We start from the raw sequence: 144,179 nt of genomic DNA, 5'->3' as shown, positions 1-144,179 counted from the left end.
ATATCAAGACAAATAAAAGGAAAAACCATGTGAATAGGAAGGATGCCTTTCAGAAAGAATATGCAGAAGCATAGTAACCTTAACTAAAGTGCACTGGCCTATCCACTGGCTGGGTAGCTTAACAGGGAGCCAAAAGTCTCCATAAAGCCAGTAAATATCAAATCTAATGCAGCAACAATGGGGCATACCTATGAGCCAAGACAGAACAATAACCTGGGGGTAAATTACCTACAAAACTACTCTGTGTCAGATTAGAAACATGACATATGTAATTGCCCTTATAGATGATAACGGCAATATCAAGCTTTTGCTGTCCTGGCAACAAAGGGTATTTAGAACACTGCAGTACACAAAGGGGATAGGTAAAATTAGAGGAGATACTGGTAAATAACCCAAAAAGGCATGGTTGGATACCAGGAGGGAGGTCCAGAGGTACGGTTCCTAGATGGGGTCTAGCTTGAGCACATATGTAACAATTACTCTTATTATGTTGATCAGCAGTGAATTTCATCCATTCTAACCAAAGGTTAGGTTCTGAAAACCCTACCTCAACAGCCACAGTATCTTCAAAAGTGGGATTGGCAATAGCCATCATGTCAGTAAATTTATTGAATGTAGGGGCCAGTGGGTTAGTATTTTTTGGGGCCCCCACAAAATGGCGGGAGAGGATGAGTGGAGGTAGATAGATCCCATAAGAAAACTGATGATAGCTAGACCCACCCTTAAACCACATGTCCATAATGTACATACCTTCATCAGTAGGTCTAGGGTTGTCAATAGTAAGAGAAAGCTTAATAATTTGTGCAGGAACACTTTTCCTATAACAGTGTCCAACCTTATGAAGGGTCATACAAGTAAGCAGTGATTTACCATTTTGGTCCACTGTTTTTCAGGGTATTTTCTAGTTTATAAGCCCAGTCAGTATTAATATTCCACCCTACCACTCCCCAGAATGCACACTTATCCCCCCAACGTAAGTCAGTAACATATACATATATGTCCTTAGTTTTAGGAATCTCTGAGGACCAATGGCACAGCCTTGGGATATCAATTGATGAACAGTCCACAATGTCAAAATACTCAAAGGAGAAGGTGGCAACTTGCACACTGCTGGAATTATACCAAAGGGTAGCATACTATCGGTCTTTTCTGGATTCCAATTGAAGGACAGCCTTTGCGAGGGAGTAGTCCAGCTTGACGTTGTGTTCGCAAAGAGGTGTCGGGGGTGCTGTTTACAGTAGGAGTGTCATTTACAGATGGGTATGGGCAGAAAGTGTCGTGAACCCAGAACACATCATCCCTGTAGACCCAGTTAGAAATGATCCATACAGGGAGAAAAACTAGCAGCAGCAGTGCCAGTAAGAGAATGATAAAGTTGGTAGAATGCTGCAATGAGATCATCATGTTGTTCTACTGGAGGAGGTGAAATCTGCGCAGGGAAGACTTGCTTCTGGGGTTTTAGGTTAACCCTCTTCAAGCGACTTGCGTGGATCCAAACAGGAAACTCCTCAGTGAGTGCAGCGGGCCTGGGCACAGCGATCACAGTAGTGGGAAGGCCAAAGGGGAAATCTGTCTGCTTCCGATCCTTGGAAAGCTGCTGGATAATCACCAGGCTGGAAAAAATGGGTAGGAATCTGTGGAGAGAAAGGAGAAGTGCAAGACACGTTTCTTTGAACAAGCCCTAATATTTCAATTAGCTTTTGGACGTATTCCTCCTGTATCAAGGGAAAATCCACCCATGGGGCGGGGAAAGGTCATCCCGTGAGAATCTCAAAGGGAGAGCAGCCAGATATCTGTGCATACAGAAAGAGATACTTGAAAAGAAATGCTTGAAAAGCATTCCAAATATCATTCAGCAGCTGTACTCCAATGTGATCCAAATAAGAGATAGAAAACAAGAGAAACCATGTTGCCTGTACTGAATGTGGCAACATGCACAATACCAATTCATTCACTTAGCATAGCCATGGCAAAAGAGAGACAATACTCACTTGCTTAAGGTTCTTAATTGAACAATCCAAAAGGATATGTTTTTATCGTGCTGCATATAACTATTATGCACTTCAGAGAGACCATACTGATGTACTGAATGTATTCAGAAATGTATATTGAATGGATCATATGTAGGGAACACCACGAAATAAACGCTGTATAAAGTAAAACTTTTTCTTATAACCCCTAACTAAACTATATTCAGAATATAAAAGCTAAAAGTAAAAGAACATTGCGCAGTTAGGCTAGTAAGAAGTGGAAAAAGAGCTCTAGAAATGGCCAATATTATGTATCCTGGGGTACCCACTAAACTAAAACAAGTAGACATGACACAGACAAAACATAAAGTTTTTAAGCGTGGAGCTATTACTCCATCTGTCAAGTGTGCAGGGCTGAATTTAACTCTGCAAATAAACACATTGATATAAAAAAACCAAAACAACAAATAATGTATATCATAACCATCTCATATTTGGAAAAAGGCATAAAGCTAATGTCTCTTTGGAGCGTCTCTATCTCTGCAGTGATAAAGAGGACCCGTGGAAAACATTAGAAATATCTGTGCCAAAACGGATCTGGGATGGCTATGTATAAATCCGGAAAAAACATTTTAAATTAGCAACATCCTAATTTCAGCTAAAACAATAGAAAGGAATTGTATTTTCCAATTTATTTTCAATTCACAACCGTGCCAGCTGTAATTATCAAGCTATATATCTCTGTATCAAGGAGCAAAAGGTCAAGAATGAAAATATCACTAGCAAGAAGTTAAAATGTCGAGCGAGCACTACGATAACCAATACCATGATATTGGGCAATGAATAAGGGAGAGCTAGCAGCTGGTATCCAGGGTTTCCCCTCTTTGCACCAAAGTCCGTCTAAAAGGGCGGCTTTGGGCACCTGCCAAACGCCAGGCATCAAATTCAGAGGAAGCTGTGAAAAAAGAGAGGAAGAGAATCCTGTTCACCCGTGAGACCCGAAAGCCCATTTAAAAGAAGGGCTTGAACATCGTGAAGAGTGTGAAGGGTAATGGGGTGACCTAGGATCAGAGAAGTAACCATCTCTACCACAATAGCACAAGCAGCCAGGGCTTTCTTGAACAGGAGTGACTATAAAAAAAAGGCAACAGAGCGTAATTTACCGCCATGTTCTCCCTTCATGGTGTTACAATAGTCCCAAACAAAGAGATAAAACATGTGGGCATAAGCAGGAAAACCCAAACTTGAGCTAAAAACCAAAGCACATCTTAAATGTCCAACATTTCATAAGTCCATCTGATAAGAGCAGTCATTTCAGAAACCAGGGTCTGTCTCAAAATCTGGTCATAGAAGGAACAAGCAGAGATCCATTGGCGGCAGTGACCAATCATAGCAAGAAAAGTAAGCATGTCTTTCTTGGTAGCTGGGCGGGGCCGACCCAGAATAGCAGCAGTGCAGAAAGTGCAGATTTTCCTCTGACCATGAGACAGGACAAAACCCAGGTATTTCACTTCAGATGTACACCAGTGCAGTTTATTTCGTGACACCTTGTGACCACACACAGACAATCATTATAAAAGATGCAAACTATCAGCCTGACAGGTCTCTAGAATTATGGAACACAAAAAGTTGTACAAAATAAGAATAGGACCATGAGGGGCAGTGCATGACTTGTAGAATAGCCCGAAGGACATTCCACACTAGGTATACTGTTGCTTAAAGGTGAAGGCAAAAAGGGAGCTGAAAAGCTTCACCAAAGGGACTAAAATAAAACATTCTTTAGGAAAATGACAGAAAAAAAAATCATTGGCTGCCGGTGGAATGGTGGAAGAAACATAAGGGCAATGAGAATTACCAAAACATTAACAGCCCTAAATCTAGGACGAAACAGGGAATGCCATCAGCTTTGGCAACAAGAGCGATGGGCATATTATAAGAAGAGATGGTGGTTTTGATAATGCCGGAGAAAAGTCAAGAGACAAGCAGTGGAATCTCACCTTACTGCTTTATAAAACCAAGAATGAGTAATTTCAAAGAAGCACTATAGGGGGTCAGTGGAAGCCCAAACAGAGAAGTCTGGGGGAAGGGACAAAAACATTCATGCACAGACCCTGATAATGAAAGCAAAGAACAGATTAGCTTTGCTCTGCACAAGAAAGAAAACCTTTAAAACGGAATTTTTTCTTTTTCTTTTTTTCTTTTTTTTAACTACAAGGGAAAGATCTTAGACTGATTCAAACAGCGCATTCAATTCATTCCACATAACAGCATGTCCTACCTCAGTAGTAAACATTGGTGACACAGAAAGATGGGAGCTGAAGGAAAAATGTCATACACACACACAGCCGTACAAGTCTCATTTGTCTAGGAGTAAGTGCCTTTATGACTCATTACAAAACCCATATAACAATGCAAAAATATTCGCTTATCTTACCTTATAAGCGAGGTACAGTAATAAGAGACAATAAAATCTTATACTCTATAAAAGTTTTTAACCTTACAAATGACAGAGTGGGCAGGGGGGTTCTATAAATAATTTCATTCTTTCCGAAAGAATGGCAGCTGCTTATATATATGAGGGGCGCTTACCGAAAGTACCCCGAGATTTTTCCCAAAAAAACTCCATAATAGAACCCAAAGCTTGAACTTAAAATAAAGGGTTGGGTACAGGTCACCACTATCCAGTGAGTATTAAAGAACAGAAAAAATTCAGAAATACTCACAAAATACCGGTGATATCATCTGCCCATCGCGGACAAGCCCCCAACTGAAAAGGATTCAGGTCCCAATTCCTGCCCCATACTTTCTCTGTCTCTGTCATTTGTAAGTCAGGTACCTGGGGACACATCTTAAAGACCAGAAACCATCTTTCAAATATGTCCGTCTTTTATTATGAGTTTCACATATTTATACGAATCAGGTTTGCCAGCATGTGATGGCATGTGACGTAAGGTCACATGAAACTTTAAACACATCAGCATTTTTCCTATCTAGAGATTGAAGTCCAAAAGGTAAGAAAAAGCCTTGACCAGCAGAGCTTCTTAACTAAATCTGTCTGTAAATACGGCTTAACAAAACAATTGAATTCACTTCACTACAACTCTGTTTAAACATTCATGTCAAAGAAAGAAAGACAAACATAGATGTCCTTATACCATCTTCAAAGAAGGGAAAGATAAACAGGGCCTACCTTTGCATCTTTAAACAACATATGCCTAAGGACACTTACTAAAGTTCTGATACGTGTCCGTTCAGGTTTGACGGAGATGTTCCGACGTGTGGAGCAACAAATCTTGGGTGTTACATCATGACAACATACTGGCCCATTCCTTGTTCATTGTGCATCAGTTTTTGACTTCCACAAACATGACTGTCATTCCCCACCCCCCCCCCCCCACTTATTCTCCTGACTTAGCCCCCTGTGAATTCTTTTATGTTCCCAAAAATGAAAATGAAGCTCAAGGGAAAAAGATTTGAGATGGTAGATGAGATTAAGAGAAAAACGCAGTATACATTGAAGGAAATGACAGAAAATGACTTCCAGGGGTGCTTCCAAACATTGCAATTGTGCTGGGTCCGATGCATCAATGCAGCAGGGGACTACATCAAGGGAGATACAGTCAGTTCTCATATTATGTAAGAATACAATTTATAATAAATAAATTCCGGGAACTTTTGGCTCGCACCTTGTTACTACCTCATCATCTTCAAATCTACAGTTATACTGGTGGTCCAGTATATACAGATACACCTTTATTTTAGAAGGCTTATTCAAAAGTTACAAATGGAAAGTTCAGAACTTATAACTGTAAATAACATCCACATATAAATGGCCAATTTTAGAAAGAATATCTACTGTATAATACTATATGTAAAAATTGCAAGGGAGAGGGTTGGCAGTGTGGTTTGGACCTGGTCTGGACAGGTCATAAATCTACATGTGTATCCAGTATCCACCATTTCAGAAAGGGGATACATGTGTACCTACTATTTCCATGAGGAGATTTATAGCTGTTTCCTGGCATGTATAGGTTAAAAATGCTCAGCCCTGCATAAGAGGGTTTAAGGGCATTCTCCTCCTTAACCCCTGGTTATTTATTTCCCTTGAGATTGACTATCGCCCTTTTCTATAACCCATCATGAATTTTTATTATAGGCCTGTGTCCCTTTTTTCCTCCTTTTTATATTATAGGACTGTATCCTATTTTACATACATATTCTTCTATATATTCTTTGTATTCATGTTTTTATAATGGTTACGGCCATATCATTTGTATTATGATCATGTCTACATGCTCTGTTGGTGTTTTAATGTATTTTATATTTATGATCATACAGGCATGCTATTGCATATATTTTTGTTATAAGCCAGTGCCATATTCCAATTGACATACATACATATTTTACACCTCTTTTTCCATTCAGAATTTCACATTGCTCATGGTTATATCACCCGTATCATGACTTTGTTTTTATGTATTGTTGGTTTTTAAGCAGTTTTTACGATACAGGTATGTTCTTGTTTTTAATCACTAATAAGGGTTACATTATGTACATTTATTAATATGTATTTGTTAAACCATTTTTGCATTTTATATCTTTTTGAGTCCTATTTAGCATTGTGTCGCTCTGCCTCCCAACATATGCTCATTACACTAGGGCTCTGCATGTATCCCATTGGCTAGCGGATTGTGGCATATTTGTTTTTTCCTATTAGGAATCCCTATGCCTGTTGATTCACATAGACTTTTTAGACACGCCCAACAGGCTTCCTGTTCGGCTTACGATTCAGACAGGCTCTTCTTCTCTTTTTTGTCCCGCCGCATATTGGTGCACGCCAGCTGATCAACATCCAATCACTTTTGTCCACGTCTCAGCTTGGCCCCTTTTAGATTCGCAGTTTTCCCGCGGCGTTTTTTTTCGTTGCTAATGCCACGCACTTTGATTTTGAGGCTTTGGTTCAGGAAGGCATTTGGTAAGTTTGCATTTTCCTATTTTGTAACCATTTTATTTACATCTCAGCTATACTGCATTGTCCTAGTATGTTTTTTGCCGACATTTTCTTTTAATACTCTAAGCGGGGACTGGTTCTTAGAAACAGTATTTAAGTAAGATGTTAAGATGCCATTGTAGAAACTCTACATTTTTTATATTGAAATGTGGCCTGGTTCTTAGTATAGCGTTTAGTTAAATGTTTGCTCCATGGCCTGTTTTTATACATAAGGGTTGGGTCATTATTTGCTACATGGTTTCCTCTGTTGGCTTAATATATAATCTTTGGATACTTCGATCATGCACTCTGTGTCCTAACATGCACTTCGTTTTTTTAATATGTATTCATCCGTCTGTTACTATTGCCTTCTCTCCGTTCATGTATTCCCTTGACATTATTATTATTATTTTTTATGATTGTTTAAGATCATTACTTTTGGACAGATTTCTTTTAAAGATTGACTTTTTGGGCATATAGATTTATAGACCTTTTTATAACAAGGAATACATGCTAGGAATAAAATCATATTATTACTTATGGGCCATAGATTCGATTTGTTCTTTTTAAACAATTTTTAGATCGATATCAATATTTTATACTTGTGGAATAAAAGTGTGCTCATTTTTTATGTCTTGTCACATGGTACCAATATGCTCTCATGGTTTTTTTATATCAGTTTGATAACTTTTATTGCAGTCTGTCTTATACCTTATTTACCATGGTAGGTCATCCTTCTATTTATATCATCACTTCACTCACACAGTTGTTTTTGTTGATTTATATTGGTTCACTTCAATCACATTGGCGAAGCTTTATTTATAAGGCTCATACACCTTACGTTTATCTCTTAGGTGACCTTAATGGATTAGTTTAATCATCTCTTTTAACCTTCTTCAAATTCTGATCTGTGTGCACTTGTACAGTTTTTGAGATTTGGTAAAATGAATGATGATATAGTCGAATATTGTTGTTTCACTCATTTCCTTATAAGCACTGTCACTTATTCACTATGTCACTTTCTTATTTTGTTTTGCTTCATTTTATTCCGTGTTATGGCACTAATAATACTTAATACATTAACTTGTAACACCATGGCACCACTGCACCATTAACATGTCATGTTATCACTGCTCATTATGCAAAATGTTCAGCATTACATGCATAATTTCAGGATTGATATATTTATATCTATTAGGACCCCTGAGGAAGGCGTGTTATCCGAAACACGGACCGTGTCGGGTCCCTACGTTGGTAATAAGGTTGTATATTCACTGCATTTCTTTTTTGGTATAATAAACATTGCCTGCATCCTGTACACAGTCTGCAGTTTGTGTTTTGTTTTTTGTTTATTTCCCTCTCCAAATTGAAAATAAATAAGGATTGTTGCCTCTGTATTTAATTAGCAGTATTCACATGTATAAGTTTGCATAATGGCTGCCAAATGTGTATGTATCAATACTTACATATGTACATTGAGAAGTACAAACTTAACTCACACGTGTAAGTTGCCACATTTCTTTCATTGACATTTTATTTGTAAAATGGCTTCTCTCATGATATATGACAGCAAATGGCACGTACATTCCTGCAGACAGGGCCAGATTAAAGGGTAGGCCAAGTAGGGGGCTTGATGTGCTGTCTGCTCCGATAACATCAGTGTACCTGCCTCCGGGCCCAGCTCCAGATGTCCAAGTCCTGCCTTCTTCATTATTCAGTGCATCTGAACTCAAGAGTGTGATCCTTGGCAAGTCACTTAATCTTCCACTGCCCCATGTACATTAGATAGACTGTGAGCCCACCTGGACAGATAAAGAAAATGCTTGATTGTTTGATTTGTAACCCATTCTGAACTCCTTTGGGAGGATGGACTAGAAAATTGAATAAATAAATAAAAGGCCATGGTCTATAGTTCCTACATGCTGCCGCAGCTGACCTGAAAACCTTTCCTCTGATGCTGGGGTTTTGCATCGGAGGAAAGGCTTTCAGGTCAGCCATGGACAGCAGAACCACTGCCCACTTGAAGACTGCAAGTTTGGCTGCATTGAATAATGAAGAAGGAAGGAGGAGGTGCTGCTTGGACATCTGGAGCCAGGCCCAGAGGTACACTCGTGAGAGGGGGAACATGGGGGGGGGATAGCAGGTCTAGAGAGGGTATACAGCCAGGGAGGGGTGGGGCCAGGGGGCTCAGTGTAGAGAGTTGCGCGGGGACAGAAATCCCACCCGTCCCCGCAAGAATCTTCTCCGTCCCCACCAGGATCCTCTCCGTCCCCACCCGTCCCCGTCAGGATCCTGTCAGTCCCCACCCATTCCCGCAAGGAATTACCTCCATCCCCGCCCCCATAAAAAAGCAGCAATTACTTCTGACAGGATCATAAATTCCACAGTTTCTTTTGTGTTTGCGCTACTGTTTTCCTTGTGGAATCTCTTTGGTGGAATCCTTTTTTTGTTTTCTGTTCATATGCATTAATTAACTTATAAACCCCCTTTTTTACAAAGGCTGATGTGTCCATTATATTATATGGACAAGCCCTGCTTCCAAAGCCTTCCATCCCCGTGGGAGTCCCGTTGGCTAGAGGGGAGTCCCCGTGGGAGTCCCGTAGGCCATAGGGGGGTTCCCATGGGAGTCCTGTAGGTTAGGGGGGATTCCTGCGGGACCCGCGGGATTCCCGCAATCCCCATTCCCGTGCAGACCTCTAGCTCAGTGTATTTGGGTGCGTAGGGCTCAACAAAGAATTAATCCTTCCCTGTCTTCAGGTATTTTAGAAAATACTCTACATAGGCAGATCCTTTTCTAAAACATTTCCAGAATTGAGCACATCCCAACCTGGATGTCTCGGTTCCAATCTCTACATGTATATGTAAAATGGGCTTACAGTATACACTGTGACAGGGTGTAAGGGAAACGAGTGGCTTGTCCTCACATTGCATCAGCCAAGCAGAACTGAAGTAGCCAAATATGATTGCAAACTCAAAATAAAATATGTCTTGCAAAAATAAGTGTGAACTTTCTTATTTGTTCCACAAACTTCAAAATACAAGAGTCCATGTGTGCATCTTCATTTTTACCCCAAACATAGTGCAACATCATTCCCCAGTCTTGTCTCGCCTGTTGCTTCCTCAGAATAGCAGTTCAAATTAAGCTCCAAACATTTTTTCCTTCTGGGTTTTCAAACAGCCAAAAACACAGGCCCGCCCAAGTTCTGGATCCTTTATCACTGGCTTATGTCAGTCTTTGTTTAACAGGCTGTAAATTCAGTATGGGCTTCCTACTCAGCCCCTCAGGGTTCCAGCTTGGTTTTAGCTTGGCCTGGCTTATAAGTGGCTTCACTATTACAAGACATTCTTCATGGTCTCTCATAGCAGTGTGTATTAAGCTAATTTATTCTAACCTTATTTACTGTTAGAAACAGTCATTCACTAAGTTCTTACTGTCTCTAACTCAGTGAGGTAGGGGCATTCCTCCCTTGGATGGTATCTCCTCCCGAACCCTGTTAATAGGGTTTAAATAAAGCACTATGTTGGTTTTAAACATTAGAACTCTTATTACTGCAATTAATAGCACTGGCAAGGAAGGATTTAAGTAAAATGGCCTCTCTCATGGTACATGACAGCAAATGGCACATGTATTCCTGCAGACAAGGCCAGATTAAAGGGTAGGCCAAGAAGGGGGCCTGATATGCTCTCTGCTCCGATAACATCAGTGTACCTGCCTCCAGTGCCTTCCCTCACTGGAAATTCCCCTAGCTTAACAAAAATACTGTGACAGTGTGTTAGCCTTATTTCCACTTTGGCTCAACACTAATAAACACCATATTCATACTGAAACCACTCATGCATAATATGACCATACATCCAGTTTTGAACAGGACCGTTCCATTTTTAGATCCCCTGTCCCGTTGTCCCCACACACAGCTTTGAAACGCCGAAATGTCCCGTTTTCAGAGAGCGTCCCGAAGCTGTGCGTGTGGACAACAGGACAGGCGATCACGGAGCCTGAGCTCTCTCCCTCCTTCCCCGCTGCAGCAACAGGGCCAGGCAAGGCGAGAACAGCTACTGCACAACAGCCAGTCCAGAAGCCTTCTCCCCGACGTCAATTCTGACAGAGAGGAAGTTCCGGGCCAGCCAGGCAGCGATTGGCTGGCCCGGAGCTTCCTCTCTGACGTCAGAATTGTCGTCGGGGGAAGGCTTCTGGGCCGGCTATTGTGCAGTCGCTGCACTCGCCTTGACTGGCCCTGTTGCTGTGTCGGCGGCGTGGAAGCAGGGAGAACTTGTCCGTGGCAGCGATAGTGTGGGGGAGGCAGGAAGAGAGAAAAAAAGACAGAAAGAAAGAAGGGGGCAGAGAGAAAGAAAGAAAGAAGGAGGGCAGGGAGAGAGAAAGAAAGACAGAAAGAAAGGATGCACAGTTAGAAGAAAGAACAACCAGAGACTCACCAAACAAAGGTAAGAAAAATTATTTTATTTTCAATTTAGTGACCAAAATGTGTCGGTTTTGAGAATTTATCTCTACTGTCTACATTTTACACTATTTTTGTCTATTTTTCTATAGTTGTTACTGAGGTGATATTGTATATTTTAAAGTCATCTGTCTTGACCTTTGAAAACCCCCAGAATATAAATGATAATTAACATTTTCTCTGCATACAGTGTGCTTTGTGTTTTTTTAATTTTATTTTATGGTTACCATTATGAATTAATAAGATATTGTGTATACATGAAAAATGAATAGAAGAAATTTGGGGTGGGATGGGGGCGGGATTGTGGGCGGGACTGAAAAATCAGTAGATGTCCCGTTTTGATGAAAAAATAAATAGTCACGTTACTCATACATTAAGGGCTCCTTTTATCAAGCCGCGCTAGCGGGGTTAGCGCATGTGACTTTTAATCACGCACTAACTCCTGCGCTGGCCAAAAAACTACCGCCTGCATAAGGCAGGCATTAGCGGCTAGCGCGGTTGGCGGTTTAACGTGCACTATTATGTGCGTTAAACCGCTAGCGCAGCTTGATAAAAGGAGCCATAAGTCTGAACCTCAGGCTCTCATTGCATTTCTCTGCTATCATCTCAGCTGCTATAAATGCATTCTTCAAAACCCATGCTTCCGACTATCCTTAGCTCATTCCCACATTCCCTAGAAAATGTAAGCATTTCTACCTGCTCATGTGGTATTACAGTAGACTTTCAGTTAATTGGCACCCATATGGGGATTGATAGATGCCAGATAAATGTAGTTTCTGGTTGCTTGAGAGTTACTATGCCATACCATAAACTGTTCCAGACAAACTACTGGACATGTGGTAGGCAAAGCTTGGGTGTAGTCAGGTGTGGTATGCTCAGTTTGCACTTAAATTTCCACCAGAAATTGCTTTTCTTTTTTATTTAAAGTATTACATAGTACTTAGATATTTTTTCTGGTTGCTTGAGATTTCTAGTTAACAGAGAATCTACTGTAGTTCTATAGCCTGGAGAGACTTATCTGCTAGACTGGGTTCTAATGGTTCCTTAGCCTGGTTCCTTTTGTCAGCCTTTCTCCCTTTAGTGGCTGAAAGAATTGGGCCTCTGTAATTGCCCTGCTGCTTCAAAGAAATGGAATGTTCTGGTTTCAGCTGCCTACTGTGGTTGAAGCTCTCTCTTGGAGTCAGTCTCGCTCTCTCTCTCCCCGTTCTCAGATTCTTCACCTGCTTAACTAACTCCACCGGTGAAACTGAGGCTTTGATTGGCTGCAGCTTAGGCAGCCTGCTTGTGTGTCCTAGAGTTTTCTCCTGTGCTTTCTTGATTCCTGTCTGTTTCACCCCACTCCCTCTCTTGTCTTTACTTGGTGTAGGAGATGTGGAATGTGGGACTGGATTCTTATTCCCAAGATCTTTGTTATGCAAGGGGAAACAAGCCTTTGGACTAGGAATATCTTTAATTCCCAGTACCTTTTGCTGTCCTTGATTAACACAACTCTTGGGTTTATTCTCAGGCACCGTAAATGTAGGCCTGGAAAATCCTGGCCTACATTTCCAGTGCCTATCTTTTGTGTCAGCACAGTTCTGAAACCAGAACCAACGTGTGATTAACATGCAATCGGTGGCCGCTTTTAAGGTAGCCACCCATATCGGTGCCGGTTTGAGAATCTGGGTCTGCATGCCTCAAATTCACTGAGAGCCACACAATCCCAAAGCAAAACACAACAGTTGTTCCAGAAGCAGTGCTAGCAGAAAGCTTTGAAAAAAGGATGGCCAAAGAGTGTATATTGAGGGAAGAGTGTCAGGAAGCCAAACCTAGTTCAATGGGGGCGGCCACTGGCCCCTGGGCCTTGCAATGAAGACTGTTCCAGAGACTTATTTATTTTATTTAAAATATTTATAATCCGCTTAATAAACTAAGTGACTCACAATATCACATTCATATTGTTTGACAAAACCACATTCAGCAGACTTTACAAAACACCACTTAAAATTCTAGCCCTGCTACAAAGAAATCAGATTTCTGCATTAACTTTTCTTCTAGATCAGGTTCTACCATCCCACATCTAGCATAGGTTATTAATATCAATTAAATGCCTGGACAAAGAAGTGTTTTAAGCAATATCAATAAATATACAACAAATTGGAGAAAATATTTAACCATTTAATTAAAAACTCTGGAATTCATTGTCAGAGAATGTGGTAAAAGCAGTTAGCTTAGCAGGGTTTAAAAATGGTTTAGATAATTTCCTAAAAGATAAGTTCATACACCATTGTTAAGATGGACTTGGGAATCCACTGCTTATTTCTAGGATAAACAGCATAAAATCTGTTTTACTTTTTGGGATTATGCCAGGTACTTATGACATGAATTGCCCCTGTTAGAAACAGAGTATTGGGCTGGACAGACCTTTGGACTGCTCCAGTATGGGAATGCTTATGTTCTTATGTTATACAGAACCAATCAGGAGGCAACTGAAGGGCCTGCATCCTGCTGCCGCAATTAGACATACTAGGCCAACATTCATAGCCATTTATGCATCTTTATCAGCCTAGACAGTTTTATAAACCTTGATTCTCATAAAAGATGTGCCTAATGAATTAGCACCTACATGAATCAATGCCAGCATTTTGCCTATAAGTAAACATTTCATACACGTGCATGCTCTTTTCAGCACTTACGAGGCTGTCAAAAAGAATGCAGTGAGGATTTTAATTAGTTGGGCTATGGTGGATAAAGTAGACGGCTTGAATTAGGATTGCTGTAATTTACTGAGAGTTAGAATATCCCTTCTCTGTGGAAGACGAGTGTATGTTTTAAGCTGCTGTCAGATAACTATGAACTGTGAGAGATAAAGGCCTTATGGAGCAGAGAGAATAGTGGGTGGTCCTTGGGAACATAAATAGTCTTCTTAAACACCCACAGAGGGACAGAGCTCTGCTCTAAGCTTGCACAAATAAGTGAGATCTCAGACTTCACTCCATTGATATCCATTATTATTTTAAAAGCAGAGTTTATTATTTATATAAAGGCATAGTTATTCATCTGCTTTATATGTAAAGTTATGGACTACAGTAAACCCAAATTCTTTGTTATTATTTTCATTGTTAAGCTTTGAATTTGTGGTCCCATTCTCATAGCCTAGGTGCAGAAGAGGCATCCCTCTGCATATCCTAGTTGAACTCTGCATGAATTTTTTGTTGCCCTCAGCGGACCTGCGTAGGATTGTACATGTTTGAAACTGTACCCACTTATTAGGATGATAATATACCTCTAGTGCTATCGGGAGCGCACTGTTAATCCCAATGTATACCAGACCTAGGCACCAGTAAATATTAGGTTACATATTCATAGTTTGTTGTCTTAAGAGTATCACTTTAAACCAGTTTATACTGTGTATAAATGTTCATACCTGTTGTCATTTATCAGCTCCCGAGATTAGGAACAAGTTATTCATAAGTAATCGAGTTGCTTTTCCTGAAGAGCTATTTAAGACTTAAATCTGCAGTTCATCACAGTTCTCATATAGCATTTGAATCAAAATAATAAATAGTCAAAGTCAAAGTTTTAAATGCTTTAGGTTATGCTTTTCAGTACATATCAGCCCAAGAGGTGCTCCAAACCAAGAGTCCCCCCCAAAGTCTGTCTTTCTTGTGATACTGAAGGCTTGTCCCTATGTGCTCGGCTATTGACCAGCTTCAAATCTTATAAAGTCCACTCACATGCAGAGTTTAAAACTCCTCAGAAAATTTCACAAATCATGCTAAGTATGACTTTTCTCTTGTAGAAGTCAGGCTAAACCGCCAACCAGAACTTGAGTTGTGCCTAGTCCTTGAAATATCTAGAACCACCATAGAGCCATTAAAGTCTGTAGGCTTAAATTCAAACAAATAAGAAATCTTTTATCTATGGTGTCTGTATGATTCTCCAATGGGGAAAGAATGCCATGATCAGGCTGAGACCATGACGTGAGGAAGCCTCCAGAGCAAGTATTTTGTTTTTCCTTATTGATTATTTCTAAGTATCTTGGATCTTATTTCCAATAAATTGTGGACTGTATTAAGATGATGGGGGGGGAGGGGGTTCTGATATCTTGTTTTCTTTTTGTTATGTTACTGAAATTTAATTATCATGGATATATTGAAGTGATTGTAAATTTGAAATGTTAATTTAAAAAATATATATGTAATGTAATGTAATTTATTTCTTATATACCGCTACATCCGTTAGGTTCTAAGCGGTTTACAGAAAATATACATTAAGATTAGAAATAAGAAAGGTACTTGAAAAATTCCTTTACTGTCCCGAAGGCTCACAATCTAACTAAAGTACCTGGAGGGTAATAGAGAAGTGAAAAGTAGAGTTAGAGGAAAAATAAAAATAAAATAAACATTTTAACAAGACAGCATTGATCTAAATACTTTGGAAGGTAGAAGAGAGGAGAGAAAGGAATAGAAGCAGAAGGGGGAGCCGTTGAACAGTAGAATTCTGGAGAAATTTAAATGATAGAAATAGAACAAAACAAAGACAAAAGGCAAAACAATAGATAAGATTAAAGATAAATCATAAGCTGGAAAGAAAAATAAAATAAAACTTTGTCTTCAATCCACGGTATATTTTACCTTTGGTTAAGAGAGACTACAAACTGGAAGTTTGTAAATTTTTCCTACTTAGTTTAATAAACACAGGGTTATATGCTCCCCAAAGGCCACTTTAAGGTTTCCTCAAGCACTGTAGGATAACTCATATAAATTATGCAACAAAAATTATGTTATGTTCAGAAATGTACCTAGCTTATTGCTCAGCATTACCAGGGAAACTTGTTTCTAATTTGTTCCAAATATAAACGGATGTTTTTTCCTTTCTTGGCTCCTGCTCCTTCACCTCCATCTCTTGTGAAACTGGCATCCCTCCTTCCCTTCTATCAAAGCCTGAGGCATCACATTCTGGCGGACAGCAGAGAGCAGCAGCAGTCATGGCAAAACATCAATCCCAACAGCTAAACCAACTCAAAGAACCATCAGTGCACACTTTTACCTGAGGAAGAATGGATAATCTCATATATGAGGGTAAATAAAAAAGTAAAGGCAAAATATATTTAACGGCTTTAATAGAAGTAACTGTGAGCAATTGAACATATCACTTTCCACATAGTTCCCATGCAAGATGACACATTTCTTGTATCATTCAACTAGGTTCTGCATTCCTGCAGAGAAGTTTTTCAGCTGCTCCCAAGGCCAGATGAGCACTGCTTCCTTTACTTCATCATGCTTTGTCTTTTGCTTTCCATGTCGCAGTGATGCACCCATGTCTCGTCAGCAATGATAATCCTTTCCAGAATACTTGGATCTTCTTCATACCGTCTCAGAAACTGGGTTGCAACCTTCACATGCTGTTGCTTGTGCAGATCAGTAAGCTGTTTGATAACCCATCATACGCAGACTTTCCTGTATCCCAAGTCATCATGCATTATGGCAAATGCAGAACCATAGTTTATATCCAAATTTGCAGCCAATTGAGACACTGTTATCTGTTGGTCTTCTCTAATCAAGGCATCTGCCCTGTCAATGTACTCTTGTGTGCATGATGTTGATGGGCAACCAGAATGACCTTCATCGGTTACACCTGTTCTTCCCACTTTAAACCTTTTTACCCACTCAAACATTTTGTTGATTCATGGTGTTATGTCCATACTGAGTCAATATCTGATGGTGAATTTCCACAGGTTTCACTCTCTCTGCCCAAAGAAAGCACATTACTACACATTGTTCTTTAAGGCTTTGCTAATAGCTTGAGAACAAAATCAGTTTATGTGAAAGACACACTGTTATCCTCTCCGCCTCTGTATTTCATGTTGCTAGCAGCTGCCTATCAGGCTCATAAAGCAGAGTCCTTTAAGATACTGTGGTTCTGCCACCTTGTCTTTATCAGCTGGATTACACAGTTCAATGCAGGCTCTTTTGCTGTGCCTCCTGTGTTCCAGGCATGGAGGATGTACCCTATCTTGGGTTCTGAAATGGCTTCTAACACCCTTCCTGTAAGGTAAACCGCCACTACTTTACACTGCAAAGCAGCCCTGTACTCTGCTAATTATCTTTCTCTTTCCTCCAATTGTGGATTGAGCTTAAACATTCACTATCACTAGTGATTCAGCTCTCCACTGAGCCTTTAAACATTATTATTTGGCTCAATGGAAAGGGACAAACCTCCCAGAATTCTTGTCCCACCTGTATGTAAAATCCCTCAGTGAGCTATGAATCAGATGTGAGCTTTGAATTATCATCATTGTGCTTTGCTCAGGAAGATACTAAGGCCTATATTCTGAATAGTACGTCTAACGTTAGGCGTGCTTTAGATGTCCAATTTAAGTAGTTAATGAGCTATTTAATTGTCTTAACAAGCGTTAATTGGAACATAGACGTCGGTTAGACATCCATAGCTTGCAGGCGCAACCTAGACACAGACGTAGCACTTAAGACGTGTCCAACCTTGTAGACGTGGGCGTAACCTGGGCATGGTTAATGGTAGGTGCAACTTAGACACTAGTTAGGCAGCCTAGTATTTTCTTTATATCAACCCAGTTTCAACTTTCATCCCGCCGATTCCTTTAGACGCAAGTTAGGCGTGCTTGCTGCTTCCGTAATGATATTTCCTATAGTGACTTTGAATATGGGTTGTTTCTTCTTTTTTCTCCCTCCTAATAGATTTAATAAGCCACTATATCGATAGAGCACATAAATATAAACATATTGCATGGGAAACATTTCTGCCCAAGCAGTAATATAGTTTGCTCATTACACCACCTCTGGTTTTCCTGCTTAAAAAGAACCCCTTTTTTTCTCAACAAACAGTCCTGCAATCAGCTCTTTCTTGAAAGCAGAGAAAGAAGATGAGACATATATCATTATTGCACACATTACTTCATTTCTCAGCGCTTAAAAAGAGAAAAACCAGATACAGACCTTAACATGCATTTCCTTCATTGCAAAATGGAGCTCTTCACCTTCACAAAGCTGACCTCATTGTGAGATCATCAAGCTGCACCTTCAAAGTAGTATGCCACAATTAAAAGATGTGCTGGGTGTTGAACTCACAACCTCTGTATGACAGCACAGGATTTTAACCCATAGAACTACATCAGCTTCATCTCACTGCCCTTTCATATCATAGTTGACTGACCTGCCTATGTATCATCTGATTAGCTTTCATATCACAATCACCACAAAGAAAGCATTTGTGCCTCACCAGGTTAATTTGCCTCATTCATCTTCTCAAGTACCCCGGTTCAATTCCCACCTTTACTCATTTTAACAACTTTCTAACAGCTTCCTATTAGCTGTCATAAGAGGGTCTAGATGGTGGACTTTGCCATTTTTATGTGCACATTTCCCTTTCCAGGCAAACATATTTTCTCCTTCCCATGGCTAGGACATCCTAAGCTATCATGGGAGGAAATTTTTCTTCTGATAGGAAGATGCCATTTGTGGCTCATCAGGGTTTTTTTTTTTTTAAATATTCTTTATTCATTTTCAAAATTACATTAAGTGTAAAATATATTCATTCACAGTAACAATAAATATATCACTTATAAACAATCATTGGTACATTATATACATTTTTATCCCTTCCCCTTTCCCATCCCTCCCATCCATATCTTCCATTATTATATAATATATGTAACCAGCACCACCGCCACTGAACCTTTGAAAATCCTCCACCCCCACCAGCTGCGGTTAAGGCCTGGCTTCTTCGGGCAGCAGCAGCGTTTAAAATTTGCTGCTGTTGCCGGCTTCAGCTCTTCCTCTCTGGCAGGTCCTGCCTACTTCCTGTTTTCATGAACATAGGACCTGCCAGAGAGAAAGGGCTGAAGCCGGAGCTTGCAGATATGTGAAGAAAATGCTGAAGTGAAAAAGATATATTAAAAAAAATAGTTTGTCTAAGGGTATGAGTTCAGAGAGAGAGAGAGAGAACTAGGAGGAATTACTAATCCAAGCAAGTACCTTGCACTATCGGTGTTGAAGTAACCGGCAGCGTGTGATGTCACCTTGAGGTAATTGCAGGTCTGAGGCAAGCCAGAGCACAATGAAACAAGATTTATTACTCTTCTAAGGGAACAGAGGGGGAGAGAATGGCTTGGAGGGAAGAAGAGATGGCAGGGCATGGAAGGAAAGAGGAAAGTATGCCAGACCAAGGGGAAAGGAAGGAGGAGATGCCATATGAAACAGAGAGAGAGGGCAGACACTGGATGGAAAGAGAAGAGAGGGCAGTGAATGGAAGGGGCAAGACAGAGGGTGAACAATAGATAGAAGGGGTAGAGAGAGGGAGACAGACAATGAATGGAAGTGTGGGGGAGAGGAGGGACAGCTGCTGAATGGAAGTCTGAGGGATAGGGGGAGCAGACTTAGAAGGAAGTGGGGAGGAGAAAGAAAAAAGGGCACATGTAAGAGGTATGGGGAAGGGGGTGTGTGTGCACGTCAGGAGGCCAGGAAGAAATGGGGGACAGAGAAGAGGGCCAGGGAGGGACACCACCACCCTTAGCACCATGCACCCTCACTATGCCACTGGCTATGTCTGAAGAAATGTTTCAGGCTCTCTACCATGGCTACTCATGTTGTACTAAAAACCACATCTGCTGGATTTTTACAATGCTTTGGGGGAGAGAGGGTGAAATATCAGCAATAAAGAGGGGTAGAAATTTCACTCATTCCCACCCATCCTCAAAGGAATCTAACCCAAACCCTCCTGTACCTGCTAAGATCCATTCCATCCTCACAATTAATCTACTCCATCCCCACCCATACCTGCAGAAGTTGACACTATTATTTACTTGCTCACAGCCCTCTGTTCCCTCCCAATTCCAACAGCTTCCAGTGGTTTCTGGATGGCATTTAGTGTTCAACCAATGAGTGTTCCAAGCCTCAGTCTGGTATTTCTGCTCCTCTCTGGGCATTCTAAGCCTTATTCTGGTACTCCAACTGCTTCTATCCATACATTTCAAACCTCATTCTGGTGTTCCATATGCCTCTCACAGTGCATTCCAAGACTCATTCCCAAGTAAATCTCACAGCAATGTCTTTCATTCCCATAGGGATCCCATGGCAACTTCTTCCATACCCGAATGGAATCCCAAAGGTACCACGGGATTCCTGCAGTCCCTATTCCTGCGCAGTTCTCTAATCATCAATACAAAATCTTTGTCTAGGGTCTATGAACTAGTTTTCCTGAAAATTTGAAGGAGAGACTAGGAGAGCTGAGCTCCAATGTTTAGTTTTAACCCACAAAAACATTTCCCACTTTGCCACTAGACTAATCCAACACCGCAAGAAGATGGGACATTTTAGAAGCAAAATTATGTATTTAGAAATCTCTCTCAATGGAATTTGTTTTGTTATAAATCTTGTAGATTATACTGGAAAAATAATTCTTCAGCTGTGATTTACTGCCTAATTCATCAAGGCCTTTTCCTAGAGACACAAAGTAGGAGAAAAAAAAAATTCTCAGTGAGTCAATGATTATCCTCATGCAGGGCTGGTTTTGCTGTAGAGATGTGAGAATGGGCTGACCTCACAGCACCCTGCCACTGCTTCAAAAATCTCACATCTCCTTGAAGGAATAGCCCTGTGTGACCCAAACATATTCATTATATCAGCTGGAACATTTCAGACAATCATATACTACATGGAAAGCATATATTCATGCTGAAAAAATGTCCAAACATTTTTTTTTTCAAATGAGAATGAGAAGGCTTGTGCAAAGATTCCTCAGATACTACTTGCATGCCAAGAATGATATATATCACATGGCATATTTTAAAACAGCCAAAGTAAATATACTTTCAGCACTATGTGAAGCTTTAAGAAATGTTATTTGAAGCCAATATATCATTTATGTTAGATTCTCTCTCCACTGCACATCCATATACAATTTATCACATTTTTCACAAGCAAAACACTTGTTACAGGAAAAATAAGCATCAAGGCAAAATGGACCAAGCAAAAGAAATATTATGGAAAGAAAGCTTCATTAGACAACTCAGAGGAGTATCATTAACCCCTCCCCCCCTTTTTTTTTTTTTTCAAAACCATGCAAGTGGTTTTTAGCATTGGCCAGTGCACTGAATGCTCTTTGCTGCTCCAACAGTCATAGAGTTCCTATAAGCGTCAGAGCAGCACTAAGCATTCAGCGCAACGGCCGGTGCTAAAAACCTATCGGGTTTTTTTTGTAAAAGGGGAGGAGGTGTTAAATAAAATACAAAAAAGAAAACAAATCCGTATTTAAATTAATGTGTGTTCTGACCTTTCGTCTCCCATATACCCAAAACCAGTTCATAAGTCGAGTTCATTTGATGATAGATCTAATTGAAAAAGATAAGAGTTCAGTGTGTTATGAATATTTTCTAGGTTGTAATGAGCTTGCATATGGAAAGCAATACTCAGAGCACCACACAGACAAAAAAAAACAAAACCCCTGGAAAACAGATCAGCTTACAAGTTTGAATTACCCTTTTTGGGTGCAATTATTTGTCATACTAGGAGACAATTGAAGCTGGTAGTTTTACTTCCAGGTTGCAAATAGTACCCAAATATCAGGTTTTCTAAGAATTAGAGGCAAAATGTGCGTTTGTGTGTGTGTGTGGGGGGGGGGGGGGGCGGGTTGCCTCCCTGAAGCCTCTCTCTATTCCAGAGGTTCTCAACCCAGTCCCTGGGCACACCCAGCTAATCAGGTTTTCAGGTCATCCACAACGACTAACGACCTCTTTTACAAAGCCGCACTAGCGGCTGCTCTGCGCTAACGGTCCCGAAGCCCATAGAAAATTAAAGGGCTTCGGGGCTGTTTCCACGCGGCTTTGTAAAAGAGGCTGTAAGTGTGAGGTAAATTTAAATCTCTCTGCGGCCTTTGATTAAGTTGACCATTCCCTTCTACTTTCCCATCTCTGTTCCCCTGGCTTCCCACAGGTTCTATTCTACCTTGATTCTCTTTTTTTTTTTCCCCCCCAGAATGAAAATATAAGGTCTCTACCACATCTTCTATTTAAAAAGTGGTGCTACTCAAGGATCAATCCTCTCTTCTCTTCCTTTCAACTTATTTCACAGCCCATTAACAACCCTTATTCAAACGTCCAGTCTTTCCTTCCATTTTTAATGAATCCTTAACTCCCCATCACCCAAAATCTCTACAGAATTATCTAACATTAGTTTTGCAGTGGCACCTATCTCATAAGCTGGTTTTTAATACAGAAAAAAAACCAATTGCATATTGGTTTACTGGTGGCCTTCCCACTCCCATGTCGATCTCAATATATTTATTTATTTATATACCACTTATAGCCTAAGTGGTTTACATTTTCCCCTATCTGTCCTGGTGGGATCACAATCTATCTAATATGCCTGGGGCAATGGGGGATTAAGTGACTCGCAATAACATATACAGGAATAAGAGAGAACCAATTATATTCACAACCAATACCCCTCTCGTGTAAATTCAAATCTGCAAATCAGCTTTGAAATGTGAACAATCTTCTTTCCACTGTTGTCTCAAAATTAATTAACTTGATTTAATGGAGGAAAAGAGCCTCAAATCCCCGTATGCTGCAAGTACAAGACTGAGCAGACATACTAGAAAGGGTAATTATCTCATTGGCTCAAAAGCCTCCTGTCCCAATCATTTTGTATGTGTTTCAACAACAGTACACAAAAGTCACTTTATACTGTAGGTAATAATTTACTCCTTATATTTGCTGCGAGTCGCAGCCTGCGTCCCTGCACGGAGTGCTGCTGGGTGAGGAGGGGGCCAGTCTGACTCCAACAAAGTAAAAGGATTGACTATGGGGGTGGGGGATGGTGCAGCGGGCTGGCAGACAGGTAGGCATGGAGGGATCCCCAGCAGCGGCTTCAGCAGGGGGCAGGCAGGCAGAGAGGGATCACTTGTGGCAGCCAGGCCGCGTACCCCCAACAAGCGGCCCATGTATCCTTGTGTTGAGAAACACTGCTATAAACAGCGTCCTACCACTGTCTAACCAGCCAATCGGAATGCACATTTTTTAAAAAAACAACAAAAAAATGAAGCAGTTTGCCTACACTGTAGGCATCTGTCGTGGGTGCAGAGAGATGCGTCGGGACATTTAAGCTCGCCTAAGGCTGGTCATGGGCATGGATTAACCCAGAATTGGCCTTGGGTGAGCTTAAGTGTATCTAGGCATCTCTCTAGGGCCGTGATAGACGCCTGAAATATAGGCCAGCTGATAGTGGCAAGGAAATCTCCCTGCCACATCAGCTCAGTGGCTGCGGTAGGGACCCCCCCCCCTGAAGAAGTCCCCTGGCAGGAGGGATGTCCATTCTCTTCTGCTGCCAACCCCCACCCCCTCCCTGTGGCCACTCTCTCCTGCCTCTGAACCCCCATCCCCCATTGAAGACCACAGGCAGCAGGGATGCCTACTCCCTCCTGCCACCACCCTAACTCCCAATACTCCACGACGAACCCTCCCAACACCTCCTTGGCTGCAGGCCCCCCACCCTTAACTCTACCCCTATCCCCAATCCCCCTGTATCTTTTATGTGAAAGTCCGACCAGAGGAATGCTCACACCCTCTAGTTGGCAAGCCCATCACTCCAAAATGGTGGGCTTTCCCATTACCAGTGCATTCTGGGATATACCAGGGAGGGGCCTAAGGCTCTAATGCCTAAGGCCCCTCCCACAGGGGGACTTTGGGGGAGGAGGTTCCCTGCCATTGCTGCTCAGCTGATCACGGCAGGGGGACTCCCTTGCTGCCATCAGCTGATGGCAAGTGATCCCTAGATGATTCTCTAACTAGCACCTGTGACATGGGTGCCGGTTAGAGAATCGGGGAGGTTAGGCAGGGTTAGGTGTCTGTCCCTTAGGGCAGACATGATTCTGTATTGGATGTCGGTGTGTGATTCTCAGCAGCTGCTTAGGCCCCTTATTGTGCACATCTTGAAACCAAACTGGTCTGGTGTATCCAGAAGAATTAGTTAAGAATCCCTGGCACAGGACATAAAAGCAGAAACAAAAGAGAAACAAAACTTCAGAGATTGTTACACAGAAATTCTCATTTTATATTAAAAAAAAAAAAAAGTGTGGGCAAAATATAAAAATGTACATATGTTTGATGTCTGTACAATTGAAATAGATTCTATTGTGAATCCATTATAAAGTCTTTAGTAGACTGATACAAATTCTACAGTTACATAAATTTATTGATACAAATTAATGCTCTTACCCCCCTCCCCTTTTACAAAACCATGATAGCGTTTAGCGCAGGCCAGCATGCTGAATGTTCTGCACTGCTCCCGACGCTCAAAGGAACTCTATGAGTGTCGGGAACAGCGCAGAGCATTCAATGCGCCGACCTGTGCTAAAAACTGCTGTTGCAGTTTTATAAAAAGGGGGGAGGGGGTAATTTGTACATCAAAATACAAATTCAAGATGCATACTGTTTTGGTTGGTTAATCAACTGTATCTATACCTGTCTATGAACTATATGGTAAACCATTTCCTAATAAAGAAAATAGTAACAATGCAAAATAACACACCAATAAACAGTTAACATATTTCATAATTAAATACTGCTTAGCAATTATACCATCATGTCACCCTTCCAAATATAGATCATTAGTTCTGATAATAAATGTTCAGGCCTCTCTTCTACAAAATCCTGAGGTATGTATACATTTTTTTTTTTTTTTTGCATGGAAATATCTGAGAAATAAAGTAACATCTCTCCCAAATCAGAATATTTCAGGATAAGTAAATAATGTGGCATGCTGAATCTACATATATTTAGCCCATTGTGCAACTCAAAAATACTTATGTGCACTGACTATAATCACTATATAAGAAGTTAAAAAAACAAACCCAAAAAACAAAATTTGTGACCCGTAATATTCTTTGCCATTAAGAAAATTACAGAAATATATTTATAAGTGTGTATTCATCAAAGGACTATTTTCAGTAGAGGTCACTGAGAGGATCATCCTATAAAGTAAAGATTAAAGTGAAGGTGACAAGAGTACACAGCATAAAAATATAAAATCATCGACACAACTAGATGCAACAGAGTACGTTCCAAATATGTAGAATACAGCATTTCATTTAACATTCTATTGCCAGGGAAGACTAATATAACAGTATATAATACAAGTTTCACCTAGAAATTAAAAAAAATAATAATTGTATCTAACAATGAGCTCAGCAACCTATGACAAGTTAAGAAAACAGAACATGTAACCATGCCCAACAAATCAATCCACTAAAAAAAAAATTCACAATGCCCAATCTCCTCCTCACACACACAAAAAGAAATCTAACACCCCCCCTCCACCTGAAAAAAAAAATTACCATAACAGACCATCATAATACACCCAGCTATAACATGCTGGCTAAAAGCTTGATTCAATAGCCATGACTTACCCCTCTCCAACCCCTTTTACAAAACTGTAGCACGGTTTTTAGCACCAGCCACGGCAGTAACAGCTTCATAGAATTTGTATGCGTATCAGAGCTGTTACCGCTGCATCTGACACTAAAAACCACGCTAAGATTTTATAAAAGGGGGAGTTAATTTATTTCCTGAAAGGCATGTAAAAACTCTTTTTCTGTCCAATTCCAAGCAAGTGTGTGTTGTAAAAAGAGCAGATGCATAAAATCATTCAGCTGACAATGGTTTTTGTAAATAAAACTAATACATTTTTTAAAATTTCACATGAGCATGTGCTGCTGTGAACTCAACAAAAATTATGTGATATTGTAAGTTTGTCTTAGAACCTACAATTAACATTTTGTACAATTTGCTGCCTTCTAAATAGGGAAATGTGCTATTTTTGAGGCATACACTAGGTGTATGATTTGCTAAGTATTATCTCCTGGATGGGCAAAGGCAGACAAACCTCACTAAACCCAGCCTGAAATGTCAAATATAGTAGTAGCGTGAAGGGTAATTTTAGAGCAGGGTGCAAATAAGTATAAGCTTATGCAAGTGCTATTAGGATGTCTAATTGCTATTGTGTAAGGGTGTGCTTAAGTGGCATAACCCCAAATTCTGTATTTAGCACTACATGTTGTGCACGCTAACTGGTGCACACAACCAATTTACATGCACAACTTAATTGTTTACCAAGATCGAGCAACACCAATTGTCAATACCTCATAATTGATGCTAATTGCCACTAATTAGAAGTTATGCACATAACTTGGTAGGTGCATTCTATAGCGTGTTGCAAGTCGGTTCTAGTGTGTGAATCTTAAAAGGAAGCATGGCCAGGGGAAGAGCATAGGGATCTAAATGGGTTATAAACTTAAAAATACAAACAAATCTTTATATGTATTATATTCCTTTCACCCTCCCCCCCCTTTTTTTTAACTGCCCTAAAGCCCATAGGGATTTGAAGGGCATAGGGGGCTTTTGCCATGTGGCTTTATAAAAGAGGTGGATAAATATTTTAAACTAGTCTTTAAGCCCGTTACATTAACGGGTGCTAGAACATATGTGTGTGTGTCTGTCTTTATTTCTTTCTCTCTCTCTCCTTAGCCGCTTTTTTTCTTTCTGCCTTTCTTTTTCCTTGGCTGTCCATCACCACCCCTTGCCTGCTCCCCCTGTCCATTTTCCCTTCCTTTTACCTCCCCTGTGTCCACCACCACCCCTTCACTGCTCTCCTTATGCAGCAGCAGCCCTTCTCCCTTTGTTTTACCTCCCCCCTGTCCAGCAGCACCTCTTTCCTTCTCCCCCTGTCCAACATTAGTCCTCCGTTCCTTTTCTTCAACCCCCTGTCCATCAGAATCTCTTTCGTTCTCCCCCTGTGCAACAGGTGCTAGAGTAGACGACTGTTTTTTTTTTCCTTTCTCTCTCTGTGCTTGGATGCTGTCTGTCTGTCATTCTTTCTGTCTGTGTCTCTGTCTTGCGCCATGCCTGCCTATCTCTCTGTGGCCCCCTTCTCTTCCCCGGCATGATTGGTGTGTGCCCCCAGAACACCCTTCCCCCCAAAGCAGCCCCGTTTCCCAATGCCCCTGCCCCCTTTTGTGCCATGCCCGCCTGCTCCGTGGCCCCTTTCTGTTTCCCCCCTATGATTGCTGTCTGGCCCAGGAAACCCCTCACCCCAAAGTAGCCCCCTTTCCCTCTCCCCTTGTTGAGCCATGCCTGCCTGTTCTGTGATCCCCTGCCCATGACTGCTATGTGCCCCCAGTACACCCCTACCCCCAAAGCAACCCCTTTCCCTCTTCCCCTGCTTGCCTGCCTGCTCCCTGTGCATCAGCATCAGCATTTCCCTCCCCCTCACCTGTTCCTTCGTAGCAGCATGGAGATAAAACGGCTCCCTTAGTTCTTTGCTGGATTTTTTTTTAAGTTTAAAGAAGCCTACGCGGCTCCTCTCACGATCCGGCCTGCGTCGGAAGCCTTCTCTGACACAGGCCGGGATCGTGAGAGGAGCCACGGTGGCAGTTTTAAACAAAAAAAAAAATGCAGCGAACTAAGGGAGCCGTTTTCAAAGCCGCCGCCGCGGCTCCTCTCATGAGCTGCACTTATATTATGTCGGAAGATGAGAGAGGAGCCGCGGCGACGGCGGCAGATTTCAAATTAAAATAATTTATGCGGCCAGCTGGCTCCCTCGAAACCCTCCCCCCCTTTCCCTTCCCGCGGTCCGTCTGGCTGCGTTGTTCTCTCCCTCATTCTCAAACCGTCCGTGCCAGCTGAAGTGGGAGTGGGGGGGACTCAGCACCGGCTGGGCGACTCGAGCCGCCGGCCCCCAGGAGCTCGAGGCCGACGGCGGACATGGCTTGCGTTGCCGAGTTTGGTGACGTACAACCAGCGCATGCGCACTAAAAAAAACCCGACAGATCAGGGAACACGTTTTTTTTAGTGCGCATGCGCGGCCTAGCATTTTATTATATTAGATGTATCAGTTGGTCATTTATGTAGGTATTAAAAAAAACAAAAAAAAACAGTATCGTACCTCTTTATGATATGACATTCCATTATGCCAACGGTGTAATTCTCCAAATTCAACAGAGAAGTGTGTGTGTGGGGGGGAGGGGGAGGGGTTTTTTTTTTTTTTAATAAGTGTTTGGATCCCACAGATTTGCTGATGTCTTTTTTTTCCAGTTCATAGATAATTCAAAGCTGCATCACATGCCAATGAGTTTATAAATGTGATGCCAATGATTTGACTTTTTCAAAACCATCATTGAAATACTAAGATTCAGCACTTAGACTATGCCTAATCTGTCCAAGTAAAAGCCTGTTCAAGGATGATTTAATTTTTCAAATTGGCTAAGAGCCAGCTCAGACTGAGGAGCTTATAGCTTGTAAAGATCACATAATGCGATTAATGGGAAGTTCTTCTCACGGGAGGTATGCTGTCTGCCTGGTGCCAAAATCCAAGATCTTACAGAGAGCTTGCCGAGACTGATCAAGCCTGATGACTATTATCCAATGCTGCTCATCTATGTTGGCACTAATGATACTACCAGGTACCCCTGTGAACATATCAAAAGTGACTTTGTGTCTGTCAAGGGTAGCGGCCAGGGCAGAGATCACATCCTGGAGATGAATGCGTGGCTATGTGGATGGTGTCGTCAACGGCGTTTTGGCTTCCTGGACCATGGAATGATTTTCCAAGGGTTGCTGAGCAAGGATGGTGTGTATCAAAGACGGGAAGAAGTGTCTTTGGCAGCAGGCTGGCTAATCTACTGAAGAGGGCTTTAAACTAGAAGTGATGGGGCAGAGTGATCAACGCCCCCAGGCTAAGTATAAGCCCTCAGGTAAGTAAATCACTCTACACAGATGGGAAACGGGGGCAATGTCTGGAAAGCAGTATATACTAATGCTCAAAATATGGGAAACACAATTCTGGATCTAGAAGCTGAGATGGAAGAAGATGAATTGGATACAGTGGCAATCACGGAGATGTGGTTCATGGAGAACCATGAATGGGATGTAGTTATACTGGGCTATAATCTATTCAGGAAAGACAAGGTAGGAAGAAAAGGGGGATTAGTGTTATATATTAAAGATCATATCAAAGCCACACAATTGCAGGATCTGCAGGGTAAGAAAGAGGCAATGGTAAATATATTTACATTGATGTGATATACAGGCCTCCTTCACAGACAGAAGACTTGGTCAGAGATTTAATAGTAGACATTCAGAATATATCTAAAAAAAAAAAAAAGGAGGGAAGTTTTACTAATAGGCAATTTTAACATGCTGAATGTTGAATGGGGTATCCCTATTGCAAGATCTTCTAGAAGTAGGGAGATCCTGGATTCTCTACAAGAATTGTTCCTACAGTTGCATGGAAACCCATGCAGGATGGGGTCATACTGAGTGCTTACAAACGGGGAAAGTGTTTCTGATGTTACAGTGGGTGATCATCTGGCATCCAATGATCATTGCATGGTACAGTTTAATATTAAGATGGGTATAGAGAGGGCTCATTCAAAATTAAAGGTTCTAGACTTTACAAAAACTAACTGTTTGGATGGGGGATTACGTCAAGGAATTGTCTGGATGAGAATTTATGGAAGAAGTAGAAATGCAGTGGGCAAAACTGAAAGGAGTTATTTTAAGGGCAACAAACTTTTCTGCGAGACTAGTAATTAAAAGTAAGAGGAAAAGAAGGCCGCTTTGGTTCTCAAAAATAGTAGCTGAGAAAGTAAGAAATAAAAGTTACTTTCATAAACTACAAAAGATCACAAAAAGAAAGGCAGAAATATCTGGAAAAGTTAAGAGAAGCTGGTCAGACTGGATGGGCCATTTTGGCCATTATCTGCCATCATGTATCTAGGTGTACTCAGGAAAGTAAAGATGCAAATGGAAGAAAAAATAGCTGACATGATAAAACAGGTAGACAAGTCATTTTTTTTCGATATCAGTGATGGGAAGAAGTGCAAAAGTAGCATTGTGAGACTCAAAGGTGAAGAGGAGAATCTGATAAAGAAAAGGCTGAATTGCTTAACAAATATTTCTGTTCTGTGTTCACAGCTGAAGCACCAGAAGCAAGACCGCAGAAAACAAATGTGAATAGGGATGGAGGAGTGGTAGACCCTGATTTTCAGAGAATTGTGTTCGTGAGAAGCTAGCTAAATTAAAGGTAGACAAAGCATTGGGGCTAGTTGGTGTATATCGTAGGGTGCTGAATGAACTTAGGGAAATTCTGGTGGCTCCACTAACTGACCTTTTTAATGCTTTTCTAGAGTCAGGAGTGGTACCTGAGGACTGGAGAAGGGCAAATGTGGTCCCTCTCTACAAAAATGGAAGGAAGAAGTAGGGAATTACAGTCTTGATGGCTGTGGAAAGCACAGAGAATGGTGAAGTTTCTGTAATCCGATGGATTACAGGACCAGAGGCAACATGGATTCACTAGAGGTAGATCTTCTCAATTTCTTTGACTGAGTGACCAGAGAATTGGATAGAGGGAGTGCACTAGATGTGGTGTATTTCAATTTTAGCAAAACCTTTGACAGTGTTCCACACAGATGTCTAATAAATAAACTGAATGCTGTCTGGGACTGGTTGAGTGGAAGGCGACAGAGGGTAGTGGTCAATGGAGATTGCTCTGAGGAAAGGTATGTTACCAGTGGTGTGCCTCAAGGTTCTGTTCTTTTTACATTTTTAAAAACAATATTGCTGAAGGGCTGTCGGGTAAGATTTGCCTCTTTGCGGATGATACCAAAATCTGCAACAGAGTAGGATGGTGTGAATAACATGAAGAACTAGTGAAGCTTGAAGAATGGTCTGAAATTTGGGAGCTAAAATTTAATGCTAAGAAATGCAAGGTCATGTATTTAGGCTGCAAAATCCCAAGGGAAGAGTACAGTTTAGGGGATGAAGAACTTATGTGTATGACAGAAGAGAGAGACTCGGGTGTGATTGTATGAGATGATCCTTAAAGTGGCCAAACAGGTTGAAATGGTGACAGCGAAAGCTAGAAAGATGCTAGAGTGCAAAGGGAGAGGTATGATCAATAGGAAAAAGGAGGTATTGATGACCCTGAATAACACTACAGTGAGGCCTCATTTAGAATATTGTGTGGAATTCTGGAGATCACACCTTCAAAAAGATAGCAAAAAGGAAGGAGTCAGTCCAGAGGAAGGCTACTAAAATGGTGTGTGGTCTTCGTTATAAGACATATATGGCAGTCACAGATCTCAATATGTATACTTTGGAGGAAAAGTGAGATAGGGGAGATATGATAGACTTTTAAATACCTACATGGCATAAATGTGAATGAATCGAGTATCTTTCATTTGAAAGGAAGCTCTGGAATGAGAGAGCATAGGATGAAGTTAAGATGTGATAGGCTCATAAGGAGTAATCTACAGAAGGGGTGGTAGATGCATGGAACAGTCTCCCGGAAGAGGTGATGGAGATAGAGACTGTGTCTGAATTCAAGAAAGCTTGAGATAGGCATGTGGGATCTCTTAGAGAGAGGAAGAGATAATGGTTACTGCAGATGGCCAGACTGGATGGGCCATTTTCCCTTTATCTGCCGTCATGTTTCTATTTTGTACTGTTGGATATAGTAGAGGCCAGCTCTAAGGAATGGCTAGGTGCGTGTAAATTTTTTCTTTTTGTGTGTAGAAGTGCTAAAATACAATTTTCCAGATTTGTATGTATTTTTGTGAGTGACCATGTAAAATCTGTGAGCAAAGCTCCTAGAATGCATAAGTGATTGCTCACATACTCAGTTTAGCAATAACATACAGTAGGTGGCCAGGGCTGTGTAAATCCCTGCATGTAATTTGTTCTTTAGTATGTTTTGTAACTTCTCACAGTTTTCTGGAGTATGTATAATGTCTACAAATAATATCTGAAATGATAGAAAAATGTGTGCGGTCTTTAGTATTACAACTTCATAGATTTGGATCACGATGGGGCAGTACTGAGAGTATGGGATTTGATCCATCACCATCTTGCAGCTCTAAAAAAATTGATATCAAGATTATATCCTCATTTCCAATATCTGCTTTTGGAAAGGGCAATTAAGGCAGTAAGAGACGAGAAACAGATATCAACCAAGGATCCTTGAACATCTTCTTAGATGGGTGTGGCACGACTTGGGAAAAGGAAATTGTCAGGTAAGACCTAGTTTTACCTTTTCATCCTGCTAGACAGCCCCAGGCCAACAGGGTGTAACTTTCAGTGCAAGAGAAGAACAAAGGCCCCGATACCAAAGACACTCTTCCCTTTGGAACAAACAACAATCTTGTAGTGTTTCACAAAGGAAAGTAGCAATGATCATGTCATCACTCTGTAAATGTTTTCCAGCATGATCACCCAGGCCTGCACCCTGTTGGTCACCTGAAATCTGGTTGAATGAGCCTGCAAACCCTCTAGAATTGGCATTCTGTTGTGTATCTATTCAGCTTCAATCATCACCTTAATCCAGAGTACCAAGAAAGTCTTTGAGTCTGTTTCCTCTTTATGCAGCTCATTAAACAGGATAATGAGAAAATATCAGACTTCTGGATATGATTAATCACCTCCAAACAGCACAGATGATCAAACAGTGAGTTGGCTGATCAATTTGCTGACAACACAAAGTTGTTAAATCAGAAGAGGTTTGTGAAAAGTTGCAAGAGGACCTTATAGGGCTGGGAGACTGGACATCCAAGTGACAGATGACATTTAGGGGTCCTTTTATCAAGCTGCGGTAGGGGTTTAATGCGTGTTAAACCACCTGCCACGCTAGCCGCTAACGCTTGCATTGAGCAGGCGAAAGTTTTTTAGCCAGCCACGGGGGTTAGCGCGTGATGAAATGTCCGACGCGCTAACCCCGCTATCGCAGCTTGATAAAAGGAGCCTTTAATGTCAACAAGTGCAAAGTGATGCATGTAGGGAAGAGAACCCAAACTATACTGTAGCTACATAATGCAAGGTTTCACATTAGGAGTCATTGTCCAGGAAAAGGGGCTAGGTATCATCATTGAAAATATATTGAAAGCCTCTGCTCAATATACAGCAATGGTTAAGAAAGCAAACATAATTTTATGAATTATTAAGAAACGATTGGAGAACAAAGCTAATATCACCATATCTTTGTATCACCCCCCCATGATGTAGCTGCACCTTGAATATTGTGTGCAATTCCGGTTACCCCATCTCAAATAAGATACAGAATTAGAGAAGGTACAGAGAAAGGTGACAAAAATGATAAAGGGAATAGGAAAGGCTAAGACTCTTGTTTGGAGATGAGATGGTTGAGGGGTGATATGATAGAGCTCTATAAAGTACTGAGTAGAGTGAAAGAGGTAGAAATGAATTGATTATTTACTCTTTCCAAAAATAAAAGGACTATGGGATCATGCAATGAAGCTAATAAATAGTAAATTTAAAATAAATCAGAAAAAAATATTTCTTCACTTAATGTGTAATTAGTCTGGAGTTTGTTGCCACAGAATGTAGTAAAAGCAGTTGTTTTAACAGGGCTTAAAAAAAGATTTGGACAAGTTCCTATAAAAGTCTATAAACCATTATTAAGATGGTCTTGGTAAAATCCATTGTTTATTCCTGAATAAGCAACATGAAATCTGTTTTACTCTTTTTGGGATCTTGCCAAGTGCTTGTGACCTGGATTGGCCACTGTTGGAAACAGGAAAATAGTCTTCATGGACTTTCACTCTGTCCTCACATGGCAATGCTTATATACTTATGTACCAAGAGCTTAAACTCATGAATCAGGCTCATTGGTTTTTATTCCACTGCTACTACTACTATTAATTATTTCTATAGCGCTACCAGACGCATTCAGCCCTGTACAGTCATAAAGAGTAAGAAAACAGTTCCTGCTCGAAAGAGCTTACAATCTAAACAGGCAAGAAAGACAAACAAGATGTCATGGATACAGTTAAGGGGAACAGTTAATCAGCTGGCTGGGTTGGAGGGCAGAGGCATAGGGTTATGGATTGAAAGCTATATCAAAAAGGTGGGTTTTCAGTCTGCTTTTAAACAAGGGAAGGGGCTTGACGGACAAACTCAGGTAATTTATTCCAGGCATAAGGGGCAGTTAGATGAAAGGAACGAAGTCTGGAATTGGCAGTGGAGGAGAAGGGTAACATTAAGAGTGACTTATCTGAGGAATAGAGTTCTCTGGGAGGTGTATAAGGAGAGAGAAGCAAGGAGAGATATTGAGGGGCAGCAGAATGAACACACTTGTAGGTCAGCAATAAGATCTTGAACTGTATACAATGGCAGATAGGGAGTCAGTGAAGTGACTTAAGGAGAGGGGTGACATGAGCGTAGCAAGGTTGGTAGAAGATGAGTCATGCAGCAGAGTTTTGTACAGATTGCAAGGGGGAGAGGCAACACTGAGGGATACCAGTTAGGAGTAGATTGCAGTAATCTAAGCATGAGGTTACAAGAGCTTGGACAAGGGTCTGGGTAGTGTGCTCAGAGAGGAAGGGGCAAATTTTGGTGATATTGAAGAAATAGAAGCAACAGGTCTTAGCAGCTTGTTGGAAACATGTAGAAAATGAGAGGTCAGAATCAAAGACGACTCCAAGGTTGCAAGCAGGGGAGACTGGTACAATGACAGTATTATTTACAGAGATGGAGAAAGGAGGAGGAGGAGCAGATTAGGAAAGAGGAGCAGCTCAGTCTTGAACATACTTAGTTTCAGATGATGGCAGGACATCCAGTCAGCAATGTCAGCCAAACAAGCAGAGACTTTTTCTTGGACTTTAGGTGAAATTTCAGGTGTAGAGAGGTATGGCTGGGAGTCATCAGGAGGATAAAGGTGATACTGAAAGCCTTGGGAGGAGATCAGGGCACCAAGGGAAGAGGTTTAGAGAGAGAAGAGGTCCTAAGACAGAACCCCAGGGTACACTAACCACTAACGGGGGTAGCAGCAGAAGAGGATCCACCAACACATACACTAAAGGTACATTGGAAAAGTAGGAGGCAAACCAGGAGAGGACAGAATCACGGAATCCAAATGAAGACAGCATATCAAGGAGTAAGCTGTATCAAAGGCAGCAGACAGGTCAAGGAGGATAAGGATAGAGTAATGGCCCTTAGATCTAGCCATGAACAAGTCACTACATATCTTAGTGAGGGCACCTAAGTTTTTACTAATTCTCCATATTCATTGGCATAATTGTATCCACAATTATTACTTGGACAGTAAAAGTGATCAGTGACAAAGTTTTGTTTAGATTCCCAAAATTCAAATTGTTTATAAAGTGATATCATTAAGATTCCTCTAATTGTTACACTTTGGATCTCATTGCACTTTTATCAGTCATTGATGTCTCATAGGAAGGTCTGATTTTACTAAGATTATACTGCCATATTGTCCACATGGTCTTTCAAATTGCCAGCTTCATACTGGGCACTTGTGGTGGATTGGAAGAGAAACACAAAAGGTTAACTAATAAATACAACACTCTACACTTGTTTTCAGTGAAGATTTGGGCAAGTAGATGTCATCTGAAAGATGAGAATTCCTGGAGCCTGACAGCTCTAGCAGTCAGCAAAGTATTAGAGACTGGCATTTTTACTATCTTTGCCACTGTATTTTCTTTTAATGGCATAAGACTTAAAATAATTATTTTTCTTTTCATTTTGATTGTTTCATGTTGACTAATGTTTGCCAGGGAACAATCCCAGGTCCTTTTGTCCCATGCATCCGCATATGTCTCCATATGACAAAGGAAAAGTAATAATAGCAGATGTGCTGTCCAGTTTCTTGATTGCTCCTAACTTACTGCTTACTTCACAGTGAGCATAAGACTAGCAACATATTTCACAGCATTGAACAACAGGTTTCATTGATCAACGTCTCTTCCCACAGACACAGAACAGGAATAAGTCTTAATAAATTGCCCTCAATAATTTGGTTTCAAGGATCACATAACTACCCAATTCATAAACAAACCACATGAAATCTGACTTGGCACATGCTTAAATTGATCTCACGTTCTTTAAGATTTTACCTATCCTTTCTTCTACATACATCTTATTCAGAAATATTATATTTCATTCCATTCAAGAGTTGCAAACCATTTTAGAGCATGGATACGCTCTCCTTCACAAGAAGGTCTGTTACATTCAAAAGGTCCATTTTGCTAGGTTTGTTTAATTTCTGTTTTTTCTGTTTAATTTCTTTTTAAATTTCTATTATTTCTGTCATGGCATTGAAATTTATATACTTATATTGTTAGATTTAAATACTGTTATATTTTAACTTCTTCCTTTATACTTCCTTGAAATGCAACCAAATTACTTCATTTTTTTCATCTGTTTCTTTGTTAGTACTTTTCCAAAGCTTTCCCTGCGGTGTCTTCTTCGTTCCTTCCCCCTTTTCTATGTATCTTGTTATACAAGTGATGTTTTTCTTAGGTACTTTAGTTAGATTGTGAGCCCGTTTGGAACAGAGAGGGTAGTTCAATGTATCTAATTTCAAAATGATTTAGTATTGTAAACAACTTACCGTATTTTCGCGGATATAACGCGCGCGTTATACGTGATTTTACGTACCGCGCATACCCCTCGCGCGTTATATGCCTGAGCGCGGTATACAAAAGTTTTTAAACATAGTTCCCACCCCGCCCGACGCCCGATTCACCCCCCCAGCAGGACCGCTCGCACCCCCACCCCGAACGACCGCTCGCACGCGCTCCCACCCACACCCGCATCCACGATCGGAGCAAGAGGGAGCCCAAGCCCTCTTGCCCGGCCGACTCCCCGACGTCCGATACATCCCCCCCCCCCCGGCAGGACCACTCGCACCCTCACCCCGAAGGACCGCCGACTCCCCAACAATATCGGGCCAGGAGGGAGCCCAAACCCTCCTGGCCACGGCGACCCCCTAACCCCACCCCGCACTACATTACGGGCAGGAGGGATCCCAGGCCCTCCTGCCCTCGACGCAAACCCCCCTCCCTCCAACGACCGCCCCCCCCCCAAGAACCTCCGACCGCCCCCCCAGCCGACCCGCGACCCCCCTGGCCGACCCCCACGACCCCCCCACCCCCCTACCCCGTACCTTTGGAAGTTGGCCGGACAGACGGGAGCCAAACCCGCCTGTCCGGCAGGCAGCCAACGAAGGAATGAGGCCGGATTGGCCCATCCGTCCTAAAGCTCCGCCTACTGGTGGGGCCTAAGGCGCGTGGGCCAATCAGAATAGGCCCTGGAGCCTTAGGTCCCACCTGGGGGCGCGGCCTGAGGCACATGGGCCAAACCCGACCATGTGTCTCAGGCCGCGCCCCCAGGTGGGACCTAAGGCTCCAGGGCCTATTCTGATTGGCCCACGCGCCTTAGGCCCCACCAGTAGGCGGAGCTTTAGGACGGATGGGCCAATCCGGCCTCATTCCTTCGTTGGCTGCCTGCCGGACAGGCGGGTTTGGCTCCCGTCTGTCCGGCCAACTTCCAAAGGTACGGGGAAGGGGGGTGGGGGGGTCGGCCAGGGGGGTCGCGGGTCGGCTGGGGGGGAGGGGGGTTTGCGTCGAGGGCAGGAGGGCCTGGGATCCCTCCTGCCCGTAATGTAGTGCGGGGTGGGGTTAGGGGGTCGCCGTGGCCAGGAGGGTTTGGGCTCCCTTCTGGCCCAACTACACAAAGGTACGGGGAAGGCGGGTGGGGGTGTCGTGGGGGTCGGCCAGGGGGGTCGCGGGTCGGCTGGGGGACGGGCGGAGGTTCTTGGGGGGGGGGCGGTCGTTGGGGGGAGGGGGTTTGCGTCGAGGGCAGGAGGGCCTGGGATCCCTCCTGCCCGTAATGTAGTGCGGGGTGGGGTTAGGGGGTCGCCGTGGCCAGGAGGGTTTGGGCTCCCTCCTGGCCCGATATTGTTGGGGAGTCGGTGGTCCTTCGGGGTGAGGGTGCGAGTGGTCCTGCCGGGGGGGGGATGTATCGGACGTCGGGGGGGGCATCAGGCTTTCAGGATGGGGACAGACCTTCAAGGGGGGACAGGACTTCAAGGGAGGACAGTGCACGGAAGTCAGGGGGGGTGAACGGAGAGTCGGGACAGCGCACGGAAAGTCAGGGCGGGCGAAAGGAGAGTCGGGCAGCATGCGCGTTATATGCCTGAGCGCGGTATAGAAAAGTTTTTGTACATATCATCGTGATTTCTGCGCGCTATACCCCTGTGCGCGTTTTACAATGGTGCGCGTTATATCCGCGAAAATACGGTAATACTCATGCACAAGCGATATGTCAAATGCAATAAATCCGATCCACTTTACAGATGGGGCAGAACCTTTACTCTGAACAGCTGCATCTAACTGCTGAGAGAGAGACTGAGTAAAAATTATAATAATTGATGGAACAATGCTCACAATCCTTTGTGACACATAAGAATCCCTTTAACCAATCACAGAGCTGTGCCTCCTTCATGTGCTTCCACCAATGCACATTATGTGTCAACAAGTCAGCCATCTTTCACGATAGGAGGAGCCAGACTGTGGAATTCACTACCAGGACAAGTACATTTATGTGAGAATATGGAACAATTTAGGCGACTGCTCAAGACTCATTTGTACACGAAGGAGTTTTGTTGCTGAACTAAGTCATTGATGGCCATAAAAAATGTAGAGCGTTAAGAACTGCTAATAATTTCTTAAGGTGGGAGGAATGAGCTATTGTTCCATTGATGAGCTCTATACAAGAAGATATGTTTTATCTGTTAATGTGAATAGTTGTTATTTTCTATTCTGTGAATAAATTGTGTATGTATAACTGTAACCTTGGTAAGAAATTTTAAAATAAATAAATAAATGTTTTTAGACAACAAAAGCAACGCATGGGTAATTTGCAATTACAGATTTTGTTGTAGAGGATGTTGTGTTTTCTACCTTGGAGGTCTTCTATTTTGTTAAATGCTATCTTCAGCCACATTCATGTAGTTCAAATTTAGAGCAACAACAACAAAAAAAGACAAAAACTCCACCAAAAAAAAGTCATAACATGACAAACTGCAAAAATGTGGAGTGAATAGTTATTAATAAAAATCACAGCATCTTATTCATCATTAAGGGAAATGTTTCTGCGGCGATTCTGAGTAGGAATCCTTAAGAGGAAGGAATATCACATGAAAAATAAAAAAATAAAGAGATTAACATGGAGTTCTGCAGATAGTGGTTGTATGTCAAATGTTGGAACATGGCTGTATACAATCGTATACATGTATCTCCTGAGGAAGCCAAGGGCGAAACGGGCCCCGTTGGGAACATGATTGAGCTGAAGCCTCATTGTTATTTGAAGTTAAGTTCCATATTTACAATATTTATGAAGTTTATAATTTTAGTATGAAAAAGAAGTTGTCATATGGTTGGAGGTGGTGATAGACCAGTGATTATAAGGGTACCCGTCAAGTAGATCAGCTTTGGCTGTTCTGTAATGAGCTGGGTTAAAAATATCTGAGGTTTCACTACTATTTAACCTATTAATGTGTACAAGAACAACAACAAGAAAGTTCAGTCATACCTCCTTTTTTCATAATGATGAATAAGATGCTGTGATTTTTATTAATAATAACTATTCACATCAGAGTTTTGCAGTTTGTCATTCAATTTTAGAGGCCAGTGGGTTACATGAAAAAAATATATGCATTTCATTCCTCTTATGTTGTGAATGCTCATACTTTCCCTTAAATAAAATGCACGAAAGAAATCTTTCACTACATAGTACATTAAAACAAAATATTTCAATCCTTCTTTCTAAAGACTTAACAAAAACATCTGTTCTTTTACATTTGAAAATACAAACAGTTACTCACATGTTCCTGGAACACTAGCTATCTGTTTATACAGAAACAAGCTTAAAAAAAGGAAAGTAACATTAAGAACTCCAAGAGGTGAAAAATTCAGGTTCAGAAAAGTGAGGGAAAAATCATGGTCAATAGAGCCATTTGGTATGCTTTAGGGGGAAGAAGGAAAAAAATGATACACAGGAAATAAAGCAAGAACAACAACAAAAATACCCAGCAGTTTTGGCTCATTTAGAACAAATTAAAAAAAAAAAAAATAGAAGCCCTGAAAGACACTAATCCAACTAAATTATTTAGAAAGGTAGTTACTGAGACGATTAGGGTTATGTTTTTTGAGCCTAACACATGTTAAACTGCAATAATGTGCATTATATTATTGTAAATAAAGCATATAGGTTTAGGTTACCACTGGAAACATGGGATGGAAGACATGAACATCTCGTTATTATGTAAATCAAATACTGTAGCTTGCAATGAGCACCACAAGCTGAATTATTCACGGAAAAATAATGCGACCACAAAGCCAGCATTACTTTTCCAACCTGGGAACAGTAAGCTCTTAACCTATGGCCTTGTGCTCTCGGACACCATCTTAAGGGGAATGCACCTAAACTGTGGTTACTCACCCAGAAAGGTCTCATCAAACCCCGCAAAGGAACTCCCTTCAAAGACCCTCACCCTTATAGAGGCTCCCTCAAGGCTACTAATCCCTGGTGGTCTAGGAGGGGTTCTAGGGCAAGAGCATATAAGGAGAGGCAACTTGATCCTTAGCAATAGTACCACAAAGACTACTGCTAGGAGTTGTTGATGCCATGCTGAACCTTCAGGGATTGGAAGAGGTAGGTCCAGGGGAGCTTATGGAGTTTGGAGGCTCTATAGGGAAGAATATCATGGTAAAAGGGAAAGGGATGCCATAAAGTAAGGTTTTCGGATGGAGGAGAACGACAGTTCAACTCTGGCCCCTTTTAAGGTTGAACAACATAGCTTGTCAAGTTAACCAAAAGTTACATTATATATGTTCCACAAAGTCACTAATCTGCGATATTGAGATACCTCAGCTTAGTGACTCCGGTGATAAACCAAAGTGTAATAAAGGTCAACTTTTATTGCAACCATAGTAACTATCTCTGATGAGTTTGTAGAGGAATGCAATATATCAGTGGCTCCCAACATAATCCACAGTTACACCCCAGATACCCTGGTTAAGACATCCAGAATAAATATGCATAACATAACCAAGGCCGCACATTCAATTACAGTATATTCTATGTATATTCATTGTAAATATTCTGAAAAAAAAAAAAATCCAGACTGGCTGGGGGTACCTAAACACCAGATTGAAAATAACAGTAATACATCACTAAATACATTACTACATACAACCATAAATATATTTCTGAAAGCAAAAAATAAGAATGTCTTTACTGAACAGAGTATATCAAGTTCCAACATATAGTTCTATATGTCTTCTATTCATTTTCCAACTTGGGAAATGCAGTGGCTCGCAATATCTCCATACAGTTCACAAGAATCAAAGCCCCAGTTAACTCCCTCCACTGTCTGGTCATAGGGTTTTTCATTTTGTCCAAAGCCGATTGTAGGTCCTGTAAGACATCTCTGTAACTTCCTCCATAGTGAGCGGCCCAAGTGTAGAGAAAATCATATGCGGGTTTCCACATCATCTGTCATAAAACATTAGCAAACACATAGAAAGTAATTAGTTTGATAAAGAAATTTTTTATAATGTTTTATAATGTGGTTTTATAATGTTTATTACTTATAAAGGACTGTGCAATGTATTCAGGTTTTCTGGGTTTATAGGAGGGCTTCAACGTTTAAAACGTCACAGGATAAAAACTAAATTGCACACGCTACATGCCACTAAAATTGAATTGTTAAATCAGTAACAGTGAAATATAAAGAGGGATCTAGCAAAGCTTGGGAAATGGTCATGCATTTGTACTACAAAAACTCAAGGGAGCAGTAGAACACAGGGGATAATAAACTTTTCCATCCCAGAGCTTAAAAATTATTTGAGTTGAAAAATATTTCCTATTTGTTCTGAAAATATTTCCTTATAATTTTGAGTGTCTCCTGGTTTTTGTACTTTATGAAAGCATGAAAATTCAATTCACTCTTACCCGTTCTACATCCCTGAGGATTTTGTAAACCTCAATCTTATCCTCCCTCAGACATCTCTTTTGGTTGCTCTTCTTTGAACATTTTCTAATTCCTCTATATCTTTTTAGAGATACAGCAACCAGAACTGAGTGCAATACTCAAGATGAGGTTGAACCACAGATCAACATAGAATCATTATAATATTCCTGTTCTTATTTACCATCCTTTTCCTAAAACTTCCTAGCATCCTGTTTGCTTTGTTGGCTGAAACTGCACACTGAGAAGATTTCAGCATATCATCTACAATAACATCCTGATCTTTTTCATTGGTAGCAACTCCTAAGGTGGACTCCAGTATAAGGTAGCTATAATTGAATTATTCTTTGCATTTATCCACATTAAATTTCATCTGCCATGCCCAATCTTCTAATTTCCTAAGGACTTCCTGCAATTTTTCATAGTCCTCATGTGTTTAGACAAAGTTGAATAGTTTTGTGTCATTTGCAAATTTAATTACCTCACTTGTTCCAATTTACAGATCATTCATAAATATGTTAAATAGCACCCATCCCAGTACAGATCCCTGCAGCACTTAATTTTATCAAGAGTCTCTCATGAGGAATTGTCAAAAGCTTTCTGAAAATCTAGATAAACTGCATCAACCAGTTCACCTCTTTCCACATGTTTATTCACACCTTCAACAAAATGAAGCAAATTGGTGAGTTAAGACTTCCTTTGGCTAAACCCTTGCTAAGTCTGATTCATTAAACCAAGTTTGTCTATGTGTTCTATAATTTTTTAATTTCCACTATTTTGCCTGGCACTGACGTCAGGTTTACCAGTCTAATTTCCCAGATTATTCCTGGAACCATATTGGCCAATCTTCAGGTACTACAGACAATTTTAGCAACAGGTTACAGATTGCTAACAGCAGATCAGTAATTTCATGTTCGAGTTATTTCAGTTCCCTGGGATGTATTCTATTCTGGAGCAGGCGTTTTATCAATCTTTAACTTGTTGATTTTGCTCAGTATGTCTTCAAGTTTTACCACGATTTCTTTCAGTTCCTCCACATTGTCACCCTTGAAAACTATGTCTGGTTAAGGTAGAACTCTTATATTTTCTTCCATAAAAACCAAAACAAATAATTCATCTCTCTACTATGGCCTTAATCTTTCCGAGTGTCCCTTTTGCTCCTTGATGATTCAACAATCCCATGGACTTCCTCACAGGTTTTCTTCTTATGACGTATCTGAAAAAGTTGTTTATACGAGTTTTTGCCTGTCTGACAAGTTTCTCTTCATATTGTGTTTTAATCTTCTTTATCAAATGCTTTGTATCTAACTAGCCAGTGCTTATGTTCTTTCTTCATTTGGATCCTTTCTCCATTCTTTAAAGGATGTTCTTTTGGCTCTAATAGTCTCTTTCATCTGACCTTTCAACCATGCCAACTGTCATTTGCTTTTCATTCCACCTTCGTCAATGCAAGGAATATATCTGATCTAGGGGCTTCCATTTTGGTATTTTTAATAATGTCCATGTCTGATTTAAAGCCCTAACCTTTGCCACCAATCCTTTTAGCTTCTTTTTAACCATGTTCCTCATTTTATCGTAACTGCCCTTTCAAAAATTAAATGCTGCCACAGTAGAGTTCTTTAGTGATTTCACTCCAGATATCAGCTCAAATTTGATCATCTTATGATCACTGTTTCCTAGAGTACCCAACACAATTATCTCTTATACTATGCCTTCCACTAAGGATTAAATCTAAAATAGCTTCCTCCTTTTTTAGTTCCTAGATCAGTAGGTCCAATAAGCAGACATTTATTATGTCTAGGAATTTTACCTCCCTAGAACTCCCTGATATAACAATTATCCAGTCAATATTGGAGTACTTGAAATCAAAACAACCGTAAAGGACAAACAATATCACTATACACTAAATATTTTGGCCTCTTCTGTTGAGGTGGAGGAAAACAAACACAAACTGTGGTAGAGAGAAAAAAAACCCTCACATTCAAACAAAGTGCTTATCAAACCAGCACAAGCTGAAAGCGAATAAGCCTTTAAATCATCATCAGTCATTAAAAAAACTCCACCTGTTTCTGTAATCCCAAAATTCTTCCTCCAACAAAAGGGAAGGCTAACTGAAAATTATGTCTTACAGCAAACCAGTGCTTGTGGAAAAAGTCACACTGTATTTTAAAAACAGCAGTTATGCTGAAGCCAGCAGGATAAAAGTCCCAATATAGCTGAGCAATAACTAAGTTCAAACAGTACTTAGCTCAAATAGTTCATGGCCAAATCCTCAGGAGCTGGAACAAACTTCTGCTGTCTATTTTGCTACAGCAATTTCATAACTGAAGAAAATAGGCATGTCATCCACGATACTTATCCCAACAGGAGTACCCCGTTTCACAATATGTGTCGTCAGGGGTCCAATCATCTTCGAACTGAACACAACTTCCTCGTGGAAAATATCTGTTAACCAGTATATATCAATCAGTTCCGCAAAAGGTCAACTCACTTACTCGTGTTATTCAGTGAAGGGAAAGACCTCAGAAAACCACATCGTAAGACATAGATTTCTCTAGTAGAAGTAGGGTGGTGGTAGGTATCATTCATAGGTCAAAAACCTTCACAATTTTTAATATCACTCAAACTTTTAATATTTCTATATATGAGTTCATATTTCTTTTGTAACTTTTCTTCTTTTTCACCAGTGCTTAAGAAATAAGTTAAATTTCCATGTTCTGAATTTCTATCATGAACATCCTAAAATGCTGAATATTTCCAGCTTCAGTGCAAATAGCAAATCTTGTGCAAATATAAATAACAGCCACTTGTGTAAACTTTAGACTTTGTAGCTTAAATCTTTTTCAACTTTCAACTTCAAGGTACATAGCAAATCTTATGCCAAAATATATATCACAATAAATCGCCACTTATCTTAGGTTTTTGAACTCTGTAGCTTGATTTTATATAAGCTTGGCATGCCAGATCTGAAGTTGGTGTGATGTCTGCCCTACATAATAAAGGGCACAAGGAGAAATGAGTAGGTATATAACATTGCCCGATATACGCAAGATGTATCAGACTGAAGAAAAAAAGTTTTATTCGTATTATCATGGAAGCTTGCTCTTTCATCATCATGGAGCATCTGGTCACCAGAGGTATGGCCATTGTATTGTATAGCTTGCTATTTTATTGTCAATGTATATTATTTTTAATGTATATTATTGTTCATTTATTTTGTTATGTTTCATTTAACTACAGTTGTCCCCTGAGGAAGGCAACTTTAGTTGCCGAAACCTGGATCCTGGTTAGGACTTTCCTAGGACTCCACTCTTTGGGACTTCAAATGGTCTTTTTGAAGACCTAGGACTATGGGCTCCTTTTACTAAGATGCGCTAGCATTTTTAACACATGCAGGATTTTAGCGCGTTCTAAACCCGCGCTATGCTTCTAGAACTAACGCTAGCTCAATCCTGGCATTAAAGTCTAGCGCGCGTGGGGCAATTTAGCATGTGCTATTCCGTGCGTTAAGACCCTAACGCACCTATGTAAAAGGAGCCCTATGTTTCAATTTATGTTGCCTTGAATAAATGTAGCTGGGGGTTGTGTAAAAGGAGCCCTATGTTTCAATTTATGTTGCCTTGAATAAATGTAGCTGGGGGTTGTTTAGACGTCTCTCTTGCCTCTTTTTTTTGTTCTTGCTTCATTATCGAGCTATATAATGGCCACACCTCCGGCGACCAGAAGTCCCATGATGATTGAAGGAGCAAGCTTCCATGATGGTAATTCAAATAAAACTTTTTTTCTTCAGTCTGATGTATATTGGACAATGTTATATAACTACTCATTTCTCCTTGTGGCTTTTATTATGTAGGGCAGACATCACAGCAACTTCGGATCCATCTCATGGAACACCGCCATTGTGTTTCAGCAAGAAAATTAATGGAACCGCTTGTCAAGCATTGTGTTCAATTTAATCACACTTTTGCTTCATTTCAATGCTGTGTATCAGAACAAGTACAGATGGCAGCTAGGCGGGGCGACGTCAGATGTAAACTGTGGCAAAAAGAGCATTGGATTTACACACTTCACTCTTAATTACGCTGTGGAGTGGAAGGAATTCCTCTAAGAGCATGATGATATCATCCTTGAATAGGGAATATATTTAGTGCTGAAGTTGTGTTCAGTGCCAAGTTGATTGGAATGTGTTATGGATTGCTCGAACCCCTGACGACGCGTAATGCAAAATGGGGTACTCCCATTGGGATAAGTATCGTGGATGACATGCCTGTTTTCTTCAATTGTGGAGGTGCTGTAGCGGAATAGACAGAAGCTTTGTTCCAGCTCCTGAGAATTTGACCATGAACTATTTGAGCTAAGCACTGTTTGAACTTTGTTATTGTTCAGCTATTTTGGGACTTTTATCCTGCTGGTCTTGTTGGCTTCAGTATAGCTGCTGTTTAAAATACAGTGTGACTTTTCCCACAAGCACTGGTTTGCTGCTGCTTGCACTCCACGTATTGCTATGACACATCATTTTCAGTTACAAGTGCCTTCCCTGTTGTTGGAGGAGGAATTTTGGGATTACAGAAACAGGTGGAGTTTTTTTTATGACCAATGATGATTCAAAATGCTTATTCGCTTTCAGTTTGTGCTGGTTTGATAAGCACTTTGTTTGAATGTGAGGTCTTTTTCCTCCACCGCAGTTTGTGTTTATGTTTTCCTCCACTTCAACAGGACAAAGTATTTAGTGTATAGTAATTACACTAAATCATCCATTATTATACTGTTGCCCAATCTGCCAGCTTTCCTAATCTCTGTAAACATTTCTTCATCTATCTGCTCATTCTGTCCTGGACGATGGTAATACAGCCCTACTTGTTGTGACAGAGAAGCCCCTGTCACATCCACAAACCCTGCTGCTAACCCTGGATCATATAGCCAGTGCTTATTCCTAGAGAAAGGAATAGGGCTTTACAGCCTAGCAGGCAGATTGTTGGACCTTTAAAAGGGCAACGGATAGGGACTAGTACAGCAGCAGAGCCATGCTCCACTCTAGAATCCTATTAATCCTTCCCTAAGGCTTCTGGTAAAGGTTTCTGTACCCCACGAGAAGTAGGGGAGGGTAATAAGAGTTAAGAAAAGGGGAGAAGTCCGTAGAGCTGGGCTGCACCAGGAAGTGCAGCTGCCCTGGGAGAATAATCTCTTACAGTTGAGAGTTGGGGGAGGGATCAGTCTTCTCATGCACAGAGGCAGAAAAACAGCCCTAGCTGGGTGGAACAGGCTGGAAAACCCTGAGCACCAATTCCTCTCCCTCTCCCTCGCAGGAATGTTCTACAGGAGGAACCCAGGGTTCCTGGAGAAATGCTTCCCTGGAGTGGGGTAGTTCACAGAGAAATGACATTGAAGCTGGCAGTAGAAGAGGGATTGACCCACAGGTAGAAGATGGGAGGTTGGAATGTGCTGAAGAGTATCCCTTGGAGACAGGAGAGTCAGTTTATGAATCGAGTAAGATAAAATGTAGAATGGAATGTGATTATGAACCTGAACAAGATATGCCAGATGAAGGGATGTATGAATTAATAATGAATAATGAATGTTAAATAAGAGAAAGGTTTTTATTAGGCCTTTACTCTGCTGCTTAACATGATTTTCTAAAATTTTATCATGAGAAGTGACATTAAAGAGTTATTAGCCAAGGCCAAAATCATGGTACAGTAGAGTCTCAGTTAACCAGATCTCAGTTAATCATGACTCTCATACAACCGGCAAAAAAAAATGCCCCCTAGTCCTAGTATTTTTGGAAAGAGTGAAAAAGCGATTCACGTCTACAAAGGGTAGATGTGAATCACTTGTTCACTCTTTCCAAAAATACTAGGACTACATATGTACACTTCTCCCTCCGAATACGCGGTTTCAGTATCCGCGGATTCGGTTATTCGCGATTTGTTTTACAAAAAAACTATTTTCATTTTTAGCTATTTTTAAGCTGTCCAAGCCTCCCCGGAACCTTACCTGGTGGTCTAACGGTGAAGCAGGACAGGAGCGATCTTCCTATGCTCCTGCCCCGTGCAGAGCCGTCATCAGAATGGCTGCCATGAGTTCCCATTGTAGTCTCAAGACTACAAGGGAACTCACGGCAGCCATTCTGATGACGGCTCTGCACGGGGCAGAAGTATAGGAAGATCGCTCCTACCCCGCTTCACCGCTAGATCACCAGGTAAGGTTCTGGGGATGCAGGGGTGGGTCAGAGCCAGCCAAGAAGGTATTCACGATTTTTCACACTTCGCGATCCAGCTCTGCACCTAACCCCTGCAAATACCGAGGGAGAAGTGTACTCTCCCTGTGTAAGATCTGTTCCAGCCTGTGAGATGGCGCTGTCTTGCAGGTATAGTGCACATAGCAGGGCATGGCAGAGGCCTTTCTAGGATATAAGGTGTGTGTATAGTTTATATATATATATATATATATATATATATATAAACACCCACTGTACATACATACACACAAGGTGCTACCCATGCACAAACTGGATATAGTATGCCCTTCTGCCGCTAGAGGTGTCTAGCAGTATGCTTTGTCAATCAGTGCTCCAACAGGCGTGCAACTGAGTGGTTGCATTTTTTTGTTCTGTGTCATTTTGTAAGGTTGTGTTTTAATGACTTGGCCGATTTAGATATGACGGATTTTACTGAGCAAAAAATATGCATCAAATTTTGTTTCAAACCTTAAAAAAACTGCTGCAGCAACCCACTGTATGCTCCAGGAAGCCTTTGGAGATAATGCCATGTGCCAAAGCAAAACCTTTCTTTGGTACAAACGCTTCAAGGACGGACAAACATCTGTCTACGATGATGACCGCTCCAGACAACTGTCAACAAGCTCAAAACTGGAAACCATAGCAAAAGTTCATGAGACTATCCTTGCAGATTGTAGGCAAACTATCCACAATGTTTGTGAGATAGGACAGTAATAAGGGACTGTTCAACTAATTTTGTCGGACAAATTAAACCTGAGGCGCATTTCTGAGAAATTTGTGCCAAGACTGCAAACCGGTGAACAGAAGGCCAATCGCCTTTCTGTCTGTTTGGAACTTCTAAAAACATTGCAGTGATTACACAACCTCTCTATTTGCCTGACCTTGCCCCCTGTGATTTTTTCCTATTCCCCAAAATGAAATTACGACTTAAAGGGCGCCATTTTAACACAATTAAAGAGATCCAGGCAGAATCGCAGGAGGTCCTCAAGGGACTCATGGGAAAAATGCTGGGATCGCTGTATACATTCTCAAAGGGACTACTTCGAAGGAGACGGTGGAAACTAGGAGTTTCGGTAAGCAATTTTTTTTTCCAATTGAATTCCCTAAACTTTTGAGTAGCACCTCGTATATATATATATATATATATATATAAGCAAACATAACTATCTTTTAAGTTTTTAGTCAACAAAAGACCAGGAAATTATATATAGAGAGAAGAAGAAAATAATAAATATATATAATTGTGTAACTTGCTAGTTAAGCAGGACTTAGGAAAAGATTAAGTGCATAAAACATCTGTAGAGGTAAAGACTTAAGATTATAGGAGTTCTCTCTCATCTTTGTTTAAATTAGAACAAACCTTCAGTTTCCCGCACTCTTTCTTTGTTTATGAGATTGGCAGAAGGAGCCTGTAGACCAGGGGTCCCCAAAGTCCCTCATTGAGGGCCAAATCCAGTCGGGTTTTCAGGATTTCCCCAATGAATATGCATGAGATCTATGTGCTTTCAATGCATATTCATTGGTGAAATCCTGAAACCCGACTGGATTCGGCGCTCAAGTAGGGACTTTGGGGACTCCTGCTCTAGACTTCTGGTCTAGTTGTACACAGATATGATCTTGCATTCCATTACTGATAGAGAAGGAAGCCTGCATGTTAAAATCTCTTCTATGTGCTTTAATAATTATTGAATATGTGAAATGTGAATATATGTATGTATGTATGTATGCCTTGGATCCAAGGGAAAAAAAGATGAAAAATGAACTGATTGCATGAATGTATGAGTGATAAACAGGAAAATGTTTTAAAAACTTATAGATATTTAATAAGGCCTAGACTTTGGAAAATCCAGGTGGGGGTCTTGTGTAGTTTGACCTATTTTGACCTGGATCATTGTCATGAAAATTCTTAGTCCTTGAGGCTTGATTGCAGACACTGGACATTCCAAGAGGCCCAAAATGGGAGACAAGGCAACTATTTGATCCTGCCTGGTTCAGGTAAAATGACTTAAAACTAAAATTAAAATATAAGGTTTCCTAATTTAAGAATATTTTTTGTTCATAAACTGGTCTTTTCTCTTAGTATAGGAAAAACTTGTATAGCCTGTCTATATCTTAAAGAAAAAGTATTGAGGAAGAAATTAGTTAATTTTGTGTTTGTGACAAACTGTCAGTTTTTCCATGAGGCAGAGAAGAACTGCGAATTTATTTAGTTTGCATTCAGGGATTTTTCTTCTTTCTTTAATAGTATTTCTGCTTAGAATATGTTTTATACTTCTTTAGTAAACAATGGGCAGAATGGTAAAGGCAAAATAGTTTGTATATCTTTGTCTAAGGGTAAAATTGTTGTCTATCTATAATAATGCATATTTCCTGGCCTTTAGTAAATTGTCAGCTTTATTACACTAAGCTAAGGAGTTCTTTAAGAATATACAGTATATATATATCATATGATTTTATGTAATCTTAAATACACATTTAAAATGTTTTAGAAATTGTTGTAACAGAAATATATATTTAACTATTATACTTTTTAACTATTATATATTTAACTATTATATATTTAACCTTTTTCCTGTTCACAAGCTAAAGAATTTCTTTGTCTGAAATAGTCTTACCTTCTAAGAGAATGTAGTAACTGAACATTGGAAGGTGAAATGACGTGTCACCAGCCATTGGAATAGTATGTAAGCAAGCCCCAGCTTATGGTCAGGGGGAGAAAAATCATCTCTCCAGTCTCCACAAGGACCACTTAGTCCTTGGGAAATACTCCCCCCTCACACATAGAATGTTTATAGAGTTATGGTTTTTGGAAATGCATGTAATGCATATAATTGGCATTTTAATTCTAATTTAAACTCAAGTTTAATTTGATATAAATTGAATTAATATTATTTTTATGAAAATACATCTCTGTGCGATTTATTGGCATAACTATGTTGAGCCAAAGGGTAGCAATCGTGCTCACCTGGTGGATTTGAAATGATTTATTCATTTCTTAAAACAAACCTTTAATCACAAGTATGTATTTAACATGTGGAGTTTTCTGGGAAATGTGTCTGAAATGTCCAATGTTTATGTTATAGATAAGGGGTGTCCAACTTCAGGCCTCAAGGGCCATAATCTAGTCAGATTTGTAGGATTTTCACAATTAATATGCATGAGATCTATTTGCATGCACTTCCTCCACTGAATCCACATAGATCTCATGCATATTCATTGGGGAAATCCTGAAAATTTGACTGGGTGAAGGCCAAGGTTGGACACCATGCTATTGCTTCTTAATCCTCTCCTAATGAAATATCCAGCCAGTCAGGTTTTCTGGACTACCACAATGAATATTCACAAAACAAAATTTACATACATTAGCTGCACATTCTATGGAAATATCTGTCATGCATATTTATTCCGATAATCTTGAAAAACAAAATGGCAAAGTGTACTTCAAGGAGAGGAATGAAGTTCAGTGTACTAAAAATATTTGTAGCTATACACTCCTGAAGATAGACATATCATTTCAAAACTAGGCAAGCAGATATTCAGGATCCTACCTGCAAATTAACTTCTCCACTTTTTCCCTGATGAGGAACTTCATATGCCTCAATTTGTTGTTTCGTAAGTCTGGCCAACTTCTCTGCCAGCTCTCTCCAGCGAATACCGAGCTGGACAGCAGTAGTTAGGATTACAGTGTCTTGCGTGAGACAAGCCACTAATCCTTGGCAATCCATCTTCAGCAGTGCCTAGAAAACCACAAAAACTATTCAGGCTTGGTTGTCTATATATAAAAACACTTTACATTATCAGGCATATCATTTCCATAAGATAATTAAAAAGTAAGTCTTCCACAAATGATCCAATTAAATCTGTTTATTTGGCTTCATAACTTAAACAACATAATTGGAAATACGCATGCTGTCAGCCTTCACAAACCAAAAATAAAATTGAACAAAATTTGTAGAGACGTGCAGGAAAATAATTTTTGATTCAGTTTGGCTTTTCCCCATTTTATATGTTTATTTAGGTTTGTTTTACATTTTTGTTATAATAAAAAAAGAAATCTCTAATGTGAACTTATTAACGTATGCTAGTTGACCTAACATACATTAATTCATTAAGGCACACCAACAAATTCCAACTACAGGTATGAAACACTGGTTTCTGAGTTCAGAGTCACCATGGAAGGAAAAGATCTTGGAATCATTGCAGACAATATATTGACATGTTCATCCAAGTGGGCTATAGCTGCTAAAAAAAAGCAAACAAAGATTAGGGATTATTAGAAAAGGGATAGATAACTTAACTGAATATCATTATGCCTCTATATAGGTCCCTGGTGCATCAGTGACCAAATTTAAAGTCAAAAGTCAGAAAAGTGATCCATATGCAAGTTTATATATGGGTACAGTATTTTATTTCCTCCCCTTCCTCCCCACATCAGGTCCAAAACCTCCCCTCCCCCATCCCTGATGTGAAGTGTCTCATCTGTTGTGCCCCCAGCAAGTTCCATGGCCAGCATGTTCTTCCCCTTCAATGGGGGCTCTTTGGATAGATGGTACACTCTTTCTGGAGCTCTCATGATGCATTTCCTATTAGCATGAGGATAGGATGCGACAGTGCATTTGGAAAGGGGCCTGAACCAGTGCACAATACCTCAGAAAAGGTATGGGGGGGGGGGCAGCGGCCACATGGGGAAAGGAAGGGGAAGAATATGCTGGCTGCAGGACCTGGGGAGAGATCAGATGAGATGCTGAATCTTTAGGGCGAGCAATATGGAAAGAAAAGGGAGAAACTGGCCATGGGTCCAGGTGTCCCCTATACATGAGTCATCACATTTTCTCAATATTTAAGGAAAAAAATAGGGATGCAACTTCTAGTTGAATATTGAGTGAAACTCAAAATTTTACTTCTTGCTTTCAAGGCATTCTGAGCAGATGTTCTGTCTTAACTGTCTTCTTTGACTATCCCTTTTTCTACTGAGCATGTCTTTAGATTACTTAGGGGTCTTTTTTGTACTAAAATTCTAAGAAACCCATTTTATTCCTATGGCTTTCTTGACATTTAGTGGCAATTCTATAAGAGGAGTCTAAACATAGGTGCCTAAAGTTAGGCATCTAACTTAAATACTAAATTGGCTTCAATTATGATCTTTAACAAGCTCATAATTGAAGAAAATAAAAATGAATTGAGTGATAGGTGCCTATCTTAAGCACCTAATTCCATAGTATGCGTGTTTAGGAGCAGAGAAGAACTTAAGTGCTTCTAAGCACGATTCTCTAAAAGGGTTTAGGTGCCTATAATGTAGGTCTTTAAACCCTGGCCTACATTACAGGTGCCTAAGTGTTAAGTTAGGCGTGATTCTGTAACAGGCACCCAAGTGTAATTGACAAGAGATAGGTGCTCATCTTTTTAGACACCATTTATAAAATTTCTCCCTTAATGAATAAGCTTTAGTAAAAGGACCCCTTAATGAAACTAATATGGTCCTGCCTGAACCACAAGCTGCCCAATTAGAATCCACCTAGCAGAGTGTCTTCATTTTACTGCTCCAACTATCTAGAATTCCTTAAGTTATCAATATGCAGTGAATTACCTTTAAATCATTTTAAATCAACAATTAAGCTTTTTTTTTTTTTTTTCAACAAGCCTATGGTAATACCTAACTGGGTGGGATTTGGCTGTTCTGGGCACCAATCCTATATAACTCTGAATATTAATTTTTAGTATGTTTACACTCTTGGATGTTTATATTATAGGTTGACTGGCTTCTTTCCTACTTTTATGCTGTAGTTCTCTTCCTTAATTATACAGTCTGTAAAATGCCTTATCCTGAAAGTCAATTAAGATAATATAGTAAATTTAAAATAAATAAATGGTGCATTATTAAAACAAACAAAAAACAACAACTTTCTACACTTCTACATAGACCCACATAGGTCAGGAAAAATCCAAATTGTTTGACCATAAAACAAAACAAAATTGACTATAATTTTTGAAAGGGAGACTATGAGAAAAATTGTTTAGAAGAAGTTAAAAGAACCAGCTGCAAGGATAAGGACTTTAAATCAGGCATACCATCATGGAAACCTAGACCAGATGCATTCCATGTATTAACGGTGGAAAGAAGAGCGAACGACAGCCAGCATGGTTAAAAAGTGAAGTGAAGAGGCTATTAGAGCCTAAAGAAAATCCTTTAAATCAGGGGTGCCTATACATTTTGGGCTTGAGAGCTACTTTTAAAATGACCAAATCAAAATAATCTACCAACAATACATTTTTTAAAAAACATAAAGCACACTGTACGCAGAGAAAATGTTAATTAGCATTTATATTCCAGAGTTTTTTCAAAGAGGTCAAGGCAGACGACTTTATGCAATGTCACCTCAGTAACAACTATACAAAAATAGACAAGTAGACCCCGTCCCTTTTTACTAAACCTTGATAACGGTGTTTAGCACAGGGAGCTGTGCTGAATGCCCCAAACTGCTGTCAACGATCATAGGCTCCCTGCGCTAAAAACCGCTAATGCGGTTTAGTAAAAGGGGGCTATAGTGCAAAATATAGACAGCAGATATAAATTCTCAAAACAGACACATTTTGATCACTAAATTGAAAATAAAATCATTTTTCCTACCTTTGTTGTCTGGTGATTTCATGAGTCTCTGGTTGCACTTTCTTGTTCCCTTCTTTCAGCCTCCTGTATGCTTCCTCTCTTCCAGCCCTCAATTCCCTCCACCAACTTTTTCTTCCCCTCTCTCTGCCCCCTCCCCTTTCTTTCTGTCTCCCTGCCTGCCCCTTCTTTCTTTCTTTGTCTTTCTTTCTCCCTGCCCTCCCCCAAGCCACCGCCATCGGGGAACAGGTCCCCAAGCCACCGCCGGCTAGTTCTGAAATCTCCCTGCTTCCTGACCCGTAAACGGGGCGCAGAATTCCCCCCCCCCCCACCACGCCAATTCTGACATTGTCTCATTAATTTGCTTCATTTCTTTGAAGGTGTGAACAAACATGTGGAAAAGAAGAGCTGGTTGATGTAGTGTATCTAGATATTCAGAAAGCTTTTGACAAAGTTTCTCATGAGACACTCCTGAGAAAATTAAAAAGTCACGGGATAGGAGGCAATGTTCAGTTGTGTGTTAGGAATTGGTAATTGGACAGAAAACAGATAGCAGGGTTAAATGGCCATTTTTTCTCAATGGAAGTGGGCGAATAGTGGAGTGCCATAGGGATCTGTACTGGGACCAGTGCTATTTATAAAAGATCTGGAACTCAGAATGACAAATGAGGTGATTCAATTCGATACAAAATGATTCAAAGTTGTTAATATACATGCAAACTGTAAATAAATTTCAGGATGACCTTAGGAAATTGGAAGACATGGTGTGCTTTGTGGACATCTCTTGTTTCTTTGTGGTAGCCTGGTCTTTTTTTCTCTGCTCTTGGGACTGCAGTGTCTACAGCGGGTCCCTTCAGTGGCTTTGTGGATTGTATTGTTTCAAAAGTCTCCTTCAGTAATACTCCACACTAGAGAATGACACAGGGAAAAAATCTGTCCCCATCACCGCCCCGTCCCCGGACCACCATCCTCTGCACCGCCCCGTCACCGCCGTTCCCTTCACCGCTCCGTCACCGTCACCACCATCCCTTTCACCGCCCCATCACCGCCACTGCCATCCCATTCACCGCCCCGTCACCGTCCCCGCAGCTTCCATATAAGCCTTAGTACTCTAATATTTAGCTTATTCCGTTCTTATAAATCAAAGTTCCTGCTGCTGAACTAGAGAAAGAGATGTTCAGCTGGCAGGGCTTTGTTTATAAATTTTTATCAACACAACTAATATACCACCATAATGTTTCTGACAGAGGACAAGTATGCAATAAATGCATTTTGCTGTTTCAATGCCAGTGCTCAGCAGAACAACAGACAGCAATATGGACATTCACCTTATGTAGTACTTTTTTAATATATAAAAATAGGCAAAATTAGTTGCTATTTTATCATTATATTTTCTTGCCATTGGTGCCACACATGATTTTAAAATGATAAACCAGTTCTGCTAAAGAGGGGAGAATACCCACAACGAAACAGTATTTATGTATTACAGATCTATGAAAGGACTAGCAGCCCCCACCCTCCCTCCACCTCACCTTATATTCAGAGTTTGCCGACTTTCTTTTTCCCGAGCTGCACGCGTTCAAAAAGCCGTGCACGCGCGGCTGCACGAGTCAATCAAACTTCTCCTCTCCTGCAACTTCCTGTTTCCGGTTGCGTCAGAGGAAAAGATTGAATGACTCGCGCAGCCGCGCGTGCACGGCTTTTTGAACACGTGTGGCTTGGGAAAAAGGAAGCCGGCAAACTCGGAATATAAGGTGAGGCGGAGGGAGTGAGCTGGCTAAACGCTACGGGCGGGCGGTGGCTGCGGGGAACGCGCGATCCTTGATGCCTCACTGCGGAGACAAGACCATTCAACGCTCCAAGGCCCGAATTCTCTATAGGCTGAGGAATCCACCCTGTGATGTTTCACAGTAGAGTACAGGAGTGGCTTGCCATTGCCTTTTCCCGTGCAGTTTGCGGCTCCGCTATGTTACTGCTGCCCAACATAGGGCCCCTACAGCACCTGGTATTCCCAGGGTCCAGAGAAGAGCTACTAAGATGGTTAAGGGGCTGGATGAGCTGCCGTACAGTGAAAGATTAGAGAAACTGGGCCTCTTCTCCCTCGAACAGAGGAGATTGAGAGGGGACATGATCAAAACATTCAAGGTACTGAAGGGGATAGACTTAGTAGATAAGGACAGGTTGTTTACCTTCTCCAAGGTAGGGAGAACGAGAGGGCACTCTCTAAAGTTGAAAGGGGATAGATTCTGTACAAACGTAAGGAAGTTCTTCTTCACTCAGAGTGGTAGAAAGCTGGAACGCTCTTCCAGAGGCTGTTATAGGGGAAAACACCCTCCAAGGATTCAAGACAAAGTTAGACAAGTTTCTGCTGAACAATGACATGCGCTGGTAGGGCTAGTCTCAGTTAGGGTGCTGGTCTTAGACCAGAGGGCCGCCGTGTGAGCGGACCGCTGGGCATGATGGACCACTGGTCTGACTCAGCAGTGGCAATTCTTATGTTCTTATGATCTCCCATCCAGGTACTAGTAATGACTGACCTTGCTTAGCTTCAGATAGTAAAAGCGGTCTCTCCAGGGCAGCCAGGCTATAAGCCAAGGATGATTACTGAATGTCTAATTGGGAGAGGTCCTACCTTAGATGGAACACAAGAAAATGCAACAATCCCAGGTCATTTATTAGGTCTCACCACAAATCCAGCAGTTGCTACAGATAGTTTACAGCTATTAAATGCCAAGCTACTGCTTCTTGCCCTTCTATTCCTTCTGCTATCTGCCTGGCTGAAAGTTTTACTCCATCACTAATAACTGCAGGTGCAAAAAAGAGAACATGGTATACCAAATCCCCTCAATAATAGGACTGCTGCCTACATCAGCAGCCAAGAACTTCATCAGAGGATCAGTCCTCTTCAACACTGTCTAGGAGAAACTGCTTAGGATGTCACATTAAAAATTCACACATTAAAGTCCCTACTGGGTCACTAACCTGTTAGTTGTCCCAGCAAGGATTCATCTCCCGCAACATCAACTGTACACCAAAAGACCAGTCCAGAGTCGGGTAACCCAGGATAGGCAACAGTGGTTCCAAGAGGTAAGACTTCACTTTTGTCTCCCTCGTTATCATTTTACAATGGCAATCAAGTAAAACAGAAAAGGAAAAAAATCTCAGGTAGCACCACAGGATGCCATCCTGTGACCTCCCCTTTTTTATACATGTTCTTTTTTAGAACAATATTGTTAGAATAGCAGAAAGATCATAAACACAAAACACCATTTTTTTGTATTTCAACTGTTTCTTCTTCCAATTCTTAATCCTCATTTCTAAACAGAGCAGCACCAGCAAGCTATAATGAAAAAAAACTGCTTCTATTAAATAAATGTTCCTCCATTATACAGTATAATTTTTCAGATTATTACTTTTCAGCATGGTGCATGAATTAGTGTTATGTTAATCAAATCACATCTTAAAATGAACCAGCAAGACCACAAACTGCAGAAAAAAATGCAAGGCTCACATAAATTACTTAGCTTTGCAGTTTTTAAAAAGTATAGAAAATAAAAGGTGAAATTTAACTATACCTGTAGTTAAAAACACATTCATATATACAGTATACACAACCTCAATGAGATGTACTTATTTTTCTTGCCAACATTTCATCTATGATCCAAATTTTATGTACAGCTCATCTACCCACTAATAGTTAAGGAGTTGCTTTGCATGATTTTCCATTTCCATTTCATTTTGCTCATGTAAAATTTATACATAGTAAAATTTTAAAAAATCTAATGCACTAAGATAAAAAAATCAAAAACTGGCTTTTCATACTAAAATGAAAATGAGTGCAATGCTTTCTCAAATAGCATGTACTGTTTCCATTAGGCTTAGTATCCTAAAAACCAGTAAGAAAAACATGCAGAGGCAGGCTGTGGGCAAGCTTTTAAATGCAGATTTGTATAATGGGTTCTTATACCACACGTGGTTATAATTATATAACATGGCAACAAAGTAAAATTTATACAGATATGTTATATATAAAAGACAGCACAAAAAATATATAACCCTTTGGACAATGTTGAAGCCAATAAAATCCAATCACAAATAAGAACATAACATAAGAACATAAGCAGTGCCTCCGCCGGGTCAGACCATAGGTCCATCCTGCCCGGCAGTCCGCTCCCGCGGCAGCCCAAACAGGTCACGACCTGTCTGAATTACCAGAAGGGGCTCCCTTGCCACCTTGGTTTCTCATTGAAGTCCTATCTTCCCATCGTAGTCCTAACCCTCTGGTCTTGCACATGCACGACCTGTTGGGTTTCTATACTTATTACCTGGTTAGCTTTCTATACTTGTGTTACATCCCAGCTCCTCCCTCAGTATCCCACGATCCCTTTATCCCTCAGGAATCCGTCCAATCCCTGTTTGAATCCCTGTACCGTACTCTGCACACTAAATCCAACCTATAATTGGCTAACACTCTTAATCCCTTGGGGAGAATGTTTGAACTAGGAAAATGCAATAATTACTGAAGTTCTTTAAATAATGGACATCAGCATGAACCCTTGCTATACAAACGAGGGAATATTTCATGGAGACACCAGGAAGTATTTCTTCACGGAAAGAGTGGTTGATCATTGGAACAGGCTTCCGGTGCAGGTGATCGAAGCCAGCAGCATTCCAGACTTTAAGAATAAATGGGATACTTATGTGGGATCCCTGCGAGGGCGAGTTAAGGGTTTGGGCCACTAGGGCACAGACTTAAGGGGATGGGACAGTAGAGTGGGCAGACTTGATGGGCTATAGCCCTTTTCTGCTGTCATCTTTCTATGTTTCTATGAGCTCGGGTAAAAACTCATAGGTGATCAGCATCAGACATAAGTCTAAATGAGAACTACCCCATACATCATTTAGTCCTTTTTTATATTATCAATTTAATCACGATCCCATTTAAATCATAGTGAATGTTTGACTATGATTTAAATGGGATCGTGATTAGATTGATAATATCAAAAAGGACTAAATGATGTATGGGGTAATTCTCATTTAGACTTATGTCTGATGTTGGTCACATATGAGTTTCTACCCGAGCCCATATTCCCTTGTTTGTATACCAAGGGCTCATACTGATGTCCATTATTTAAAGTACTTCAGTAATTATTGCGTTTTCTTAGTTCAAATATTCTCCCCAAGGGATTAAGAGTGTTAGCCAATTATAGGTTGGATATATAAAAGACAACATAGGCACCCATATGTCTTTATAATATATGTTCCAAAGATATAAATGTGTGTATGGTGGGGGGACGGGGACAGGGGGTGGAAGAGGAAGTGTTGTGGATCACCTTTAGTCCATAACTCCAATTCAAATAGAAAACCTGATCAATCATATTGTAAAGGTGGGAATGAAGTGAACGGTGACAATGGGTGGCATTAATCTACCAGATATGAACTGGAATATTCCTTCTGCAACAGAATGAGCATGGATGTCTTACAAAATAATGGTGCCAGAACCCATCAAGAAAAAGTTGACACTGGATCTAATATTCACGAATGGAGAAAGTGTGTCTATAATGTCCAGGTAGGTTTCATATAAAAGCTAAGACAAAGTGCTTTCACACCAAAGTCCTTGATTGAAAACAAGCTGGCCAGTAAAATGGAGAAGTATTAAAAGACTGTGCTGGAAAAATAGGAGAAAAAAGGAGATTTGGGGGAAGTCTTGTTGTAAATTGAGCTCCTTATTTTGTAATTCTCAGTATATAATATTTAGATTTTTAAGTTGTATCTTTTTGATGGCTGCAATACTTTATAAGCTCAATGAAGAGATCTCTAAAAATAAAGTACACACAGAGAAATTGGCATGGAAAGAGTATATGCACTGTCCATCTTCAACGACTTCAACAGCAGCTCCACATACATACACCCATCTTGGAATCTGTGGGCTGCATTCTTCCCTGATGCAGTGACTTGTCAAACAGGAAACCCCTGTGGGATGTATACACTTCTCCCTCCGTATCCACGGTAGTTAGGGGCAGAGCTGGCCCACGAATATTAAAAAACCATAAATAATATCCAGGCCGGTTCTGCCCCTAACCACTGCTTCCCCCAGCTATTTTAAGCCCTGTGAGCCCCCCCCCCCCCCCCCTTAAGCCTTATCTGGTGGTCTAGTGGGTTTTCGGACAGGAGCGATCTTCCCACACTCCTGTCCCGTGCAGATCGCTCACAGGAAATGGTTGCCTTAAGCTCCTGTTGTCTCTCGAGACTACAACGGGAGCTCAAGGCAGCCATTTCCTGTGAGCAATCTGCACGGGGCAGGAGCGTGGGAAGATCGCTCCTGCCCGAAAACCCACTAGACCACCAGGCTTAAAATAGCCCGAAATAATGAAAATGATTTTTTGGGCAGAAAATCTCAAATAATCGAAACCGTGGATAGGGAAACCGCGAATATGAAGGGGGAAGTGTACTGAGCTGCTATTGAAGCCCACTAAAGATGGACAGCGAATAGACGAAGAGTAGACTGTTTTGTTACAAGCTCCTGCATTAGATGAATAATTATCTTTCGGCACAACTATTTGCTCTCTGTATTAGTACAGTGTCTTGCAAACTTTACTAAACTGCAGCACACTAAACGTGATGGCTGCAGCTCGAGGGCATCCGGAAGTGCGCAGACGTCGACGTGATCACATCACATGCATGTGTGAGTTCATCACATCGACATCCACGCATGCGCAAATGCCCTCCAGATGGGGCCCTGAGCTACCGGGGGTGTGGGGGGGGGGGGAGGAGGGGAGTGCTAGAAGGGAAGAGGCACGCAGAGAAGAGGCTCTGACGCTAGCTGACTGCAAGTTTGGAGGGTTTTTTTTGGGGGGGGGAGACATGATGGTTTACTGACATTTAGTGAGTTTTCCTACTTATGCCCACTGAGGTCTCTTTTTTCTCCAAAGTTTGGTCATTCTTTTGAATATTTAAATATGTGAGAGTGCTCTCTTGTTCACTAGACATAAGAACATAAGAATTATCGCTGCTGGGTCAGACCAGTGGTCCACTGTGCCCAGCAGTCTGCTCCCGCGGCAGCCCTTAGGTAAAAGACCAGAGCCCTAACTGAGTCTAGCCCTACCTGTGTACATTCTGGTTCAGCAGGAACTTGTCTAACTTTGTCTTAAATCCCTGGAGGGTGTTTTCCCCTATAACAGCCTCCGGAAGAGTGTTCCAGTTTTCTACCACTCTCTGGGTGAATAAGAACTTACTTACGTTTGTACAGAATCTATCCCCTTTTAACTTTAGAGAGTGCCCTCTCGTTCTCCCTGCCCTGGAGAGGGTGAACAACCTGTCTTTATCTACTAAGTCTATTCCCTTCATTATCTTGAACGTTTCAATCATGTCCCCTCTCAGTCTCCTCTTTTCAAGGCAATATAAGCTGAGAAAAAAATTAAGTTGATGAAGAAAAGCGAGTTAGAGGATCCTTGCTAAAGAGTAACCAAGATCAGATTATCTGAAAAGCCTTGAGATCATAGTCTTAAAAGACAAAGTGGAAAAGCCGACTGTAAAAAAAATCTCTGTACTGTCATGTTTTGTTTTTTTTCTGCAAGGAACAGCAGACAGCACCAGTCATCTAACTAAATTTACAATCATATTCTTACTTCATGTGATAGTAAACAGTTTCATAAAGTGTTTGGGGTTTTTTTTTTATCAGATTTTCTAAAAATCACATTATGAAATGTACAAAGAGTAACAATCCCTTTTAAAAATTATATTAGTAAATTTAATAATACTTACAAGCATAAGTTCGTAATGAAACTTCCTTTTCTTTGAATCAGAATGGCAGTCTTCCTTTAGCTTCTTTACAACATACATAACTCTTTCCGATTCTGTTTCAGCTTGCATTTGATCAATTTCTTCAATTGACAATCGCGTATATCCTAGTACATCAGCTAAGGCTCTCCAATCATGAACCTTCTCTGATACAGTGGATAGTACTGATGAATAGATGTATGTCAGTTTCTTAAAAGGCAAAGCACTTTGTTGCAGAAGTTTCTTCGTTGTGAAATGAACTTCTGAAAAATCAATTACCTGCTCTTTTGAGATTATCTTCACATTTTTACAGTGTACAAGACCAATTTTGTCTCTTAAAACACCAACATACCATTCTTTTGTTTTTGTCTGACCAATGGCTTTGACTTTATCTTCTCCAAGAAGAGCAATGGTTTCACCTTTAAAGTATTCAAGCAAGTACTCGATCTTACTTTGACGTAACACAGTTTTCAAGGTCACTGCATAGTTTTTAATCTTCAAAGTCTTGTCTTGAAATTTGGGATATTTCATAGTCAGTGGCAGGGGAGAAGATTTAACCTCCTTACGCTTCTTAAAGTGGCCTTGTTTGTTGCTTAGGGCTGAATTGGGAGTTTTAATCTTGAATTCTGTAACCAGGTTATTTTGGGGATCTTGAATCTGAACAGTGAAGAAAAATGGTTTAATCTCCTTGTTGCCAAGTGAGGAAAATGGAAATTGCATGTACACCATTTTACCGGCTTTCAAACGCTCTTCCGAAATCTGTCTATTTTGATCTGTTGACTTCACCCTAAAATCAGATGAGATGAAGGAAATACTTAGGTTTTGTAGCTTGTTAACTAAGATTTGATGCTTTCCCCAAAGCTGAAACACAACTGGAGGTAGGTTTTTTCTGCCTTTTTTAATGTCACAGACAGTAAGTTTTTCAGGTGTATAATTGTGCCCAAAGACTGCGAACACTGTAGTAAAAGAAGGGTGGATGTATTTAGGTCCATAAATCCCAACAGTTACAGTTTTGTTGATGCATTTCCAGACGCTAGTTGGAGGTAGTTGATTAGCTTTCGCTTGTGCTACGGTAATTACATAGATTGCACGATTTAAACTGGGCAGTTTCACTTGTATCGTATCATTGTAAATGTAACAGTTCAGTAGCTTCTCAAAAGGCCCATCTTTATGGTAGCTATGTAAGCATACAATCTCAGCCATAACTTGGCTAAACGGATCCTGTTTGACTTCCGCTGCAATCTTCATTTCCAGCAGCAGGGCTTCCATTGTGTTGAGATTGCTCAAAGTGATTTCTAGCAGCGGACTAACAGAGCTTGACAGGTCATGATTAAGCAATGAAGGTGGGTCAAGAATAGCTTTCAAGCCAACCTCTTGGAATTCTCCCGACGTCACATGATTCACAGGAACATGAACAGAGATGTCAGAATTGGGCAGCTGTACAGAACCCCCCTGATGATCCACCCTGCAAACTACCTGAGTATCTGTAGCTTGTGTTTGTGCCCATCCAGGGCTTTGACTCATTACGCTGAGATCCAGACAAGACCGCGTTAGCTGTCTGTGGCTCAGCCAGGCCATCTTATAGGCTTCACGGTCATTCTGAAGCCACTCCAGATCAGATGTCAAAATGTGTTCTGTGGCGGACGTTTTATACGAGTTGGGTTCCTTGCCATCTAGAATATCTAAAACATCAGAAACACTTTTAGATCTCCCAGTTTTCTTTGGGGGTGCACTCTTTAGCAGATAATCGATATCCAGCTCATCTCCAGAAGAAGCAAAAGAATCTCTTGCATCAGTATCCCTAAATAAGAGATGCGGGTCCTCTTTTAAAATTGAAACGCGTTCACTGTTTCTTGCACCATCACTGGTTTGTGCAACATCATCAAGGAATGGGTTCGAACCGGACAGGTGATTCCAAAATGGATTTGTTTTCTTAGTGACATTCTGTGCATTTTGTTGGAACACATCAGACCAATCAATAAGCAGATCAATTTCTTTTTGCTGTTTATCTGTAAAATAATAATAATAAAAACAACATTTGATATAAGTTGAAAGTAATTGTTTTTTAACATGTAGCACAATTCAGTTCCTACATATAGCAATGCTTGTACTAATTGATGCACATCAGGGAATGTTTTTAACACACAACTATTTGAGAAGCATAGAGGCTCATTTTCAAAGCACTTAGACACGCATTGTAACCTATGGTACTTTATGTGTCTAAGTGCTTTGAAAATGAACCCCATAATCTCTTAAACACCTTATACCTGCTACAATTTAGTATGTGGCATCCTATTGCATTCAGAGATTCATATCAGCCTAACAGGAGTCATGAGACAAAGGCGACTGAGACATCAATTTAGTCTACATGTGCTAAGGATGTATATAGAAGGATGCTTTGTTCTGATTTATTTACTATTTAATTTTAAATGGGGAAAAATCCAAACAAATAAAAACAAAATCAAAACCAACAACAAATGTCTGGTTGCCATCGTCCTTTCTGCCTTCTAACAGAGTACCGTAATTTTCTTCAACAGAAACAAACTGGCGCAATTTTGTCATTTTTTCCAGCACCATTTTTTCATTCATTATTTGTGGAAGAAATAAATTAGGTAAGATACTATCATACCACCACCAGTACTACAAGTGCAAAGGATGGAGAGCTGCGTGACCTGAAAGTTTATCTTATTTTGTGATGAAACATAAAAATGAAAAAAAAAATTTTTTTTTCCATTTTAACAACAAAACAATTTTGTTAAAATTTGGTTTTGTTTACAAGGAAAGCATATTCCTAACTTAGGACATTTTAACTTGGATTTGAGTTGGTAATTTAGAAGTAAAAAGATTTTGTAATGATGTGACCTTTCCCCTGATCCATCCGGCCTTATGACCAAGAAATTACAGTTAATATTTAAATTACCATTCCCCCCCGTTCTTTCTGCATCAAGGACTCCTTTTACAAAGGTGCGCTAGCGTTAACGCACGCACCGGATTAGCGCGCGCTAGCTGAAAATCTACCGCCTGCTCAAAAGGAGGTGGTAGCAGCTAGCGCGCGCTATTCTGCGCGTTAAGGCCCTAGCATGGCTTTGTAAAAGGAGCCCCAAGTCTCACCTATTTTGACTTTTGGGGAATTGTCTAAAGTTTAATTGTTAAACTCTTCTAGTCTCTTCAATCAAGTCCCTGAAAATGACTAAGGGCTAGATTCACTAAGGGCACGGATCCGATCCGATCCGATCCGATCCGTCCGGGGGGCTGATTCACTAATCGCCCTCATGCAAATGAGGGCGATTGTAAACACGCCCCCAACCGACCGCCGGGATTGCTCTGTAGCGATCCTGAAGCATGCGCAGACCATCTGTAGACAGTCTGCGCATGCGTCAAAGAGCAGCGACTTTTTTTTTTTACTTTTAACTAGCCCAGCAAGTCCATGATTTTAACCCGGTTTTAACCCACGGGCTCACACTATGGGTGAAGGCCAGGGCAGCACTTGGGGCAGAGAGCAGGAGAGTCAGGGACTCTCAGCAATTGGATCTGGATCAACACATCACATTCTTACCACAATCTGCACCTCTTAAGTTTGGCAAAAGGCAGGGAGCAGGAGATTCAGGGCAGAGCAGGGCGGCAGGAGAAAATCGCTGCAGAAAGTCAGGGCAGGGAGCAGGAGATTCAGGGCAGAGCAGGGCAGCAGGAGAAAATCGCAGCAGAGAGTCGGGACAGAGAGAGCAGGAGAGTTGTTGGGGGAGGGGGGGTGCAGAGAGCTGTAAAGTCGGGGCAGAGAGCAGGAGATGCAGTCAGAAAACAGTGAACGACTGGTCCCCAGCAGTAGCTTATTTGTGATCGGCCAGCCCAGTTGGTGGTGTAGGATTTTTGTTAAGTGAACCGCTGCCTGCCTACATTTGAATGCCGTTCCCCCTCATTTGCATGCGCAGATTGGAGGATGATCGGGACAGAGGTTAGTAAATCGGGTCGGAGGGAAATCGGGTCGCAAAGGGGTAGCTAAGTGGTTGGAACTTGATCGGTGGGAATCCAATAAAACAAACAAATTGGCATACTGAAACTACTTCATGCATTTTTCAAATTAACCGCTGATCAAATTCCTTCCAAGCATAAACTAAACTATAAAATCATTAACTCATCAGACTTCATAAGAACTCATGACAAAGTGCTACAATCTGACAAATAAGAGGTGAGCCACTTCAAGGATGTGTATTTATTTAGGCCCATATTTTATAAACGGCACCTTAAATCAGGTGCCGATAGGCACCCTACCAGCGCCTATGTTAAGTGAAAAATTACATTTAAACGCTTTAAAATTATTTTCAAGGCACTGGAATTGTGCTTCTGAAGGCGACTTATAGTGATAATGCCACTTCCATCGTTAGCCATGCCTACAGTGGCATTAAAGTGCCATAAAGTGCTTACGAAGTTGTGATTCACGTCAAAGGTAGGCACCAGAAATGTAGGCCTTGAAAATCCTGGCCTACATTTCCAGTGCCTACCTTTGCTGGGGACATGATTCTCTAAACCAGGGGTGTCCAACCTGCGGCCCAGTGAAGTATTTTGTGCATCCCCAGTCAAGGGCGATGCAGTGTTTTCCTCTGCTGCCCCCGGGTGTTTACCATCTTGCTGGCTCTTTCTTCTGTTTTGCTGCAGCGTTTGCGCATTTGTGCGGCCCCAGAAACATGTTTTTCAGCCAATGCGGCCAAGGGAAGCCAAAAGGTTGGACACCCCTACTCTAAACCATTAAAACCAGAAGCAACAGAAAACCCTAATTTGCTGCTTAGTGAGGAAAGACCAAGAACTAGGGGCAATAGGCCTGATCAACAATAACAGCTAGCATACAGTACAATGCCCTGAATTGTTCCAGAAGCTGACAGTGTTGCTGCCATTATTCTGGATGCAGCAATGATTCTCTCACTCAGTCTTGGTTCTCACCTTTAATATCATCCTCTTATCCTGACCCCCCTGAAGGCCCTCCACACATCTGATCACCCTCCTCATAAAGGACCCCAGTGGTCCCATCCTACACCCATGCACAAACCCTATCCTATTCTAAAACCCCACCCCTGAAGAAAATTTCCGCCTCCTAGAGCTTACCTCTATCCTGATCCCTCCCCTCCCCCAAGGCCTACCTTGAAGTCTTTTTGATAGCTAAGTGCTCCTAGGTTTGAGTAATCCCCCTCTGCTCCAGTCCAGAACTCCCACCCAGACTCTCTCATTCCACCCCTTCTCCCCTTCAATACACACACGCATTAGGTTTTTTCCTGAAATTCCTCTTACCCCCAAAGCACACACATTCCCATTGCTCTCTCATTCTGCTTCCCCACTCCTAGATCTCTCTTCACAATCCGCCCCACACACCTAGGGTTACAATATGTCCGGATTTACCTGGACATGTCCTCTTTTTGGAGGACTGTCCAGGTGTCCAGACAGGTTTCTAAAACCCAGAAGTTTGTCAGGGTTTTGGACTGAGCTATATCAATTGCAGTCCTGCCCCAGGTACCCGTGGTCCAGGGGTAGGTTACGAGCCACTGGAGGCTTGTTTGGCATTGGATGGAGGTAGCAGGAAAGGCCCCAGTTCTGCCTGAGCTCAGGGCAGCATCTGGAGGGTGTCCGCACATGCACATGATGTCATCACATCTGCGCATGCCCAGAGGCCCTCCAGATGTAATCCCAGCTCAGGCAGGGCCAGGGCCTTTCTTGCCACCTCCAGAGGAGGTGGAGGCAAAGGCTAAAGAAAAAGAATGACTGGCTCTGACTGATGAACTTGAACTGTTTCAGACAATTTAGAACAATGAAGATCATTGGAGTCAGGGAGGGAGGGGACAACAGTTGCTGAACAGACAAAGCCAGGAGGGGGGGGGGTTGCTGGGTGAGAGTGGAAGGAGAAGGGAGATCAATGCAGAATTCTACACAAATTCCATATAAGAACAAAAATGGATAAAAACTGGAAAAAGTACAAACAGCATCAAAGCAGGTGCTATAAGGCGGTAAGAGGGGCCAAAATAGACTACGAGGAAAAAATAGCCAAGGAGGCAAAAAACTTCAAGCCGTTCTTTCAATATATTAAGGGGAAATGACCTGCAAAGGAAGCAATGGGGCTGTTGGATAACCATGGAATAAAGGGAGTGCAAAAGGAGGACAAAGCCGTCGCCGACAAACTGAACACATTTTTTGCATCTGTGTTTACCGAAGAGGATATATACAACATACCAGAAGCCGACAGGCTATACATGGGAAACGAAGATGGGAAACTGACAGGGTTGACGGTCAGTCTAGAAGAGGTATGTAGGCAGATTGATAGGCTTAAAAATTATAAATTCCCTGGACCGGGTGGCATCCATCCGAGGATAATCAAGGTACTGAAAGGGGCTATAGCTGAACTGCTTCAACTAATAGCCAATCTGTCGATCAAATCAGGAAGGATTCCGGAAGACTGAAAGGTGGCGAATGTTATGCCGATCTTCAAGAAAGATTCAAGGGGTGATCCTGAAAACTACAGACTGATGAGTCTGACCTCAGTACCGGGAAAGATGGTAGAGGTGCTGATAAAGGATTGCATCATTAAGCACCTTGACGAACACAATCTGATGAGGACCAGCCAGCACAGCTTCAGCAAAGAAAGATCTTGCTTGACGAACTTGCTGCACTTCTTCGAGGGAGTAAACAGGCAGATAGACAAAGGTGACCCGGTCGATATGGATTTTCAGAAGGCATTCGACAAGGTTCCGCATGACCGACTACGTCAAAAAATTGCGAGCCATGGAATCGAGAGTAAAATACGTGGATTAAAAACTGGCTGGAAACAGAAAGTGGAAGTAAACGGACAATATTCGGACTGGAAAAGCGTCACCAGTGGAGTGCCACAGGGTTCGGTGCTTGGGCCCATGCTCTACAACATATTTATAAATGATCTGGAAATTGACACGACGAGTGAGGTGATTAAATTTGCAGACGATACTAAGTTATTCAGAGTAGTGATGACGCAGGAGGATTGCGAAGATCTGCAACGTGACAAACACGCTCGAGAAATGGGCCGCAGCATGGCACATGAGGTTCAGTGTGGATAAGTGTAAGGTGATGCATGTCGGTAACAAAAATCTTATACACGAATACAGGATGTCCGGTGCAGTACTTGGAGACCCCCCCCCCTCACCCAAGAAAGAACAGATCAGAGAAGGTTATCAAGAACAGATTGGAGAAGGTTATCATGCCGCTGTACCAGGCCATGGTACGCCCTCACCTGGAATACTGCGTCCAGCACTGGTTGCCATATGTGAAGAATGACACGGTACTACTCGAAAGGGTCCAGAGAAGTGCGACTAAAATGGTTAAGGGGCTGGATGAGTTGCCGTACAGTGAGAGTTTAGAGAAACTGGAACTCTTCTCTCCTGAAAAGAGGAGACTGACAGGGGACATGATCGAAACATTCAAGATACTGAAGGGAATTGGCTTAGTAGATAAAGACAGGTTGTTCACCCTCTCCAAGGTAGGGAGAACGATACGGCACTCTCTAAAGTTAAAAAGGGATAGATTCTGTACAAACATAAGGAAGTTCTTCTTCACCCAGAGAGTGGTGGAAAACTGGAACACTCTTCCGGAGGCTGTTATAGGGGAAAAAAAACCTCCAGGGATTCAATACAAAGTTAGACAACCGGAATATACACAGGTAGGGCTGGTCTCAGAGCACTGGTCTTTGACCTAGGGGCCGCCGCGAGATTGGCCTGCTGGGCACGATGGTCTGACCAGCAGCAGCAATTCTTATGTTCTTATTTCATATTTATGAGGTATTCCTCTAGGAGCAGACGATATGGTAAGCACCAGTAGCACCGGGAAGTTAAAAAAAAAAAAAAAGGCTTTGGGAAATTCTTGGAGAAAAAGTCCATACACTGCTATTACAGCAGACTTAGGAAAAGCCAGTGTTTATTCTGGGGGTAAGTAAAATTGAATTTTTCTACTTTTTGGGATCTAGGTACCTGTGACCTAGATTGGCCTTTGTTAGAAATGGGATACTGGGCTTAATGGACCTCTGATCTAACCCAATATGGCAATATTTATAATTTATTAGGTTTTGATATACTGCCTTAATTGAATAACAAGCCAAAGCGGTTCACATAAAATCAAATTCTAAATTGAATTCCATAAAATGACAGAAAAGCACACAATCACACAAAAACATAAACAACATTGCTATTTCAGAGACCTAGACAAGTATCTTCAAGGCTGCTGCCACCATCAGGGATACCAACAAAAGGGATAAGGATTGACAACAAGATTAATTATAGGTCAATTCAAATGCTGGCTTTGATCTGAAGACCTTGTGTGAGCTTTCAAAACACTGTTACCATGGCAGGGAATTCCACAGTGCTTATGTACTTATGAAATTTACTCTCCCTCCCAAGGGTGCAAATTTAGAAATTCTTTCCTAGTGAAAATACTCAAAAATCATCCCTAGACTGGGCCTCTTAGTGGTAGAAGAGAGATGAACCTTTTCAATTCCACTCATCTTACAGAGGAAAACACAGCTTTTAGAGTAAGAACACTTTCTGCTTCTGGGATTTTCTCTTGGCTGTTCTTTCCAGACTAGACCCCTCATGGATCTTTTTTTTATTTCTACTTCCTTAGCAGAATTTTCCTTTTTCAAGCCTAGCCAGCTTAGGATAACATCTCTCCCTGGGTGAATGGCCTAGCTGGCTATCAGAAAGGCTGTTTCCAGGCTGCCTTCTGAGTTCCTCTGACTCCTGCAGCTCTTTTCCGTTGGACTTTTGTGAAGGAAGACAAGAGACACCTGACCACTAGAGATAGAGTCTCCAGTAACAAAGAGGAAAATTACCCTTGCCCACTGACAAACAGGCAGACTGTGAAGCTATAACAACATAAGAATAGCCTTACTGGGTCAGACCAATGGTCCATCAAGCCCAGTATCCCGTCCTCACAGTGGCCAATCCAGGTCACTAGTACCAGGCCAAAACCCAAAGAGTAGCAACATTCCATGCTACCGATCCAGGGCAAGCAGAGGCTTCCCCCATGTCTGAATAACAGACTATGGACTTTTCCTCCAGGAATTTGTCCAAGCCTTTCTTAAAAGCTATATTCCTTAACAATTAAAAGAGCCCAAAGGCAAAGATGGAGATTAAGAAAGAATTTATAAGCTCAGACTCAGAAAGGAGAGGACAGGCCCAAATTAGGAGAAGGAAGGCTCAAGGAATATGTGCAGAGCCAGGCAGTCTTTTTATAGGTACAAATACTTTTCTTCAGCTCCGAAACTTAACTCTGAGTCCATTCTCCATTACCTTACTTTATAAAGTAAGGTTAGATTAACTATAGAACAGAGACTCCAAATACTTCTTGCTCTGATTCCATTTGCATGGAGGCAGGCTGATTGTTGTTATGTATGTATATATTTTAATACAAATTACACTGTCTATATATAAAATAATGCTGTGTACTAGGACTGCAAGTTTCTGGGGTCTTGTAATCCTAGTACACAACATTATTTTCTATATATAATTTGTCATAGTTCCCTGTAATAGGCACTTTCAGAGCATGTGTTCCAGCACCCTGTGTCTCATGGGACTTTTTCTATTGGCTTGCCTTTAATCTAAACATGCTGGGCTAGTAGCCCACCTTCCCCCTCCAATAATATAAAAGATAGCGTTTACATCAGCACAAGAATATTCATCGATACCAATTGCATGTTCATATTTAAATGTTAGATCTATAGTGAATAAGGAAGACTTCAGTAATTGTCTCCACAGTTTAGTAAAAAGGACCCCTTAATAAGAACTTAAGAATTGCCATACTGGGACAGACCAAAGGTCCATCAAGCCCAGCATCCCACTTCTAACAATGGCCATCCAAGGACCCAAGAAGTAAAACAGATTTTATGCTGCTTACCCTAGGAATAAGCAATAGAAAATGTCAAAAAATTTCAATTAAAGCAAACATGTTAAATGAACAAAAAAACAAAACAAAACCCCACCAAATATCAAAAAGAAAGCCAGAATGGTTTTTGGACTATGCACATCCCAAGAAACTGTGACAAGCAACTCCCAATGAGACTGTCCCAGAGATTACTGCTTTTGACTCATGAATATAAGATAGTTTTGCTGTGGGCACTGTGTGATGTAGCAGGAAAATGCAATTATAGTAATCGGTGCATACTAGCATGTGGTATAAGTGTGTCCACATCGATAAAATCTAGAGCATTAGTCACATAAACAAATCCCTTTTCTTATGAGCTGAATAAGCAACTGGAAACAGCAGCAAGAGTGAATTTTTAGATTAAAAAAACATAAGTAGTTTCACTGGTTACCAGTGGACTCCAGGGAAAAACGTAAACTGGATTTTGACAGACTTTGGCCTACAATGTTTGAAATAAATCAATGAGAGGAGAATAACACATCCATTTGGACAATCATGTGTCTATTCATTTTCTTGAAGTTTTGTTAAAAATCATTGACCTGAAAGACAACATAGGAGAGGCAAATTTGATGTCATTGTGATCACCATATCTTAGATTAACAGAAATCAAGAAAGACAGACCAAGGAGAAAAGGAATAGAATAGCTATTTTAGGAATATAATAGTGACCACATGAAAGGGCAGAGCAACAGTAATCTGGACCCCTGGGAATAAGGGTCTTGCCACTGACATCCCCCAGAACCACCACCACCAATTATTCCATCCAACTTAATAACCAGTTCTGCATTTCTAAAATTTAACATATAAATTGCTTGACGACACTGAAATATCATACTGTGGTAAAAAGGCACGAGAGAGCAATGACTGCTGAGAAATAAGACGACCAAACAAATTAAAAAGCTCTAGTCATGGAGTAACAGTATATCCCTGGTGACTTCGACTCTTGATTCACACTTGTACATGCAGAATGCAAATAGGTTCTTATATGCCGAGTGATTGCTACTAAACCAGGGAACATCACCACAATGACAGAGAAACCAAAACGAGAATCAATATAAGTAAAAATTATTGAACAAATAGTACACTAAAATGTGATCAATGGCTGTAATTTTGTGATACACCTATATCAAAGGTAAAAAAAATACAATGAAAAGCATGAATAAGAAACAAACAAACAAAAAACCCCCCACAAAAACCCACAGACCCCCCAAAACCATAAAGTCTGCCTAAAGTTAGGTACCTAACTCAATAATCAGCACTGATAATCGGCATTTAACCCATAATTGATGTTAATTGGACTTAACTGAAAGGCACACAAAGTGGTATGTGCCTAAGTCCAAAGCACCTACCTAAAAGTAGGCATGTTTTCAGATTAGGTGCCCATTTTTGACTTGGCTGTCATTGCACAGGCATTTAGGTAAAGAAAACTCTAGTATAAATACTGTATATCCTCAAATATAAACCGAGGTGACCTTCCCCCCCAAAAAAAAGAGGAGGAAAAGAATGAAAGTATAAACCGAGATCAGAAATTTGGCTGATCCTGGTGAGCCAGTCTATAAAAACTTGAGAATATCTACTGTTTTTTTCCAGCTAAGCAGCATAAAATCTGTTTTATTTTTGGGGGATCTTCCCAGATAATTGTAACCTGGATTGGTCACTGCTGAAAACATAATACTGAGCGTGATAGACCTTACAACTCTGGATATGTAGACTAGCCTCAGAAAAAAACCTTGAAAAACTAGATGTAAGAACAAGAAAACTCTTCCATGTCCATGAGGTAATCTGTAAGAACCACCATATGCCAAGACTGTACAATCTGATACATCACACTTCCTCACTAAGGAAAAGGATGTATAATTTACTACAGGCAGTTAAGCATGGACTGTCAACAGTAGCGACATGGCAGCCAAGCATATCTGTTCCCCCAGTAGACTTAACTCTCCCCAGCCCTCTTCATCCCACAGACTGCCATCCTAAAACTAACCTGGCAATATTAGAAAACATAGAAAAACATAGAAATAGATGGCAGATAAGGGTCACGGCCCATCTAGTCTGCCCACACCAATGACCCTCGCCTACCTTTCTCTGTGAATAGATCCTACGTGTCTATCCCATTTGGCCTTAAAATCAGGCACGCTGCTGGCCTCAATAACCTGAAGTGGAAGACTATTCCAGCGATCAACCACCCTTTCAGTGAAAAAGAATTTCCTGGTGTCCCCGTGCAGTTTCCCGCCCCTGATTTTCCACGGATGCCCTCTTGTTGCTGCGGGACCCTTGGAAAAGAAGATATCTTCTTCCACCTCGATGCGGCCCAAGATACTTGAATGTCTCGATCGTGTCACCCCTCTCTCTGCGTTCCTCGAGTGAGTACAGCTGCAACTTATCCAGCTGTTCCTCGCTTATCAACAACACTATATTACAAATGTAACTCATCTTTATGTAAGCCACAATGATTCTCTGTTTAAAATTGTGGGATATAATAAGTTGTATTGTATGACATGGTCATTATTTGCCAGTATCTGTTATGGATATTTTTGCATTAATTTGTTTAAATTCAGATGAGTGCTTGTTCACAAAAGACTTGCCCAGCATTGTATATAATGAAAACCTCTAAAAATGTTCAGATTTCTCTCAACATTTTAGAGGGCTTAAAAGAAACAAATGTGCTGCTCAGAGATTGCTAAAATATCATAGGTTTCTATGGAAATCTGCCGGCTATTTGAAGGCAGTCTTTTGGTGTACAGAGTTAATATTCAGTACCTGTTAAATTATTATTTGATAACAGTCTTCCATCTTCAAGATCAATCAACGTTCCTTCAGATCTGCTTCGTGAAATCCCTCCAGAGCGAAAGGAAAGTGATCTAGTTGATGACATCGTTCCTCCTGGTAAATTACATAAAAGCTTTTATTACTCAGAATGCTCACCTGACCCATACATTATGAGCAAAATTAATGGTATGTTAAAAGTCACCCTGATAATTGCAATAAATACATTTGGCTTCCTGTCTTGAAGTAGTGCCCAAGAAAACTAGGGCTGTTGATTAACTATGTTAACTAATATGACACGTTAATTTTCTACACAATTAAACATTTTATTCATTATTAATCAACAGCCGGGATCTGGCCCCTCCTTTCCACAGGGGTCTGACAGTTCTCTCTCTCCTCCTCCTCCCTATCCAGCCATTCTAAACTTGCATTGCAGACACTGCTCACAACCTAGGCAAGAAGGTTTCCTTCGCCAGTCCTGAGAGCCTTCTTGCAGCCATATCCTGCCTCCTCTGATGTAACTTCCTGTTTCCATGAGGGTGACTTGATGGCTAGCAGGAAGCCTGCTTGCATTGCATATGACCCCAACTAAGTTTAGAAATCAGCTGGAGGGGAAAGAGGGACGGGAGACCGCCTGGAGAAGGGGGAGAAATCAGAGACATATTTAATTCAAGATTAATTTGTTTTACCTGTGCAATTAATCATTATTAAAAATTTTAATCATCTGACAGCCCTAATGAAAACATTAGCCCTTTTGACTATGGCTCAAAAATGGCTTTTAAGTCAACTGCAACAAAAAAGGAAGCAACAAATAGTCCACCCGATATTCAGCAGCACTCATCCAAGTAAGAGCATCTCTGACCCAGATAAACACAGTTCACCAGGATTGGCCCAGGTGGCTGAAACCCCGCCTACAGGTGGGGCCCTAAGGCGCCTGGGCCAACCAGAATAGCCTAGGAGCCTTAGGCCCCTCCTGTGGGCGGGGCCTTAGGCACATGGGCTTTGATTATGGGTACTTGGACGATCAGGCTTTTTTGATCATCCAAGTAGCCATTTAGGACACTTTTTAGACTTTTTTTTTTATTATGAACCCCAAAGCATTTACAGTACTTTTAAAGTTATCCTACTGAATAATCTACCTGAAAAAGTACAGTATTACAATTATTTAACCTGTATTAGATAAAACATATGACCTGCATCTGATAAGAAAGCACCACAGCAATGGTTCCCAAATCCAAAAAGAGTTGGTTTTCAGGATAAATTTTTTTTTTTTGCCATATTTGTACACATTTGGTCCGATACTCCAATTTAAACATGCATATTTTGGTAACCCTTGAAAAACCAGGCCTGCTGAGAAAGAAGGGAATTCCTTGAGGACAAGGGTGGAAAGGTGGTTTATTACAGGATCCCGATCTTTAGGTACAAACACACAGCAGTTATCTTTAATTTTTTTTTTTTTCCAAACTAGCTTGAAAGGCATTCCTTTGAATTTTCAAATACACTTCAATAGAAAAATTTCAACACACGTACTGTAGTAAACACAATTTAATTGGACAAACAATAAATTTGTGACTAGACTTTGAGATATATGTTCCCTTCATCAGGCTTGTGTAAAATGAGATCGCTGCTATCTGAACATACATGCAACTTGACAGAGCAGCAAGCACCATATATGAGACGAGAACAGACTCCCTTTTAGCTGGGAATTCAACCTGTGCTTGCATGTATATCCAGAGAGACTGTTTATCACCATGAGACTGAAATGTTATCACTAGCATCCAATGCTACTGGGTTAAAAGCCAACTTGAAAGTGATCTATCAACACTAGCGCACATATAGAGATAGCGACAAAGGGGCTTCCAAATTGACTCCCAAAGGAGCACAATTAAAATGTGATGAGGAAATACTAATTACAGCTGGGGGACTTTGTTGAATGCCTAACAAGATGTGACAGCTTGAAATTATAGGTAAGTGTAAGAGCTTCAATTAATCTATTCTTGAAAGGCCTCTGTAGCCCATCTGCCTGGCACTTAAGCCTCCAATATTTTATGTGCAAGATTTAAGCGAGTGACGCACAACTGCACCAATTATGCGCACCTCACTTGAGTATGTGTTATTTCAGTAACAGTGTCCGTTACGCACACCTCAATTTAGTGAATCTCATTTACTGACTGTAAAACTTAGCTGAGGTTATAAATATCATATGCCAGACTTGTGTACACTATAACTATAGCAAAAAGACTACCCCAAAAGATTCAGAAAAACTTAAAACACTTTTTAATATATGGTTAAAACTTTCAAAAAGTTGACTACATGTTGAAAATATTACGATACATTATGCAAGTTCCAGGCACAAGATTTTTTTTTTTTAAAGTTTCTAGGAATCACAAACAATACGTAGATTGACATTTATCAGACAGGATAGCATCAACATAAGGGTAAACAACTGTGCTATAAACAGCGTGGATAGTGAATAGCTGGCAAAATAGTGTGGGAACTGCCTTAAAATGGCCCATCACACATCTAGACTTTGGCAGAACGTAAAAAGATCCTATTAGAATCACTAACATATATTACTTTAATGGATTTTGCATTTGGATTATCTGCATATGGCCAATATTTTCAAAATAAAAAAGAACACACAAAACGCTGCCTGAATAAACATTAGAACATAAGAATTGCCATACTGGGACAGCATCCTGTTTTCAACAGTGGTTAACCCAGGTCCCAAGTACATAGCTAGATCCCAAGTAATAGAACAGATTTTATGCTGCTTATCCTAGAAATAAGCTGTGGTTTGATATTCCTCAGGAATCTGCAAGTCAACAACAGAGATTGGTGCTAGAGAATGACACAAGGACAAATTTTTCCCCATCCCCATGGGAACTCATTTTCCCGTCCCAGTGAGTTCTTTTCCTGTCCCTGCCCCATTCCTGCAAGCTCTGTCCTCAACTGCACAAGCCTCAACTGCACTTTAAAATCATAAGTGTTTGAGGCTTGTGCGGTTAAGGCAGAGCTTACAGGAATGGAACAGGGTCAGCATCCTGCAGCGACAGGATGGGGAAATTGAGTTCCTGCAGGGACAGTGAAAAATGTGTCCCCGTGTCATTCTCTAACCGGTGCACATACCCATCTGCATTTTTATGAGCATGCTGAATTCTATGCGCCACTGATGTTTTCAATGGAGCAGGTGCAAATGCTTCTTCAGGTTATGATGCCATTGCAGAATTTATCATGCACCTAGGGGGGAATACGATTTACACACCCATCAGCCTTTCTTTGTATTTTGACCTTTAGCTCCTCAGCAGCAAGATCTGGTGGATGGCTATGGCTGTACAATTTTTTATTTTTTTTTTATAAATCTTTATTCAGTTTAAAGATAACAATAAGTGCAACAAAATATATATTTTACACAAATTTTATCAAGTTATATTTCATATCAAATATATGTTTCAAACCCCCCCCCCCATCTATATATCCCGCCCCCACCCACCTTGGACGTGTATGTTCAAAGGGAAAAAATGATAATCATTCCTTACAGAATTTTGTTAACGACTCCCAAACATCCTTAAATTTCCTATAATGCCCCTGCTGTATGGCAATCACACACTCCATTTTTAAAATGTGGCATAAAGAGTCCCACCAAAAATTATAATTTAACTGGTCCCAGTTTTTCCAGTTCTTCATAATAAGTTGTATGGCAACCCCTGTCATTATAAAGAGAAGTTTATTATTACAAGAAGATATTTGGCGTTTAGCCCTCATTGACGTGCCAAATAGCACGGTATCGTACGTCAATGCCACTGGATTTTCCAATAAGTTATTCACTTGACCCCAAATGGATCTACAAAATTTAAGTATCAATGGACAATAGCATTAGCTGCATTGTTATCAATAGGAGTGGTTAAACTCCCATTTCAAAGTTATTAGTTACATTTCCTGCTTATTGTTATTTTGTTCTTCTTGGAAAAATGATAAGAATAGCCATTCAAATGGAATTTATCCCTTCCTTTTCATGGCTTGTAAGCTTCCATTTCATAAACAGAAACAGTTTTCAGTGCAGATGCAGAACTGAAGAGGAAAATAGCACACTGTCACAAGCCCAACACTACAGCTAGCTGGGTTCCAGGTAACAAGCATAAAAGCATAGCCCTGAAGCTGAAGAGAGCTGATCAGTGCAGCAGCTCTCCAACTAGCAGGGATCAGGACTCAGATTCTGGGGAGGTTTCCCAAGAACAGGAGCCTTGGGGGGTATTTGGGACACTATGGGGACAAAAACTCATTTAAATCTAGGCCAGTCACTGGTAGGACACAGCCTAAGGAACAGGCTCTATAGCCCCTTTAGGCCCACACCTGCTGATGATACTAATTGCAGAGCAGGAGAAAGCTGAAACCTGAAACCTGCCTATCCCCCACTCAGGCATGGGTGTGGCTCCCACATAGAAAGGGAGTTTGAGCAGTGCGAGACAGGGATGAGCAAGCAGAGGAGTCAGACCCTGGGTTAGGGGCTCCAGAGGCCAGGCAAGGAGAAGAAATAGAGATGCTTGATTGGGAGGACTCCTTACTGGCTAATCAGCTGCCATGCCTGGGACTAGAGGAGGAAATGGAGGTTGCTCTGCCAGCAACTGCTGATCAGATGGATGCGAGTTAAGGCTGTTTTTTTGTCCATTTTCTTTTGCTGGATTAAAGAAGCTAACACTGCTCTGTGTTTGGAAGAAGGAACTGTGTGTTTGTTGGCTGCCTTTGAGCCAAGCAGCCAAATGCTGTTTTTGGAATTTTTGCAAGGACAATTGAAGGGAAAAGCTGCCCTGCCTGAAAAGGACTTTGTATTGTGTTTTTTCCCCTGTTTTGAAACTACAAGTCACTGATTGCTACAGTGGGGATTGTGGGGCAGAATCCACATAAGATCCAAAGGGTTGGGATTGCGGGGCCTACAAGGCTGTTTTGATAGTGGATTCAGAAATTCCACACCCCCACCAACTTACTAGGGTTGGTAGTGGAGCCTGACTGTATCCAAACAGGCGCAGTGAGTTTGGTAGGGAAAAGATTGTGATTAAATAGACTGTGGAATACTTACCTGTTTTGATGAGGTTTTTTTCTTGTAAGAAGCCAGTAAGGGAATTACTAAGGTGACCATACGTCCCGTTATGGGACCGACCGTCCTATTGTCCTGACCCACCGCTTCGGGACGCCGAAATGTCCCATATTCAGGGACAGCGTCCCAAAGCTGTGCGCAGGGACAACAGACCGGCAATTACTTCCCCTCCCTCCCTGCCGCGCTAAAGCCTGCCTCCCTCCTTCCCTCCCTATAGTGCCGATCAAACCCCAGTCCACCGCAGCCAGGGCCGGATTAAAGAATAGGCACAGGCATAGGGCCCAAAATGGTCAGGGGGGGCCACCAGGTCCGGAATCACCCTCTCTATTCTCAGGGCCTGCATTAGGGGATGGTAAGGGGATTCCGCGATCCAGGCAGCTCACTTAGCTGCCATCAGCCCTGCCTTCGGCTACGCCAATAATGCTAAACTGGATGGTAAAAACTAAGACAGAAGCCGCAGGACTTTTCCACTTGCCTGCATCGCTCTAAGTTCTGCCGATCTCGATCCTGCCCCCCTCTGAAGTGACTTCCTGTTTTTGAGGGGCGGGATCGAGAGCGGGTTTTTGAGGGGCGGGATCTTTGAAAAAAAACCAAAACTCGTAAATGATAATTAACATTTTCTCTGCGTACAGTGTGCTTTGTGGGTATTTTTTAACCATTTTATGTTTACCATTATGAATTAATAAGATATTGTGTTTACATGAAAAATGAATGGAAGAAATTGGAGCGGGGCTAGGGTGGGATTGGGGGCGGGGCTGAATATTAATAGATATCCCGTTTTGATGAAAAAATAGGAATTACTGAAAAATTAGGAATTACTGAACTTACCCTGAGACAAGGGTGTGGCCAGCCAGGTGCTGACCCAGCAGCTAGAAGGGCTGTAGGATATGCTGGTGCCGGAAGATCCTGCCTCTTGCCTCTGATCTCTGAGATTCTCGGGGAGAGCGGGAGCCAGAAGGCCTTGAGCATGTGCAGATGCTCAAGGCCCAGCCCAGCAGAGATCAGCGGCAAGAGGCAGGATCTTCCGGCACCGACACATCCTGTGGGTTGATGCTGCGTGCCAGTGCCAGATCATGGTAAGGGTTTGTGCGGGCAGGCGATGCCGGTTGTCAAGGGGGAGGCCTCACAGGCAGGGGGGCAATGCCAGTTGTTGGGGGGCGGGCTCACAAATCAAGTCAACGCTCGATTTGCAAGGCACGATTTGCTCAAGTGTTTTGCTCATCTTGCAAAACACTCGTAAACCATGTTATTTGCAAACCGAGGTTTGACTGTATATGTATATTGTCTCTACAAAGTTTAATATTTAAAAGTATGATGTCTAATTCTTTGTTTTTACAGGACCATTCTAGGGTAATGGTATTGGCTCTGAGTTTATCAAAAGCTCAACAGAAGGGGAACTAAAAGCCTCAAAGTTAATAGGGGAGTGGGAGAAGGGGTACAAGACTGAAAGGTGACTGAAGGTGCTTAAAACCCTTTCACCACTCCTGGGGCTGGCTCATGCTGCTTTTCTTGTACCTCTTGGGGAATGAGAGATCCAAGGCAAACCACCATGGGTGCTGCATCTGTTTTTCCGTCAGCAGGGTATGAAAGCCCTGACAACATTTGAAGCCCATGTGCTTTGGTGTAGTGTGGAGTGGAAAGGGGGGGGGACTAGGTTGAATGAGGCTGAATGGGATGTTGGTAGTAAGTATCTAAATGTTTTCTGTGGGTTGCTGGGGAAGGATGCGTGAATGGTTGGCCCAAACAGGGGCAGAGGGATCAGCCCCTCTCCCACCGACTTTCCTCCTTCCCACTTCACTTTATTCTCCTTTTAGCCTTCCCTTCTAACCAAACCAGCTCCTGCTGCTCCTCTTGTACTGCATGAGGACAGGGGCCCTGTTGGCACTTGAAGCTCAAACTGCACTTCCAAATTCCTTCATCTGTTTTGTGTCAAGGGAGAAGAGCCCCACATGCTCCGAGTCCTAAGTCACACCACAACAGGTTCCGCTCCTCCAACTCAGCTATCAAGTTTCAAGTTTATTATCTTTTTAATATACCGACCATCAACAGGTATCTGGCCGGTTAACAGTAAAATTATAAGAAAGAGAAAAAAGTCATAAATATTTAAAGATGATGAGTGGACATCAAAAACATAACTGGACAGACATGAAAGTGAGGGTAAAAGGGAAAGGAGGGGAAAAGTTACATGTTTTGAGAAGAGAAGGAGAAAGTGGGAGTGGGGTAAAACATATTGGGTGGGGTCGCTTTTTTAAAGCGGTTGGTTAAATAAAAGAGGATCAGAAGAGTGAAAGAGAGAGAAGAGAGGGAAAAAACAAAGAAGAAGGTAGCTCTAAGCACAGGCGAAAGCGTCACGGAATAAGAAAGTCTTCAGGTTAATCTTGAATTTATCTAGATGTTGTTCATCTCGGAGTTGTTGTGGCAGGGCATTCTACAACGTTGGGGCGACTACTGTAAAATTTATTTTCCGGGTGTAATAGAAATCTTTTACGGAAGGGATTCGTAAGAGTTTTTGATCTGTTGACCTCAGAGTACGTGAGGAACATTGAGGAATGAGAACCTTATCAAGATATAAAGGCTGGTGTGAGAGTTTTATTTTGAAGGTAAGCAAGATGATTTTATAGGTGATACGATGTATGATAGGTAGCCAATGTGCCTCTTTCAAAAGCGGGGTAACATGATCATATTTGCCTATTTTGTAAATGAGTTTTATTGCTGTATTTTGTATTAATTGTAGGCGTCAAATTTCTTTTTGTGGGAGGCCGTTATAAAGAGAATTGCAGTAGTCTAAGTGGGAAATGACTAGAAAGTGAACCAGAATTGTGATTGCATCTGTCCCTAGAATCGAAGTTAATGAACGAATAAGATGAAGTTTGAAGAAACAGATTTTTACAACCGAACTGATTTGATCATGGAATGTGAGATCCTTATCGATAATGACTCCTAATAATTTTATTTTTGTTTCCATTTGTATAGGAGTGGATTTGATAGAAATTTTGCCAGATAAAGATTCACTGTTTTTGATTGGGAGTAGTAGGGCACGGGATTTATCAATGTTGAGAGAAAGTTTATTTGTATAAAGCCAGTCATTTACAGCATCCAGTTTATTGTTTATATCTGTTATATCTGAAATGTTTGAGGTGTTGACTGGGTGAAGTAGTTGCATGTCATCTGCATAGGTGAAGATTGTGAATCCAATAGATTGTGCTAGCGTAAGAAGAGGAGACAGAAAGATGTTGAATAATACTGGAGATAGAATAGATCCTTGCGGAACACCATAGGTTTGTGATATAGGTTGGGACGTTTCATTCTTTGCATGAACTTTAAAGCTACGTTCATTAAAGTATGAAATGAACCATAAAAGAGCCGGACCTGTAATACCGCAGTCTTTAAGTCGATTAATAAGGAGAGAGTGATCAATAGTGTCGAAGGCTGCGGACAGGTCGAGGGAAATAAGAAGAACAGATTTTTGGTGATCATGATAGTAATGGATAGTTGAGATGAGGCCTAGCAGTGACAGTTCAGTGGAATGTGAAGAGCGAAAGCCTGTTTGACATGGATGTAGGGCATGGGTGTTTTCGATAAATTCTGTAAGTTGAGTATGAATGATTTTTTTCAGTTAGTTTAGAGATTAAGGGTAAGTTAGCGATGGGGCAGTAATTTACCGGCAGAGAGGGGTCTAAGTTGTGCTGTTTCAATTTTGGGATAACAAGGGCTGTTTTCCAAGCAGTAGGTACTAGGTTGTCAGAGAGAGACTTGGATACCATTTCCCAGATGAATGGGCCAAAGAAGGAAAATAATTTTTTAAGGAGTGAGGGGGAATACTCTCCATAAGATTGTTGGAGGTATTTAAGGATTGTAAGATGAGGAGAAGATTTGCTAGTGAGGGCATTTTGAAGTTTGAACAGGTGCTGAATGAGAGATGAGTAGAATCATCAGGAGTGTAAGCTATGGGTTCCTTGCACTTTCATTCGGCATTAGCCATCACCTACTACTCTATGCCACCAGCTCCTGTTCTCTTCCTAATATGTAGGGCCCAAAGTGGCCAGAGGAAGGCAACAAAAATGGTAAGGAGTTTGAACAAAAAGATGTTTGGAAAGAGACTGGAAGACCTAAATATGTATACTCTGGAGGGAGGAGGGACAGGAGAGATATGATACAGACATTTAAATACTTGAAAGGCATTAATATAGAACCAAATCTTTTCCAGAGAAGAAAAAAATGGTAAAACTAGAGGGCATAATTTGAGGTTACAGGGCGGCTTAGGAGCAATGTTAGAAAATTCTTCTTCACAGAGAGGATGGTAGATGCCTGAAATGCCCTACCGAGGGAAGTGGTGGAGAGGAAAAACAGTGATGGAATTCAGAAAAGCTTGGGTAAAAACAGAGAAGCTCTAATTAGAAAATGAAGGATGTAAATTAAAGAACTAAGGCTGGTATTGGACAGACCTGCATGGTCTTTGTCCTAGATATGATGTAGGATGGGCTGGGCATCAATGGGAACTCCACTAATTTGGAACATGAGGATGTTACTGGCCAGACTTTACGGTAGATATCCTGCAAACAACGAGATGGTTGGATAGGCTGGAGTGAGCTTGGATGGCAACTTCAGCATTTGGAACCTAGGACAATACCAGACTTTACAGTCTGGCCCAGAAATATCAAAGATCAATATATCAAATATCAAAATATCATGTATTTTTTAATGGGTATAACTTATGGGCAGACTGGATGGACCGTTCAGGTCTTTATCTGCCATCATTTACTGTGTTACTATGTACAGTTAACACTGAATATGGCTGCAAGAGTTGTGCCTGTACTAAGCTGAATGAGCACATACTCGTACAACCTTGTGCTTAAAAAAACTTCATTTGTGGTCTCTAGGAAAAAAAAAAAAGAGTGGAATTTAAAATTTTGTTTTAAGTTTGCAGAATTTTTTATAATATGGCACCTCAAAATCTGACAGCAAGTATTCAAACACACCCACCAAGAGGATCATTTCATTCATCTCTAAAAAAACTTATTGCAGGTCCACTCAGCTAAGAAACTAAGAAGCTTTTTTCACACAAAGGGTCGTGGACACTTGGAATGCGCTACCGGAGGAAGTGATCAGGCAGAGTACGGTACAGGGATTCAAACAGGGATTGGACGGATTTCTGATGGATAAAGGGATCGTGGGATACTGAGAGAGGTGCTGGGATGTAACACAAGTATAGAAAGCTAACCAGGTAATAAATATAGAAACCCAATCAGGTCGTGCATGTGCAAGACCGGAGGGTTAGGACTTTGATGGGAAGATAGGACTTCAATGAGAAACCAAGGTGGCAAGGGAGCCCCTTCTGGTGATTCAGACAGGTTGTGACCTGTTTGGGCCGCCGCGGGAGCGGACTGCTGGGCAGGATGGACCTATGGTCTGACCCGGCGGAGGCACTGCTTATGTTCTTATGAAATGAAGTGGGGGGTCCCAAATATGTGGATCTAGCATGATGATATGATTATGCCTTAAAGTTTCTTAAAGATATAAAGCTCGATTTTTATTGCTCTTGGGCCATAAAGTTAAGGTTTTCAATAAACTACTTTAATTCTGCATTGACAGCACAATCATAAAACAAAGTTTTGTCTGACCATATAAACCATTTTGTAGCCTCCTTGGGAGAGCTGATAGAGATTATAAGATTCTGCTTCTGGTTTACAAACCACGACAATTCCTTACTCCCCTTTTTTGGGGACTGACTTCTAATCCCAGAGCACTCCAATCCTCACAGCAAAATTGTTTATTCATACTATCCCTCAGGCACATATCTATGACACAACATTCCAAATTATTTTTTCAGCAGTAGCATCTACTCTCTGGAACGCAATTCCATCTTTCCTACAGTTGGAATCCAACTCTGGATAAATTTAAGGTCTCACTTAAGATGTTTCTGTGACCACCATATGATTACACTATTGACAGTAGAGGCTGCCTGTGTGTGAACCCTATTTTCCACTCCCCTCTGCTCCTTTACTCTTTTCTACATCTCAGATATTGTATTTCTTCCCATTTCCCTCTATAATTGACCCTTCTACTATTTTTTTTTCTCCTATTGAGAATTACTGCATTTGTATATCGCTCAGCTAGCACTGTTGGCTGGTATATAAACTTGAAACTTCTAGAAATAAATTGAATAACTCTCCATATGCAAACAAAGCAAGGTGGCTGGATTGACAAATATATATACAGGAATCCCCGCAAATCTTGAAAAACCGCAAATACGGTTTTTCGTGGGGGAGACTGGAGAGGGCAGCGTGAGAGGCATGAGAGCAGCCGGAGAGTGAAGGAAATCACTCGCTCTATGCTCCGACCGCCTCTTCCTGTACTAAAGTCGGGCCTTGCCAATCAGGAGCTGCGTGTCACACAACAGAGCATCTTGTAGGCCCAAATTAAAAGAAAAAGCCATGAAATTAGATGATCTTGAAAACCGATCCCAAGTTTTCAAGTTTCAAGTTTATTAAGTGACTTGATCAATCGCTTAATCAAATATTCTAAGCGATGTACACTTTAAAATTTACAATTATTAAATATAAAAAAATAAAACAAACAATACAGTACATACAATTACTTAAAAAATGGGTAAGAACTCTTGATTTTAACATTGATAAACATGGGAAAGGAGGGATGAACTACAATTCATAAAGTAAAGAAGAAACATTGAGGGAAAACACAAAGGGAAATAGTTAACAAAGGTATCATATAGGAAAACATAATGTGCAATAATGTGCGTTTTGTGGGTTTACCCAAGACTGAAAAGCAGCTGCCCCATTTTCTGGAAAGTTGGATCTCAAAGGAACTTTCTTCCTCGTTATATAAGGGACCCTTGTAACTTGAGCACGCTTACTGCTAGGACCGTGAGATGGGGAATTTTTTCCTCACGTGGTCTATGCAAAAATTCATAATTAAGCTCATAAGGAAGAATTGTTGCATCTTTACAAGCAGAAAAGAGACTCTTTAAAATATAAGAGGGAACTGGTAAGTATATTTGAGGATTATTGACCAGCTTTTTCGGAGAGGTACTGACATTTTATACTTCTCTAATGTTTTATATGAGTGCAAAATTCAATTTATGTTTCTCTTTCCAGTGGTCCTAAATAATTTTTGGGACAACAAATGGAAAGCCTCCGAGTCATTGCAGGACTGTAAATAAATTACCAGGGCTGCCTGAGTATACAACGTGAATCACCATTTTCAGACTGCACATTAGTTCTTATGTTTGCACTTAGGTGGTGTACTAGTTGTTGGGCCTGCGGCTTAGCAAGTCTTTTATTACTCATGCTGTTATTTCAATAGTTGTTTGTATACTTTTTTTTTTAATCAAGTTTTCATCATTATCATTTTTACAGATAATAATAAAGAAAGGAAAGATTACAGAAAAATAAAATATTTCAAGTATAATTCACTATCTCCTCTAGACCACATAACGGGAGAATATATCCCGATATTAACTAATAAATACATTCAAACATAATCATGATCGAAGATCAAATATTTATGGTGCATTATAAATCTAAACTCCAAACTACTATTAAATCAAATGGGAGCCCTGCTATTTTCATGAAGTTCTAAAAATTGTTCCTGTTTGTACAATTTTAATCATTAACACAAGCATGCCCTGGTTGTTTTAGACCTCAAGGTTTTTTCAGTCACATAGGGGGGAGGGGACACTCTTGGTTCACAAAGTGATATCCCGTTTCTTCCCGCTGGAACATTTACCGGTACTTTATTGAAAGGGGTGGTAGGGAGAGGGATAGGGAGGGAGGTGTGAGGGGATTGGGTTGCTTCATGGGGACAGTGTTCGAGGAGGATGGCAGTTTGAGTGCAGAGCTCCTCTCCCTGGACAATCTGCCTGCTTTTAAATATCAGCAGCAGTGGGAGATCAATTACTTTTACACCTAAGCAGCAACGGGACTAACCCACCAAAAACCCACAGTCCCGGTCCTGCAAAAATATGAGCTCCACCCTCCCTGCAGTTCGCTAGGAAAATCAACTGCTTTTACACCTAAGCAGCAGCAGGACCGATCCAGCCAGGCATGTGAGCTCCTCCCTCTGCAGTCCATTGGAGAGATCAATCTACCTGCTTTTAAATATCAGCAACAGTGGGAAATCAACTGCTTTTACACCTCAGCAGCAGCGGAACTATCCGCAACTACCAAGAGCACACAGACCCGATCCAACCAAGAGTGTGAGCTCCACCTCCCCCTGCAGTCCACTAGGAAGATCAACTGTTTTTTACACCTAAGCAGCAACAGGACCAGCCACCACTACCGAGAGCCCTTTGCCCTGATCCAGCCAAACAAGTAAGCTCTTCCCCCAGCATTCCGTTGGAAAAATCAATATGCTTGCTTTTAAATATTATCAGAAGTAGGAGATCAACTGCTTTTACACCTAAGCAGCCTATAATAGGAGCCCTTGCCCCGATCCAACCAGGCATGTGAGCTCCTCCCCCTATATCCCGTTTAAGAGATCAATCTACCTGCTTTAAATATCAGCAGCAGTAGAAAAACAACTGCTTTTACATACAAGCAGCAGCGAGACCTACCACAACCACCAAGAGCCCACAGACCCGATCCTGCCAGGAGTGTGAACTCCTCCCCCTGCAGTCCATTGGAGAGATCAATCTGCCTGCTTTTAAATATCAGCAGCAGTGGAGATCAACTGCTTTTACACCTAAGCAGCAACGAGACCAGCCACAACCACCGAGAGCACACAGACCCGATCCTATCAAGAGTGTGAACTCTTCCCCCCATGCAATCCGCTAAGAAGATCGACTGTCGGCTCCGGGCGGCTTTCCCGCAGAGGAGAGAATCCTGCATTCACCGTGGGCCTCATCTGGGGCAGCCTCCTTGGAGCGGCTGGGGCACGGGCAGTGTGTCTGGGAGGGAATGCATGGATGGGAGAACATCGCAGGGGAGGAGACATAGGCATCCTGGGACTGTCTGCCAAGTCTCTTCCCTGAAGAAGCCCTTTCTGGAAACGTCAATCGCTCCTCCTAAACTTACTTGCTCCACTTCATCACTGACGCTGAAACCGTGGATTGAAGACAAAGTTTTATTTTATTTTTCTTTCCAGCTTATGATTTATCTTTAATCTTATCTATTGTTTTGCCTTTTGTCTTTGTTTTGTTCTATTTCTATCATTTAAATTTCTCCAGAATTCTACTGTTCAACGGCTCCCCCTTCTGCTTCTATTCCTTTCTCTCCTCTCTTCTACCTTCCAAAGTATTTAGATCAATGCTGTCTTGTTAAAATGTTTATTTTATTTTTATTTTTCCTCTAACTCTACTTTTCACTTCTCTATTACCCTCCAGGTACTTTAGTTAGATTGTGAGCCTTCGGGACAGTAAGGGAATTTTTCAAGTACCTTTCTTATTTCTAATCTTAATGTATATTTTCTGTAAACCGCTTAGAACCTAACGGATGTAGCGGTATATAAGAAATAAATTACATTACATTACAATTTACTGAGGGGTCTTATATTGTTTTTTAATGGGATTGCTTTACTCATACTGATACTATTGCTTGTATTGGCATCTATTCACTTTGGGGTAAGAAGGTTTAGGCCAAAGTAGTATTGTTCTTAGGTGGGGGCTGGGCACCCAGGGTGGATATTTGGGAGTATCCACCTTGGGTCATGGAATAAGAATTGTATTACCTCCTTGATAAAACAGAGTAAAATCTTAGCAGCTCTTAAGAGATAAGGGGCAGATATAGCCGCTTTTCAGGAAACCTGCTTATTAGATGCTGAAACATTGAAATGACAAAAATGGTGTGCTGGGGGTGTTTGCTAGTCTGCCGCAGATAGGTGCAAGGGGGGACTGGCAGTACTAGTGCACAAGGGTTTACCTTCCAAAATAGAACTGCTGCTTAAAGATATGAAAAGATGCTATGTAATTTTGAAAGTACATCTTCAGGGAAGAAACTAATTTTAGTGGTAGTTTACACAGTGGCAATAGAAAGGGGGGGAGGTGCACCACCCTCAGATACTGTCTTGGCAGGGGTGCTGGCACTCTCCTCCTTTCCACCCATCTACTTCAAAATCTTCACAGCAGATTAGTCTATGCTGTGGCTGGAGACATTAATTTAGACCACTCACCTACAGGAGTAGCAGGTGGTAACCCAGAAATAGGGGGTCCTACAACATGGCACTCATTGCACCCAGAAGAGTGTGATTATGCCCATATATCTAGGGCACACGGAATCTCCACCAGGTTGGATTATATTTTTGTTCAAAGATCTTTTTCCTCATGTGTCCTCAGCCAACACAGGGCTTGAAAGAAATTTTTTGATAACTCCATTTGATTTTATTTTGCTTTGAAGAAGCAGAAAAATAATTTCTCAAGTGGTGGAAAAGTATAGTGTCAGTGGGAAACCAAAGTTTGATTTGACGTTCTATGCAGTGAAAATCTATGCATGTTCACTGATTGTAATACTTTCTAAAGGACTAACAGAATGGTTTTAGTACAAGAGCTTTCAAGATTTAACATGCCTCTTCTGATATCATTTAGCATTCAACACCTCAGGTTATAGCTGAAAAGCATAGCATAGAACCTCGAGGCAGCATTGCTATGGCAACAGTAGGTGTGGTGCTTTCCATATTCATACAGAATGATATTTCAGAAAGAGTAGTGCAGAAAAAGTACAAGGCAGCTGGGTTTATGGATTACTTCAGTACTCTTGGATTTTAGGTACTTGCATGGTGACTTGCTAAAGGTACCAAGTACCAGCAAAGAAACACATTTTCCCCAATATTAAAATCAGTGGTTCTGAGACTGTCGCAGGAGCTCTGCCACAGGGGATGTGAAGGAAGAGGAGCTAAAAGCAGGCTGTCCTTGCTAAACTGAATGTTGATTTATTCTATACTAGCTGATCCTGTACTGCTCACACTGGGAGAAAAGGTAAAAACATGATCCTTTATGGATGCCAGATGATCACCACCATGCCAGGAGGAGGGGCGATAGAGTGAAGACATTCAGGCCCGGATTCTGTATAGGACGGCCCAGGAGAGGCGTCCTATACAGAATCGGGCCTACACTAAACCCCGATTCTGTAACCAGCATCCATGTTACAGACGCCGGTTACAGAATCAGGTTAGAGTAGACGCGGCCGCTATACTTATCGCGGCAAGGGATCTCTCTGCCACTATAAGTATAGCGGCAGCGGACGCTTGTCCGATTACAGGCAGGAGGGTGCCCAAACCCTCCTGCCGGAAGATACCCCCCCCGACACTACCGATCACTGGCAGGAGGGTGCCCAAATCCTCCTGCCGGAAGATGCCCCCCCCCCGACACTACCGATCACCGGCAGGAGGGTGCCCAATCCCTCCTGCCGGAAGACGCCCCCCTTCGCACCCCCCCGCGCTAACAGCCCCCAAACCTCCCCCCACCAAACTAATCTTTAATTGTTGGCCAGACGGGTCTTGCCCGTCCAGCCGGCAGGCCCGCCTCGTCAAAATGAGGCGGGCCCGCCCCTTCCCGGCCCATCCTGCGAAGCCTAAGGCCTGATTGGCCCAGGCTCTAGAAGCCTGGACCAATCAGGCCTTAGGCATAGCGGGTCCGCCCTTCCCCACTAAGCCTAAGGCCTGAATGTTATATCTATACTGTAATTGCTGTAATCTAAACCCTTGTCCATGCTGTAAATGCTGTAAAGTCTATGGTTCTGTTTTACAAAGCCGTGCTAGCGGCTGACGCACTGCAACAGCCCGAAGCCCTTTAAATCTCTATGGGCTTCGGGGCCGTTACCGCGCAGCAGCCGCTAGCGTAGCTTTGTAAAACGGGCCCTATGTCTCACTAAAATGTATCCTACCCATAATATGAATGTACTCCTGTAACCTTTTCTGGGCTCCTTTGGGAGGTCGTGCTAAATAAATGATTAAATAAATAAATATATTGTTAAAGGGAGTGTAAAGATGCTACACTCTTCACCAACTATATAAATTATTTGCAAGACTTACATTTTTGGCAATATTTATAAAGAGCATTATCAGTCCTAGTTCTGCCTTAGGATTATCTTCCCATTAGAACCTATTTACTTGGGGTTTTGTGTTGGGGTTTTTTTTGGGGGTGGTTGTTTGTTTTTGGGGGAGAGGGGGTTGCATTTACTCTTTTCTACAATTACCTTTGCACTCTTGCAATATTTATTTGGATTTATTTACTGCCTTTTTGAAGAAATTCGCCCGACAGTTTACAGCAACAATAACCTAACCAAAAGCAATACGTAATCACAACAGTAAAAAAACCAACAAAAAACATTCAAATAACAATGGCCTTCTTTTACCCAGCTGCAGTAAAGGTTTCTATGCGGCCTGGGGCACTAAATGCTCCAACTCTCATATAACTTCTATGAGCGTCGGAACAGCATCGGAGCATTTGGTACTCCGTGTTATGGTAGAAACTACTACTGCAGCTTAGTAAAAGGGGGAGCAATATACTGTACATTATAGCATAGTATGCTACTTATAACACACCCTTACATTTCTATATACACATAAGAAAAAGTTTTATATTAACTGTTTTAAAACAAACATAACATAGAGAGATGGGCAATTTCTTAGGAATATTCCCCCCCCCATTAAAAAAAAAAATCTAACAACTTCTGGATTTGGGAGCATCCTAGATCTTATTGCAGATTAGACATCCTAAAAATAAGTTCAATATAAAGGTATCAGGTGCTTTAGGTTAACCTCCTCAGAGGTTTGGATGATTAAATCCAACAATCAAATTCACTTCCAACACCATCCTCTAAGAATGATCTCCTAAAGAAGCACCCAGGTACATTAGATAGATTGTGAGCCCACCGGGACAGACAGGTAAAATGCTTGAGTACCTGAATAAATTCATGTAAACCTTTCTGAACTTCCTTGGGAGAACGATGTAGAAAATTGAATAAATAAATAAATAATTGGATATCATGGAGCAAATTCAAGGGATGGATCATGCCACCGAATCAAGGCAACATGCAGAGTGAGGAATCCACCTTGTGATGTTTCATGGCAGAGTACAGGATTTGTTTGTCACATTGCCTTCCCCCGCTTACTGCCGCAGTAAGCGCCGGCTCCGGCTCCTACACGTGTCCTGCGCCTGAACCGGAAGCCTTCTCTCTGACATCGCAACATCAGAGGGAATGCTTCCAGATGAGGCGCAAGGAGCCGCAGCAGCTGCCTGCGGCTTTGTGAACACTGTGGCAGTGAGGAGGAGGGAGCCGACCAGAAGATAACACCAGGAAGCGGCAATGAAAGCACTGCATCGCATTGCGGGCTGCAAAAAATGGTCAGGCAGGCCAGATTCAGCCCACGGGCCTTGAGTTCGACACCTGTGCTCTAGTGAATCCAAATTGCCTCTGGTCCTGTAATCCACCAGATTCAAAAAACTTCCCCATTCTCTGTTTTAAAAGTGTTTCCATTCATTTGCTTACTACAGAAGTCAGACTTACCGGCCTGTAATTCCCTACTTCTTCCTTACTTCACTTTTGTGGAGAGGAACCATATCTGCCCTTCTACAGTCCTCCGGTATTACTCCCAACTCTAGAGAAGCATTGAAAAGGTCGGTCAGCGGAGCCACCAGAACTTCTCTAAGTTCCTTCAGCGCCCTCGGATGTACATCTGGCCCATCGCTTTGTCTACCTTTAATTTTGCTAGCTCCTCATGAACACAACCCTCTTAAAATCGATTAGGGTCTACCACTCCTCCATCCCTATTCATGTTTGTCTTCTGTGGTCCCACTCCTGGTGCTTCAGCCGTGAACACAGAACTGAAATATTTGTTAAGCATTTCAGTCTTTTTTTATCAACTTCTACATATTCCTCCCCTTCACTTTTGAGTCTCACAATGTCACTTTTGCACTTCTTCCTATCACTGATAAAAAAAACATCTTGTCTCCACGTTTTACTGTGTCTATTTTTTTCTTTCATTTGTATCTTTGCTTTCCTGACTACTCAACCAGCCTCTCTTAACTTTTCCAGATATTTTTGCCTGTCTTCCTCTTTCTGCGATCTTTTGTAGTTTATGAAAGCTAAACTCTTATTCCTTACCTTCTCAGCCACTATTTTTGAGAACCAAAGCGGCCTTCTTTTCCTCTTACTTTTACATACTGTATTTTTCCTCACAAAAAGGTTTGTCGCCCTTACAATAACTCCTTTCAGTTTTGCCTACTGCATTTCTACTCCTTCCAGACATTCCCACCCAGACAATTCCTTGACGCAATCTCTCATCTGAACAAAGTTCACAGCCGTACCTCCTAAGGTGCCTCACTACCCTGTTGGGATGTCTGTATGGCCAGTCCTTTAAGATACTGGTCCCTCCCATGTCCAAATGGGCTCAAGTTGGATGTTTTGAACATGGACGTTTATGTATTCAAAAATAGCCAAAAAGTTAGACATCCTTAGAGGACCAAGACTAAACTAAACCTTAAGTTTATATACCGCATCCTCTCCATAATTATAGAGCTCGGCACCAAGACGTCTAAATAGGTCATTTTCAAAATATATATATATATATATATATATACTAGTCTTGAAGCCAGTTACATTAACAGGTGCTAGAATAGATGTCTGTCTTTCTTTCTGTCTGTCTCTCTAGCCCCATCTGTCATTCTTTCTCTCTGCCTCAGCACTGTGAGGTTCTAGAGAATGACACGGTGACCGAATCCATCACCGCCACCGTCCCCACACATAACCATGGGAAACCATCCCATGCCATTCTTTAGTGTTTATCTCAACTTCAGTCCTTTTACACCAGCATTCTTTAATGCAAGGTTTGAGGGTCAGTGGTTGTGTCCATTCATACTCTTGATTCTTCCCTCTCTCCTGAAAGAATGCAGATGGTTTATTGCGGTTATCCACAGGGATGGGGACAAATTCTGTCACCGTGTCATTTTCTAGAACCTCACAGTGCTGAGGCAGCAGCTTTAACCATATCAAATTTGGTACATTTTCAGAGAATAGTTTTGCCCCCAGTTATCCAGCCACTGGTCTGTTTTTCTTCCCCCAACCTAACTAAAGCAAATTAGCTCTGATATTCCTGCATCTGAGGCATATGACTCCTGCCATTGAAAGGCTATGTTTCAAGAAACAGATTGATCTGACAAAAGTTAACACCAGCCTTTTTGTGAGGGGGGGGTTGGAGGGATCACTTGGGTAACCAAGTCTACTTCTACCTTTGTAGTTACCCTGGAAGATTGTTTATAAGCATCTTAAATAAACTAAAACCCACAGGCAAAGCCAGCATCTCTCTCTGTTAACAGGCCACTTCGGTGTCTTTGTAGAGCACTAGGAAGCCTCTGTAGCCCTTCAAAATACCGCTGTCAATAATTTGAAGGTGGGCTGTCCAGGACCTCCACAGGGCTCCCTCACCGCAGGGGAAATGCTTCCGGGTGGGGTATTTGGCCTCACGCGCTTTACCGTCACTCCGTACTTGAGCGCGATGCCCTGCAGCGTTTCGCCGTCACCCACCCGGTGCTCCAAGTAGCTCTCGGCCATAGGCACCGTCACGCTAGCCATACTGCTGTAGAAGCGCATCTTGATGCGGGCCAGGCTCTGGGAGAGCCCGCGCAGACCTCCATCAAGGAAAAATAGCACTACCGGCCGAAGTTTATTTTAAAGTTTAAAGCCGCTGCAGCGGCTCCTCGCACTATCGCTGCCTGTGTCGGAAGCCTTCTCCGTCGCAGGTGTGGCTCATGAGAGGAGCCGCCGCAGTGGCTTTAAACTTTAAAATAAACTTTGGCTGGTAGTGCTGTTTTTCTTTGATGGAGGTCTGCGCGAGCAGGGAGGCGGTGTGGGGCCATTTGTTTTTAATTTTGAAGGCAGCGCGAGTTGGAGCAAGTCGTCTATCTGCAGACCGTCCTGGCCCGGCGTCTGCCCTACGCCCACAGCCGCCTTGCCTCAAAGCCCTTCTCCTGGTAGCCGACGTCTGCAAATGCTGGTGTAGCGCATGCGCACTCGTGCCGCCACATCCCAACAGATCAGGGAACACGCGGCGCGAGTGCGCATGCGCGCTTAGCGTTTTATTATTATAGATATATATATATTTTTTTACTTCTAGGTTTCCTTGACTAATGCAACATCCTATATCTCCCCTGTCCTGCAACAATGATAAAACAACTACAAACAGTGCAAAAACACAGCCCTGAGACTAATCTATTCACTAAGAAAACACGACCACATCACCGAGGCATACCTCGACTCACACTGGCTCCCAATTCAAGCAAGAATACTTTTTAAATTCTACTGTCTATTATTTAAATCCATAAATGGTGAAAGCCCAGCCTACTTGAACAACTGCCTAATCCAAACTACCACAACCAGACACAGGAGAACCCAGACACCATTCATGTGCCCTCCAATCAGAGATATCAAACGGAAAAAACTGTACGATGGCCTTCTAGCCACACAGGCAGCAAAACTAGACCACCAACTCTCCAATCATGACCCCAGACTATAAAACTTTCAGAAAAGAAATAAAAACCCTGCTATCCATGAAGACTAACTAACACCGTATGAAACATTTCAATCCTCTGAAGCAACCCGCTCTACTCTGTAACACTTCTGGACATGTCCCCAAATCCTCTTCTGTAATCCGCCTTTAACCGCAAGGTAATGGCAGAATAAAAATCACTAATGTAATGTAATGCTTCCCCCGCCTCGACTTTTGAGCATCTTGAGGGAAATGTCCAAAGTGAGACTTAGAGACACAATCAAAAATGCCCCCCCGCTGTATGAACTACTAGATCCATTATTCTTGAGCCTCATACTGAGACTGGTCCTGCAGGGAGAGAAGGTTTCCCTTATCCCTGTTGACCCACAGGGGCCAAGCAGCCAGAAAAATGCTGCTTTTTATAGTGGAGGAGAAGCCTAGTGGCTAGTGCAGTAGCCCAAGAACTTGGGAAACTGGATTCAATTTACACTGCAACTCTGGGCAAGTCAATTAACCCTCCATTACACCAGGCACAAAATAAGTACCTGTATTTAATATGTAAACTGCTTTGATTGTAACCACAGAAAGGCGGTAAATCAAGTCCCATCCCCCTTCAGGGAAGATAGAAAATTTAAAATATCTGCTATTGAGACAGACATGGGGAGAACCACTACTTGCTCTGGATAGGTAGCATGAAATGTTGCTATTTGGGTTTTTGCTGGATTCTTGTGGCTTGGATTGGCCACTGTTAAGATGGGATACTAGGCTAGATGGACCACTGGTCTGACCCAGTAAGGTTATTCTTATGTTCTTCTTGTTTACTGTTCCCCAAATTAATTTATTATTAACATAGAAACATAGAAGATGACGGCAGAAAAGGGCTACAGCCCATCAAGTCTGCCCACTCTGCTTACCCACCCCCTGTCTATGCCCTAATGACCCAATTTCCTTATCTTGACCCTAGTAGGGATCCCACATGGGTATCCCATTTATTCTTAAAGTCTGGCACGCTGTCTGCCTCGATCACCTGCACTGGAAGCTTGTTCCAATGATCAACCACTCTCTCTGTGAAGGAATACTTTCTGGTGTCGCCATGAAATTTTCCGCCCCTGAGTTTGAGCGGGTGGCCGAGGGTCCCTTGAGAAAGAAAATATCATCTTCCACTTCGACACGTCCCGTGAGGTACTTAAATGTTTCGATCATGTCTCCCATCTTCCTACGTTCCTCGAGAGTGTAGAGCTGCAATTTGTTCAGTCTCTCTTCGTATGAGAGACCCTTGAGCCCCGAGATCATCCTGGTGGCCGTCCGCTGAACCGATTCAATTCTGCGCACATCTTTACTGTAATGTGGCCTCCAGAATTGCACACAGTACTCCAGATGAGGTCTCACCATGGCCCTGTACAACGGCATTATGACTTCAGGCTTTCGGCTGACGAAACTTCTATTGATACAACCCAATATCTGCCTTGCCTTAGGATTTGACAGACTGTTACATCCCTCTTCATGGCAACCTCAGCTGAGTTGGTAGGTAAGTAAGAGCAGAGGCACAAGATTAAATATTTGCCTAGGATGCTTTTTTTTCCTTGTATGAGCCCTACACACATCTGCTAAATTCAACTGAGGATCTCTTTCTGCAGCAAGAGAGTAAATGCAGTGGCAAATATAATAAACTATTCAACCACAAGGATAGCTCAAGTTCTTTCACTAATCAACATTCATTTAAACTGTATATTTTGATTATTACAATCGACACAGGAAATAAAATGCAACAAAATTAATCCTTAAGAGGTACCTTCATCAACAAACCACAAGAAGGAAATTAGCACAAGAGCTAGTCAACCAAACTGAGAACTACAGTTTGACGTTCAAGTTAACTCATACTGGAGTCTATTCGACACCTCTCAACCACATTTCCTGAAAAGCAAATTTAAGAGAATGGAAACTTACGGTCAATGCAAACACTTCAGCTCAACTTAAGGCATTTCTTTGCCTCTGTTCAAGCTCTGGGCTGCTTCTGTTTACGTGATCACTCATACTGCTGCAGGAAGTGGGAGCAGTGCAGGTGAGCTCCACACGCCCAGCTATTGGCACACCCTCCTGCAATGCTTGCTGGAACCAGAAGTCATGCTGCAATCCACAGCAGTCACGCTGAAAGAAGGAAAAACTGCATTATCCACAATCCCTCAATGGCCTCCCAAAATTATACCTGAAACCAGACGGGGTTTCGGTTAAGAAGATCCGGGAGGGGGAGGACAGAAACTCACCGGTTAAATGTTTGCTTTTTGCAAGAAATTAAGTTTGACAGAGTGCTGCAGAAAATGTTCAACTGTGTGAAGAGCAGAGACTGTTCAGGTCACACACAGGCAGCAGCAATAAGCTTAGCCATTGGAAGCTGCTGAAGAAAACTTGCACTACAGGTTTAAAATGCAAAGCACGTTTGGCAAATCGCAGGGTCATGCCCCAAGGTCCTGGTTAGAAGGTGAACTAAACCTCTCAGAAGAAGAAACCGCTTATGCTACAGGATTAAGTAGAGAAAACTTACTACTGTGAAAATCAAATAAAAAGATGATCAGAAAGGGTGGGAGAAGAGCCTCGCTGTTAATGCGTGTGCCAGGATGTGGTTTAAATCTTTAGTCATAATTCTTCTACAAAATCCTACATTATAGTTAATGGTAGTATAAAGAAATAAAACAAAGGAAATAAGGTGATAAACTTTTTTATTCGACTAACTCAATGCATTATATTTCATGAAAATTAAAGTACTGTATGAGGACCATAATTAGACTATGAAGCCTTGCAGTACTCTGCAAAGATTCATGTTATTTCCCACAGCTCCAATTATTTTAATAAGATTTATTCACTAATAATGCATAATTTGTACACTAACACTTCTTATGAATAGGGGTGTTAAATGCTCTTGTGTGGATTTGTAACAGCTGAATCTATGTCTACAGAACTATTTACAGCACTTTGAGGGGGAGCATCTTATACTGAAACTCAGCAAGTAAAATGAGTAAAGTAATTACTGGTTTGTTGCCTTGAGAATGATCAGAAAAGGTGACTGTTGGCCAGACTGGATGGACCACTATATGTTTTGAGCTGTGATCCTATGACTGCTCAGAAGCAAGGTTTACCCTTTCATTTAGCAAGTGGTTTTTTTTTTTTTTTTTTTTTTTCATACATGCCTCTGCTTTTAAGCCCTTATTGACTTATGCAAATGATGTCCCACAATGAATCTGTGCACATGACCCCACATCCTCCCCCTTTCCCCACAGCAGAAATCAGCTAGTGCAGAAAGAGATCCTCAGTTGAATTTAGCAGAACCAGAAATCAGCTAGTGCCATTTCAAGAAAGAAACTGCCAGATTGTTCCAACCCCATCTCCCCACTTCCCCAGACCCTTAGGGTGAGTCATGATGCCAGGGGATGCTGAGAGTAATGCAGAGAGGGGGGAAGGGCTGTGGGCCAACCTGTTTCTGTGCTAAAAGACAGGTTTTGAAAGAGGTGGGCCTTCAGAAGGACTTTAAAACATTTTAGCCCTGTGTCATATCTGGGCTGGTGGTGGAAACTGGATCTATTCACTGCACTCCGCTGGATCACCAAGATGTTGAGGCCACCCCATGGAAAAGGATTCCAGGACCTAGATGGGCCTGGCACACCCAGTTTGGGCTCAAGCCCATCAACCCAGCAGCCACAGGCTGCTAGCAGAAAGCTGCATGGGAACGGGGTCAACGCAGCGAATGGAAGATGGTCAGGAGTATACCTGGCCAGCCTGTCTGCCTCTAACGCCGCTGCCTTCAACACGCTGCCAGCAGCAGTTCCTCCTACACACTGCCAGCGGCTGACCTAGACGGCTTCCCTCTGACACATTTTGCAAAACAGCAAAACACATCAGAGGAAAGCCTTCCAAGTCAGTTGCCAGCAGCATTTATGCTAATCAGTGACTTAGACCTCTCCCACTGCATCCCAAGATGCATTTGGAAGGGGAAGGCCTGTCATTCACAACACGCGGCCCTGTAGGTGGGAGGCAGTAAGCTTCCCTCCTGCCGATTTTGCAGTGGAAGGTATGGAGGTGTTGGGTGATGTTGCCTCATGTTGGGGGTGTGGAGTGATGTGGGGGAGGGGCCAGGAATGGGGGGGGAGTTGGTGGGAGGGGTGTAGGGCTTCAGCAGATCCTGGTAGGGGAAATCCACTTCAGCTGAGCCAGCAGGAATCCCCGAAACCAGTTCAGCTGATCACAGTTCCTCTGTCACGATCAGCTAACGGCAACACCTAAATGTGCTGTTTTATTCCCCCATCTCTGGGTGGTGGTAGGGGATTGGTGACCACTAGGGGAGTAAGGGGTAGATCATGCCTTAATCCCTCCAGTTGTCATCTGGTCAGTTTGGGCAGCTTTAGGGCACTTAGATGCAACTAAAGCAGGTCTAACTGCTGGCATCTAAGGTTCCCTCTAGAAAAGCTTTGATTATCACTGTAGTGCGTCCAGGTTTAAGCCCGCCCGATTCCCTACCATAACACATCTCCCAACATGCCCCTTTGAGCTCTGGACACACAGCAGCTTAGAAGTGCTGTTGCATGTCCAGAAAGTTGGTTTTGATTATTGGCACTTGGATATCCCTGCTATTAGGACGTCCAAGTACCAATTTAGGCAGGTCCTCCAATGTCTTCTTAATCCTTATCTTGAACTATTCAAAGTTGGGATGGCTCTGACAGATTTTCTCAACCTAATCAGCAAAGTAGGTGGAAATTGGGACCTTGCATTCTGAAAAAAAAAGCAAGGTGGGTGATCCTCAGGGGGAGGGATGCTGGTGTCTTGCCTAACGCCTGGTAAACCTATTCCCTAACATCTGCTTCACAGATTCAAAAGGGAATTATCTGCTTCGGTAGTGAGGTTGAAATTGAGAGTATTGGTTTAGCCAAGTAACTTGCCTCTACAGAGACCTAGAGATCCACATGATGACAATACAAAATCTTCTTAAGCTGGTGAGGTTATTGGTTTAAACCAGGGGTGTCCAACCTTTTGGCTTCCCTGGGCTGCATTGGCTGAAAAAAAATGTTCTGGGGCCGCGCAAACGCTGCAGCAAGACAGAGGAGGGAGCCGGCAAGACGGTAAACACCCAGGGGCAGCAGAGGAAAACACTGCATTGCCCTCGACTGGGGCCGCACAAAATACTTCACATGATTACAGAGATGCCAAGTCTCGCTCATTAGGAGTGTGTCACTCTCATTTGAAAGCTTTCTCACTCACACTCTTTGAGCCCTATTTCTTACTCATCAGAGCTTCAGCACCAGTGCACTGATCTTGATCACTGCTTTCATGAGAAGAAGTTCTTAGAAAAGTAAGCCAAGTAGTCCAACCATTTGGAAGAAATCTGAGCATACCTTCCTGCCTACTGCTTCCCCTTGCTGTGTCCCTTTTCCCTTTACTTCAAGTATGTGTGCTCTGAAACCAATGAATATACTTTTAACTACTGGATGGAAGACAATTTTTAGCACCAAAAATTTATTAAAACTGTCTCTGCTTTTATCTGTATTCTTTCAGAAGTTCCAAAAAAAAGCCAATATCATTCAATACTGCCTTGGTTCATTAGCAGTGCAATGCAACATATAAATCATTTCTAGATTTATACCCTGGATGTATCATCTGAAAAGTCTCACTCCTTGGCATGGCAAATCTCACGCTTCGGGATGGTTCACCCTTGGAATCTCTGTGATTAGTGCAGCAGCCTGAGAAACTGGGTTTGATTCCCACTGCAGCTCCTTGTGACTCTGGGCAAGTCACTTAGGCCTAGATTCACTAAACTCACCGATCTGGATCGTTGTTGGGAGATTCCAATCGGTGTTTCTTCTTCTGCTTAGTGAATCAATGCCTTCCTACTTATGCATGCCATTTCCCCTCATTTGCATGGACAGATCGGATCGGGTGGGAGATTGATCGGGCATAAGGTTAGTGAATCGGGTCGGGAAACGATCGGAAACTGGACGGGACACGATCGGTGAGTTTAGTGAATCTAGCTCTTAATCCTCCATTGGCCCAGGTACAAAATAAGTGACTGTAAATGAAATGGAAACTGTAAAAAGGTGGTAGATCCAATCCCACCCCTTTTCCTTTTCATTCCATTTAAGTTGATGTTGTGCTGCAAGAGACAGCGTGCTCTTTCAAATAACCATATATTTGAATAGCTCCGTAAAAATAAATAAGATTTTTCAGCTTTTTAAATAAATTTGTAAAATTGATGTCTTCTAAAATCATCCTTATTTTGACAAACAGTTTATAACGTACTGGTAACTTCAATGAATTCCTGTGTTTGATTCACTGTTTATAAGTGGATCCAGATCACTAGCTTTTAGGAATGATAAATATTCTGTAGTTAGTTAGTATAGGACATCCTGTGTTTAATAATTTAACCACAAAGTTTTTGTACATAGAAATTCCATTTGAGAACTGAAAACAAAAAGGCAGTGGCGGATGTGCATTAATGTACCAAAACATAGTAAATGACTGTACAGAAAGATCAACATGGTCCATCAAGTCTACCAGGAAGATTGTTGCAGCTGTACCTGCTACACAGCGAAGGTTACTTTCCCCGTGATCTCTTAGAAATGCAAAACATCGTTATGTAACTGGCATATTCTAGGCTTGATTTGCAGCCTCTCAGTGGCCGTAGTAAGGGGGTGGGCGGTCTGCCCCAGGCACCGTCTTGGTGGGGGCGCCGGCACCTGTCCTTCTCTCTGCCCCCTGATCCTTTCTGCCACCACTGCCACGTGTGCACACCTCTTTAATGTTCGTGGGGGGAGCAGCAACCCCAACCTGCTGCTCACACCAGTGTTGGCTCTTCCTCTGACATCACTTCCTAGGCACGGGTTCAGGAAGTGGTGTCAGAAGAAGAGCCGACACTGGTGCAAGTAGCAGGTTGAGGTTGTTCATGCTGGGAACATTAAAGAGGTACGGGAGAAGGAAAGGAGCACTTGCACGTGTGGCATGAGGGGACGGAGAAGGAGCGGATGGGGTGGGGGCGGAGGAGGGGCACCACCGTCCCAGTCACCTCTTACCCTTGCTACACTACTTTATCCTCTTGCCATTGTTTGGATCCACTATGTATCTCTCACTCCTTTTTGAACTCCAGCACTGTTTTTGATTCTACCACCACTAATGGGAGGGCATTCCAAGCATTCACTACCTTTTCCAGGGAGCTGTTAAACATAACCTTCAGGGGAACCACCAGAGCTCCCTTAGCAACCTGAGATGTATTCTATCTGATCTCATGACTGTCCTCTTTCAACCCTGCAGGTTCTTTAAAAACATCCTGTCTTATGAATGGTGTCATATCTGTAACCCCTCTTTTCACCTAGATGCTGGTAGGGCACACAAAGTATTTTGTTGTGAGACCAAGGCCGGAACCAATGAGCATGCTGACAGGCCGCAGCAAGCTTCTCATCACACAATCCACTCACTCCAAATGACAGGAGACCACACCAGGAGTTAAATGAAAAAACTCCAACTTACTTCTTGCAAAACTGAAGAGGCACTCATGCACAGTTTAAAAAAAAAAAAGTTTTTCTCTCTTGGACTCAGTCCAACTATGTACATTTTCCTATTCTCCCCAAAATGTTATTCTTCTTTGACCGACTAATGGGTCAGTTGATGGCCTGTAGCAACAGACCTCCATAGAATACAAATTTAGGATTTTCCTGGTCAATTGGTGTGCTCTGACCAAAAGACAAATTTACCTCCCAATCCATACTTAAATCTCCTCTGAGCGAGGTCATTTTTTTTAAAACCACCCTTCAGGAAGTCCAAGAGCTGACTTGGCTTCTCAATGATTTTTTTCTTAGGTTTCTGGAAGCCACTGAAACTCCTGTCCTGCGTCCCTAGGAGTTTCCAGAGATGCCTGTCTGTCTGTCCGGAATCTATGGTTCTCATGGAGACTCAGGTGCGTAGGCTTTTTTCAAAGTCCCTAGGTCACAAGTTCATCCTGTTGGTACCAACTATCACCTATTGTTTTACTCCAACTGCCAAACTGTGCAACCCTAACAGCTAGGGCTGTCCTTTACACACCAGTCTAGAGATTACAGCACTGATCATTTTAAAACTCTAACCTTACAGGCCTGGGAAATAGATGCACCCTTAACTCCTCACCTCATTGCATACTATTTACCCAGGGCTACATATCTATTTCGCTTTGATAGGTTCTTTTGATAGTTACCTGTGGCTGCTCTTACCACATCCTTTGGCAACGCATTCCAGAGCTTAACTATTCTCAGAGTGAAAAAATATTTCCTCCTAATTTCCCTGTATCTTCATCGAGTGTCCCCTAGTCTTTGTAATTTTTGATGGAGTGAAAAATCGATCCACTTGTACTCATTCTACTCCACTCAGGATTTTGTAGACTTCAATCATATCTCCCCTCAGTCATCTCTTTTCCAAGCTGAAGAGCCCTAACATTTTTAGTCTTTGCTCATACGAGAGGAGTTCTATCTCCTTTATCATCTTGATCGCTCTTCTTTGAACCTTTTCTAATGCCGCTAGATCTTTTTTGAGATAAGGAGACCAGAATTGAATGCAATATTCCAGGTGAGGCCACACCATGGAGCAATACAGAGGCATTATAACATTCTTAGTCTTGTTAACCATCCCTTTTTAAATAATTCCTAGCATCTTGTTTGCTTTTTTTGGCCGCAGCCACACATTGGGTGGAAGGTTTCATCATATAGTCTACAATGACACCCAGATCCTTTTCTTGGGCATTAACCCCCAAGGTAGACCCTAGCATCCGGTATCTGTGATTTGGGTTATTCTTCCCAATGTGCATCACTTTGCATTTGTCCACATGAAATTTCATCTGCCACTTGGATGCCCTGTCTTCCAATTTCCTAAGGCCCACCTGCAATTTTTCACAATCTGCATGCGTTTTAACACCTTTGAACAGTTTAGTGTCATCTGCAAATTTAATCACCTCACTCGTTCCAATTTCCAGATCATTTATTAATAAATTAAATAGGTGCAGACTCTGCTGAACTGACGGTTAGGATTACCATATTTGTAAAGCCAAAAAGAGGACACATTACCCCGCCCCACCCCCACCTTTCACCCATTTCTTTAGTCTCCCTTATAAAATGATATTTGTGATATATCACACACACTGATATGTACAATAATTGCATAGTGTACTTTATAATTCTTGGGTAAGAAAGTTAAACAATATTTATAAACAATGAGCCTGCTTATGTTTTGCAGTTAGTGACCATGAACAACATTTACAAAGTATTAATAAACAGGCTTCAAAACTCCACATGGATCCAAGCATACGAAAGAGGATCAATCTCTCAAAGGAGTCCCAAATATTCTCATTAGTTAAAGCCGTAAAAAGGCTGGGAAGAAAAATTCCAGTTAAAAAAACAGTCAGTATTAAAGTACAAAAAATGTCACAGGTCACTAAGCACAGAAAGCAATGTTACTTACCGTAACAGTTGTTATCCAGGGACAGCAGGCAGCTATTCTAACTAGTGGGTGATGTCATCCGACAGAGCCCCGATACGGACGTCTCACAAGCATGTCTTGCTTGAAGAAACTCAGAAGTTTTGAGATGCCCGCACCGCGCATGCGCCAGTGCCTTCCCGCCCGATGGTCCGGGCGTGTCTCCTCAGTTCAGGTAGCTAGCAGAGAAGCCAACCCAGGGGAGGTGGGTGGGATGTGAGAATAGCTGCCTGCTGTCCCTGGATAACAACTGTTACGGTAAGTAACATTGCTTTATCCCAGGACAAGCAGGCAGGTATTCTCACTAGTGGGTGACCTCCAAGCTAATCTCACTGGGATGGTGGGAGAGTTGGCAACTTAGGAGAATAAATTTTGTAACACTGTTTGGCCAAACTGTCCATCCCTTCTGGAGAAAGTATCCAGACAATAATGAGAGGTGAATGTATGAACCGAGGACCAAGTGGCAGCCTTACAGATCTCCTCAATCGGTGTCGATCTGAGGAAGGCTACAGAGGCTGCCATTGCTCTGACCTTATGGGCTGTGACCTTACAGGGAAGGGGTAATCCAGCCTGGGCATAGCAGAAAGAGATACAAGCCGCCATCCAGTTGGAGATGGTGCGCTTCGATACAGGTCATCCCAACTTGTTTGGATCAAAGGAGACAAAAAGTTGAGGAGCAGTTCTGTGAGGTTTGGTGCGATCCAGGTAGAAAGCCAAAGCACGTTTACAGTCCAGAGTATGAAGAGCTGATTCTCCAGGATGAGAATGAGGCTTTGGAAAAAACACTGGAAGTACAATGGATTGGTTGAGATGAAATTCAGAGACCACTTTAGGCAGGAATTTCGGATGAGTGCGGAGGACCACCTTGTCATAATGGAATACTGTGAAAGGCGGATCCGCCACTAAGGCCTGAAGCTCACTGACCCTGCGAGCAGACGTGAGGGCCACTAGAAAAACCATTTTCCAAGTGAGAAACTTTAGTGGAGCCTTGTTGAGAGGCTCAAAAGGAGGTTTCATAAGTTGAGAAAGGACAACATTGAGATCCCAAACCACTGGAGGAGGTTTTAGAGGAGGATTGACATGGAAAAGTCCTTTCATAAATCTGGAAACCACAGGATGAGCAGAGAGAGGTTTCCCTTGTAGAGGCTGATGGAAAGCCGCAATAGCACTCAGGTGGACTCGTATAGATGTAGACTTGAGACCAGACTGAGATAGGTGTAGAAGATAGTCCAATACAGAGGATAGGGAGGCTCGCTGAGGCTCCTTAGAATTGGAAACACACCATGAAGAAAATCTAGTCCATTTTTGGGAGTAGCATTGACGAGTAGCAGGCTTCCTGGAAGCCTCCAAGACATCCCTCACCGCCTGGGAAAACTGGTGAGGAGTTACGTTGAGAGGAGCCAAGCTGTCAGGTGGAGAGACTGCAGGTTGGGATGAAGCAGAGATCCCTGATGCTGAGTAAGCAGTGAAGGAAACACTGGAAGAAGGAACGGTTCCCTGCTGCTGAGTTGAAGTAGAAGGGAGTACCAAGGTTGTCTGGGCCACCGAGGAGCGATCAGAATCATGGTGGCATGGTCGGACTTCAGCTTGACCAGAGTCTTTTGAATGAGAGGAAAGGGAGGAAACGCATACAGAAAGAGAGTCCCCCAATCCAGCAGAAGGCATCTGCCTCGAGACGATGAGGAGTGTAGATCCTGGAGCAGAATTGAGGCAGCTTGAAGTTGTGTGGAGCCGCAATGAGGTCTATCTGAGGCGTCCCCCACTGTGCAAATATCTGATGAAGGGGCTTGGAATGGAGTGTCCATTCGTGAGGCTGGAGAAGACGACTTAGGTTGTCTGCCAAGACATTGTTCTTCCCCTGAATGTAGACAGATTTGAGGAAGGCATTGTGGCGGACCGCCCAATCCCAGACTCTGAGAGCTTCCTGGCAGAGCCCGTGCCCCCCTGCTTGTTGACATAATACATGGCGACCTGATTGTCTGTGCAAATGAGGACCACCATGTCGTGAAGCAGATGTTGAAAAGCTTGAAGAGCATTGAAGATGGCTCTGAGCTCCAGAAGATTGATTTGATGGAGTCAGTCTGCACTGGTCCAGAATCCCTGAGTGCGAAGACCATCCAGATGAGCTCCCCAGGCATAGGTCGATGAATCGGTTGTGAGTACCTTGTGGTGGGGAGGAGTGTGAAACAGCAAACCTCTGGATAGATTCGAAGAGGTCATCCACCAAAGTAGAGACTGCCGAAGAGCAGGAGTGACTATGATGTGCCGAGTCAACGGATCTGACACCTGAGTCCATTGAGAAGCCAGGGTCCATTGAGGAATTCTGAGATGGAGTCTGGCAAAAGGCGTCACATGAACTGTAGAGGCCATGTGGCCCAGGAGGACCATCATGTGTCTCGCTGAGATGGACTGGCGAGAAGACACAGACTGGCAGAGATGAAGAAGAGCATCCATGCGTTGAGGAGGAAGGAATGCTCTGAGTCGAATGGTGTCCAGGATCGCCCCGATGAATGGGAGAGACTGGGTAGGCTGTAGATGAGATTTGGGGAAGTTGATCTCGAAGCCCAACTCTGCAGGAAGTAAATAGTGGTCAGGGTCGCCGATACATTGACGACATTTTTTTGATTTGGGATGGGGGACAGGAGAAATTGGAAGAATTCTTTATATATCTGAATACTTGTCATCCTAAAGTTCAGTTTACATATATCTCCAGCCCCCACCAGATTTCCTTTTTGGATGTATCTGTGGAAATCCGGAATGGGGAATTCCACACAGCAGTATATACGAAACCTACCGATTGTAACTCCACTCTTCATTACTCTAGTGCTCACCCGAGTTCATTGAAAAAAAGTCTTCCTTACTCCCAATTTTTGCGCATGCGACGGATTTGTTCTTCAATAGGTGATTTTAAAAAACAAGCTGATAGTCTAAAAAAGAAATTCCTGGCTCGGGGTTATCCCCCTAAGGTTGTTTCTGCAGCCTACAAAAGAGCACGCTATAGCCATAGGGGTACTTTGTTGGCCTCGAAAAAATCTGAGTCCCAGAGGTTAGGTGAACAATGCATTACATGTATTGTGACATATTCTAGCCAATGTCATCAGGTGGTTCGTTCTTTGAGGAGACATTGGGGGATTTTACAAACCTCAGGTATCTTCAAGGAATGTCAGCTGAGAATAGCTTTTCGGCGTACTCGTAATTTGAAAGAGATTTTGTGCCCTTCTCAGCTACCTAGTGACAAATCTAGTGGTGATGGTATCCAGTTAGGCCATAAAATATGCGGGGCCTGTCAAATGTGTAAATTGATGATATGTACCGACAGGTTTTGCAATCCTAAGGATAATCGTGTATATATACAGAATCATGTCTCTGATTGCAAAACCTGTGGGGTTGTATATATTATACAATGTCCCTGCGATTTAGTCTATGTAGGGCAGACTTCCAGGAAGCTGAATATAAGACTCAATGAACATAAAAGTAACATTAAAAATAAAGTAATTGGGGCACCCCTGGCTAAACATTGTATAGAGCATGTTCATGAGTTCTGGTCTCTAAAAATTTTAGTCTTAGAAGTGGTTACTCTGGGGAATAGAGGAGGGGACTTCAGGCGGTACCTTGCTCAAAAAGAACAGCGCTGGATTAATAGATTAGATACTTTGTGGCCCAAGGGCCTTAATAGGTCATTGGAATGGCAACATTTTTATTAGTAGCCATTCTCTCAAATGTGGAACGTGCATTTGCCACGTTCCGATGATGTCAGCACGTTGCGACGGTAACTAGACTATATAAAGTTGTTGCTGCCATTTTGGCACTGTTTGAAAAGCTGTGACCGAATGCACTGATGTGAGTGTTGTACTATTTAAATTTTTAAAAACAACGTTTCTTTTTGGGTTTTTGAATGTGAATATATTATTGTTTGTATTTATTTGTAGTGAGGATGTGTGTGGTAATGTCCAGGTGGCCCTGATGCAGCGGATGTATGCAATTCCCGCGAAACGCTGGCCGCGTTGGCGAATGGACATGAATTGAGATTTTACTATTAAGACTCCGACAGTGAAGACTACTAAACAAATAAGATAAGTTTTTGTGGTCGAGTTTTTCAAATTTTGATATTACACACAGTATTTGATGCAGATTTTTAAAATAAGCATTATGTATTTAAAACCACATCTTAAATATTGAGTGGTGTAGGGTTTATATTACAAAATAGCGACTAAAAAATAGCACTTAAAAAATAGTTTTAAAGGCCAATGATTGGAGCAGGAGTATTTCTACTACGCGGATTGTCTCAGTTTGTGACTGCATTGCTGTGCGTAGGCTCCATTTCTGAGGCCGTATAGGATGCCTTGATAGATGAAGGCTTGACAATACTGATGTGTATTGTTTGATATAGTGGTATTTTGCTATTATTTTTGTATTTGTGTTATATACCACTGGGTTATATTACATTAGGTTTGATACTATATGAAAACTACCCACGCTTCATATTGTTAAAGTGCTTTGTGTTGTTTTTTTGAATGTGAATGCATGTCTGGACTTGTTTTTTGACTTTGCCTGAAGCTGTTCCTTGGAGCACACCCACCCACCAAAGAAGCTGCTTTTCTAGGTGTCTGACTAGACATGCCTAATGGTGAGCCAGCCCTTGTGATTACTATCATATCACAAACTAATAGTTTCAATTTTTCCCTCTTTGTAAAGCTATGTAGGTAAAAGATGATTAGATTAAGGTCAAAATATGGCATGTTTATCTGTCGTGAAAATGCTTAGTACAGTTAAATGAATTTTTGGGATAATGGGGGAATAGTAAGATAGATGATATATATATATATATATCTACACAATGGAAGACAGGGGAAAGTTTATCTCACTAAGATGGCTGACAAGCCTATGTGGCAAGCCTGGTTGTTTTTTGGAATGACAATCACCTTATTATTCAAATATTTTTCCAAATCACATTATTTGAATTGGAATTCCATCTAGTACACGTGTTCAAGAAAAAACAAGGCATAGCCAACTGGAAGACATGCTATCTGGTTAACATGACATTGTCCCCTGGAAGAACTGGTATCTAAGGTAATAGAGCTCATAATGATCCAGATAAGATAATGCATTCTTGGAAGGGCTGATGACCAGTATGGAGCTGGACCAACGAGGTACTCGAAGAATAGGGGATTTTCAGGGGTACAGCGGACCTAGGCCAATGAGAGAGAATGTCAGGTGTGAGTGTTCTTCTCCTCCCCCCCCCACCCCCCCAAAAAAAAGAATGCATCATCAGTTTGCCTTAGGATAACAGGAAATTTGGGGATTTTTCCATTCAGGTAGATGTGTGGATTAAGATATATAAGATCCTGAGTCAGAGGTGCAAGTAGCTTAACTTAGATATTTGAGAAGTCTGTTTAGAAATATACCTCCCTTTTACTAAGCCACAGTAGAGGTTTCTACCACGGCCCAGAGAGCTAAATGCTCCAATGGTCACAGAATTCCTATGAGCATCAGAGCATTCAGTGCTCTGGACTGTGGTAGAGGCTTATTAAGAAAAGGCCGCAGTTGTTTGCCATCCAGTTACACATTAACCATTTGTACTAAAATTTCTCACTGCAATTTTCATCAAATTAATTTCTCAAATAAACATTTTTAATTTTTAAGCTTCTGTGTTTTTACTACCTGTTGGGTATTATAGTTTAAGGAGAGGAGTTTGGTTCAAATTTGTAATAATTGACATTTAGGAAACATTTTAGACAAACTGAGTAATAGACAAACTGTTCCATTAGACTAATTGTATTTTAAACCTATTGTGATTAGACCAATTGAGTATTAGAGGAACTGTGGCTAGACCAGTTTGTCAGGATCCCTAATAAGAGAATTGAATAGATTGAGGGTGATAAACCCTAACATTATATCTGACTACAAGTCTGAAAAATTATTCTGCAGCCTCCCCATCCAGTGTATCATGCTCATTGTCATTTGCTGCAGCGATACAGTCAAAAGAGAAATGTCTATTTATAGAACCCGGCACCAGCAAAAATATTGATGAATCAGCAATAGACCAGAATCTTGACACATGATTTCATTCGACTGAAAGCACAATGGCAGCATCTAGCTTTTACTGCCTAATGTCAGAGGATACAGGTATCCCTGGGGGCATAACAGATATAGCCTTTCATCTACCATCTCATTTCATTCCTATACAGTAAAAGCAATCCCAGTTCACGGAGGTGAAACGCATTTACTATGCTAGCAAAATGAAATCTTTGCCACAAAGTTTTTAACAGTCTAAAAATAAAGCTGCTTACAGTGTTATTTCTCAAAAGTCTTTTAAAATGTTTTTAAATATTACTGCAGCAATAATTGACATCTAGTAATGCATGAATTATTTATATGCCCTGCCATATATTTTAAAATCATTATTAGAAAAAGTATTGTAGTTAGCATTTATTTATAAATTTGTCCATTAATGTTTGAATTAGTAATTAAAGTACAATTTTTTTTTTCCATAGTGCAGTTTGCTTCTTTTTAATTGTAAACCGATGGAAGGGTTTAAGACTTTCATACCCAGATTCTCAAAATTTTAACGCTGTCGCTAAACTGTTTTCCAGCGGTTTAGCCTGAATGCAGTTTTGTGGCAGATTATCAAAAGGGATTATCTCTGTCTTTAGCGAGGTTTTTAGCAATCTCCAACACTGACATGCAAATGGGATCTTCAACATTGAAATGAACCTTCCGGTGGATTCTTAAAAAATGCCGAGCCATTTTCAAAAAGCGGCGTTGGCTTTTGGTGACAAAAATAAGCAACTGATCCAGGTGTGCCAGTCAGTGTCAGAGACTGCTAGAAAGCCCCTGTGTTGTGATGCAGTAGGAGAGAAGCCCATTCTCTCCGCTACATCACAACATCCCTTCCCTGCAGCAGCAGTGGCGAACACCCCCACCGGAATAGCGGTGACCCCCTCATGCAGCAGGAGAGATACCCATGTTCTCCCGCTGCCCTAAAATCCCTGCCACAACCTGACCTGACCCCCTGCAGCGGGAGAGATGTCTACACTCTCCCACTGCCATAAAATCCCTGCTGCGACCCAACCCCCTCCCATGGCAGTGGGAGAATATGCAGCAGGAGAGATTCCCACTCTTCTGCTGCCCTAAAATCCTGCCGTGACCTGACTTGACCCTCCCCCTGCAGTGGGAGAGATGCCCACTCTCCCCTCCCCCCGGCCCTCCTCCACCTTACCTCAAATAGATAACCCGGAGGGACGCGGACTCCCTCCTTCCAGCTCCCCGGTGCATCTTGGAATGTACCGTGGAGGGGTCTGAGGCTCTGATTGGACCTTAAACAACTTGGGCCAATCAGAGCCTCAGGCCCCTCATAGGAAGCACCGGGAAGGGGCCTAAGGCTCTGATTGGCCGGACACTCCATTAGAGGGGCCTTAGGTGGCTGGGCCAATCAGAGCCTTAGGCCCCTTCCCAGTACACTATAGGAGCCTTAGGTACACTATAGGAGCCTTCCCAGTACCCTATAGTAGTTGAAATTCTTCTATGCATAAAATAATGGTGGAATTTAGGTATGATCATATCTAATGATCTTAAGGTGGTCAAATAGGCAAAAAAGGTAACAGTAAAAGCCAAAAAACCTCCCCAAAACAAATTTATGCTGACCTTTCAGAACAGCTGGTGGCACTGTGGGCTAATCTAAAAGGAATGGAAATCTGTTTACATTGGATGATATACTGGTCTCTTTCACAAGCAGAAGAAGCGAAAAGAGATTTGATTAAAGACTTCACAATATAGCTATGAAAAAGGAAATACTACTAATACTAATGCTTACAAATGGGGAAAGTGTTTGTTATATTATAATGAGTGATCATCTTAGACTATGAACAATTTTCAGAAGATTGTGTTTGTGAGCAGCTAGCTACACTGAAAATGGAGAAAATATTGGGGCTGGCTGGGATACATCTGAGGATACTGAAGGAATTTAGGGAGTCAGAAATAGAGAGCTACACGGGAACGGGGACGACGGGAATCCCACGGGGATCCTGCGGGTTCCCCCTTCGGGTCATGGGGATCCCGTGGGGACACCCGCTAGGGTCGCGGGGATCCTGTGGGGATGCCCCTCGTGGTCTCGGGGATCCCATGGGGTTCAATACAACTCGAGCCGTGAGGCTCGTCTGATTTTCCTACCTGCCCTGCCGCAATGCTCGTCTTCCATTTCCTGCCTGCCTTCCGCAGCACACATAGCTGACTGGAAGTCTTCCCCAATGTCAGCACTGACGTCGGAGGGAGGGCTTACGGAAGACTTCCAGTCGGCTATGTCTGCTGCGGCAGGGCAGGCAGGAAATGGAAGACGAGCAGTGAATCAGCTTGATCCCTATAAAACATTTTCAAACAGAATTATATTTTATGCCAATATCTTGTCAGCACAAGAAAGATACACGAGTATAGCCCACAAACCAAGTGGCCTACCAAATGTGAAGATTTACTAGCACCCAAATCTCCTGCCTTTTACTTTGAGAAATGCCATGTTTTTCAGGTAGGGAAAACAAGAGACCCCCAGCATATCCAATATGAAACTTAAGTCTAGATTTTTCCTAGTCTGATTTCTATCCATTTGAAAATGTCCTTACATATTGCTTCATAGGGCAGTGTTCTCCCTAGTGCCTTTTAGCTGGGTGCTCCGCCCAGCTAATTTAAGTGAGCGCCCGGCTGTTCCCCCACCAGCTCAGCCGGTGCAGAGCCCTCCTCTCAAGCACAGGCTTTGCACTTTCACCCTCTTCCCGTTGCCTTGGAGCCTGCATTTATCACTTCCCTCTCTCCTCTCACTTTTCTAGCCCTCTCTTCCTCTTTTCACCTCCCCTGCAGTGCTCCATACTTGCTGTGGGTCGCCAGCAGCAATTGTAAACAATCCATCAGTGGCCACCCCGCAGCTTCCATCTGCCGCGTCCCGCCTCCTCTGACACAAATTCCTGTGGATGGAAACACTGTGGAGGAGTGTGGGCTTGGGGAAGGGCTTATTACCTCTCAGGGATACCAAAGTTCTAGTCCCGGATCTGTTTCCATTCCAGTGGTAGGAAGTGATGTAATCCAAGTCGTAAAGAGGTCAGGGATAGAGACGGCTCACTAGGCCTAGGCATGGAGGAGCTGCCTTACTGCACACTTTAAGAGGAAAATGAGCTTTTAAATCCTAGGGTGTTTTTGTTTCAGGGCTAAGTTCGGTGATTTTAAGCATTTCCAAAGCTTGTTCTAAGCACCAAAGAGGTGGTTGTCTCGGGGGGGGGGGGGGGGGGGGGGGGGGGGGGTAATATTCAAAGCAATTTCACTGTCCCTAAATGGCTCCGGGTCACTGTGGCTGGAGTGAGCATTTGGCTAGTAAAGGACTGACATTCAAGACTTAACTTGCCAAAGTCAATGGGACTGTGCTTAAAACTCAATCCTTCCTTTATGCCATTCACTATAGTCTGTTAAATACTGAATATCCCACTTAACCTAGAGTTTAGCTGACTAAACACATAAAGACACTGGATCTGGACAGGGGGGGGGGAGAGAGAGACAGAAAAGGACCTTGAGGAGTGGCTGGAATGCAGACTTGAACCAAAAGGGAGGGGGAAGACAGAGCAGATGCTGGACTAGAGGGGGTAGAGAGGGGAAACACACTGAACTGAGGAGAGAGAGAGATGCCAGGTCCTGGTGAAAGGGAGGACAAAGAGAGTGAGACAAACAGAAAGACCTGGAACAAAGGTGGGAGGACTCAATATGTTAGATTTTGGAAATGTATATAGTAGATGTCTTTGTATTGTGTTCAAAAGAAAAGGAAATGCATTTCTGATTTTATTTCTACAGTGTTGAAGTACTTGCTGACCCTTGCTGTGACTGGTGGGGATCCCCAAGCACCGCCAGGAGAGGACCTCCTCTAGAGACGGCCAGAACTCCCCTCCACCAAGCACAGCAATCGCTAGCAACATCCATGAGCCACTGAGGTGCCAGCATCTGTGACTCAGGGACACTACTGCTTCCTGCCAAGCTTGGCAAAAGGGACCCCCGGCCAACTGCAAAGGAAGTCCTTAGCTGACAGCTTGGGGGTTCTCATGTGCTTTTATATTTACATTAGAGGCTCTGGTAGAAACCCGTTTGCAAAGTATGTATTTTTCCCAATTAATATTTCCAAATTAATAAAGTGTCTTTGCTTATTTGTAAATGGGTCTCTACCAGAGGCTTTAATTCAGTAGCATAATTAAATGAAATAACTATTTTGGAAGTTTATAGGGATGGGCGGGGATGGAGGGGATTCCTCACGGGGATAGAGAGATTCCTTGCGGGGACGGGTGAGATTTCTGTCCCCGTGCAACTCTCTAGTCTCTACCGGAGTCTTTAATTCAGTAGCATAATTAAATGAAATAACTATTTCTGAAGTTTATAGGGACGGAGGGGATTCCTCGCGGGGATGGGTGGGGACGGAGGGATTTCTCACGGGGATGGGTGGGGTTGGAGGGATTCCTTGCGGGGATGGGTGGGGACGGGTGGGATTTCTGTCCCCGCTCAACTCTCTAGTCAGAAATGGTCCTGAAGGACTTGAGAAGGGCAGATTGGTACCTCTCTATAAAAACAGAAGTAAGGAGGAAATAGGGAACTATATAGTTCAAGTAGTCTGACACCTGTGGTGGTAAAATTTTAAAAAGAAGCTTCTAAAAAGAAAATAGTGAAATTTCTGGAATCCAAATGGCTTTCAAGACCTAAGGCAGCATAGCTTTACAAGAGATAATTCCTGCCAGACAAATCTTCATTAGAAGAAAGAGAATCAATTGTTAACTCTTTCAAAAAGTACAAAGACTTAGGGCTCCTTTTACCAAGCTGCGTTAGGGCTTTAACACATGGAATAGCGCGTGCTACATTGCTGCGCGCGCTAGACCTTAATGTCAGCATTGAGCTGGCATTAGTTCTAGCCACGTAGTGCATGGTAATTTCCTGCGTGCGCTGTAAACGCTAGCGCACCTTAGTAAAAAGGAGCCCTTAGGGTTGCTCAGTGAAGTTATCACACCTCTAACACCCCCCCACCCCTTGAGATTTATATGAACTGCAGTTGAACAGCATAGATATTCGCCTAGAAAATAGGTTTTCAAAAATAGCAAATTGGAAGGGTTTAGCAAGAAAAATGTCCATCTGCCCCTTTACGCAATTTTTATGGCATCTTTTGTGTTTTTGAAAATGAGTCCTGTAGTAACCCATTTTAAATAATATTTATTTATTTGTATACCACTTATATCCTAAGTGGTTTACATTCAGGTACTTTATCATATTTCCCTATCTATCCCAGTGGGCCCAAACTCTATCTAGTGTACCTGGAGCAATGAGGGGATTAAGTGACTTGCCCAGGGTCACAAGGAGCAGCGAGGGTGCTGAGGCTGTAGCTCTAACCCCTGCGCCACACACTCCCATAAATAGGAGAAAATATTTTTTTCACTCAATGTAAAGTTTGGTTTTGGAAATCGTCGCTGGAGCAAGTGGCAAAAGCAGTTAATGTGGCTGTATTTTAAAAAAAGGTTAGACAAATGCCTGGAGGAAAAATTCATAATCTATTGTTAAGATAGACCTAAAGAAAGTCACCGCTTATCCTTTGTATTAAATAGCATAGAATCGTACTACTTTTTGGATCTCTGCCAGGTACTTATGACATGTCATTGTTGGATACAGGATACTGGGTTAGCTGTACCTGCAGTCTGACCCAGTAGGTTAACTCTTATTCCTCCAATATTCGGCACTATGTAACTGGTCAGAAACAGCTGCTGACTGATTAAATAGCATTTCTGAAGCTAACAGTAAATATTCAGCAAAATATAATTGGTTATCCCCTGCTGAAAATGCAAAGTTAGCACCTACCACTAAACTGGTTATCATGCAACTTATCTAGTTAGACATGGATATTCAGTACCACACCAGATAAGATTAGCAGTTATCTTTAACAAGTCAGTGACTGAATATCGGCTTAACTGTGTAAGTGTTTAGTATCCAAAAAATACCAAATATTCAAGGCTGGTCACCAGATATAGCCCGGCTTTGAGTATCTGAGTTTAATGCCAGTGGAGGGCATTAAACTTGCTTTTGGCTGAATATTGGACTCTGTTCTGATATTCTAAAGCTAATGGGCTATTTTTCAAATTAATTGCCGAAACAAGCTACCTTTCAAGCTAGTTTCTAGGGAGAATGCTGATACTAGGCTAGGTGCTCCTGGAGTGCAGATAACAGCAGCAGAAAAGCTACAAAACAAAAAACCCAATGCTTAAGCTGTGCCTTCAACTTCTGTTTCTTTTAAGATAGCAGATTCACAGCCCTTGAGGCCCATGTCAGAAGTGACCATGGAGAAGATATGGTAGTGTTTGGCATCACTGCCTCAAGGGAAGCAGAAGGCACCATCAAACATGAGAAAAAGATGCATTAAGGAAATGATTGCCCTACAAGAGGATGGCAAGCCCCTGCAAGAGGCTGAAAATTTGTGGCCAATTTGAAAGTAGCACTAATCCATGTGGCTGGTTCCATTACCCCAATACATACCACCCATCAGTAGCCAAAGAGCAGATTTTGGGTGGGCCTAAGGAGAAGATGGGTAGGCACTAAAATAGGGTTACCAGATTTTAGACCCACCTCCATGCCCACCTAGTTCCACCCATCCCTACCCCATTACGCCCACACCACACCTATCTCAGAATATTTAAGATTTTTTAAATAACTTTAGTAATTTAGAGGGGCATAATTAAAAAATGTCTAAGTCCCTTTTTGGCCTAAGGCTCAAAAAAAAAATGTCCAAAATGTGTCTTTTTTCGAGAATGTTCTACCTGTACATTCAGGCGTTTAATCGCCCAGATCACCACTACGTCTACCTTTAAGCCCTATTCCTGAAAAAAATTGTCCAAGTCCCAAACAAGACCTTTTAGGTGGGAGGGACCAGTTCTTCGTCTAAAAGCACGATTCTCTAACCGGTGTCTGTCATAAGTACCGGTTATAGAATAATGGAACCGTCGCCTCCTCCCCCCCCTCCCACGCAGCAGCTGAGATGCACAATCTCTGCTGCCAACAACTGCTGCAACTCCCCTCCCATCTGAATGATTGCAGCAGGAGAGATACCCAATCTCTCCTACCCGAAGCCGCTGCGACCCCCCTAATGATCGCAGCAGAAGAGATGCCCAATCTCTCCTGCCAGAAGCCGCCGCGACCCACCCGAATGATCACCTATAGGAAGGGCCTTAAGCACCTGGGCCAATCAGGATCTTAGTCCCCTCCCCAGGGCATCCCAAGATGCACTGGGAAGGGGCAGGCCCGCTATTCCAGTGAAAATCCAAATCTAAACCAAATTAAAATCAAATTATATTTTATATAAAGTTCGATAGTCTGATCCATGATGAATGCAGGAGCATCAGCATACATGACTGATTGATGTGAAGTACAATGCATTATTCCAATGGTCCAAGAATAACCATAAGGCTAGCATATCTGAAGATAAAGCTTTATATATATATATATATATATATATATATATATATATATATATATATCTTTGAGATTGTAATTGGAGGCTAACCTATTAGGGTATATTCTTTGTATTGAATGTTAAGTGCAACCAGAAATTGGAGCCAGTTTGGTAGCAATACCTTTTTATGACGACACACTGGTAGCAGCTGGATGAGGAAGGGGCAAGCTGTATGTAGAGTGGGTATATATTAGCTGCAAAGTACAGGTAAGCTTTTCTACACATTCAAGTGATTTAATGATGCCCAGACCTTTGCAGATTTAAGAACAATATTGGAGAGTTAGCAGATAAACTAGAAAGAGAACCATTGTTTCTGGCTGTTCTGTAACAGACAGTCAGAGGAAAAAAAACAATTTTATGGCAGGGGTGTCCAACCTTTTGGCTTCCCTGGGCCGCATTAGCTGAAAAAAATGTTTCTGTGGCCACACAAATGCTGCAGCAAGACAGAGGAGGGAGCTGGCAAGATGGTAAACACCCGGGGGCAGCAGAGGAAAACACTGCATTGCCCTCGACCAGGGCCGCACAAAATACTTCACGGGGCCACAGGTTGGACACACCTGTTTTATGGTATCTGATACTTTGCAACTTATAGTAAGAGACTCCCTAGGCCTGGTGAGCAAAGGAAATGGCAGCCAGGTGAAAATATAATGGGATATTACTAATGCTGTGTGATGGAGAAGCATACGCTGCATGAGAAACAGGAAGCAGTAAGGGCACATGTGCACCAACTCATTCAAGATGTTGGTACCAGATGGAATCTTACCTACCTGCTGCTGGAAATATTAGTAGAAAAAAACCACAAAAAGGCAACCTAGTCACATCAAGGTTTGTGTGGGGGACGCTCAAGACGCCAAAATTGGCTCGCAACTAACAAACCAAAATGGGGTGAATATAATATAGGGTGCCCTCAGTGTGAACCCTCAGTGATAGGAGCGCAGCTCCGACACTTCACTTCTGGGTCAAGGCGGTAAGCCTCCACCCACACCCCATTATATTCACCCCATTTTGGTTTGTTAGTTGCGAGCCAATTTTGGCGTCTTGAGCGTCCCCCACACAAACCTTGATGTGACTAGGTTGCCTTTTTGTGTTTTTTCTACAGTAGGATTTTTGGCAAATTTGGAGTGTATTGTTGTTGTTGGAAATATTAGTAGAGCAACAGATACCTCTCCATCAGATGTTATTGGATACCAAATTTGGTACTGAAACCCTCATGGGTCATCAGGTTTGGACACATATGATTCAAAGAAATCCCCAAATCCTTCAAGAATACCTTAGAAGAAATAAGTTCTAGAAGGCCAGCCTGGGCATTACCATCTCAACAGTGAATATCCTGGTAGCAAAACCAGAGGGTTTTTGTTGTGTTGCATTGGAAGACAATAATGCCTTAAACCACTCAGCTAGATATAGATAGATAGATAATGGGGCAATTCTTCTGACAAATGTGCTAACATTTCGTGTATGTTGTACATGTAAATATTTAGAATGCTAGCATGTATGTATTGAATGTGTACATACCTACCAATATTCTACCTAAGCACTACTCTGTAAATACACTCATATCTTGGACAGTATATTTACAAGGGGAGTTTACATAGGAGCAGAGCCAGGTCAGGACTTCCACTTATACACCTGGAGGGGCATAATGAAAACAAATGTCTAAGTCTGATTCGGACGTATGGTACGAGACACCCAGAGTCAGCAGTGGGAAAATGCCCATTTTCGAAAAATACATCTAGAATTTTTTTTCCTTCTCATAAATCGTCTATCTGGACATCCAGGCTATTGTTTGTCCAGACCGCCAGAACGTCCATCTTTATACCACATTTTCGACCAAAATTTCATCCAAGTCTCAAATACATAGAATAAGACCATTTGGATGTGGGAGGGGCCAGCATTGTGATGGACTGACCACCCAGACATGGCAACAGAGCAGTGGGGCACCTTACAGGGCACTGCTGTGAACTTCACAAAAAGGGTGCCACATAAACATTTCACCAGAACTCCCTTATAGATTATGGTGAGCCCTCCAAAACACCCCCCAAATACCACTATAGCCACCTGTCTACAACCCTAATAGCCTTTATGGCTACAGGTGGCACCTATATGGCAGTACAATAGGGTTTTGGGGGGTTTTGGTACATGTTCCACCATAAATGTAGTGGTTAGAGTGGCTTATGAGCCTGGGCCCTCCTCTCTATAATTCACTAGCCCACCTCCTAGGCTATTTAAGACACCTGTATGCAGCTCTACTAGACTTTCCTATATCAGTTGCTGATGTTCTGGAAACAGGAATGTACTTTTTTATTCTGATCTTTGTGGGGGTGTGAAGGGGTCAGTGAACACTGGGGGAGTGTGTGGCGGTCTTTACTTTGTCTCTGCAGTGGTTATCTGGTCTCTTTGGCACTTATACCTGTTTTTATATTGTCTAACTGACAAAGTTTAAGTTTTGTCCAGGATGCCTAATAAAACATTTGATTATCCCTGCAGGACGACTAAGTCAAGGTTGGCCCCCATCTCTCCCACATACTGCCCTAAACTCCTCCAGATTTGCCCCTTTTAGCCCTGGGCGCACAGCAGGATTCAGAGGCCTAAAAAGTCCAGCGACACGTCCAGAAAATCAGTTTATCAGCACTTGGACGACCTGTCTTTTAAGTCGTCCAAGTGCTGACTTGGCCGGGTTTTTAGACGTGTTTAAGTTTTGATTATGAGCCCCATAACTTATAGACTTAGGTTACACACATATCCAGTGGTGTAGTAAGGGGAGGGGGCGGTTTGCCCCAGGCGCCATGTTGGTGAGGGCACTGGCACCCCTTCTCCTCTGTGCCCCCACCTCACATGCACCCCCTTCCCTTCTCCTGTACCTCTAGTTGTTCACTGCCGCAAGCAACATCAATGTGCTCCTCACGACAGCATCGAATCTCCTGCTGATGTCACTTCCTGGTGCCGCGTATACCCAGTTATACTAGTAATCTCAAAGGAAAGTGGGCGGCTACCTGTAGGTGCCCTATTCTATTATTGCTGCATATCACTTCTATAACAGTAATTTTATAACAGGTTGCCTAAGTTAAGTGAGTAAGAGCTGTTGATGCAGGAAGCACAAAATAAGGATTGAAACTCCTTATCAAGGGGGATGCATAAAGGTATAAGGAAGTATTGCCCTCCAGTGCAATGCATTGATTCACTGGAGAGATAATCTGGTGGTTACAGTGGAAAAATGGTAGCACCAAAGGCAGAGGGGAAGTAGGCATGCAGTTGAGAGAGGCACACAAGCAAACAGTAGAGGCAGCCTGATAAACATTCAGTCAACTATCACTTGATTCCCCCCCCCCATCTTTATCTATTCTGTAAGGCTGGGGAACAAGGGCCACAATCCAGTTGGGTTTTCAGGATTTCCCCAATGAAGGTGCATTAGATCTATTTGCATGCACTGCCTCCATTGTATGAAAATAGATCTCATGCATATTCATTGGGGGAAATCCTGAAAACCTGACTGGATTGAGCCCCTTGTTCCTCACCTCTGTATTAGTGCATCACAGAACCATAACTACAGTGACAAGTGGCAGAGTCTAGCATGAGTCTATTGCATCTGAGGCCCATGCATGATTTTTCTTCAAACTGATTGTTTCCTCCCATCAGAACCTTTATATTCTTTTGGACTTTTTCTTTATTAACATTTTTCTACTTATAATGGATTGACAGGGCAACCACGCTACTTGATCCTAATGAAGAGATGCCATTCATTTACTGCTTGCAGTTTCACTTCATTTGGGGTAATATATGCTTTCCATTAACTTCTATTTCTAGATTACAGAGATCTGTTGCCAGAAAAGATAAAAAAAATGCCTGAAATATATCATTAATTGGCAAGGCATAGGTACAGAAAATAATTCATGGAAACATTCCTACTGTCACAGACAATATATTTGGAGTAACATGTAAATTTTGAAACAGCAGCTGCCAGATCTTGTGAACAGGGTGAAGATGATGTCACCAGAACTTTATAGTAAGGGATTGCTTCTATATGCTAAATTGTTTTAATTTTTTTTTCCAATGGATGTCAAGCTTTTAAAAATGATAATTTCCATCTCTGCAGACATAGTAACGTAGTAGATGACGGCAGATAAACACCCAAATGGTCCATCCAGTCTGCCCAACCTGATTCAATTTAAATTTTTAAACTTTTTTCTCTTAGCTATTTCTGGGCAAGAATCCAATACTGTGCTTGGGTTCCAACTGCCTAAATCTCCGTTAAAACCTACTCCATCCCATCTAAACCCTCCCAGCCATTGAAGCCCTCTACAGCCCATCCTCCCCCAAACGGCCATATACAGACACAGACCGTGCAAGTCTGCCCAGTACTGGCCTTAGTTCAATATTTAATATTATTTTCTGATTCTAGATCCTCTGTATTCATCCCACGCTTCTTTGAACTCAGTCACCATTTTCTTCTCCACCACCTCTCTCGGGAGCGCATTCCAGGCTTCCACCACCCTCTCCGCAAAGTAGAATTTTCTAACATTGCTCTTGAATCTACCACCCCTCAACCTCAAATTATGTCCTCTGGTTTTACCATTTTCCTTTCTCTGGAAAAAATTTTGTTCTACGTTAATACCCTTCAAGTATTTGAACGTCTGAATCATATCTCCTCTGTCCCTCCTTTCCTCTAGGGTATAAATATTCAGGGCTTCCAGTCTCTCCTCATACGTCTTCTGGCACATGCCTCCTATCATTTTCGTCGCCCTACACTGGTCCGCTTAAGTCTTCTTACGTCCTTCGCCAGATACGGTCTCCAAAACTGAACACAATACTCCCAAGTGGGGCCTTACCAATGACCTGTACAGGGGCATCAACACCTTCTTCCTTCTACTGGCTACAACTCTCTTTATAAAGCCCAGCATCCTTCTGGCAGCAGCCACTGCCTTGTCACACTGTTTTTTCGCCTTTAGATCTTCAGACACTATCACCCCAAGGTCCCTCTCCACGTCCGTGCATATCAGCTTCTCACCTCCCAGCATATACGGTTCCTTCCGATTATTAATCTCCAAATGCATTACTCTGCATTTCTTTGCATTGAATTTTAGTTGGCAGGCATTAGACCATTCCTCTAACTTTTGCATATCCTTTTTCATATTTTCCACTCCCTCTTCGGTGTCTACTCTGTTACAAATCTTGGTATCATCTGCAAAAAGGCATACTTTTCCTTCTAACCCTTCAGCAATGTCACTCGCAAACATATTGAACAGGATCGGCCCCAGCACCAAACCCTGAGGGACTCCACTACTCACCTTTCCTTCCTCCGAGCCACTTCCATTAACCACCACCCTCTGGCGTCTGTTCGACAGCCAGTTTCTAACCCAGATCACCACTTTGGGTCATAACTTCAGCCCTTCAAGTTTGTTCAACAGCCTCCTATGAGGAACCGTATCAAAGGATTTGCTGAAATCTAAGTAAATTACATCTAGCATATGTCCTCGATCCAGCTCTCTGGTCACCCAATCAAAAAATTAAATCAGGTTCGTTTGGCACAATTTACCTTTTGTAAAGCCATGTTGCCTTGGATCCTGTAACCCATTAGATTCAAGGAAGTACACTATCCTTTCTTTCAGCGACACTTCCATTATTTTTCCAACACCCGAAGTGAGGCTCACCAGCCTGTAGTTTCCCGCTTCATCCCTGTGACCACTTTTGTGAATAGGGACCACATCCGCTCTCCTCCAATCCCCAGGAACCACTCCCGTCTCCAGAGATTTGTTGAACAAGTCTTTAATAGGACTCGCCAGAACCTCTCTGAGCTCCCTTAGTATCCTGGGATGGATCCCGTCTGGTCCCATTGCTTTGTCCACCTTCAGTTTTTCAAGTTGCTCACAAACACTCTCCTCTGTGAATGGCGCAGAATCTACTCCATTTTCTCATGTATCTTTGCCAGACAATCTCGGTCCTTCTCCAGGATTTTCTTCTGTGAACACAGAACAGAAGTATTTGTTTAGCACATTTGCTTTTTCCTCATCACTGTCCACATATCGGTTCCCAGCATCTTTCAGTTTGGCAATTCCATTTTTTATCTTCCTCCTTTCACTAATATATCAGAAAAAAAATTTTGTCTCCCTTTTTTACATTTTTAGCCATTTGTTCTTCCATCTGTGCTTTCGCCAGACGTATTTCTCTCTTGGCTTCTTTCAGTTTCACCCTCTAGTCATTTCTGCACTCCTCTTCGTGGGTTTTTTTATATTTCACGAACGCCAACTCTTTCGCCTTTATTTTCTCCGCTACTAGTTTGGAGAACCATATTGGTTTCCTTTTTCTCTTGTTTTTATTTATTTTCTTCACATAAAGGTACTATTATTATTTCTATAGCGCTGAAAGAAGTATGCAGCACTGTACATTTTAACATACAATAGACAGTCCCTGTTCAGAAGAGCTTATAATCTAATTTCGATAAGACATTTCAGGGTCAGCCTCAACCTAATTCACATTTCAGAAAATGTGTCTTGCACAGAAGGGATTTACATTCCTGCAGTGGATGAATCAGCTATGTCATAATTTTCCAGGGTGTAAATCCCCTCTGTAAAAGACATAACAGTATACCAGGCCTCTCCGAAAGACTAAACTTTGGAATATGAAGGATAAAACCTGTAGATGCCACATTCTGCCTACTTAGGTGTTTTCTTTATATTAAATTTATGTTGCTAAAGGAAAGGTACTGTCAGCCAAATAATGTCGGCTAGATTGCTGAATGATTTGATTTTTCTTTCTGTAAATGTTTATGTTGATGATTGTAATTGGATATTCCTGAGTTTGTTATGTAATTTGTAACAAATGAATAAAAAATAAATAAAAATTAAAAAAATCTGTAGAAGCTCAAACATTATGTCCAATTTCATCCTCCAATAGGGATTCACGCAAGATACTTTTAGTTTACAAATGATGTTTTGATGGCACATTAATAAATTTTTGTTATTTATGTATCAACTACTGTTTAAGCCCGTTACATTAGCGGGTGCTAGAATAAATGTGTAGACTTTTAGCACAATGGGGCGCTGAGGCGTTCCTTTCTTTCTTTCTCTCTGTCCCTGTCTCTCTCCTTGGCAGCTGTCTGTCTGTCTTTCTTTCTGTTTCTTTCTCTCCTTGGCCGGTCTGTCTTTCTGTCTCTCTCCTTGGCTGCTGTCTTTCTTTCTTTCTGTTTCTCTCTCTCCTTGGCTGCTGTCTGTCTTTCTTTTTCTCTGTCTCTCTCCTTGGCCACTGTCTGTCTTTCTTTCTGTCCCTCTCCTTGGCCGCTGTCTGTCACCCTCCACCATGTTCATTATATCCTTCCCACCCTGTCCATCTCCACTCCCCTTAATGTGAGAATCAGGTTAGCCCTTCCCATTAAAATGTAGTAGGAAAATATTTCATGAATCAGACAACAAACTGCATATACAGTTCTAGTTATATTAGCAATTCTCCTTCCATGTTATCATTTTCTTCTTCTTGAAATCTGCAGCCTGAACACTTATTCACCCTTTTCTATACATTTTCACTTTTAAAGGCTTTGGAAAGTTGTTGTGTGAGTGAATTTTACAGGATGAGTTTTGTTGGAGAACTTCTTTTCACACATTGTTATTAAACAGCTTCATCCTCTCTGACTGACTTTGTGATTACTGAAATTCCCAAACCCACCCTACCCACTCTTCTGCTGATGCTGTTTACCTTTCGAAAAGCCAATCTGAGCAGCCTAACTGATAAATGCTGCTCATGCTAGTCCCACAGCCTTCGGAGGAAACCGCCTCAAGCACCGCAAACTGCCACAGGCTCCACCACTGCACATGTCGCACACCTCTACTGCACATGTCTGATCACGGAAACACGGATCACAGAGTCAGGGATCACAGCATTTGAAGTGTGCATGCGCACTTAAGAGTTTTATTATGCTATGATGGATTTGAGCACAGCCAACTTTCTGAAAAGAGAAACTTTCATGACTGGCCTTTCTTCTGTGTTCAGCTTTTTCTTTTGTTTTGTAATTTTTCATATATAATTATACAAACTATATATCACAACTGGTTAACAAGGCCCCCACTACAAAAGTAGGAGGGGGGAAGACAGGCTAAAGCAACTTATCATCAGTGAACTATATACTTGCAATATTCAAGAATTGGTTGGAGCTACAGCCTCAGCACCCTGGGGTTGTGGATTCAAACCCCGCGCTGCTCTTGTGACCCTGGGCAAGTCACTCAGTCCTCCATAGTCTCAGGTATGTAAGATAAATTGTGAGCCCACCGGGACAGATAGGGAAAAATACTTGAGTACCTGATTGTAAAACCGCTTAGATAATTTTGATAGGCGGTATATAAAAACCTAAGAAACTTGAAACGTTAAATTGAATCAAAAGAAATTGAAAATAAACAAAATCCCAAATCCTTTTCACCTTTTACCCTCATTTAACCAGCATAGCTGGAACTTGGTATCATGTAATGATCATCAAATGCCAGATAGAAATCAATGCACTTCATTTCTCCACTCGAGATAAGTATCCCAAACTTTCTATGCAGTCAAATTTTGACATTAGTCATATATAAGTGTTCAGCTATTTCTAACTGGAATGTCAGAACGCAATAAGGATTCTCTCCTATGGCAGAAGGGTCCTAAATTCCTGAGATATCCTCAAATGCTTCAGTGGCATTGATCTAGTCTAGTGATTATGTATTTGAATAAAACCAAAGAAGATACTCACTGCCCACCCTGCTCTACACACATTAATCATTTCAGCCATCTATATTTATCCTCTAACTTTCGCTCCTGATACACACAACCTCCTTCCTTTTGATCCTTCACCACATACAATTCCTGTCTCTCACATCTCCATGATTCCACTTCTTATCTCTCTACTCACACCCACACACCTTTCATTTTCCTACTTCTCACCACCATACAATAGATATCCTATATGTTTCATCTCTTCACTTGTAACATGGTAACATAGTAGATGACGGCAGATAAAGACCCGGATGGTCCATCCAGTCTGCCCAACCTGATTCAATTTAAATTTTTTTTTTTTTCTTCTTAGCTATTTCTGGGCAAGAATCCAAAGCTTTACCCGGCACTGTGCTTGGGTTCCAACTGCTGAAATCTCTGTTAAGACTTACTCCAGCCCATCTACACCCTCCCAGCCATTGAATCCCTCCCCTGCCCATCCTCCACCAAACGGCCATACACAGACACAGACCGTGCAAGTCTGCCCAGTAACTAGCCTAGTTCAATATTTAATATTATTTTCTGATTCTAAATCTTCTGTGTTCATCCCACGCTTCTTTGAACTCAGTCACAGTTTTACTCTCCACCACCTCTCTCGGGAGTGCATTCCAGGCATCCACTACCCTCTCCGTAAAGTAGAATTTCCTAACATTGCCCCTGAATCTACCACCCCTCAACCTCAAATTATGTCCTCTGGTTTTACCATTTTCCTTTCTCCTGAAAAGATTTTGTTCTACGTTAATACCCTTCAAGTATTTGAACGTCTGAATCATATCTCCCCTGTCTCTCCTTTCCTCTAGGGTATACCCTAAACACCCTAAACACATACAACCACTTTTCACCCCTACGTAACCTCGATTCACACTGTTGATATCAATAAGAGAGGAGAAGCAGACAAAAAATGACAATGGGCCTCCGTTCCTCATCACTTCAAAAACATACCACAAAAAGAATTTGTTGCATTTATTTCTGAAAGTGCAATACAGAAGCGAGAGCCACCAGAACTAGAGTATTGCTCATTGTCACTTATTACACTTTATTTTAACATTTTTAAACAGTATATATACTAAAATTGAAAACAAAACATGTTTTACCTTTATTGAGCAAGTATTTTTCCTCTTCTGCTTCCATCTTATATCTTCTCTTGTCTAATTTACTTTTTCCTTTATGTTTTACATTTCCATTAGCATCGCATCTCCTTTCTCCATCTTCTACTGTTTTTCTCAGACAATTATTCATTTGTTTTCTCAATTTCATTTCCCATCACTATTTCACTTCTTCATCTCCTCTTATATCGGATGTCATAAATAAGAATCAGCAGCTCTCCCCTTGGTCTTTCATTCCTGGTTTTTTCCCTGTTGTACTGCTTTCTCCAGCGTTGCCAAATTAATGTCCAAATTCTCTCTCCATTTTTCTGCTCCCTTAGTATTCCATCTCCTGACACCCCCCCCCCTTCCCATTCTGTTTCTCAGTATGAGGGGGTGCTGAAAAGTTTGCAGCCCAACCACAATGAGAATGACGTGGATATGGTTCAATCAATGTTCTGAAACCATGTCAAAAACATAGAATTTTGTTTCTGCAAATTGGCACTTAACGAAATAAGATAGTACTCTTTTTAGCCACAGTGGCAAAATAATGCTCAGAATTTAGGAAGTTGGTTGGTTGGGCTGAGAATTTTTCAGCAGCCCCTCGTAATCCACATCATTTTGTCTCCAAGTCTCTTCTCCAAACACAAGCTTTGACTTCAGTCCCTGAAGTCTACCTCTCCCCATAATTTCAGCCTCTCTCTCTTCTTCCAGACCAGTTTGCCTCCTTATGTAATTGCAGCAGCTTTTTTATATGCTGCTGTTTCTGGATCTGTTTCTTAGGCTCAGCAATATCTGGGGAACTCTATTAACGGAGCCTACATTAGATGCTGCTAGGCGCCTTAATTGCAGCCCTCTAGCGACATCTAAGTTCGGAATCTGTGCCCAATTTTTATTTTATAATTGGCTTAATCAGTGTGGTAATTGACTACACCAGTTTTCAGCCAATCAATTTAAGAGTTTGGCCCAGGAACTGGCCCAGGTGACTAAGACCCCTTCTATGGGCAGGGCCTTAGGAACCTGGGCCAATCAGGCCTTAGGCCCCTTCCTGGTGCATCCCACAATGCACCGGGATGGGGCAGGCCCACCATTCAGAGGAAGGCAGGCCTACCAGCTGGCCGGACGGAGGACCTGTCTGTCCGGCCATCTCACCAGGTCTGGGGGTGGGTGCACGGTCTGGCAGGGGTTTGGGGGTAAGGGGGTTCAGGGGTGGGGGGGGAGAAGTTGTGTCCAGCAGGAGGGATTGGGCTGAAACATCACTTCACATGCGAGACTGTTTCTCAGAATCTAAGTCACAGTACCCAAATGCTTAAGAAGGGAAGTTTTCCCACAACTTGGAAAAGAAACCACACTCATTTCCCCTTCAAAGTGATGAACAGGAGAGGGGTTATATTATTTATCATATGCTTTAGTCTTTTTTCTAAATATGAACTTTTAAAATAGGGGCTGTGTTTATTTAGCCTATGATTCTATTTTCTGATTAGTAATCTGATTTATTTAAGGCCTTAATGCAAGAGTTGATATGTGCCAACTGGCAGGATTAGTGCACTTCAGCAGCAGCAGACTTCTTAATTACTGTAGAAGCTAAATGAATTAAGAGCAGTAGTTAAAAAAAGTGTGAGGAAATAACCCAATATACAAAATAGGGACCACATAAAACATGCAAACAAAAGCAGAAATGGAGACCCCCCCAAAAAAAGCAGACTCTACAAGTAGTCAAAATATTGGTAAAAGAGAAACAGAAAAGCATTTTTCTTGTACTCTACCAATTACAAAAATAGAAAAGATATATATTTCCACTCTATATCAAAACATAGAAGAGATTGTCCCTGCTCTAAACAGCTTACAATCTAGTCAAGACAGACAAACTGGACAAGAAGACACATCTATACACAATGCTCAGGTGGGGGAATTACACAGGGAATGATAAGATAGATATTGGTGCTTGGCAGGTGGGCTGGAGTTTGGCATTGAAAGCAGCTTCAAAGAAGTGGGCTTTGAGTCTGGATTTCAATACTGCCAGAGACGGAGCTTGACATACCAAGTCAAGCAGTTTGTTCCAGGCATACAGTGCACCAAAAGTAAAAGGGATGGAGTCTAGAGTTGGCCGTAGAAGAGAAGGGTAGAGATAAGAGTGACATCCAATGAGTGGAGTGCCCGGGGGGGAAGGGGGAATGTGAGGAGAGAAGAGAGAGCATACTGAGCTGCTGTGGAGCAAATACACTTGTAGGTCATTAAGAAAAGTTTGAACTATATGTGGAAAGGGAGCCGATGAAGTGATTTGAGGAGAGGGGTAATATGGGCATAGTGACACTGGCAGAGTAGGAGACGTGCAGCAGAGTTAACAGATTGAAGTGGGGAGAGATGGTTTAGCAGAAGACCAGTGAGAAGTTGGTTGCAGTAGTCTAGGCGAGAGGTGATGAGGGTATGGATGAGGGTCTTAGAAGTGTGCTCAGAAAGGAAGGGTCTGATTTTAGTGACATTGTAGAGAAATAAGCTGGTTTTTTCAGTCTGCTGGATATGTGAAGAGTCAAAGATTATCCTGAGGTTTCAAACCGACAAGACAGGGAGGATGAGGGCATTTACCTAAATAGAGAATGGGGGAAGAGGTTTAGGTGGAAAGATAAGGAGCTCAGTCTTAGTCATGTTAAGTTTTAGATGCCGCCAAGACATCCAGGTAGCATCTGTCTTTCTCCTTCCCCAGTCTGCTATCCCACCTCTATTTTTCACCCCCTCCCTGAGACTACCATTTCCAGTCTCCGTGCTCATTCTCTCAGCCCTTATCTACCATTCACTGCTACTCAACCCTCACTAGCCCCAGCTCTATGCCTGTCTTGGCTCCCTTCTCTTCCCTTATACCTTATCTCCTATTGCCTCTATTTGACCACATTAACTCCATTTCCATCCTCACTCAGCTCCTTCAGAGACTAATCTCCTTCCTCTCAAACTTTCCACAGCACCCCCATCCTGGCCTCAGTCACACCTGCAGAATATAGATAGCCCCTCTTCAGTTACAAGATAGGCAATCATGGACTATAAGTACTAATGCAGATAAAAAAATAAACTGAAACCTGAGATGCCAGACTCTGTATGCAGAGAAAGAAACAAACAGCAAAAGTATGAAGTGGACCAACAAATGTGGAAGTATGCCATTTATTAAATTCAACCATCTGATATGGCCATGGGTGCTTGAATTTAATAAACTGCGTATTTGTTGGTCCGCTTCATGTTTTTTGCTGCTTGTACTTGTTCGTACATTATTGTCTCTTCTATTCTGCATTAAAAAAATGCACTTCCTCTGTACAGCATAAAATAACCAATAATCAAAAAAGCCTCAGAGAATCAGAGGAGGTTAAATTAATAGTCAGTTAGAAAAACCTGTTCTACATTGCCAACTCGCAGAGCCCAATCAATGATTATAGCAAACATATTTAACAATAAACACTTGTAATTGATTTAGTGAAAAATCAGTTCTTGAGGAAACTTCTTAATAAATCTTAGAGTCTCCACCAGTACAAAATAACACCAGCAGATGTAAATTCTCAAAACTGAAATAATTCATTCACTGAAGTGAAAATAAAATCATTTCCTAGCTTTGTTGCCTTGTAATTTTATTTTTATATTCATCTTGTTCCCAGTCTGCTTTCTTCAATAAAAGAAATAGATAAATATAGATAAATACACATATAGATAAACACAATAGAGAGGGTCTCTGAACCAGTCATTGTGTGTAGAGGGACATTTTCAATATGACATCTAAATCCAGTTTTGGATGTTCTGGAGGAAAATGTCCACAAATCCAGTAGAGAAAATGGCCATTTTCAAAACAGAAAAACATCTTTCTTTTTGATTCAAAAATGGACCTTTCTATGATGTGTTTGTCCTCAGTGCATCTATCTTTATGAACCATTAAAAAAAATCCTAAAAACTGCCAAAATGAAAAACAGCCACTGGGACATAAGAAGGGCCAGTACTCTTAGCAGAATGTCCACACAGATATCTCAGCAGAGCAGTGGGGAACTCTAGAGGTCACTGCAGTGAACTTCACATAAAAAGTCCCAGGTAAACATCTCACCATAACCCTTTTACATTGTATGGTGAGCCCTCCAAAACTCAGCCAAAACCTACTGTATCCAACTGCTGACCACCCCTATAGCCCTTATGTCTGCAGGTGTCACATTTATGTCAGTACAGTAGGTTTTGGATGGGTTTTGGTGGGTTCACACTTTCCACCACAGGTATACTAGTTAGACTGGGGTATGGGCCTGGGTCCCCTTCGCTCCAGTCCACTGCACTGACCACTAGGCTACTCCAGAAACCTGCTTCCTGTTCTAATAGGACTGACCATAACATCTGAAACACGTTCAAGTTTATTAGGTATTTATATACCACCTATTAAGGTTTATCTAAGCAGTTTCACAATCAGGTACTCAAGCATTTTCCCTATCTGTCCTGTGGGCTCACAATCTATCTAACGTACAGGCAAGTGTGCACTGTTTCATTCACATTTTTGGGGGGTAGGAGAGGGTCAGTGACCACGGGTGGAGTAAAGGGGCTATCTTTGGCTCTCTGATTTTCCTTCTGTGAAAGGATGTGTTTATAAACGCTTCTTTAGTAAGATCTTAGCATATCAGGCAGCATTATGGGATAAACAAATTAGTATGTATCTAGCTCTACTTCTTATTCGGCATTTAGAAAATTTATGAAGACTGATCTGTTTGGTAAATATTTTAATTAATTAAATTGTGTTTATACCGTGTATACTTATATTTTAATTTTTGTTAACCGCACAGAGCCGCGAGGAACCGGGGGAATATAAGAAATTTTGTTGCGTTATGTCTTCATTCCTCCAGTGGTCACCTGATCGGTTTGGCCATCATTTTGGTACTTATTTGTTATTGAAGCAGGTCTCGCCTCAAGTGTCCAAGTTTTGCCCTGGATGTTTTCTGCAGTGTTCCATTATTGCAGAAAAATGTCCAAATCATCATAAGTATGCCATAATCCCGCCCAAAACATGCCCCCAATACACCCCTTTGAGATTGATGCACTGCAGACAAACAGCATAGAAAACCATCTAAATAATGTATTTTGAGAATGGCAATTTGAACATTTTAGAAAACAAAACGTCTAAATGCTACTTTATGCCATTTTTTTGGATTTTTCTCTTTGAAAATGAATCCCACAGTACTGCCAATATATACTAATAATTTTATTATTTATCTGATTTTATAATTAATTTAAGCATATGATCAATTATTGTATCCTTTAGTACATATGTAGTTTTTTAATATGTCATCAGTACTAATATCGCCCCTGTGGCAGCCCTACTGGGCAAAGGAAGGTTATGTTGGGCATCTTTTGCCCATCTGTTACTTAGGACCCTAATTGGCAACTAAACCACCACATATGTGTGCAAGATGCGCAGAGCTGCACACACTCAGTTATAGAATTGCTCTGTAAGGCTTTAAGGGCCCCTTTTATGAAGCCACGTTAGGCTTTTTTTTATCGCCTATTAACTCCAATGCTCATAGAATTTCTATGAGCTCCGTGGTGAGTGATAAAAAAGCCTAATGCGGCTTCATAAAAGGGGGAGTAAATATTAAAGAGCTGTGATAATATGGACAATTTATTGTAAAAACTTTCATTAGTGAATATTACATATACAGTATATTCAAACAAGTAGCATATCCTATACATTTTAGATTCAATTACTGAATTTATATTTCATATTCCAGAGTGTAAATACTACTTATCCATTGCTCATCAACATAGTCAGTTTCAAACTAGCATCTCTGAAAATGTCTCTTGGAAGTCAAGGTGGCAAGTGGTGTCTTGAGGAAAGCAAAAATGTAAATGAAGGCAGAGGATTCTAAATTTCAAAGAGCAGAGGGGAAAGCTAGAAATCAAGTAAGGCGTATGGTATTGCAAAATATCGGAAACAGGACATGCTGATTGAGCCTTATGGTTCATGTCTGCTTTCATTCTGTCTGCTTCAATCTGCTCTGTTTTACACCCATACAATAGCAGACAAAACTTTAGAAGGAAAAAGTGACATTGAATAGGAAATCAGCTGCTGCCAAGATTACAGGAAGAATACAATCTAAATAAAGTTGACTGACCTTAACAGATTGACTTTGCCTATAAACTCACTGGCATGTGGGAGGGAGAAGAAAACATAGACCAAGGTGAGGATTTTCCTGGTTCTAACTAGTCATGTGTCATTTGATGAATTTTGCAAAGGGTATCACCTATTGCAGTGAAGTCAAAGACAGATTTCCTTTATTTCAGGTCAATACATTCAGCCCAATTTTCAGCCAATGGTGGTCTTTGATTGAACTGCCCACCACTGGTGCTGAACCCCGATATTCAATGTCAGGCCATTTCCGGTGACCAGCATTGAATATCTGATTTCATTTTTGGCCACCAGCCAATAGCTAGTTAAGCTGATATTCAGTGCTAACTGGCCATTGGCTACTGCATAAAGATAGGACAGCTATTTATGTTGTCCTGTTTATGTACCTACCAGGCCAGGTTATCATGGAATATCGATTCCCGGAATGCCCCCAAGATAGCCACCTCCAGATTATGTGCTAACTGTGAATATTCAATGGGTATAAGTGGTTATCTCCCACTGAATATTCACAGATAGCCATTTATGTGCAATTTAATTGGGACAACAGAGTGATTTGTGGCTTGTCCAGATTTACAAGGAGCAGGCTGGGATTGAACCCACAACCTCAACCATAGCTTTCCTTCTCCAGTGCCCTATCTCCTCTGTCACGACTTCTTTCCCTCTGAGGCTCCCACCTTCCAAACAGGAAGTTGCATCTGGAATGCTGTGGGGCCTAGTTAAGGGGACCTAGTCCGCTGTGGATACAGGACCTAACACGAGCCGTGTTTCAACAAAAAGTCTTCTTCAGGGGGTCCTATAAAGGCGAATACATGGGAAACAATTGTGTGGTGAGCCGGAAGTGAGACACTGCTTGCATTTGCAATAGAAAGGCAACATAGCACCTTAAAGGGCACTGTTGTGAACTTCACAAAAAAGGTGCCAAATAAACATCTTACCACAACCCCCTTATATGTCATGGTGAGCCCCCCAAAAACCTACTAGTCCGACCTGTCTACCACCCCAATAGCCCTTATGGCTGCAGGTGCCACCTATATGGCAGTACAACAGTTTTGGGGGGGTTTAGTGGGTGCATATGTTTCCCCATGAATGCAGTGGTTAGAGTGGCTTATGAGCCTGGGTCCTCCTCTCTATGGTTCACTAGTCCACCCCCAGACTACTTAAACCACTTCTGTGCAGCTCTACTAAGCTTTCCTATGTCAGTTGCTGATGTTCTGGAGGCAGGTGTGTACATTTTTATTCCAATTTTTATGGTAGTGTGTGGGGGGGGAGTGTGGGGGGGTCTGTACTTTATGTCTGCAGTGGTTATCTGGCCACTTTGGATAACTTCTCAGCATTTAGACCTGGTTTTAGATTGCCTAAGTCACTACATATAAGTTCTGTCTAGGCAGTCTCATTGCTGCAGTACGACTAAGTCTAGGTCAGACCACGTCCCGCCCTCACCACTCCTCCTAAAACGCCCTTTTCAGCTCTGGACGTACAGCAGCACTGAAAAGGTCTAAGCTGTTTAAAAATACTTCTAAAACCTGTCTTTTTGATTGTCCAAGTGCCGATTTAGGCAGGATTTTCGAAGTATTTGTGTTTTGATTATGAGTCCCTTAGGCACCAAGCCATAGAATAGCTACAGTACTAAGTATATCAAATTAGTGCCTAACCTTTGGTGCACTATATAGAATGAAGGGATAAATGTAAATCCACACTAAAAATGAAAAGCAAAAAAAATTGTGTATATCTAAACTTCACTTTCTGCATGCTGCACTGCTTTCAGCTGTGTATAGCTGAAATTATCAGAAGCAATTAAGGAAAGATTTATAAACTATAACGAGTTTTACCTCCTGCAAAGTTGTCATTTCTTTAATAAGACATTAACTATTTTATGCAGCCCTCCAAGTACTTACAAATCCAAAATGTGGCCCTGCAAAGGGTTTGAGTTCGAGACTGCTGGCTTGGAGGGAAGACAGGAAAAGAAAAAGAAAACATTCAAACCCAAAACACAGTTTCTTCTGCTTAGTTTTAGAGTCCTTTCCTTTAGGAATGTGGGCTGTTTGCCCAAGCCTGACTGCTTCCCCGTCTCTTTATCACTCAGCTCTTTTAAGAACCCACAGCACTGTAGGCTGCACAGTGTAACTGAGGGCAAAGGGTGAGAAAGAAACCCTGATAATTTCCCGCCCTCCCCAAACTAAATTGCCTCAGTTTGCTCTACCCTTTTGTTCCCCCTCCTTGAGGTTCCTGAGCATGTTGCAACAAACTGTTCATCATGAAAGAAAAATACACAGCTGTTTCCCCACATTGCAGCTTCAGGCTTTAACTTCATTTCCCCTTTCAAACCTGTGTTCCCAAAGAATGTCCATGGGTACTTCGCCACCCTTACTGGCAGATCTTGCTATTTCATCTCTGAGAAGGCAGGGGCAGTCTCTTCCAAAGCTGGCTCTGTGGAAGCCTCCTCAGCTTCAGGCATTTCCACATCAGTGGGCTGTGCTGCTCTCCCTGTCCTCCCCCTAGAAACTTCTTCTCAAGCTTTTATGTTCCACCCTCTCATGTGACTACTGCTTTGCTGGAAAACCCTCTCTCTTTTAGGGTGTGAGTGTTGTGGGCGTGCCCTCTACCTGCTTTGTTCTTTTGACCCTAGTGTGCTCCCTCTTCCTTTTCCCTGAGGAACCTGGGGTTTCCTGGTATTACTCTCCCCCTCCTCCCTTCTACAAACTCTGGGAACATTCAGGTTCTTTTAGCTATGAATATAGGTCCGACCTAGGCTGTGCTTTAGTTAGGGCAGTTTGGTTCTCAGGCTTCCTTGCACTGTGACAATAGATATAAAATATATCAGATTTCCATAATGATTTATTTGTTTTATTTTGAAATCATACAAAACAAAATGGCCTGCTTAGTTGCATTTTTCTGTCATTTCAAAATGAATGCACATTTGTAATGGCTTCTCATGCAAGCTCAGAATATCTTTTTCAGGCTTTTGCACATGCCTGACTTTTATCCATTTGTTTGAGCTGTTTGTCTAAGCAGGTCATCTTTTTGTAAAGCTAGAGCCAACAAAAGCAATTGGCTTAGCAATCTAGCTGGGGAACAATGGAAAATCTAGTCTCCAGCTAACAGAGCTAATGGAAAAGATGTCAGACAAATCTCATTCTGTTTCTAGAACCTTCAGTCTAGTTCTATTCTATTGTTCTTTATTTATCTCCTGCTGCAGCCCTTAACCTCTATTGTATTTCAGTCTTTATATAGCCTATCCTCTATTCATCTGGCTCCTGGTCAAGTCCCCTAAACTTAGCATATGATACCATCTACATATAAGCTGGTCTACTTGGTGGGTGGAATAAATAACAAAAATTATACATATTGTCAGCCTTTAACAGGATCCTAAGGCATGTACCTTTTACAGTAAATCAATAGATCATAATCATTATATTTTCCTACTACTCCTGAGTATCCAGTGGCTCAAAAAAGTGCAGCTTTAGCGCATGGACATTAATGTCAAAACTTTTTCAAAAATCAGTCATTTTATTGCAGTGCTAAAAATGGCCTTACCATATGGGAAAGACCCGCATAAGGGCAAGCTAAGGCCACTTTTTAGCATTGCTTTGTAAAAGGGCCTCTTTATTTCCTAAACCAAAATACTGTATACTAAAGCCTGTTTACAGAACAAGTAGGCTGTCTTGCACATAGAATTGCTTATAAAGTCATTGACAAATCCTCCCAGGGTTTATTTCTTACCCAACCCCAAACACGGGATGCAGCAGGTTAAAGACTGCTTTACTCTAACTCAGGTCTATCCCTCGCCTGGCCACACAGCTTCTAGGAAAAAGACTTCTTACCTTGGCAGTCTTTTATTCCAAGCTTGGACATTCATATAAGGACATAAGCAGTGCCTATGATAGAGGCATATATGGAAAGGCAGTTTTCTTTTTTCCTGGGCCTCATCTGCCAACACTGCTTGAACCCATCCTGGAAACCTCCTAGAAGATCCTTCTTCCCTTTACCGTGCCACCCAGTTCTGTTCCCCTATAGGGATATTAACTATGGGGCTCATAATCAAAAGAGAAAAACGTCCAAAAACCGGCCTAAGTCGGCACTTGGATGAACATTGTCAAAATACGTCCAAGTGCCGATAATGAAAACGGGATTTGGACGTATTTCTAAATGACCTAGGCCTTCATAGTGCCGCTGAATGACCAAATCTAAATGGGGCGTTTCAGGAGGAGTGTCGAGGGCGGGAGTTGGGCGGGATGTGGGCCGGCTTAGACTTAGTCGTACAGCATGTATAACCGAAAGTTATACAGCCCAGCATAGACGAAACTTGGACATTGTAACTTAGACCATTTAAAACATGGTCTAAGTCACAAAAACTCACCTAAAGTCACCAGATAAGCACTGCAAACACATAATACAGACGCCCACACACTACCCCAGTGATCACCGATCCCCCCGATCCCATAAAAATCATAATTAAAATTCAGCCTCCAGATCATCATCACCTGGCAGCCTGGCATAGGAAAGCCTAGTCGTCCAGCACAGAGGCGGCTTAATCTTGGGGGTGGGTTAGGGACCCATGGAGAGGAGGACCCATGCCCATAAGCCCCTGTAATCACTGCATTGATACTTAAACATGTGCAGTCCCTTATACACCCCCCAAACCCTTTTGTACTGCCATATAAGTGGCTCCTGCAGCCATAAGGGCTATTGGGGTGGTAGATAAGTGGGTCTAGGGGATTCTGGAGGTGGTTTGGGGGGCTCACCATGACTATAAGGGAGCTGTAGTGAGATGATGACATGGCACCCTTTTTGTGAAGTTCACAGCAGTGCCCTGTAAGGTACCCCACTATTTAGGTGCCATGTCTGGGTGTTCAGTCCATCACTTTGCAGACCCCTCCCACGTCCAACAGGGCTTGTTCTAGGCGTTTTTGACTTGGACGAAAAGTTGGATGAAAATGTGGTATAAAGATGGACGATTTAGCGACTTGGATCATCAGATTGGCAGGACGTATAGTTAGACAATTTTTGAAACAAAAAAAATTTTGGACATATTTTTCGAAAATGTGTCCTAGGCTGTTTTTTTTACTTTGGATGACTTGCAACTTAGATGAAAACGGACTTAGACGTTCCTTTCGATTATGCCCTTCTATGTCTCAATCTGGGCCCTGCCTCAGCAGACTAGCTGTGCCTGCTTGAACTATTTCCTTTTCACTAGCTTCTTAAGGTGATCCTGTAGGTTGTGAGGGAGTGTTAACATGGGAGACTAGCAACTTCCTAAACACTCCCTCATACACTTTTTATATGCTTTCTGCCTCTGTCATCTCTTAAGCGCTAATTTATTTAGCTTTCTTGTTGGAGAAGTTGTCCCATTCCCTTTATCATTTTCATTGCTCTGTTTTGTACTTTTTCTCTTCTGCTCTATATTTTTGAAGATGGGACAACCAGAATAGCACAAATACTCAACCACCAGAGCTTGTTGGGCTCAATAGATCACTGATTTGTTACAGCTTTTGTGGTACTTATATCCTTTTGTTCTTATGTTCTGAAGTAGATAATTGCACCATCTACCTCAGATTTAAAATCAAGTCACAAGAAAAGGGCCAAATGTTTATTTAATCCAACTTCTGAACTCTCCTAATCAATAGACCTGAAGAAATTCATGAAGCTATATCCTGTTAATAATAATAATAATAATTTTCAGCAATAACAACCATTCTGTGATTGGTTCAAGGAAAAGTTCAAAGGAAAGAAGGCAATATATAGTCTAAGATTATCAACAGAAGAATGCAAATACAGGGATCCTTTATTTTAAACTGAGCTAAGAAATAGACTTAGTGTACTCTTATAAGGGCCTTTCCTGCACTCTAACCCATTTCTAATGCAGCCATCAAAAAGGATTTTGCTATTTTTTTCATTAATGGCTGTGCATTAATGTTAACATCGGTATGTGGTCATTTAAAATAATTACTATGGGAGCACTTACCAACTCCTATTTAGCTGGAGTTAAGGGCTCCTGCATTATAGATGTGCTAACCATTTAGTATGGTGGTAATGCGCAAGTGCTAGCTGCTTAACACATCCATGCCCATTCTCTGCCGTTAACATGCCTACTCTCAAAAAACCACAAAAAAATAATTATTGTGCTCATAGTACATGAAAATGACAAAATTAACATGAAACACTTTAGCATGTCCCCAGTGGCGTAGTAAGGTAGGTTGACATAGAAACATAGAAATATGATGGTAAATATAGTCTAAATAGCTCATCCAGTCTGCCTATTCACAGCATCCACTATCCCCATCTCTTCCAAAGAGATCCCATATGCCTGTTCATGCCTTCTTGAACTCAGACATGGTCCTTGTCTCCACCACCTCTACTGGGAGACTATTCCACACATCTACCACTCTTTCTGTAAAGAACATATGAATTGCCATACTGGGACAGACCAAAGATCCTTCAAGCCCAGTATCCTGTTTCCAACAATGGCCAACCCAGGTCCCAAGTACCTAGCTAGATCCCAAGTAGTAAAACAGATTTTATGCTGCTTATCCTAGGAATAAGCAATGGATTTTCCCAAGCCATCTCAATAATGGCCTATGGACTTCTCTTTTAGGAAATTAGCCAAGCCTTTTTTAAACCCCTCTAAGCTAACTGATTTTACCACTTTTCTGGCAGCGAATTCCAGAGTTTAATTACACGTTTTAAATCTACTACTTAGTAGCTTCATCGCATGCCCCCTAGTCCTAGTATTTTTGGAATGAGTGAATAAGTGATTCACATCTACCCTTTCCACTCCACTCAATATTTTACAGACCTCTACCATATCACCCCTGAGCCGTCTTCTCCACGTTGAAGAGCCCTAGCCACTTTAGCCTTTCCACATAGGGAAGTTGTCCCAAACCTTTTATCATTTTCGTCACCCTTCTCTGTACCTTTTCTAATTTCACTATATCTTTTTTTGAGATACAGCGACCAGAACTGCACACAGTATTAAAGTTGCGATACAAGGGCATTATAACATTTTCATCTTTGTTTTCCATTCCTTTCCTGATAATTCCTAACATTCTATTTGCTTTCTTAGCCCCCACTGTTACTTAGATTACTCCTGAAACTATCACCTCTTAACTTCACCCTATGCCCTCTCATACTGGAGCTTCCTTTCAAATAAAAGAGACTCACCATATGCACATTTATGCCACATAGGTATTTAAACATCTTTAGCATATCTCCCCCTCTCACCTTACCTCCAAAGTATTGTGACCAGCCAGGTATTCTCCCTGCTAAGGTCCCTGTTAGTTCAGGGAAAAAAATAAAAATGAAATCCCGAGGTGGAATCAGGAAGGGGCATATGGTTCCTGAGAGTGATAATTCATCCTGTGACCACCAGAGGGAGCCTGAATTGTGCGAGGAAGAATTAGGTGATCTATCCCCGAGTTACCACCGGGGGAGCCCAAGAGGTCCCAGTAACTCTGCTGACTCAACTAGAGTAGGGCGTTGCCCCAAAGTATTTAAACCTGCAGTTGAGAACAGACAGGGAAGCCAGCTAGGGAGGAGGTTTAAGCCTTTTCTCCCTAGGGAGTCCCCTGGGCCAAGCAGGAGCAGCAAACCCATTCCAATGGAGCTGTTAGAAGCTGGACAAGCTAAGGAGCTGCTGTTTCCAGAGGAAGAACAACCCATGGAGTGTGAGGAAAGTCTTACAGAGTGTGCTCCTGATTTTCCTGAAGCCATGCAGGTGGACTAGGCCTCCACCTACAAACAGTGAGTTGGATTTTACACTTGACTGTTTGGGGACTATTTTTGTTTTGCAAGCTAGGAGTGTGATTTATTGGGAGAGGTTTTGCTAACACCCTGGGAGGGACTTTTGAAAGCCTGTCTAGAGGCCTTATTTTGCAAAACCTGACACTCTCCTATCCTGGCAGTGAGCTGAACTGGCCAGAGGCTTTAATGAACTTTGGACACTAGTGCTACTGAATAAGTGCCATGAACTGTATTTGTGTTTTCGAAACTGCCTGCTTGGGAGCAGTCAGTACTAGCTGAACTCTCAGACACAGCTGAGACTAAGTTAATGCTGAGAGCAAGCCAAGAACTTTATTTTGTGCTGTTTTATTTGCTTGCCTATTTTGGTATTTTTGTTTTGCTGCCGTTTGGGAGCATT

The 144,179-nt window shown here is 41.9% G+C and overlaps 1 protein-coding gene across 2 annotated transcripts; it reads right to left on the bottom strand.

Moving 5' to 3' along the window:
• Positions 1–40,035: 40,035 nt before the first annotated feature.
• Positions 40,036–138,516, bottom strand: MACC1 (MET transcriptional regulator MACC1). Of its 2 annotated transcripts, XM_033930926.1 has the most exons (6): positions 138,371–138,516; positions 99,064–99,264; positions 75,579–75,701; positions 62,881–64,904; positions 52,061–52,249; positions 40,036–41,799 (listed from the first exon to the last, which is right to left on the bottom strand). In XM_033930926.1, the coding sequence occupies exons 3-6, from the start codon at positions 75,691–75,693 to the stop codon at positions 41,587–41,589; spliced, it is 2,541 nt and encodes an 846-aa protein (XP_033786817.1). In that variant the 5' UTR covers positions 75,694–75,701; positions 99,064–99,264; positions 138,371–138,516; the 3' UTR covers positions 40,036–41,586. The 2 variants fall into 2 exon arrangements, with proteins under 2 accessions (XP_033786817.1, XP_033786818.1); XM_033930927.1 differs by lacking the exon at positions 99,064–99,264.
• Positions 138,517–144,179: the final 5,663 nt, after the last annotated feature.

This window comes from Geotrypetes seraphini, chromosome 2 (assembly GCF_902459505.1).
Source record: "Geotrypetes seraphini chromosome 2, aGeoSer1.1, whole genome shotgun sequence".
Classification (NCBI taxonomy): domain Eukaryota; kingdom Metazoa; phylum Chordata; class Amphibia; order Gymnophiona; family Dermophiidae; genus Geotrypetes; species Geotrypetes seraphini.
This window is presented reverse-complemented; position numbering and strand designations above follow the sequence as displayed.

Coding starts and splice junctions, on each gene's coding strand:
- MACC1 (XM_033930926.1), bottom strand. CDS start 75,693: ATGTCATCAACTAGATCACTTTCCTTTCGCTCTGGAGGGATTTCACGA. Junction 64,905..75,578: donor ATCAAATAATAATTTAACAG/GTACTGAATATT, acceptor ATTATTTTACAG/ATAAACAGCAAAAAGAAATT. Junction 52,250..62,880: donor TTCATTACGAACTTATGCTT/GTAAGTATTATT, acceptor GTGGTTTTCTAG/GCACTGCTGAAGATGGATTG.